General features: G+C 45.2%; 7 protein-coding genes across 8 annotated transcripts in view; 3 read left to right on the top strand and 4 right to left on the bottom strand.

The window, feature by feature from the left end:
* CENPN (centromere protein N) overlaps positions 1-427 on the top strand; it is a 6854-nt gene extending 6427 nt beyond the window's left edge. The window contains exons 9-10 of the mRNA XM_009901131.2: positions 1-7; positions 301-427. The exon at positions 1-7 is cut by the window's left edge and continues 117 nt beyond it. Of these exons, the coding sequence (XP_009899433.2) occupies positions 1-7; positions 301-416 (123 nt within the window). The 3' untranslated portion in view covers positions 417-427. The remainder of the gene's footprint in view (positions 8-300) is intronic.
* Positions 428-2476: 2049 nt separating this feature from the next.
* ATMIN (ATM interactor) lies at positions 2477-10891 on the top strand. The gene is made up of 4 exons (XM_054169968.1): positions 2477-2717; positions 6822-6947; positions 7532-7731; positions 8722-10891. Exons 1-4 carry the CDS (start codon positions 2490-2492, stop codon positions 10550-10552), a joined length of 2385 nt encoding a protein of 794 aa, XP_054025943.1. The 5' UTR covers positions 2477-2489; the 3' UTR covers positions 10553-10891.
* A 12623-nt stretch (positions 10892-23514) lies between these two features.
* On the top strand, positions 23515-37312 carry CMTM3 (CKLF like MARVEL transmembrane domain containing 3). The gene is made up of 5 exons (XM_054170222.1): positions 23515-23672; positions 30516-30671; positions 33064-33159; positions 34601-34718; positions 35273-37312. Exons 1-5 carry the CDS (start codon positions 23568-23570, stop codon positions 35299-35301), a joined length of 504 nt encoding a protein of 167 aa, XP_054026197.1. The 5' UTR covers positions 23515-23567; the 3' UTR covers positions 35302-37312.
* A 10372-nt stretch (positions 37313-47684) lies between these two features.
* Positions 47685-73638, bottom strand: CMTM4 (CKLF like MARVEL transmembrane domain containing 4). 2 transcript variants are annotated; one of them, XM_054170200.1, is made up of 4 exons: positions 73091-73631; positions 55314-55490; positions 49247-49345; positions 47685-47953 (listed from the first exon to the last, which is right to left on the bottom strand). In XM_054170200.1, exons 1-4 carry the CDS (start codon positions 73274-73276, stop codon positions 47780-47782), a joined length of 636 nt encoding a protein of 211 aa, XP_054026175.1. In that variant the 5' UTR covers positions 73277-73631; the 3' UTR covers positions 47685-47779. The 2 variants fall into 2 exon arrangements, with proteins under 2 accessions (XP_054026175.1, XP_054026176.1); XM_054170201.1 differs by lacking the exon at positions 49247-49345 and having other exon boundaries at positions 73091-73638.
* Positions 73639-82260: 8622 nt separating this feature from the next.
* DYNC1LI2 (dynein cytoplasmic 1 light intermediate chain 2) lies at positions 82261-103587 on the bottom strand. Its single transcript, XM_054169851.1, has 13 exons — positions 103381-103587; positions 102329-102402; positions 101691-101807; positions 95168-95398; positions 90439-90605; positions 89940-90033; positions 88962-89097; positions 88528-88639; positions 88214-88273; positions 87491-87532; positions 86946-87063; positions 85713-85829; positions 82261-83260 (listed from the first exon to the last, which is right to left on the bottom strand). Exons 1-13 carry the CDS (start codon positions 103473-103475, stop codon positions 83157-83159), a joined length of 1467 nt encoding a protein of 488 aa, XP_054025826.1. The 5' UTR covers positions 103476-103587; the 3' UTR covers positions 82261-83156.
* A 3068-nt stretch (positions 103588-106655) lies between these two features.
* TERB1 (telomere repeat binding bouquet formation protein 1) lies at positions 106656-120237 on the bottom strand. Its single transcript, XM_054170301.1, has 16 exons — positions 120190-120237; positions 119157-119267; positions 118832-118960; positions 118550-118681; positions 118033-118093; positions 117816-117931; positions 117573-117695; positions 116892-117044; positions 113511-113642; positions 112027-112152; positions 111174-111349; positions 110125-110486; positions 109104-109141; positions 108461-108553; positions 107687-107857; positions 106656-106771 (listed from the first exon to the last, which is right to left on the bottom strand). Exons 1-16 carry the CDS (start codon positions 120221-120223, stop codon positions 106656-106658), a joined length of 2073 nt encoding a protein of 690 aa, XP_054026276.1. The 5' UTR covers positions 120224-120237.
* Positions 120238-123834: 3597 nt separating this feature from the next.
* On the bottom strand, positions 123835-139904 carry NAE1 (NEDD8 activating enzyme E1 subunit 1). Its single transcript, XM_054169972.1, has 20 exons — positions 139826-139904; positions 138564-138667; positions 138403-138463; positions 136677-136707; positions 135917-135988; positions 135536-135615; positions 134166-134275; positions 133426-133535; positions 132822-132884; positions 132480-132543; positions 131198-131289; positions 130460-130519; positions 130244-130377; positions 128674-128749; positions 128337-128376; positions 126825-126911; positions 125687-125779; positions 125158-125272; positions 125033-125082; positions 123835-124052 (listed from the first exon to the last, which is right to left on the bottom strand). Exons 1-20 carry the CDS (start codon positions 139879-139881, stop codon positions 123943-123945), a joined length of 1608 nt encoding a protein of 535 aa, XP_054025947.1. The 5' UTR covers positions 139882-139904; the 3' UTR covers positions 123835-123942.
* Positions 139905-141977: the final 2073 nt, after the last annotated feature.

Here is a 141977-nt window from a genome sequence, read left to right as displayed (position 1 = left end):
CCAGCAGGTAAGTGTTCCAACTCTATAAAGCAGAGTTAAAAATCCATAGTTAAATAGTTTTACCATCTTGCATTGTGTTTGTCTCACATAAGGGATAATCTTCAGAGCTGGGTTAGAAATACAGAGCAATTGAGTAGAATAAAAATGTTACCACTGTAAAAACTTAGGTCTGCATTCACACCAGTTTGTTCTTGAGAATTGCTGGTTGTAGGGACATTCAGGCTGTGTTTTAGTGTTGCAACAGTTGTGAAAGGTAAATATTGGTTGAGTTAAGCTATAATTATCTGTCTCTCTCTCCAGGTCTGGCCGATGCACCACTTTCACCACTGCTTACATGTATAACACAAAAGGCTAGGAATAATTTCAAAATTAAAGAGAAAAGAGGTTTCTTCCCAGGAAGCTTTGTAAGCCCTTAATTTAAAACTGATTCACAGAAATATACGACTCCATTTATTACTGGCATGAATATAAGCCATCAGAGAATGTAAAAGAGCAGCCAAGAGTAAGTTATTTAAAAAAAAGAAAGATTTTGTTTTAAAGTGCTTTCGGAGTAGTGGCTTTTTGGAATTATTTTTTCCCCACCTGTCTTTTACAGAAGAGTTAACCCTTTCCTTAAATAAAAAAAGCCCATCATTTGCAAGTTTGAACGAAGGTGGTGGTTATTTCATATTTAAATGTGATGACTGCTCTTAACTGCATTCTTAATTTGTGAAGTTGAAGCTAGCTAAAGCTTAAAGCAACAGTAAGACAGCTGTAGCTGTGCAGTTTCCTACCATAGCTGTAAATGGCTAAGATATTGTAACTGGCTGCCTTATTTGGGCTTCAGTTCAGCAGCACAACAGATTAGGTGTCCCACTTTGAACATGTGAATAGTCCCACTCAAGTGGAACTATCTTTATGCAGGTCAGGCATGTTTTTCACTTAGTCGATGAAGATTAGACTCAAAGGCCATTACAGGGCATAGGGAAGGGACTCTTGGAATATAGATTTTGAGGAAGTCCACGTTTTAGAATATCTCAATTAAGATTCGATCCTTCTGTAATCTTTGCTACCACTGGTTTTGTGTTTGGAGAATCAAGACAGCAACAACAGCTTTACACTGGAGTTCTTTAGAGCTGGTAAATTGTTATTGTTGAACATATTTTTCTGTAATTTGCTGCATCATTTTTGAGATGGACTCTATCTGAAGATCATGTCAGTGTGCAGGTGTTTTCTCTTAATTCTATTACCTGGAACTTTTCTATGTGCTTCAAGTACATGGAATTTCTGATTCACTTTGGGTATGTCAATGTGCAGAGCCAGTCTTCATAACTGCACAGTGCAAATGCTTTGAGAGGTTGTATGGAAATGATTTTGTTTTACAAACTGTAAATAAATGTGTAAATTAAGTCTCCTCATAGAAGTTTGTTTGGCCTGACTTAGAAATGTTACTTGGAGCAACCCAAACATTAGTATGCTGTTTTTCAGCATCTCTGTGTAACTTGCATGTAAAAAGAGGTCTGGTTATGACTATCTGCTAGTGATATCTTTCCACCTCTGTGATTTAAGTTTAAGTTTGCCAAAATATTTAACGTAATGTCAGGATTCTGAAACAATTCCAGGTTCTGTGACGCACAAAATGTGATAGACGTTGAGTTGGCTCTAAGCATACCCTCACAGAGTCTTCTATGGGTCAGAACCATTAACATTCCAGGGTGCATTTCAGCCTGTGCAACGTCTTCCTACTGCTCTTTCCCAAACAACTCAAAATGCCTGAGATGATGATTTATTATAAAGGTAGAGTATTTTGGATCTGCTCCTTTGCCTGCTTCTGCCTTTTTTTCTGGGAAAGGCAGTCTCCATCTCCTCTGAACAACCACAAAGTTGGTCAGATATTCAAATATACATTTCATCTTCTCTTTCTAAATTCCTGTAACCAGGGCACTTCCACGGACTATGCAGCATTTCCAGGCACGCAGACATGTATTTGTTAATCACTAGCAGCGCTAACACTGCTGTACAATGAACACGAGATCTCAGTGCATCCTGGGAGCTATGTGCATCACCTAACTCTTCTCCACCTCAAGGCGTCATACATTTTTATTTTTTTCTCTTGGGTGGCCAAGCTTTAGGGGGAAGTCTCTCCATGGTATCCTTGGTTCTTTGAAATGCAACTCTACACAAGTACAGAAGTGGCCACTGTCTCCTGGGCAGAGAAGATGCTGCAGTCTCATCTTAACCTGGAGGGGTAACGAGCCAGGGCTGGTACAAGTGCTTTCTCACAGGCGCTAGCTTCACGTGTTCTTTCGCGTCTGCATCCCTATTCGTTTCCATACGCGGAAAGCGTTCCCCGTTTCCCCGCTCGGTTTCCTCGTTCCCTGCGCCGCTGCTCTCGGCCAGACGCTGACGCAGGGGGCGGGGCCGGCCCCCGCGCCTGCTGAATATTCAGCAGTGGCGATGCCTATTGGCGGCCGCCCCCGGAAGTGCGGGGCCGAGCAGCTGACAGCAACATGGCGGCGGCTGCAGCCGGGCGGCGTGGCGGGGGGTTGGGGCGGCCCCCGGCCCCAGCGGCTGTGCCCGTAGGGGACCTGCCGCCCGCCGGCGAGCTGGTGCGGCCCTCGGTGACAGAGCTGTCCCAAGTGAGGACCAACATCCTGTGCACGGTGCCCGGTTGCGGCAAGGTCCTGCCTAACAGCCCGGCCCTCAACATGCACCTCAGCAAGGCCCACCCGGTCCAGGTACCGCCGCCGCCCTGACTCGGGCCCGCTGCGCGGTGAGGCGAAGCCGGACTCGCTGCCCGGCCGGGCGTCTCCCTGCTGATGACCGCCGCGGGGGCTGCGGTGAGGGAGGTCGCCCTACCCCTCACCTTGGTCTGTGGGGGCTCTGTAATGGCGCAGCTCTTTCTTCTGCTGCGGCCCGAGGCCAGCGCGGGTTCCTGCCGGAGGTCCGATCTCGCCCGCCAGCCTCTGGCGCCTGGGCCTTCTCCCGCCCCTGCCCCGCTGCGAAGAGTCGCCCCGAGCCGTAGGCCGCCGGCCCCCGCCCACTGCGGCGGGTGAGGGGATCTGCCCCTGCTGGGCGGGAAAGCGAGGCCCCTCGGGGGCTTGCGGCCGTGTGCGGGCCAGAGGGGCGACGGTAGTGCTTGGCTTCGCTGGGGTTAACTGTGAAGTGTAGTAAGACTAGGGGGTGGGGTATTCCAAAGGTGAATAACTCTCTCGTTGAGTGAATCTTTCCCCAAGTAAGAAGAGCGTGATCGCATATGAGCGTGTGCCAGTCCTATTGAGAACTTCACTAAAATTGCCCCTAGAAAATAACCGGGTTTGTACCAGCATTAAATATTGCTAAGGCAGTTCTCTGGGTTTCTGTTATTTCATTTGCTTACGGTTTCTCTTTCTGCTCTAAGACATTAGAGCTTCACTCATTGAGTGCTGTGCAAACATACAGCGTTTCCTACCCTTAGCAGTTGGCAAGTCATCACAATCCAAATGCTTTTGTACTGGGGTTTTTGTTTGGTTTTTTTTTTGTTTTAAATGTCTGTGAGCCAAAAAAAAAAAAAACACCCTAGATGGATACCATTTTGGAAACAAGCTCTCATTATCATAGTACTCCTGGGAAAACGCAGCATGTGCTGAGAGGAGGAGAGTCCCAGTTCAGCAAGTTGTGTGTTCAAGTGTGGGCCTTGCAGAAAGATGTCTCTGCTTCTCTCAAAATCATACTGCCAAATGTCTGAGGATAAATCCCATTCCTGGAAAACTTCAAGCAGGGCATTCATGGCTGTATGCTGACAATGCAGCTCCAGTGGGCAGACAATAAACAACTTTGTTTTGTGAATTACAGAATCAGGTGTGTGTTACAGATGATTATTTGTGATGAACAAAAGGCAGTAGCAGTAAAAAGAATATTTGCCATCTCCAGTCTCTGCTTTTTCTCAATTGACTTCCTCATGCACTAACAGCTCTGTGTGTTCTATCTCACATGGTGTGTGAAGGGAGTTGTAGCAGAAGTTGAAGGTGTTTGCTCAGGTTCAGCAGACAGTCCTTGCAGCTGTGAGCTTGTGTTCCAAGTGCATGCAGAAGCCAGGGGGGGCTGCAGCTCGCCAGTTATGTAACTTCTGTTTGGGGTATGAAAGGTGAGGAAATGTTTCCTCACCACTTGCCCACATAACTGTCAGTCCCTTGTAGAATTATAATATACTTCATATACCTAACTACTACATCTTGTGGCAGCTTGGATAAAGTATGGATGAGTGCAGATTTTCAGGAACATCAAACTCATTCCAAAGGCTTTGTAATTGAGAGTAAGATGTTACTGAGGCTGAAGGCTTCTGTAACATAGATAAAAAATCATGGCTTGGCTTGGGGGTGCATCTTGAATCTAGAAGTCTAGGTGTCTGTTACTCTGTTTCTCCAGAAAGAGATGGACTTGAACTAATGTATTAGTATTAGTGTTTCAGTTAAGAGATTATGGATTCCTCAGGCAAAAACAGATTTGTAGATTGTATTTGTTAATGAAGTATGAGGAATTAGTGAAGAGGCAGCATCACAGATGAGATGGTGAGAAGCTATTGGGGAAGGAAAGAACGTAGTAGTGCTGAATAGAAGGAAGATTGACTTGGTTAATTTTCATTAATAAAAGCAGCACCAGTGGCATCTTTTGATACCAAAACCAGTGCTGCAGATGAAGGAGATTTAGGCAAGAAAGAAGTCTTTGGATAAGGTTACTTACATGTGCAGAGTATCTCTCAACTTGTTTCAACAAATGGATGTTGAGGCACAGATTGCAACCATGTTTCAACCATTAAAGAAGCATCCTAATGGTTATATAGCTTTCATACACTTGGTATTGTTCTATACCTTAGTACTTAAGTAGTTTTAAATAACCTGACAGTAGGTTTTGTCATGTTGCCTTGTTGTTCACTGGGTTGTGCTATTAAGTGTAAGGCACATTGAATATCTTCTTGGTTAGCAGCAAGGAACTCCAGTTGCCACTTACTAAGCATACTGATTTCATCTGCAATGGGAGAGACTAAACATAGTTTTGTCTTAAAGGCAAATCTCTTTTTCATCTGAGGACTTTGACACTGGCATCTGGTCAAAGTATTTCTGGGTAAATTCAGGGTTAAAAAGTGTAATTGGGTGTAGTGGGGCTGGAACAACTGGATTTCTTTGAGTCATATTCCTGTTTTGGGCAGTGGCTCTATGAGATGCAAAAATAATCACAGTACTTGCTCAGCAGAGATAAAACAGGACTCTTTATGAATGGCTTGTCCATGGGGGAAACTGCTGTACATAAAAATGCTTAGAAGATTAAAGCAGTGGATGAAAATTCCCTTCTTAGAGAATTATTCCTGATCTTCTTGATGAACTGGCAGCTGAACAATGATGGAAATTCTGGAAATTGGAAATATAACTGAAATACTGCTTGAAGAGATTATATTTTAGACCAAGTATCCTAGATTGAGAGATGATTTGAAGAAAAGCAAAGACATTGAAGTGTTTCACTCATCTGCTTCTCGGTATTCCTGAAGTGCAAATGAAAGGAATGCTTCAAAAACCAGGCCCAAGTACTTCGGAACAGAGTTGTTTGGCTATGACTAACTATAGATAGGTAAGAAGCAGGGGAGTGAGCAGTGAAACCCTTTGTGTCCTGGCAGCTGTGGTGCGTGCTTTCTGTTTGCTTCACATGGGAAGAATGTTGTGCTTTGTGCTATGTTTGGTCTAATCTGTGTCAACACAAAGCAGCTGGAGATTTGCCCGAAGAAGGTAGGTAGGGAGTGAACGAAGGGAGTGACCAGTACACTAATCAGCATTCCACCCCTTCCTGTGCTTACCGTCAGCAACATCATGCTGAGGAAAATCGGGGCAGAGCTCAAACAGGGCATGGGCCAGTCATTCTTCCCTGAGTAGTCACCTTGGGGATGCCTCTGGGCTACTGTAACTGACTCTGCAGGCTTGATTGGCCTCCCACTCAGTCTCAGGACATAAGGAGACTCACAGCTACTCTGAGCATCAAATTCTCAATAGTTCATTTTTACTTTTTTGCTTAAACACAGATGTCTGATGTTTCCACTGAGACTCTGAGATAGGCTACGTCTAGACGGATGCATCTTGTCTGGTTTCCATGGCTGTCTTCTCAACAGGAATAAATTCTGTGTGGTTTAACAACCCAGACATCTGATTAGTGTGTCCTTTTTACATGCCTTGTTGAGAGTCTCACAGAGCAAGTTGTGTCCCTTTCTTCTGTTGTGTGCATTGTGTGGTCAGTGAGGCAGATCATGTGGCAAGCTCAGGTATGCCAGTCGTAAGGTTTGGAGGCTCAAGAACAGCACATCAGTTGTTAGTTTCACAGACTGAAGTGAAATTTGGCTTATTATCTGAACTAAGTGGCAGTGTGCTTGACATCCTTCATTTTATTACAAGTAAATCCTAAATAGAGCCAACAGAATTCCAGTGTCAGGGAAGTGTTGTGTTACACAGCCTGTGACTAATTTTAGTGGAGCTTGAAGCAGACTGCTACTAACAAGTAAAAACCACACTGAGTTGGCAGCATAGTGTAGTATCTGTAGGGAAAGCTTTTTGGCAGTTGTAATTGGCTTGGGGCAGTGAGTATATTGGCAAAAGTAAATAGTACAGTCCCACGACTCTGTAGAGCTTGAGATAATTTCACTTGGTTATTTTGACAGTGTATTTGCAAAGTACCAGCCATATAGGTGAAAACTCCCATTTAAACTTAAGAAAGTGCCTTCAGCTCACCGAGGTGAAATTCAGTGATCCATAGTTGATGAACATTTGGAACATTGTCTTTAACTTGTAGACTTGTCAACGTCTCACCTGGCTGTTTTTCAGGATGGAAAACGTAACGCACCGATAAGGAAGGGTTTGAAAACGTCACAGAAATTCTACTGCTGTCCTATTGAAGGCTGCCCTAGAGGACCAAACAGACCATTTTCCCAATTTTCTCTTGTAAAACAGGTATTCCTATTTCCTGAAGTATCCTTTTTGTGCTGATTTAGTCATCATTGTCTTTACTCCAAAGGCTGTGCACATTTGCATTCAGATATGTTCAGTTAGGGTGAGCCATAGGAGGTGACTGGCTGGCACTTGGTGCCATAAACAAAAAGGAGAAGTTCTGGTGTTTGCTCTGAAGTTGACCTGTTTGACTTAAATGTATTTACTCAATTGTAGATCCTCTGTGCACGTGTTGCCACATCTACTTAGTAGACTCTTTGGGAAGATTCATCTGTAGATGTATTAATGCCCTTAGGAAACCTCCGATAGCATTGGGACACATAAATGTTTGTGATGTTTTGGTTTATTTTGCTTAGAGTGTTTTCAGATGCACATAGCCCAAGCAGATTTGCAAACTTTAATGTCTTTCTCTTGATTTCTTTAAGCTTGTAAATTACTCCTAATAAGACTTTAACAAGAAAAATGTTAATTCTACTCTTCAGTGCTATTCAACACCTAAAAATAATGCAAATCATGTCTCCCCTAAACATGGTTTTCTGTTTTTTCTCAGCTGACAGGTAATGTTTCCTTTTCATTGTGTGTTCTAGCACTTTATGAAAATGCATGCTGAAAAGAAGCACAAATGTGATAAGTGTAGTAACTCCTATGGTACAGAATGGTATCTGAAGCGACACATAGAAGTCTGTGGCAAGACTTTCCAATGCACTTGTGGGTGTCCTTATGCCAGCAGAACAGCACTGCTGTCCCACATTTACAGAACTGGCCATGAAATTCCTGCAGAACACAGGTAAAAGTAAAGCAGTTAAACAATGATATTTACATTCATAACCATGTCCTTTATTTCCCATGTACTGGCTTCTTGTCTGCTTTCTGTCAGTTCCATTGGAAACAGGCTCACATTGTGTCAGCTATAAAGTGGTTTGCAGTTTCTTTGTTCTGCTGCTTGTAGTAGTTTCTGTTTTGTTGAAGGAAGTAATGATTGTGTAATTAATAAGGTCAGGTTTCCTTAAATACAACCCAAAAGGTACCAATGGCACTGCACTGCATGGTGTAAGTGCTTGTGGTGCTTGTTGCATCTGCTTCTACAGTTCTGCGAGAGCAGAGATGATTTGGCAATGTTTATAGGTGATAACTGGTGTGGAATGCAGTTCATTTTCCTTTATAGTCTACTAATCTTTGCAAGTATTAGTGGATTCCTTTTTGTTTTTTAATGTGTGTTTTTTTAATGCCTATATATGCATGTTTGTATTTATAGTTGTCTTCACCTGTCCATATATTTCATAATGGGTAATCTGTTTCCTGAGGCATTAGGCTGCCTGTCTTGGAGATTCCACAGCTGCAAAATTAAGTTGTGTGTGAAGGAGTGCTAACTGTATCTTCAGTTTCCATGAAGTTTCCTTCACCTGCACATTAAGAGCCACTGTCCTTTCAATGTTCAATCTTAGTTAGCATCAGAGCAACAAATTAAATGTCTTCAAGTCAGAGTGCTTAATGTACAAGGGGAAAGAAATCACCTAATCGCCTACCTCCATTTAGAAATAGGTCTTCATAAAAGAGGTGACCTTCCTGCCTTTTTAAAGTGGAAAGAGTGAGGAATGAAATGTTACAAAATTGAAGTTTGTGGAGCCTTTCTATGTTTTAATCAAGATTACTTGTCTTCTCATATCCAACCTCATCTGTGACTTCAGTTCCTATTTTCAATGCAGTGACTCAAAAGAATGGAAAGCAGATGTTTTGTGCTTGAAAGGAGAATAAATTATTGATCTCATGTTCACAGGGATCCTCCTAGTAAGAAAAGGAAAATGGAAACCTCCATACATAATCAGCAGTTGGCAGAGAAGGCAAATGAAGCACTCATCAGTACACACAGTAATAACCCTGGCACTCAGGAACTGGAGTCCTCTGAAGTGAAACTAGTGGCCTCCCTTGAAAGCTCTTGCCGCTCGAACTGCACGAGCCAAATGCAGCCAAAATGCACACCGAAGATGCTTTTACCAAAGCCCAAGGTGGCTTTGGTTAAACTTCCAGTGATGCAGCTTGCCCCCTTGCCTGTCTATGTCTCTGCAACAGACTCTTCCGTCAAACCTGCTGTAGTGGCTGTTGATAATCAAGGTTCAGTTGTAAGTACTGTTCATTTACTGCCTCAATCCATAGGAATTCTGATTCCAGCACTGGAGGCAGAAACACTTGTATTTAAAGATAGCATGCCTGTTTCAAAAGTGACAAATTCTGGTGATCATGAACCAGTAAGTACTGGTGTGCAAGTTGAGTTGGATAAAGTTACGCCAAATAACGCAGGACAAGAGCTGGGGAATGGTTGTCACAAGAACAAAATTTCTTCAATAAATATACAGACTGATTTATCTTGTATTTCACAGAACTTTGTGCCAGCTGCAGCCTGGACTCCCAGTTCCTCTGTCTCCTCTTGCTCTCAGACAGATCTGTCATTCAGTTCACAGGTGTCATTGCCCATCAGTGTACAAACACAGACGCTGCTGCCGGCTTCCAAACTGACTTCATCCATAGCTGCTCAGACCGATGCTTTTAGCCAGGTTTGTTTTCCAACGTGTGGCATCTCTAGGGAGACTCAAACCAGTAGGACACAGGACTCTATTGATGGAAGGGTGCAAATGGACCAGGCAGTAATGTGCAGTGACATCTTTGACAATGTTCATTCATCTTACAATGTTTCCACTCCCATCGAACTTCCGGAAAACAATTTAATGCCTGCAAACCTAGATCAAACCTTGCTGCAAAGGAGTAACAGCAAGAGCCTGAATCAAGATGCAGGGAAGTCTGAATCCCTCATTGGTTTCAATACACAGACTAATATACTTCCACCTCAAAATACAATGGATAATCAAACCCAGACAATGGACCTACTAAGTGATCTGGAAAACATCTTTTCAGGAAACATGCCTGGCCAGACTCTGGATAATCGTGGCCTTTTGTCTGAGACAAGTTCTAATGCTGACACTCAGCTGCCCTCAGGTCCATCACAGAGCACAGGAATAGATTTCGACATTGAAGAGTTCTTTTCAGCATCCAATATCCAAACTCAGACTGAAGAGAGTGAGCTTGGTACCCTAAACTCTGAGCCAGTTTTGGAGTCACTGGACATTGAAACTCAGACTGATTTCTTACTTTCAGATAGTGCCACACAATCGTATAGCTGCCGAGGAAATTCTAACTTCTTAGGTCTGGAGATGTTTGATACACAGACACAGACAGACTTGAATTTCTTTTTGGACACCAATACCCATCTGCCTTTAGGAAGTATTCTGAAGCAGTCTAGTTTCTCTATGAGTACTGATTCATCTGATACAGAAACCCAGACAGAAGTATACCCATCTACTAAAGTCATACCTGCTCAGAATCTTGAAAGCAAAGTCCAGCTCAGCAGTGCTGAAACACAGACTATGGATAGCTGCTTTGAGAATCTAGGGAGTTTATTCCTTACCAGCAATGAGACACAGACAGCAATGGATGACTTTCTTCTGGCTGACTTAGCCTGGAATACAATGGAGTCCCAGTTCAGTTCAGTAGAAACACAGACCTGTGAAGAGCTGTGCTCCTTGTTTCAGAGCTCTGATAAGCCCAGCCATTGAGTACTACAAATATAACTGGTTCCTGTGGTTTGAAATTAACTTATTGGGGTGGGAGAGATGACTTGTCCAAGTTAGCCACTTCGCATTATTGAATGTAACTATTGTGAGCAGTTGGCCTAAGAGACTTTCCATGCTGAAGGTACTCTTGAATATGTAACTTTCTATAAGCTATGTGTGTATAAATAGGGGGGGAGTGGGGAACTGTAATATGTTCATGTACATTTGAACCTTAAAAAAGATCTATGTGGTGCCTATGGTTTTTTTCCCCTCAACCTTCTTTACAAAGGTGATACTGCTTTCATTCAAACAGAAGAACTTTTGAAGTTGTTTTCTCTCTCTCTCTCTGTGTGTATATATATATACATATATATATACACACATACATCTCTCTATTTCTGGCTTACATGTATGGTTCCAATGTGCTGGACCAAAACCCTGGCCTGTCTAATTCAGATACTTCTCTGAACTTACAGGGAGGATTCTATTAGTATAAGCTACTTCTGTTTACTTTTTTTAGTAGCTTGTATTTTAAACCCAGCATGAACATGATAAGCTATATTGTCTTCTCTTTATGCCTTCACATCTCTTTCTCTCTCTGCATAAGTTGGTATTTGCCAAATACCTGCCCAACCCTCTAGACACAGGCTCTTGAATTGTTGATACTGTTTTGAAAGTGTAGTAAGCAGTACTTCCTTTTCTTTTTTTTTTCCCCTGAATGGCATCAATGCTCTTTGAAAGGTAGGAAAAGGACTTGGAATACATAAGCATAGGGAGAGTTAGTGTGTCATCCTTGTAGCTGGTGTAATAAAAGGGACTAACATTTTTAGAGTCTTTGTGAGGGATTTGCTTGAATTATTTCTGTCTGTAAGACGTAAATGTATGATGTGTGTGCCTCAAAGACTGGAATAACTTGTTTTCACTGAAATTCTCCTAGCTTTATTAAGATACAAGTTGGGAAATGTTACCTCTCTTATCCTAACAGAAATCTTTATAAATAGGAAATGCAATTCTCTAAAATGCTCATTCACCCAGACTCCTGTTCTTGGAATTATCACTTCCAAACCCAATTGGAATCTGTACCACAGAGCTGGGAGATGAGTTCACAGAAACCCTTTCAGAACAGCTGTATCTTGGTTTTGCACATGGATCTGTAGCCTTTGGTTCTGCAGCTTTGAGAGGTTTTCTGGGTATAGTCAAATTTAGATAAACTTGAGTTTTCAGAGAAGAAACGTCTTGGATCATGGTTGCTTTTTCGGTGTTCATTTTGCCCTTCATTGTTTGCAATGTTTTTCATTTGCATTGTGAATGTATGTGGGAATTTGGCCTTAAGCAATTTTTATCTCTTGTAGCTGCAAAATGTAGGCCTCTGGTTTTGTCCTGGACAGGTTTTAGTTTCTTTTACCTTAAATGAAAAGGTAAAACCTTTGTGTCAAATTCCTGGGCCTGTAACAGACTTTACTCCTCCACTGTGAGCGGAGAGGTATTGGCTGCGTATTTCCTAGGCAGCCCATCAGTAAATGTACATCCAAGCCTTAGTTTTTGAAGACTTGCTGTGCTTTGTGCTTCATATCCTCAAGGATGTGGGAGTTAAGTTACTCATCCATTGCAGCTAGCTTGTTTTGTTGAAAATGAGCAATACTGGTTTGGTTGGGGTTTTTTGTCTCTTCTACCACTCTTCAAATTGCCACATGATGCTGATATGGCAAGCGGCTCTAGTTCTCCTGGCAGTAATCTAGTTAGATTAACCCCAAAACTCATCCTTTCCTCCTGAAAATCTCCTGAAACCACAGCTGTGCTGCCTCTTCAGTTTTTCAGCATTTCTAGGTGTGAGTTCAGACACTTCCAGTCTTTGCCTGAGGAAACTGCAGAAAGGAATGTTGCAGTTCCCCCCAGGAGTAGAGTGGTTCTGCTTTGGGGAAACCCTCCCAGGTTTCACAGTGCCTAGAGTTCTGATCTTAAAGGAGGGGTATGTTAGGAAAAGGAAGGCACCACTTGTGATTCAGTTTATTTTGAACATAGGATTGATTCGTGCTTCTCTGCCTCCTTTGAAATAAGAGAAATGACAAAATTAGGTTAATTTATTCTGTTGCAATAATTTTGTATCTTCTTTCTTGCCCCTGGCTGGAATCCCAGAGAACATTTCTTCATACATTTGTGTCTTTCTCCCATGTGTAAGTTGCCTATAGACACAGGAAAGAGAAGCAGTTACTATCAATCCGGTTGGGTAAAACTGCGTTTTTAGAATGCAGAAGTGAGACACTGTGCATTACCTCTGGATTTAGAAGATCAGTCTTCTCTCTGTAAGAGAAAGGTGATGAGGAGCAGAAGGCTTTGAACTGTAGCCATCTGAGAGACCAGCTAGCATTTAAAGAACTTTGAAACTGCTTCACAGATCAGAATGAGAATTGGCAGGTTCTTACAGTGTAAACCAAAGCTCTTAACATCAGTGACTATCAGAAAAAAACCTAAGGTTTGTGTGGGCACAATCTTACAATGTAACTGTTATTTATTGTACTTTGTAATTAAAGGTATTTATGAGCTTTGTGTGTTTTACTAGAACATGCAAATACCTTTCCCTTTCCATTAAAGTCTGAACAGTAAGTGCATCATGACATTGTTTATTGAAAGGGCAGTGTTGGGAAATTATTAAATGTCTCATTCTGACCAAAATTAACTTCAATCTTCAGGAATTTGATTCTCTGGGAATGATTTGTCACTTTGGGTGCCACGCTGCTGCCATCTCTCACTCACTTTGGATTTAATAAATATTTTGTGAAAAGATGAAGAATGCAACCAGACTTCATAGTTTGCTGAGTCCCACAGTAAACCTAATGAGAGCTGATCTGAAATAATAATGTTACTTAATGCTACAAATCCTTCAGCTTTGAAGCGATTCTTTTGAGCAAGTGCTTTTAAAAGGCTCATTTCCTACTTGGGCTGTTGTTTTAAACTTCAGTCGGAGCTATTTCTGGTAGTGCTGAAATGATCCTTCTCTCCCTTTTTCTGCAGTTTGTCTCTGATTTGATTTTCAAGGCACTGTCTCTATTGTAAGTATCGGTCAGTGGCTTCTTACTTTGTTCATTCTCTCTTGTGTCCATTGAACTGCTAAACAAAAGTAACATCAGATTCTCCCTAGCCGCTTAGCAGAAGTGTTTATCTGGAAGTGGTACTAATGTTACATGGACTCTGTGCATTTCCTGCTTAAGCCTGTTACCCTGTGTTTGCTGAGCCTTGAGCTGAATGCCTGTATAATGCTACTCTAAAATCGAATTAGTAGTTTGTAGCTTGACTTGAGCTTTTCTTTAGTATCTAAAAAACCAAACAAATAAAACAGCAAATTTGGCACATGTGTTCTGTGAGAACTTGAGCACAAAACCGCTGGAAATGAGAGGTCTCTCGTTATCTTCCCCATTTGTTGGTCACAACACTAGAAGTTTGTATGGCAGTAGATGTATATTCTAGTTTTGGCTTTAGTTGCATCTCTTCCTGCTAATACGCTTCTTCCTGCTCTGGGTAGGGAGCAATTCTCAGCCTAGAGAAATTGGTAGTTTGAAGCTGGTGTTTACTAACACTACATGTTCTTAGCTATGCAAAGCTGTTTGTGTCTAAAAAAAATTCACTTCCAACAGATATGAAATCTTAAAATACATATTTGCAGCTGTAATTTACACGGTTATAAAGCAAGCTTTGTGAGACCTCTTCTAGGTTTGAACAATTCCTGTCTGTACCTTAATGTATAACACTGATGCTGCTTACAGCTTTTTATTCCAAGGCACACGTGCAAAAGGCTGAATTTCCCTGTGAGTCAGAGGTACCTTGATTGTGTACAGGCAACAGAACAGAGAGAGATGACTGCCTTCCACTGTTGTAAATCCTTACCCTGCTAACCCATGCTCTCACCTGCTTAATCAGATCTGAATTTGTTTTTTGAGAGATGTCTGTCAGCAGGATTTGGATTTTAGGGTGTTGGGGATTTTTAAGTTTATTTTTCAAATAGCCTTTCAAGTATAGGGTAAGTCAACAGGACTAATGCAGTCCAGATTAACATAGGGTGCTCAACTGAGGTGACAATTTGGAGGTGAACCCAATGTTCTTGCTTTTATCATTAAGGTTGTACAGCATTCTCTGCTTTTGTTTCTGACATGCTGGGTTTTAAACATGATCCAAATACATTCATACCAAAACGCTGACGACGTTCTGGGCCTTGCAAGCTTTCTCCTTCCTGTTTGGTTTAAGGTGCTGCTATGGTTGCATTCCTGCAGGCCTGCTGCAAACAGACTGCCATTAATAGCTTTATGTGAACACTGTGAGGACAGGGTTGTTTGATGCAGCAAGCTTCAGTGCAGGGTGCAAACAGACGTCTGCTGCTGCTTTCTTAGCAGTTAATGTGATTTAAATGTGTCCTAGAAGGATTTGCTGCTTAGGGCATGACTGAATTTTCTTGCTTCAAATGTCATTGCTGTGTAATGAACAGAATCAAGGAAGTACCTGGTTCAGCTCTGCACTGCCTTGCAGTCGGTGGAGGGTGTGTTTGTACTCGTGTGCCAGACTTCCTCTCACTGAAAATGTCATCAGCCTGAAACAGTGCAAACTCCCAAAGGAACTGCTGAGTTACATAGCAGAAGTCTTTTACTTCTGATTCTTTTTCATGTACTGGCTTTACAGCACTATCTTCAACATAACTAGCAACGGAATGGGTGACTTGTGATGATGTAAACTGCACATTTCACAACAAATGTTTTACATGCATGCTTCAAGTACCTGCATGCAGAGCTAGATTGGCAGTAATTCTATCTACAGATACTTGCCAGTGCATCCCTGATAAAGCTAGATCTGAAAGAGTTGTATTTTTTTCAGCTTACAGAATTCAAAACCTGATTATGATCTAATTTAAACTTGTAATTATTTGGAATGGATGAGTAATAAACCTTGTGGGCGAGTCTTTCCCACAGCATGTGTGAGTTAATCTCAGTAAGGCTGAGGAGTGTCCTGAAAACGTTGTTCTCATCACCGCTGGGATCTTGATCTAGTGGACAGGTTTCATTTTCAAATGATGTCCATGTTTAATTCGTGCTGTTTAAGCCAGCAAACTTGAGTAGATAAAAGGAAACATTCATTTCTTAGATCTCTTTTACAAGTGACAATCCCAAAGGAGGAATGTTATGCTAGTAATTGCAAAACTTCTAAGTACATGCTCTGTGTTCTGGAAGGGCAGTTTTGTCACCAAACCCTTCTGCATATTCAGGTTGAAGAGCTTAGCCAGACAAGACACAGCAGGTTTTTAATACTTGGTTTTGTTTCCAGAGGCAGAGGTACCTGTGGCTCAGCCGTGCCTGTCTGCCAGGGAGAGCAACACAGAGCTTTTCTTGGGGCTTTAAATGTCCTGATGCTTGCAAAGGATGGAAAGATCAGGGTGTGAGGTAATTAGAACTGAAGGGAGTTTTCGGTTACAGGGAGTAACCTCTGCCCTAGAGAGCCTGATCAGTGCAGCTGTAGCTAAGATCTCCATCATGGAATCTACCTTTGGAGACGTTATTGTAGCTCTTGTCACTAAATGGGTAGCAAAAAATAAAAGCTGTCTGAGTCTCACTGGTGTGGTGGCCAAACCAGTTCAGATCTTCAGCAGAACATGCTCCTTTCTGGTCAGGGCTGTCATTTTGAAGAGAACTAGTTGTGTGAGCAGACTGTCAGAGATGTAGCTTTTATTAGTGGTTATTAAATGATGGAAATGGAGGAAAGAACCTAACAGTGCAAGGTAATTACAGCCTGTGCTGAGTTAAAGGTTGAGGCTGTGTTTCCTGTGAAAGGCATTTTAGTATGTGTATGGGTTAAATTCTGTTTCACTTCTGGGAAGTATTTAGTGCACATTCCACTTTCCAACTGAAGAAGTGGAGAGCTGTTGCTTCTCACTTGCAGCACAGGTTACTGAATGTCACTGCTGTTCAAATGGTCTGTTGTTGCTGCAGGAAGCTGTGGCCTGCAGAGCCTGGCGTCTGGCAGGCTTCTGAGCAGCCCTGGGTGCCTGTGAGCTGTTGTCCACTCCAGGGGGAAGGAAATCCTCTCCCATTCCCTGGGAAAGGTTCCTTCTCTTTCTCACTTACACGAGGATTCAGCAAATCAATTGATCAGATGAGAGGGGTCTGAGACCTTTTAGAACAACTTATGTAAGTATCTTGAGTATTCCTGAGCAGTTGGTGCTCGTTACTGTAGAGAAAGAAGTACTGGGTGTTTTGTGTTGCATCTTCATCCAGCTGTATTCTAAAATGTCTCTAAGAATGTGTGTTGGTTTTGTAGAATGCATCTGTGGGAGGTGTTAAGGGAATTGGGAGTCTAGTCTACCTAGACAGAGAAAACTTGGCTGTCTTTCTCTCTGTAAAGTCTAGGAATTAGCTTTCAGGGTAAACTGTAGAGTGCTGGAGCACCACAGTGTGCTGCAGTTGCTTCAGGAGGATAAAATGGTATCTGAGGTAAAATGTGTCTGAGATGCAAAGAGAGCAGCATGGAGCCTCCTCCTGTCTGCTTCATACAGGTGGCAGCTGTCCTGGAACATCTCATGCCAATAAAATCTCTGCATCATTGCCAGTCACAAATCTCTTCTGTCTGTTGCTCTAATAAATTAAACCATTGGGTGGTTTCAGCTTTCTGCACCTGTGTCAGTGCAAGTCCTCATCAGGACACTGGGAAAAAAGAGAGAGACAAACACGAATCCCGTCCAATAGTTCCAGCAAGTGTCCTGGCACTCTTAGGCAGGCAGCCGTTGGGATGGCACTCGAAAGGTGACGTTAGCCCAGCACTGGAGCTGTGTTCTGAGCTGCTGAGGAACCCGGGGTAATACTTGCAGAAAAGCACTGGCTTTAGAAACAAAACATTCTTTGATCTCAGCTACTAGCTGTAGCTATAGTACAGAGAAAGGGCCTTTACCTTTGTCCTGATCCAAGTGGAGAGAAAACAGCCAGGAACACAGCTTCTCTAGTCCAGCTGTGGCATCCCCAGGTGCTGAGCCCAGCCTCACCCTCCGCCTGTGCGAAAAGGAAGGCAGTGCCTGTCAGAATCTCCCGCTGTCAGGGGACAAACAAAAGCATTCCACAAAGGGAAGTCTTTTTGCCACCTCCATTATTTTCATTAGAGGCTTTCTGCTTATCTGTCTGCTCTATTAGAGTCTACTTTTGACAGAATCTTCAGCTACTAGGTAAAAGCTTTGACTGAACAATTTACTTTTCAACCTTTCCCTTCTGACAGAGATTAAACCCCTACCTGGGTCCTGCACAAGCCAAGCAAAAGGAGATTCCCCCTGCGAGGCTGCAGGGCAAGGCTGCATGGCAAGGCTGCACCATCACCACCATCCACGCTGACGGATTCACTGCAGCAGCTACAGCCCTTGCACCGATCCTGCTGCTCTTGCTGCTGCACATCTTGCTTGGTCAACGAAGTGGAAAGCAAAGTGTCAATCTGTAAAGAGTAAAGGGAAAAGCAAAGAACAGATCTCAGTTACTCACAGTGTAAAGGTGTGTTAGTTAGGATGTTAGCCCCCAAGGCTGGCACTTCACAGCAGCTTACCACATAGATCTTTTTGCCCCCATTTTCCAAAGGAAATCCATTTCTGAACTACTTGCACCGAGGCATGGGGTTTCCAACAGCTCCACACTCTGGTAAGAAAGCAGCCCCCAGTGTCAGGGTTTCTGGCTGAGGCTGAACACAAATCTGCTCCTTGTTTTCAGGCAAAGCAACAGACTCCCTAAAAAAGGAAAAAATAATTTTAAAAATTAAAAAATAAAAGGAAAGAGAGACATTCATTCAAAGCAAAACAAACACCAAGCCTCATCCTTTAACCCATCACATTGCCATCCCCTGTGGTCCTCATGGGCCAAGAGCTATGGAACATAAGGCATCAGTCTGCAGCTACTTACTGCCCTGTAGCCAACAAAACAGGGGGCTGGATTGCTGCCAACCCTGTAGAAGACCCCAGACACAACAGGGACTCCACAGAGACCCCAAAACCTCACTGAGACACCCCACCCCCCCAACTCCTCAGAGACCCCTCCCCCAGAGACCCCCCTCAGAAGCCCCCAAGGGACCCTCCAGAGCATCCCAGACCAATTTAATATACTCACAATACCCCATTTTAGATGTCCCCAGACCCTTTTAGAGACCCCCCAGAACCCCTCTAGATGCTCACAGATCTCTCCCCACCACTTCAGATGCTCCCTAGACTACGTTAGATGTCCTCAAAAGCCCTTTTTGTACTCCCAGGCCCCTTTTGTCATCCTCAAAAGCCCTTCAGGTGCACCTAGGTGGCCTTTAGTTGCCTCCAAACCTCTTAGCGGCCACTCAGGCGCCCTAGCAGCAGGTGGTAGCAAGCAGTACCTCCTCGTGCCCACAAGGTGGCAGCAGTGAGCGTGAGAATCCAGCAACGCCATAGAAGAGCCCAGACACTTGTTGAGACCCGGTAGAGACCGAAGGGATCCCCCAGAGCCCACCCAGAGGCCTCTGTTTGACCTCAGAGCCCTTTAGATGCCCCCAAATCCCACAGTGATACCCCCAGATCCACTTAGATGTATCCAGATCCCGTTTACTGGCTTCCAGACACGGACACTCCCCCCCCCGCCCCGAACATAGTCCCTGTTCGCACCCCAACAGTAGCCCATTAACAGGCGGGGCAAGCCCATTCACCTCCACCTGGTGACCACCCCCGCGGCGGCTTCTCCACTCAGGGGCCGCCAAGCCAAACAGCATCGCTTGGAGCGTGCCCGCGGGGCGGGGCTGTGGCGGACGGTCCTGCCCCCCTTAAGAAGGCCCCAGACCCTAGATGCTCGCTAAGAACACGCAGGCCCCGTTGCAGCACGGGTTTAGATCGTCGGAAATCCTTTTTGTAAGAGAGGCTTTTTATTTTAAAATAATTTTTAACTATAAATGAATAGAAATTTTTTGTTTCTATATAAGAACAAGAGAATTCTGCCTATTTAACGCCTCACACTAATAGCTACAACTTTAAATCATTTTTAATCTCTCCCCGCCCCCTCGCCAACCCTGTCTTCCAAAGACTTCTCAAGCATTTCAAGCATTCCGGACGAGGCATCAGTACCGAGGACTAACGGGGCGGCACACGCCGCTGCACCGCTGCAGTGCCCACAATTACTCACACGGTGGCAGCACTGAGCAGGGACAGGGCGGCACACACAGCTGCAGCACTGCAGTACCGACAATTAATCACACGGTGGCAGCACTGACCACGGACAGGACGGCACACGCCGCTGGCACAGCTGCAGTACCGACAATTATTCACACGGTGGCAGCACGGACAGGACGGCACACGCCGCTGGCACAGATGCAGTACCGACAATTAGTCACACAGTGGCAGCACTGACCACGGACAGGGCGGCACACGCCGCTGGCACAGCTGCAGTACCGACAAATAGTCACACGGTGGCAGCACTGACCACGGACAGGGCGGCACACGCCGCTGGCACAGATGCAGTACCGACAATTATTCACACGGTGGCAGCACTGACCACGGACAGGGCGGCACACGCCGCTGGCACAGCTGCAGTACCGACAATTAATCACACGGTGGCAGCACTGACCACGGACAGGGCGGCACACGCCGCTGGCACAGCTGCAGTACCGACAATTAATCACACGGTGGCAGCACTGACCACGGACAGGACGGCACACGCCGCTGGCACAGATGCAGTACCGACAATTAGTCACACAGTGGCAGCACTGACCACGGACAGGGCGGCACACGCCGCTGGCACAGCTGCAGTACCGACAATTAATCACACGGTGGCAGCACTGACCACGGACAGGGCGGCACACGCCGCTGGCACAGCTGCAGTACCGACAATTATTCACACGGTGGCAGCACTGACCACGGACAGGGCGGCACACGCCGCTGGCACAGCTGCAGTACCCACAATTAGTCACACGGTGGCAGCACTGACCACGGACAGGACGGCACACGCCGCTGGCACAGCTGCAGTACCGACAATTAATCACACGGTGGCAGCACTGACCACGGACAGGGCGGCACACGCCGCTGGCACAGCTGCAGTACCTACAATTATGCACACGGTGGCAGCACTGACCACGGACAGGGCGGCACACGCCGCTGGCACAGCTGCAGTACCGACAATTAGTCACACGGTGGCAGCACTGACCACGGACAGGGCGGCACACGCCGCTGGCACAGCTGCAGTACCTACAATTATGCACACGGTGGCAGCACTGACCACGGACAGGGCGGCACACGCCGCTGGCACAGCTGCAGTACCGACAATTATGCACACGGTGGCAGCACTGACCACGGACAGGGCGGCACATGCCGCTGCACAGATGCAGTACCGACAATTATGCACACGGTGGCAGCACTGACCACGGACAGGGCGGCACACGCCGCTGGCACAGCTGCAGTACCGACAATTAGTCACACGGTGGCAGCACTGACCACGGACAGGGCGGCACACGCCGCTGCACAGATGCAGTACCGACAATTAGTCACACGGTGGCAGCACTGACCACGGACAGGGCGGCACACGCCGCTGGCACAGATGCAGTACCGACAATTATTCACACGGTGGCAGCACTGACCACGGACAGGGCGGCACACGCCGCTGCACAGATGCAGTACCGACAATTAGTCACACGGTGGCAGCACTGACCACGGACAGGGCGGCACACGCCGCTGGCACAGATGCAGTACCGACAATTATGCACACGGTGGCAGCACTGACCACGGACAGGGCGGCACACGCCGCTGGCACAGCTGCAGTACCGACAATTAGTCACACGGTGGCAGCACTGACCACGGACAGGGCGGCACACGCCGCTGCACAGATGCAGTACCGACAATTAGTCACACGGTGGCAGCACTGACCACGGACAGGGCGGCACACGCCGCTGGCACAGATGCAGTACCGACAATTATTCACACGGTGGCAGCACTGACCACGGACAGGGCGGCACACGCCGCTGCACAGATGCAGTACCGACAATTAGTCACACGGTGGCAGCACTGACCACGGACAGGGCGGCACACGCCGCTGCACAGATGCATAAGCTTTTCCCGCAGAGCGTCCTGAGAAGGGAGCACGGACACTCGCAAGACCACAGGTGTGGAAACACTACTGATGCCGCCGTCGGCCCACTGCCTACAGCTGCTCGGAGTGTACACAGCGCTGGTTACCAGCACAGTTTTCTACTCGCACGCCCACCCCCGCTTTTACTCTCAGAAACATTCCAGCAGTGGAGAAACAGAGGACAGAGCAAGGAGCCTTGGCTACCTTGGCTTAAGTAACACTGCTCAACTTGTGTGCGTGTGGGATTGGGCTGAAGGGCAGGAGCTGGGCAAGTGCACTCCATGGCTGTTCTGCAAAGACATTTTTCCAACTGTCTGCCTGAAGTTGCAAATTTTTTAAATATACTTTTTTTTTTTCACTTTGGAAGGTGTTTCCCCTTCAGCGCTCCAGAGGAGAGGAGCACTATTCTTTTCCTGCTAGGCTTGTGTTGCCAGTAATTAGGCAGTCTTGAAGAGACAGTTTCTGGCTTTCATTTAGGATAAAAGCTTTGTCTGGCATAAAGCTTAGCTTTCAAGAACATGCCACTCCAGCTGCACACACACATCAGACAAAGCTGCTGCTGGGCTTTAAATATGGATGCTATTTAATTCATCAGCTCTCTCATCACATCTGCATTTAGAAGGCTAGAGACAAGTTAGGAAGCTGTGCTGACTGCTGCTTTGAGGCCTGGAAGATGAGTCTGTGGGGACTGCACGGGGAAACTAACCTGCTGATTACCTTTGTAGGTGTTTGGTCTCATGCTGTGTGCTCTCTGTGCTGTCGATGCAGTTCTTGTTTCCCAGATTAGATTTGATCGATCCAGGGGAAGCAATAGTGCTGCGGAATAAGATTACCATGTTGCTAACAGAGCAAGTCCGGTGGTAACTGTTTGACTGCTCTCTTTTCAAGAATGAGTATTTCCATGTGTTCACTTCGGCATTTCCTGTGCACTTAGGTACTTGTTTAGGTTTTCTTACGTTCACAAGTGTAGTTTCAGTGTTGCAGTTTCACCAGTATAAGCTTCGCAGAAAGTTGTCCTGGTTTTTCTAAGTTTCATTCCATTTTCACCTGTATTAATTAATTTCATATTTGCCTTATTTTCTGTAATAGTAATAATATACAGCTAGGCTTAACTGCATTGTTCATCATTATTTATTTAAGTGTACTTAGACTAACAGTTAATTGATTTGATGTACCAGTAAAAATCCTCAGGAGTGCTTTTTATCCCACCCCTCTTTGTGTTCCTGATGCCACACATCAGCTTCCTGGGTGCTGACTCCTCATGCCATGGCAATACCTGATTGGTGAGGCATTCTGTTCCCTGAATGTTCATGGTCACGTTTGGAAAGTGCTGAGAACAACGGCACCGCCCCGCTAGAGTAATGCGATCAGGACAGGACTGCGGTGCAGTGAAGATGGGGGAAAAAAGCAGCTTTAGAAGCCACTTAAAACCCTTCAGCCTCCGAGTTCTAGAGCTCAGAGAGCCAGCGGTGAAGTTCAGTGCCCTCTGAACCACCCTCAGCATCCCAAGCGAGCAGCCCGCGATGGGAGAGTTCAAGGCTGACACAGGGGCGGCAGCGAAGGGATGGAGGGCGGGCAGGGTGACCGGGGCGGCTCCCTTTGGGAGGCAGAGGAGCGCTCCCGGGCCGGCTGGGGCTGCTGCCGCCCGGGCGGCGGGAGCTGTGCGGGGCAGAGGCGGGGAGCGGCTCGCTGAGATCCTCTGCCCCTGTGGGACACCCCCACCCCCCACCCCCCCAAGCTGCTGTTGCGGGGCGCCCCACACCCCTGGGGGCCGCGCTGAGCGCTCGGCCGCCACCCCCCAGATTTAGGGATGCTGAAACTTTTTTTTCACGTTTCCGCAGTGTCACGATTTCCGCTTCCCTCCTTCACAAAAAAACCCACCCCCACCCCGCGCCGGCCCCGCTCCGCGCCAGCCCGCGGCCGCCGGAGCCGCCGCAGCCATGGAGGAGCCCGCGGGGGCCGCGCCGCCGCCCGGCCTGCGCTCGCTCCTGCCGCCCCGGGAGCTGCTCCGCTCCCGCAAGGGCCAGCTGCTGCTCGCCGAGGCGGTAAGGGCCAGGGGATCTGGGAGGGCTCGCACGGAACTGGGGGCGGTGGGGACAAGCAGGGACGGAGCTGCTGCTGAGGCCGGGAGTCCCGGCCTGGGGTCCCCCGTAGCGTGCTGGTCATCTTCGGGGCAGAAGCGGTGTGAAGAGGTACAGCTCTCACCGCCCTAAACTGAGGGCACCTCTCGGTGGTGTTGCTCTGCCCCATCGCGGCGTGGTGGGAGCGGAGGGCGAGCCGGGGAACAGCCCCACCCACATGGGTGAAGCTCAGGGCTGGACCTTCAATCGATTGTGGGCAACAGAGCAGGCTCATAAACCAAGATAAGCCTCAGGTTGGGCTTCCAGCACCGTAGCTGTGTTCCCCTTGAGCTGGAACCCCTATTTGTTTCAAAAGGGCTTTGACTTTGTTTCAACCCCTTTGCTGCATGAATCCAGTGACCACTGCTGCCCCCTCTCCACCTTCTAAGGCCACGGGGCACACCTGGGTTACCAGGAAAGGTCCTGCTCATGGATTATGTGTGACACGAGCTAGGGGACCATGATCTCTCAGCTTCAGTCCCAAGGATGCTGAAAGCTGTGCCCAGCCCAGACCTCACAGAGGGGCACCCTTACTCATTGCTATTACCTGGAGGTGTTCAAGGCTAGACTGGATGATGCCTTCGACAACCAAGTCTACTTGAGAGGTGTCCCTGCCCATGGCAAAGGGGTGGGAGTAGATGACCTCCAAGGTCCCTTCCAAGCTAAGCCATTCTATGATTCTGAAGTCAGGGCTGGTGGCAGTGATCACAGACCTTTGATTTTTGGTGTCCCTCTTGGTAGAGAAAGCTTCCCTTCCTGGGGAATGAGCATTTGACATTCAAGTCACATTGTAAGAGGAGGTCAGTTGCTTGAAATTAGACCTTCAACATCATTTATACTAGAAATGAGGAGAAATTTAAACCCTAAGGTCTCTGTAATTCTAGTTGGAGTTTTGACAGCAGGCAGTCAAACATCAAGACAGCTCAAACTAGCAATCAAGCAGATAGAGCTCTGTCCAGATGTGTTTCTAGCTATCCACTGTGGCAGCTCTGAGAAGGAAACAAGGAAATTGAAGCACAAAAAAGGGGAAGAAACTGGCAGGAGGCAGCACTGCCAGGCTCCCTGAGCAGCCCTTCTCTGGGCTGTGGGCACTGCCCTGTGGCAGACAGCATGGGCAGCACTCAGGAGATAGCAGGTTGGCCTTGAAGGGCAAACCCATTCATTCAGGAGATGAGAATGACTTCTGTGGCAGGGAACATGGGCCCCAGGCTGGGTAGCAGCAGGCTGTGAGCTCTACCACATCCACCAAAATTGCTGTAAAACTTGCAGGCCCCCCTCCCATCCCTCACAGCAGCTGTAGTTTACAAACCCACAGAGTAAGGAGATAGCAAAGCCCAGCTGATGTTCTCCCTTGGGCACCTGGCTTTGCTGCATGCTGTAACATACTAGAGGTAGATTTTTACAAGCTTCCAGCCAGTAAGTTGTGACTTTCAGAGAGCCTGGCCTTTTAAGCTCTCCAAATGATGACATCTTTGAGTAATACTGTGTTGGTCATGGGATCAGACTCACCCTTTTGTTGTCATAGAGAAGTACTAATTATTCCTCCTTGGAGTAATAAAAACTGCTCTGTCTTGAACAAAACAGGGATTTATCCTTCGTAACGCCACTCTGGGCTTCCTGAGGGTTTGGCTGGCTGGAGGCAGCTTTAAAACCCCATCTGCTGAAGCTCTCTGAGGGCTCCTTGCAGGCCAGCCCACGTGTTCAGGATGTCGTTTCCTGGCAGAGGGGAGGCAGCAGCAGTTTCTCTCCAGTTTTCTCACCTTTGCCAGAAGAAATCATTGAAGACAACACAGGCTTTAGAGTAAGTCCAGTTAGAAAAATGCAGTGGCAAATCAGAGAACCAGCAAGGCTGGGAGAGACCTCTGAGATCCTCCAGTCCAACCATCAGCCCAACATCACCATGGCCACACCCTTCTAGAACACCTTCAGGGATGGGGACTCCACCACCTCCCTGGGCAGCCTGTTCCAATCCCTGACCACTCTTGCAGCAAAGTCATTGTTCTTAATCTCCAACCTAAACCTCCCCTGGCACAAGCCCTGCTGCTGGTGCCGGTTGCTCCAAACCAAGTCAAATTAGTTCTGAGGCTGGGAAAGGGCAATTCAGGAAATCCAGCAGTTGCCTCCTTTAAAAACTTTAAAACCAGTTGAAAACTCATTGCAGATGAGTCCCAGGTTAAAGCTCTCCCAGTTTAAAGCTGTCTCCCATATTAAGGCTTTGTATTTCTTGTCTTAAATGTTTGGGTTTTCCTCTCTGACACAGCAGTGATGTGGGGTGGGGTTGGATTCTGCATTAGTGTATGTAGAACGTTCATGGGATAGGGTCTTGTGTTCAGAAAAAATGAGGTTCTCATTAGCCTTACCAAATGCCTCTCTCACATTATTACTCAGCAGCTTGGCAAGTCATGAGAAGTGCACTTTATTGCTCTGGCTTTAAGGCCTTGCAAACACTTGGCATCTCTGCAGGTAGATCAGAGCTCTCTGCTGGCTATGGGAGGTGCCTGTAGTCCTGCAGTCAATATTCCCAAACCATCACAGACTGAATGCAAAGCAGCAGCTTGCAGACACATCTTGACCAGGAGATGGTTACACTTCTCTTTTTGTGGCTGTGGCAGAAAAGGAACACAAGTTGGCTCCAGCAGATCACTCAGCCCAGTGACTGTGCTGGCTGTGTCCCAGGTGGAAGTAATCTCAGTTAAGAGTTTTGCCCAGTAGAAGCAGCTGGCAAGCAATGCTGTTCAGCAGCCATAAGTTATAGCAGACCCACTCAGACTCTGTACATTTGGAGTCACAGAATAGATTGAGTTGGAAGGGACCTTCAAGATCATCCAGTTCCAATCTCCTGCCAGTGGCAGGGACATCTCACACCAGCTCAGGCTGCTCAAGGCCTCATCCAGCCTGGCCTTGAACACCTCCAGGGAGGGGACATCCACAGTCTCCCTGGGCAGCCTGTGCCAGTGTCTCCCCACCCTCAGCATAAAGAATTTCTCCCTAGTGTTTCTAAGTTAAGACAGCTGCCACCCTCACAGCCTGTCCCCTTCCCTTGCCCTGCTGGAGGTGGCTGGGAGCACTGGTGCCCACAGCACAGCTCCAGGCCTGCCAGGGAAGGTGGCAGAGGCAGCTGCACCAGGAGCTCAGCGCTGCAGGCCAGGGGTGCTTTGGTCAGGCTGGAGGAAGCTGCTGCAGCCACTTGAAAATCACATTTGCACACCTTGTGTTGTGGAGGGAGTGTGGATCTCCACAGTACTAGGCTGTGCTCTTCATGGCAGCATTTGAGCTGCTCTGTGGGCTGCCAGCCTGAGCATTCTAGTGCTTTTTCTAGAACAAGTCAGGCTGGTGATGAAGCCAATTACTGCTAGAAGCTTAATTAATTATCATCTCAAATTTTATTCAGAGGAGCAAGTTCCTCCCCTGCTCATTTTCCTTTTGATCTTCCTGCCCTATGAATTTTTTATTCTACCTGGGGATAGCTACACACCCACAAAGAAGCTGTAACATCAAGGACATGGATAAGCTTTGCTGTCTCTCTTGATCCTCTTTATCCTCACTGTCTGGTTCCTCCACTTGCTAATCACCATTCTCTCGGACTTTCTCTTTTCCCTTCCTATTCTCTCCCCATACCATTGTTTTGTCCACATATTTTAACTCTTCTCTTAAGCTACTCACTTTTTCTAAATACTTAAGTTGCTGTCTTGAAGGTCAGCATAGAATCATAGAATCATCCCTCTTGGAAGGGACCTCTAAAGGTCATCCAGTCCAACCCCCATCCATGATCTTTTCCCCTCCTAAAGATGCATTTTTCAGTTCCCTCTGTCTGTGTTGGGAGCATTTACCAGCCACTCTCACGCCTGCCACCAGAGCTTGTCCAGGCAAGGTCTATGCTTAGAATACATAGAATAAACCAGGTTGGAAAAGACCTTCAAGATCATCACGTCCAACCCATCAACCAATCCAACACCACCTAAACAACTAACCCATGGCACCAAGCACCCCATCAAGTCTTCTCCAGAATGCTTATGCATTCTGCTGCTCACCCCATCTGTTTTAGTCAAGTTTTTGTGTTTGTCCTGGTGTCTGCTTTAACTGGCATCTCCTTAGTCCCCTGCCACCAGCATGCAGTGACACTCCCTTATGTTTTTAATTCAGCTGTGGTAAATGCAAAGTTGTCCTGTAGAAGGTTGTGTCGGTGGCACAAAGGATGTAAACATCACCATGCCTGTTTTTCTCTTCTTTTCCTGTCTCCTGTCTTTTCAGTCTTCTCTGAACTGACCTTCATAACTGAAACCTCCAGCTGCTCTGTGTAAAGCCTCCTTGGAAGAAGCCCCCTGTGCCTTCCTCTGGCTCTGTAATCAGAAAGCAATCTGAGGGGAACCAACAACGTCACCTCCACGACCAGTACGACAGAGAAGTGACTAAACAGCAGAGCCCAGGCAGTGATCTGCTTTCTCTCTGCCAACAAACACTAACTAAAAGCACTCTTATCCAACAGAGATCACCACTAGCCACTTCTACAACTGTTTCAGCAAACCTGTTCCATGGAGCAGGCACCTGGCTGCAGGGAGCAGAGGGCACTGGGGCATGTTGCAGCTTGCAGTGGTGTCAGACAGCTGCAGTGGGGCTGCGCCCCCTGCACAGGAGACTCAGCATTGCCTCCACCTCTGCCATCAGCTCAGCCCTTCAGCAGCCCTCCCTCCCCAAGCAGCACAGCGCTCTCCAAACACTGCAACTAACACTGTGCATTGCAAGCTGGTGGTGTGCTGAAGGATCACTTGGTAGTGTCTGGCCCGGCTAGAAAGTCCAGCAGCACAGTATTAGGTAATAATTACATGGGGGAAAAGTACTTTTTGAAACACAATACCAAAGAATTGCCTTTTAAAAAGTAATATGCAACAGTTCTCTCTCTTCTATGTACTTTCCCACTCCCATAAAAAAGGTGCTCAGTAAAAAAAACCAAACCAACAAAACCCCCCCAAAACTCAGGCTGCTGCTTCTGCCAGGACTTTTTATCACCTTACCACTGCCAGGCTATGAAAGGATCCTGTTCTCTTTTTGCTCCAGCAGAGCTTTCTGTACCCAAATCTTCCTCCACAGTGAAGCTGGCAACCAGCAGTGCAGGAACAGCTCAGACTCCTAGCTGCTATCAATGCACAGGATGTAATCCCAAGGGAAAAAGAAGCCCCCTGTGTAAACACAGACAGACAGAAGTGATAAAACACTGAGGTTTGTTTGTTTGCTGCCACAAGCTGCAGTGCTTGGCGAGTCTGAAAGTGCTAGAAATGAACTTGCAACAGCATTGAGCCTCACAAACTTCCTCTTTAGCTGTTTGGGGTTTTTTTTATCACAGAGCTGTCAGAAAAACTGCAAGATGCCATTGCTTGACCTTTCTCTGAGATCACTTCTAAACACACAGAGCTTTAGGGGGAAAAAAGGTACAGAACAAGTGTGATGTGCAGTGGCTCATTTGATGGTTTTCAGAGGGGTCAGGATGAATTCTGAAGGTTGTTTTTAAGTCTGTTGAGGTTTTTTGAGCAGCTTTCACTTTGCCAGATGTTTCAAAGTCATGAAGGTTGGAAAAGTAAGTGAGGAGGTGTTCACAACTTCTGGTCCCAGACTGGTACATCAGTGTTTGTACTGGGGGAGGAGAGGTAAATCTGTAAAAGTGCCACACCAAATGCTACAGTGAGTGCCACTGCAATGAAATGGTCAGACAAGAGGAGAGGTCTACTCACTTTCAGAATTCAGAGCAAACAGTGGTAGGTGACATCCAGTATTGCTCAGGGAGTCTGTGCACTCCACCTGGCTAAATCAAATAGAAAGGAGAAACCTTGTCAAAAGCTGACAGCTTTGTGGGCTCCTGCATTACACAGGGCTGTCCCCAAGTGACCCAGCAGATCTGGCATGAAAATGTACCTCAAGGCCACCACACAGCCAGTAGTAGAGTTAAGGAATGGCTGGACTTGATCTTAACGTTCTTTCCCAACCAAAATGATTGTGTGATTCCTTGGGCCTTTTCAGTCTCTGATGCCTCCAAAATGAGGACTGATGCTTGACTGGAGATCCATCATCACACTTCATGTCAGATCCTTCCCCTTTCACTGTTACCATTCCATTGCAGTCAAGGGACATCTTGCCAAGGGTTGTTTGCACAAGTAGCCGCCCTGTTAACTAGACTCTAAGACAGACAAACAATATTTCCCCAGATGCCAACTTCTCCAGATCAGACACAGCTGGCAAACTGGAATGCTGGCTGATGCTTTTGTCTCTTCTGCACCTTCCCTTGCACCAGCAGGGATCCCATGGACACACCTCCCATGGGAGCCCCTGGTCCTGCTTCTGCCATAAGTTTCTGTTTGCACCCCCAGCTGTTAACAGCAGGGGCTTGGGCACTGTGCTGTGTTTCAAACCACACAGGAACCTTGGATTACCATAAACCTGATGATGACAGAAGACAAAGGCTCTTGGTTTCACCTAACAGCTTCTGCCAGCAGTGTCCCACTCCATGTTCAGCTTAATGCTGTCAGAACAGTTTGCAATCCAGAGTGAATGACTGACTCCAAGAGCTGCAAATTACTGAGCTCTCCAGAAAGTCAATTTCACAGGCATGGAAATAAACACCATCACTTGAGATTTATTCCATGCCAAACAAGAGAATTCCTGTGGCCCAAGCACTGAGAGCCCAGCATCAGGGACAGGAGCACACAGCTCCACAGCTGCTCAGCTGCCCGAGGCTCTGCTGCTCCATGCCAATAACGAGTTTTCCCTTTACTCTAGGTACTGTCATTTATCATCTTTATCTGCTACATTGCATCTCTAGCTGCCTCTTTCATGATGGCACCACTCCTAGAGTTTCTGCTGGCGCTGTTTCTCTTTTTCGCCTACGCCTCCAAACTCAATGAGAAGTTTAAAGGACTGCACTGGCCGCTGGCGGTAAGTGAGCTCTGCACCACAGCCCCACAGCCGGCGTCATGCAGCAGAACACTGCTGCTGGCTTGTGCAGGAGAACGTTCACACGGGGTGTTAGGAACAAATCCTTTGCAGTGAGGGTGGGCAGACACTGGAACAGGCTGCCCAGGGAGGTGGTGGATGCCCTCTCCCTGAAGGTGCTCAAGGCCAGGCTGGGTGAGGCCTTGAGCAACCTGGGCTGGTGGGAGATGTCCCTGCCCCTGGCAAGGGGTTGGAACTGGATAACCTTCGAAGTCTTTCCAACCCAAACCATTCTAGGAATCTATGAACATGAGCAAAATAGAGGAGTTCAAGCTGTTAACAGCTTCAGCCCTTAATTAGAAACTTGTGCTTGAAAACCTCTGATGCAGAAGGTGGCAAAGCTCTCTAAGCTGTGCTGTACCACGTCCCACAGCTGGCTTGGTGCTGACAGACAGCATGGCTTTAGTAAAGCACAGAACTGATGCCCAGTTCCTGGCAAAGGGCTCAGTGCTGGAGCTTCAGAAGCAGGCAACATCACAGAAACCTTGAATGTTAGGGGTTGGAAGAGACCTCCAGATATCACCCAGTCCAACCCCGCTGCCAGAGCAGGGCCACCCAGGGCAGGTCACACAGAACACATCCAGGAGGGTTTTGAATGCCTCCAGAGGAGGAGATTCCACAACCTCTCTGGGCAGCCTGCTCCAGGCCTCCAGCACCCTCACAGTAGAGAAGTTTCTCCTTATGTTGAGGTGGAACCTCCTGTGTTCCAGTTTGTACCATTGTACCTTGTCCCATCACAGGACACCACTGCAACTAGCACCTTCCTGACATCCATTCTTCAGATGTTTGTAAACATTAATGAGATCTCTTCTCAGCCTTCTCTTCTCCAGACTAAACAGCCACAGGGCTCTCAGCCTTTCCTCATCACACAGCTTACCATCAGCCTAACTAAACCTGACCCCAGCTGGGGGCTCCTCAACATTGCTTTAAGTAATCACCTGTTCTGCCAAAGTATGCTGAGCTCCTCAGGTCAGTGCTGTTGAGATGCAGTCCTCCTGACTGGGAAGCCCTGCAGCTCTTGCCCATGCTCACAAAGAGCCACAGGATGGCTCTGTTGCTTCAAAGAGACATTTGTCCAGCGACACAAAACACTTCCCAAACAAGGCACAACTGAGCCCTCTGGATTGTCTTCCAGCACAGTCCAGCAGTAGTTTGTCATAGTACCATCTGAATTGGAGCTCTCCATGGATAAAAATAACATTAGCAAGGCCGCTGGTGGATAACACACTAGCAGTGGCTATGGCACTGTGCGTGGTTTCCAGCTGGAAATCTGAGTGCCACCATTTTCCTGTCTTTTCCATGTGTCTGATTCCAGAACAGAGCCAAGAAAAGCACTTCTGTTATTATGCCATTAACACATTCTAGCAGAACCATGATAACTGACCTTGTCCTGACTTCACAGGACTCCAGTTTCTTGGAGGATTTGGGTTTTGAGGCAAGATCTTACCTCTCTGCTCTGAAAAGGCAGAAGATCTAGTTGTGAGCAGAGGTAAAGATGCCAGGACTAAGGCATGCCCTGGGGATCACAGCTCTTTATTTACTAACACAGTGCAGAGGTGTTCCAGCACATCACTCTGCCCTCTGTCCCAGGGTATGGCCCCTGCCCAGTAGAGCTGCAGTCCCAGCACAGAAGCACACATTTGAGTGACAGCAACAGGGAGAATCACAGAATTGTTTGGGTTGGAAGAGCCCTCTAAGATCATCAAATCCAGCAGTCAACACAACCATGGCCATCAAACCATGTCCCCAAGTGCTATGTTCACACCTTTCTTGAACACCTCCAGGGCTGGTGGCTCCACCACTTCCCTGGGCAGCCTGTTGCAATGCCTGACCTTCACCTCAGGCTGACTGTTGGAGTTCCAAGTGGTCACACCAAGTACAAACCATGGTTTTAAACAGCAAAGTGTTTGGCTCCTGAATGAGGAGTTCCTACAGACAGGCCTGCTGCTCTGTAGAGACAAGCACATGGGAACTGGTTTGTTCCTCCAGAGCCCTGGGTGCAGAAGGGGTTCTGCTTAAGATAAGACTTAAAGCACTTCAAAAGTCCTTCCATGAAACTTCCATGCACTGCAAGGTACATGTCCCAGAAGACAGCCCTTCTCACCCTGCCTGACACAAGCCTGTTAGAAGGAGGATTTACCCCAACATCTGTAAGAGCCTGTGCCAAGATTCTGGCCACCCCTCCTATTCCCAGATGAACAACTCAGCCACTACAGCACACCAGGCTGTAGCAACACCAAAGGCTTTCAGAGGTCATTTGTGAACTGGCTTTTGGAGGAGTGTGTGTGCTGGGTGCCCTGACTAAGCTGAGGACACAACTCTGCCTGTTTTGCAGGACTTCCTCCGCTGTGTCTCTGCTGCCATCATTTACTTTGCCATTTCCATTGCTGCTGTCTCAAAATACAGCGACGGAGCATCCAAAGCAGCAGGGGTAAGTAGACCCAAGCCTTCCACCTCAGTGTTTTGGTGAACTGCATGCAGATGTACTTCAGAAACAATTCCAGTCTGACCCCACTGCAAGGAGCAGAAGTTTCTTCAGTTAACTGAGAGTTGGATTTGCCTAGAGCGAGGAAGAAATGGTCACTTATTTCGAAACACAGGGTCTGAATCAAGGAGTTGGGTTTTCATCCTAACAGTGTCTACTAGGGAAGGGCACCTGTTGTGCTTTTTCATTTCACTGGCTGGCCAGGGAAGACCATAGAGTCACAGAATGCCATGTTGGAAGACCCCAAGGATCATCTGCTCTAACCTTTCTAAGTGATAGTGGAGTTGCAGTGAGCTGGCCCAGCACCCTGGCAAGCTGAGTCTTCAAACTGCCCAGTGCAGGGGACACCACTGCCTCCCTTGGGAGATGATTCCAATGTCTGACTGTTCTCATGGGGAAACATTTTCTTCTGGATAAAGTTCTTTGTTCCTGCAAAGAATGTAAAGATCCTTAAATGGAGGGGAAAATAAAAATAATAATAAAAGAAATCAAAGCTGAAACTACCAAGGAAACTCCCAGTTCAGCAATTTCAGCCTCCTGCCTCTAGTGCTTCATTTTACTTGGATGAGCTGAAAGGAGCAGGGTCATTTTACCCTCCAGGGTAAGGCCTGCCTAGGAGAGAGCCTTGGCTGTCAGGACTTTGTGTGCAGGAATAAGACACCAGCCTCTCCAGCTGCAGCCTGACTAAGCAGCAATGATGCATGCAAGATAAAACTTGCATAATCGTTTAAAACACCAGGTAGGAACAATACCCAAGAGTGGTAGCCAGCACCCCTCAGCAAACCATCCCAAGGCATACACAGTGTCAGAGCAAAGACCTTGCCTAAGCCTTTGTCACTCCATTTAGCCATGGAGCAATCCCACACAGCATCTCCTCTAGCTTCCCAGCCTGAAAACCTAGCTGTTTGTGCTAGGCTGTTGCTGCTTGGGCTCCAAACAGGTAACTCCAGAAGCATTTGCTCTCAGCCTAGGTCACTCTGAAATAGACACATCTCCTTGCAAACCAGGACAACAGTATTTCCTGAGAAACTGAGCTGGTTTCTTGCTGGCAAAGAGATGCCCTGGGATGGTAGAGGTGCAGGTTATGTTCTCTTGCAGCACAGGGCAACGCTGATGCTCAGAACATGTGCAGAACCAGAGAAGGATGTAGCTTGGGGAAGGCCTGAGTAGAGCAGCTGCAGGGATCCACTCTTCCAGGTCCGCTGTAATTTAGTTGATGCCAGTGGGTCACAAAGACATTTCCCTTCCCTGTCTTTTTAGAAAGACACAGACCAAAACAACAATCAAGGCCAAGTTTTCTTTCAGATGTTTTCTTGTGTCAGACTTATATTTTGGGTTGTCCTTGACAGCCAGGACCTGTTGTTAAAGAGTTCTTCTGCCACTTTAGGTGTTTGGGTTTGTGGCCACCATCGTGTATGCCATTGATTTCTACCTAACCTTCAATGACCTGGTGACTTTTCTCAAGCAAGGCAGTTCTGATGCCCCTGAAGGGCACAAGTCAGAAGGTAGGTAAAATTCTCCACCCAGTAGGAGATTTTCTTCTCAGCTTGATCCTTCACAGGGCAGCAGGAGCACTCACTCCCTAAGAGCAGTTTCTCTTCTTGGCTACTTTGCTTTTGCCCACAACTATGCAGAATTCTGAAGCTGCTCACTGAACCTCTACAGCCCTGCTGAGATTTCTTAACATCTGGAAGCTGCTGGCTTGCAGAGCAGTGCAGATCCGTGACCCACAGCACACAGCAACATTCCGGTCCAGGAAGGATGTCCTCAGCAGGCAGGCAGGATGTCTTCAGCAGGCTTCCTCTTGCTGCTCATGCTAGCAATCAGCTCTCTGCAACAACTTCTGTCTATGTTGAAGTGCCTCTCAGCAGCATTTCTCAAATCCTTTGAAAGCACTTCAAGCTCCCTCCTGTTGATAGGAGCTGTCATTTCACAAGCCCTTTCTTAGACACGCCAGGTCCTTTGAAGCAGACACCTGCTGAAGGGCAGCACCCAGCAAGAGGCAAAGCTGACATCGAGGTTTCCAGTTCTCACTGTGGTTCCTTGTTTCAAATTGCAGATGAGAACTCTGATTCTGACTCAGACTGAAGAACCAAAGATCAGCCAAGTGTGAAGGGAAGATGGTCAAGCACTTTCCTCTGCTGAATGCACTGCCAGCTGAAACATCTCCCTCACTTCAGCCTCAGTATCCTCTTTCCACCTCACTGTGGAATCACCAAAGCACAGACAGGGCAGTGATGTGGAACAGCAGACAATTCCCAGTGCCATCATCAGACACTCCTCAGAACTACAGATTCTGCAGTAGGTCAGCCTGCCCCAGAGGTCTGTAGGCCAACAGCACATCTCAGTTGTCCCTCCTCGCTCAGCACAAGGTCCTGAGTCCACAGGGATGTGGTATTTAGACACATTAAGTAGAGCCTTTAATATACTTTCTTCATTCCAAATCTTTTAACACTTAGAGCTTTTATACTGCTTGCTGTGCCAAAGAAGAGAGGCTTGGAGTGCCTCCACTCTGTTTGTATTTTTCTTAACTATCTAACAGTATTTCTGTATCTGAAGTCTGACTATTCCACTCTCAAGCATTGAATGTGTAGGTTGTAGCTAACATGTTGGTTTCAATACATTTACATCTCCTGCCTACCTGCAACAAGAAAAAGTGACAACTGGAAGCCTGCAGCAAGAACAAACCTCAAGAGCGTCACTGTGCCACAAGGTAGCTGGTTCATTGTTCACTATCACTTCTTTAAGCTGCTTGGATGGGGTCACATCCCATCTTCTGCAATTTCCATCCCAGATAGGAGGCAGAACATCATCTCAGCAGACCCCTTCCTACCATTGCCCTTGCACCTGTTTGCAGATACAGGCAAGGAAGGTTTGCCAAATAGCAGCTAACAGCATCCACCCAGCAAAGCCTGCACAAGGCAGCACTGTGTCTCATGCTCTGCGTTGTAAACCCTGGTCCAGAAGGAGCAGTAGTGCTGGGTTCACAAAACAGAGCTGCTTCTGTAAAACTCAGGATACCTGGGCCCCAGGAGGGCAACACATCCTTCCCACTGTGAAAAGGCAAAAACCAACCTCTAAACTAAAGGATGGCTGCAAGGAAATTCATGTTCCCAGCCCCCTGCTTTGGTGCCTGTCTGCATTTTGGTTTGGTTTGATTAATCTGGGTTTTTTTCCCCCAGAAGGATGTTTCAGAGTTGTTTCAGTTGGAAAAGACCTGGGCAGCCTGGTCTAGCAGGAGGTGTCCTTGCTCACTGCAGGGGGGTTGGACAAGATGACCTTTGAGGGTCCCTTCCAACCTGATGCAATCTGAATCATCAACTCCAACCATCAACCCAACACCACCATGGCCATCAAACCATGTCCCCAGGTGCCATGTCCATACATTGCTTGAACACCACCAGGCTCATGACTTTAGTATTCTGGTGACAAAGCCTTCTGAATTTACAAGAAAGTATTTTGATGGGTACCACAACCTACCTTGAACTATTTGTGTCCACCTCTAAACACAAACTGCTTGGCAAAGGCAGGACATGCTCCTTATGCATGGCATCAGGCAACCTGGAGACACTTCCAAAAAACCACAGAGCACCAGAACAGGCCTCAGCAAACAGCAACTGACATGAAAGCAGAATGTAGCAGCAGAGGGGCAGAACAACAAAGGCAGAATTGCCCCTTGGGCTCCAGTTCCCTGCCAGCAGCTGGCTGCTAAGGGCAGAGCCCAGTTCCTTGTCACAGCAAGCAGGTGCTTGGGAAGGTGCTGGCCAGGTTCAGAGTTGTCTACAGGCAGCTCTTACATCTCCTGTTTCCACACCACTGAAGGAAATGAGAGCAAAACAAATGGTTGCTTTGAAATGTGACAAATCATCTTTGGTTTTTTTAAGGCAGAGCTCTAGGGCAGAGCTTCTCCTCTCTGAAATTCCACCTTTTTTGCTTCTCTATTGTCATATTTTACTGACAGGCACTGTGATGCCAGGGGACCTGGGCTCAGTTTTATATTCCATTGGTTTGTATTTCTCTTTTTTGTTTTAATTAAAGTATGTACTGCATGTCACAGCTGCAAACTAGTGCATGGTTAATATTTAGAAACCATGATGGAATAAACCTCTTTTAATAGAAGTGTTGGGTGTCTTATTTTAAGACTTGGATTTACTGCCTTGCTTCTGACCAGAGTAACAGGACTTGAAGAAACTCCATCAGGCAGGATGCTGTGTGGTGGGGAGGTGGACAACAGCACAGAGCCAGCACTGAAGACCCATCACTCGTTCTTGCACATCTTGCAAGAAGGAACTTCATCCTAGGCATATAAGCATGGAAGAATTGAAGCACACAAAGCCAAAATGAAGCCACAAAGATGATCCATGGGCTGCAGCACCTCTGCTGTGAGGACAGGCTGAGGGAGCTGGAGTTGTTCAGCCTGGAGAAGACTCCAGGGGGACCTCAGAACTGCCTTCCAATAGCTGAAAGGATCCAGCAGGAAGGCTGCAGAGGGACTTTTCATGAGGGTGTCTAGAGACAGGACAAGGGGGAATGGTTTGAAGCTGAGGCAGAGCAGGGTTCAACTGGAGCTGAGGAAGAAGTTCTTCAGTAAGAGAGTGGTGAGACACTGGAACAGGTTTCCTAGGGAGGCTGTGGATACCTCCTCCCTGGGGGTGTTCACAGCCCTGCTGGGATGAGGCCTTGAGCAGCTGAGTCTAGCTGAGCGGTGTCCCTGTCCATAGCAGGAGGTTAGAGCAGATGTTCTCTGAGGTCCCTTCCAACCTGAGCCATTCCATGAATTGGTTGTAGCCCACTCAGTAGACACTGAAGATGCAGGATTCTTTCTTGGCTCAGCTGTATATTCAATAACATTGTCAACAGCAATCTCTTTAGGCATGCTGTACTCTCAGATCTGCCAGGGGGTTTTAGTAATTTCTTTTTCACATTGGAATACTAAAAATCAACAGAAGCAGCAAACAAAGTGCTTATTAGTTGCTTCAAAAATACTTCAGCAGGCAGGCAGTAAATTGCCTGTCCAGAGTGTTCTGTTATTAGCACTCAAGAATTTGATGGTCTCATTCATTTCTAAGCTGTTTGCTCCCTGGGTCAAGTACCTGTGTAAGATTCCAGCCTTTTATTTAACAGGGCCTGTTCCCCTGATTATAACAAAATACACTGCTGTGTTCTGTGAAGAGAATTTGGCTACAAATACATCAAGCCAGTTTTGATTTGGAGGGGGCTGATTCAGTCTTTACTTTATCTCCTGCCAGCAATACTGCACTGAGCTCAGAGTGGGGCAGAGGAAAAGTCTGCCTGGGCTGTTCAGTTGTTTCTCTGGGTTGTTATTTTGGGGGTATGGGGGTTTTGTGGTTTGTGGGGTTTTTGGTTTTGGGGTTATTTTTTCCTTCTTTTGGTTGGTTGGTTGTTTTTCCTTATTTGACAAGAGCAAAAGAGCAGCAGTGCTGGGGTACCTGCAGCCCAGGATACACCACACAAGCACTTTAACCCTTGGACTTCAACAGCATCAGGTACCCTATGGCCTGACCACTAAGCAGGGCTAATGGATCCACACCACAACGGCTCAGACTCTACCACAGAGGCAAAATGAGCCTGGCCACACCGGAGCAGAGAAGTTGTCCCAGGATGTGACTCAGTGGAGTCTTCCACAACACATCAACAGTACCACAGCCTTCATCTAGCTCCACACACACCTAATCCCTAAGCAATGCTTCATGAGCATCACCCCTATTGCCACATCTTTCCACAACACCCATTCAACCCTCTGGACATTTCCACAGTTCCTACCCTTAACAACTCAGTGCGTTTATTACCTTGCACCTAAAACACCCAGAGACCAACAATTCCAACTGCATCAGCAGGACTTGCAACCTCCAGCCCATGAGGTGGCAAAGCATTACCCACTGACTGCAAAACTCTTGAGTCCAGTACCTGATGCTGCAAACCACAGGATGCTGCATTTCAGCCCCTTACAGCAGAGCAGATTAAGGCATTTCCACAAGAGCAATCCCACCACAGCCACTTTGGCAATAAAGCCATCTGCTCTCTGCTACATAAAGCCTCTCCAGCAAGGACTCTTCTATGTGGCTGTTCATTTACAACCTACCTGGTTGTTCATTAACTTCTTCATCTATGAAATTTGACTTGCTAGGGATTGTGGCAGCCCAGTCCTCTATTGTCTCAAAAGTCCTGTGGCAGGGCAGGGCTGATAGCCCCTGAGGAGTCTGTTAACACAGAATCACAGCATTTTAGGGGTTGGAAAGGACCTCCAAAGATCACCCAGTACAACCCACTTGCCAGAGCAGGGCCACCTAGAGGAGGTCACACAGGAACACATCCAGGTGGGTTTGGAATGTCTCCAGAGAAGGAGGCTCCACAACCTCTCTGGGCAGACTGCTCCAGGGCTCCAGCACACTCACAGTGATGAAGTTTCCCTTCTGTTCCCCTGGCACCTCCTCTGCTCCAGCTTGCCCCCACTGCCCCTTGTCCTGTCATTGGACATCCCTGAGCAGAGCCTGGCTCTGTCCTCCTGACACTGCCCTGCACATCTTTATCAACAGCAATGAGTTCACCGCTCGGGCTCTTCTGCTCCAAGCTCAAGAGCCCCAGCTCCCTCAGCCTGTACTCACACAGAAGATGTTCCACTGGCTTCAGCAGCTTTGTGGCTCTGTGCTGGAGCCTTTCCAGGAATTCACTGAGGTCTTTCTTCACCTGAGGGGCCCAGAACTGGACACAATATTCCAGATGTGGCCTTCAGCAGGGCAGAGTAGAGGGGGAAGAGAACCTCTTTCAACCCCCATGGCAGAGTCTTGCTTAGCGCATTTAGGAAGGGCACTTGCTGAATTGTCAACTGACTGACCACAACACTTGGTATAATGAGCTTCTGTGTTGCCTTTAGAGATGAAGAGAATGTTTCCATATTTTCATGTCCATTTATTAAACAGGAAGTCCTTCACAAATGATTCCATATCATATTGATCAAGATAAGTGTTAGAAAACTACCATTTTCCCTACATACAAAAATACAGACTTTTACCACTATGAAGACATGATCAGAGGAGTACCATGAAAATCCAGAGAGCTCCAATCTTCAAATCTCAGAAAGAAAAAGGGCGGGGGGGGAAGGAAGGAAAACAACTAAATTAGAAAAGAAACAATTTACAAAAAGTATTGTGCCCATATACAAAAGACTGGAGAAGCAAAATGAGATTTAGAACTGATAAATACACCACTCAAATTATGCTAGAACAGGATGGATTTCAAAACCAAGGCTGCCTCTTCCTCCACTGCCAGACAACTCTTCAGCTTGTGGGTTCTGTTTAGCATGAACACCAAAAGAAAAGAAGCACACAACAGACTGGGAAAATCATTTCTGGTGTGAAACCAGCTTGGGGGTTCCATGTTCTTGTAGAGCTGCTGTGCCTCTGGAATTGGTTAATGTGAACAGCACAGCTTTCACCTACAGAGCTGGGAGATGGAAGCTGGAGCGGTGGATGCTGAGCAGACAGTGATCACAGCTGGAAGGTGCTGCTACAGACAGCATCCACCTCATCAGCTGGCCCTGGATGCAGTTTGAGAACTTCCCAAAGAAAGTCATGTCACATTGTTTCGAGGCTGTACCACCTCCATTTAGCTGGCTTGGGATACTCCTGATCAGGATTTAGTGAAAAGAGAGCACCTGATCTGCAGTCCCCTATGTCCTTACTCAGGCAAAATTCTGCCTGAGTAACAACAAGAGTCAGGTTCTGCACTCAGGGTATGCTTGGAAAATTCTCCTTGGCAAAACATTACCATTTTTCTTACTTCAATGGCAAAACACCAAGGGCATTTCACAGCAGAAAAGGAAAATTGCACTGCCTTTGCTCAGCCCAGGATGGAATTCTCTCTGTCTGATACCCCTGAGCCTTGGCAGTTAAAAATCTGCTGGTGTAGGGCCTATATCCCTAAGGGATCAAGTCCTTCAGACTCCTCAGACACCATAAATTATAAGCTAGAATCAAAATGTTTAGGTTAGGCCTGCTGTGCTTTAACAGAGGGCCCAGAAACAGCAACAAGGCTACAGATTTCCTATACTGAGCATCTCCATCCACAAGCCTCAAGCAAAGAAATCTGGAACACGACCTAGCTTCCACCAGCTTCATCTCCATCTCCCAGGCAGCAGCTGAAGGCAGAGCAAAAAAATGCTACAATCCTTTGATTTGTCAGGAGATGAGATTTAACTGTTTAGTGCACAAAAAGGGCAGGTGGATGACTGCAGTACCCACAGAGCTGGGAGCAGTGGAGACAGCACAATGAGACCAGAGAAGCTTTAGTGACCCACGTTACAAAAATAGTGTTTCCTCCTCGAGTACATTTACACCTCTGCTTTTGTGAGCGACAAGTGTTGATCCCACACATGGAAGGCACCCTAGGTGAAGCAGTTTTTCAGCATTTGTTTACAATTCTGTGAAAGAAAATTAAAAATAATAATAAAAAAAGACATACCAAGTGTCAACTTGCAAAGCCAAATTGAGCATTGTGAGAAATAAATACATACTTTACTATTTTACTGGGGGTTCCTGAACCCTTAAACCTCAACATATACAAATAGTTTCCAAGGGACACTAACACAGGAGAAAAGCCTACACAAGAGATAAATGATTAGCTAAGTGATTTGTTCTCTTATACCATAAATGTGTCTTAAAAGTAGAGAAATCCTTTCAAAATGGAATAAATTTGCCACAATATATAAATCAAAATATTTTCTTACTCCAGACCTGTGATGTATGAGTTAAAGCTGGATGAGCTGTAGTGCCAGGATATGCTCTCCCTCCACAATATCCAATGAGTAGGAACCAGTAAACATTCACAATTAAAGTATAAACAGTAGAAAAAATGAAGGTAGCAACTCTTGTAAGAAAAGGGTGCTGGCCAGAACCACTTGAACCTGGAGACATCAGGAAAAATGTCACATCACTAAAAATATTCAGAGAAGTCTACTTTGGGGCTCAAAAGGTTACCAAGAGTGACAAACCAGCCTAGTTAAGAGAGAGTATTTTCTGTCAAACACACAAAGGTTTTCATTAAATATGCCTACTGAGACCTTTGTCCACAGCAAAACAAGAGACAATCCTCTGCCATTTCCTATCCTCACACCAACAGCCTGTGCCACTCAGCAGAGGCAGATGGTCAGGCTTTGTTCTGCTACTCACAGCCAGATGTTAGTAAAACAGCTGTAGGGACCAGCCCCAACCCACACAGAAGAGAAAGCCCAGCTACTGTTACTATCATCTGGCCACTGCTTTTGCAAAGGCTCCTGTGTCCTCGGCTCTGAATTCATGAAGACAGTTCCCACCTCCTTCCCGAAATGCCAACTGGTGTTTCCAAACGTTCCCTGTGAAGTCTACAGATAAACCCTTCATAGTAAACACACCAAAAAAGCTCTGAGTTATAAATATGTCAATCAAGGTCACTATGTATATTGCATATAAAATTAAATATCTTCTGTTTGCCAAGTATAATTTTAAAAAGGAGTATCTGTGGCTAGTTATAAAAAAATATTCCTTAACCCGTAGAGATTAAAAAAGGCAAATTTCACTAACTCAGCCAGCAGCCAGCACACCTCAGAGGGCACTGGGATCCTGGAGAGGTAACTTCATCTAATCACATTCTCATGAGAAATAGACAAGTTTCCTTTCTGGGCATATCTAAGAACACTTTAGAAAGCTGCACATCCCAAAAAGAAAAATTCAGACTGTGTTGCAGCGTCTAAATGTAAAGGCTATATCAGATATCACAGTGTCAGCAGAGCTTCAGGATGATTTTTAGACTACAAATGGTTAAATCACAGACATTTTAAAAAGACAAGGTAATAAGAAGAACAGAACAACTAAAGGAACCCTTTCAGGTTGGACAGCACCACTCTGACACTGTCACACTGATCTAACCAGGTGGTCAAGTGGCTAACAGAGAAAATAGCACACTAGGAAAAGCTCTGAAGTGGCATTCAGAGCCCCCCTGACTATCTGGAGAAACTCATTTTGTAACTTACTCCCTCTGTTAAGGAGAGGACTATGGCAGAATGTCTACAAAGTATTTCCCAACATTCGGCTGGGTTTTCTGCCTATTTCACCTTAGTTTGTAAACTCTTCTGTTGCTATTAAAATTCACACACACAATAACTCTACCTGCAGAGTCTCTCTGAGCTTTGGTGGCCCTCCAAACAATCCATTTTATGCTACAAATAAGAACTGACTGCAGAGTTGTCAGAAATGCTACATGACAGCTTTACCCAGTTCAGTGGGAGCCGGAATTACTCTGAAACCATTCTTCCTTCTAGACACAGAGTCCTTCTGATGTAAGCATCCATGTCCTGCTTCTGCAAATCAATGCCTACACTGCAGCTGAGACTCACACCAACCTGTCAGCACGCCTCAGCTTTTGAGGTGCACCATTAACAGCACTTCAGCTGTACTATTCCACAGCCCTGGATTTAGGCATGAACACTTCTACACCTACTTTTACTGCTAATTCAAGGTGTACCTCTTCTTCCCTCAAAATGCAGATGTCATAAAACCATAGAATGGCTCAGGTTGGAAGGGACCTCAGAGATCATCTGTTCCAACCTCCTGCCATGTACAGGGACACCTCTCAACTAGACTCAGCTACTCAAGGCCTCATCCAACCTGGCCTTGAATACCCCCAGGGAGGAGGCAGCCACAGCCTTCTTGAGTAGCCTGTTCCAGAGGCTCACCACCTTCCCACTAAAGAACTTCTTCCTAAGATCCAGTCAAACCCTGCTCTGCCTCAGCTTCAAACCATTCCCCCTTGGCCTGTCTCTAGACACCCTCATGAAAGGTCTCTCTGCAGCCTTCTTGTAGGTTCCCTTCAGCTATTGGAAGGCAGCTTTAAGGTCCCCCCAGAGTCTTCTCCAGGCTGAACAACCCCACCTCCCTCAGCCTATCCTCACAGCAGAGGTACTGCAGCTCTTGAATCATCTTTGTGGCTTCATTTTGGCTTTGAGAGCTTCAATTCCTTCATGCCTGCACATCACTGCAGCAATGTATGGTAACCTACGGCTGAGCATCTATCCTCTTCCAAAACCAAACAACAGTGCTGCTGTTGCTCCAGTCACACCTCATGCCTTCATTCATCTTCTGATGTCTGTGCATAGATTGCAAAATTTACCTTCCTTTCTACATGCAGAAACACCTGAGACCTGGGGGCTTAGTCTGATGAAAGAGGGCCCATTGAGGATTCAAGCATCCCATTCCTACAAGGTCCAAATGTTTAGCTTGAATTTAGTTGTACTTCCAGTGGCATTTGAGTCCCTTTATGAAGCTAAACAGTACTCTTAGGAGACAGAAATAACCTCTGTTTGCTCAGCAATTACAACTAATACTAACTGGCTGGGAGAAGCAATTTCATCTGACTAAAGCAAGTTTTGAAGAAAAATTAAATGTTCTATCTTCATTTCTTTCTCTAGCTTTTTTCCTTTTTTTTTCTTTTAATGATGACTGCAAGTTGGATACAGTCTTAAAACATTCCCAGCTCCTCAATACACCAGGGAGAATTCAGCTGGAGGGGGGATTAAACACTAAATGTAGCCATGCATGTATCACATGATGCTCATGTTTCACATGCAGTTGTCTTGCAGCTACTTCGATTCCCTTCTGTATCATTCAAATAGTAAATTACATCTCTGTGGAATAAGAAATGCTTCACTTAGATTTTTAGGAAGTACAGACTGTACAAAACTAAAATTCTCCTTGGTCCCCAAAAGAAGGAAATCACAAGTTTACATTTTTCTGGTTTACAAAGGATCTTATTTTGGAATTCTACACTGAAAGCTGTGCTCAGCTCAAGCCATGGTGTAAACAAATAATGGCAGCCCACTCCAGTCCTTGTCATGAACCAGCAAACAGGACACACTCCCAACAAGAAGCCTCCTCCATGCATCACCTAACTTCTGTGTCTTGATCTAAGGTGAGGGTTCCACTCTGAAAGCATGGATCTTCTGGAGAACAATATTTTCTATAGGAGCTGGGGGACCTGTTTGGGTCTTTCTGGTGTGGAGGTGTAGTTGTGGTGGTGTTAGTTTAGCATTTTGTCATTGGTTCACTTGGTTTGGGTTTTAGTTTGGTTTTGTTGTATTTCTGGAACAGGTTGCCCAGGGAAGTCATGGATGTCCCCTCACTGGAGGTGTTCAAGGCCAGGTTAGAAGGCACCTTGAGCAACCTGGGCTAGTGGGAGGTATCTGCCCATGGCACCGGGTGTTGGAATTGGATGATCTGTCAGGTCCTTCCAACCCAAACCATTCTATGAATCTATGAACATGTTTGGGTGGGTTTTTAAACAATCTTTATTTTTAACTTTTTCACTTTAAACTGCTTTAATGCCAGTTCACAACTAAAAGGTTCTTTAAGTAACTGACAGTATCTACAAATCCTCCCCACACTTCGCTAAGAATAGGCAGGGTGCTGAAAAATAGCAGGGCTGTAACAATTGCTGCACTTGCAATAGTGAACTTTACTTCATACTGCACTGGACACAGAACTGTCATCTGCTTTTCCTGCACTGCACAGCAACCCTGCTGAGACCCCAGATGTGCATCTTCTAAAGCCAGCACTAGAGTGTGGCTTAGGTGGTTTGAGCTTTCTGAAGCTGCTGCTCCCTGTGGCATTAACTTTCAATGAAGGACAATAAAAAGTTACTACAGCAAGTGGTGAACCATCCTTCACTAAGAAAATGCAAGTGTTCTTCAGCATCCTTAGAACTCTCTCTGAATTTTAATCTCTTAGCCACTAAGGAGCAATGCCTTGTAGACATCAGTTAACTGAAAACAGAGAAACATCACTTTTGTCACACAAAATTCTGGTTCTTGATTCCAGTGCTGCAGCATTATGTCCACACCTGTCACTACCCCAGGTATCTCTATTGATCTCTTGTTAGTTTAAAACTTCTTTAAAAGTGACCTGTCTGCAAGGTACTGCCATCAGTTAACTGCTTTCATCCACCCAAGAGTACAACACAATGTGGCCAAAGGTGAGATAAATTCAGGCATTCATGGGACACAGTTCTGCTAGTTGCAAAGATTTCATCAGCTGATACCAGAAAGGAATTCAGCTCTAGAGACCTACTCCCATACACATTCTTCATGTAAGATGCAAGCTAAAGAATGGATTCCACACATAGAAACCTATCAAACCCCCAAACCAAATATCAGTGGACATCTTAACTACATTATGATATTATCTGATTACTGCAGAAGTACAGAGAATATTCTTCCCTTCAGTGGAAGTACAATTAAAAGGAGAAAACTGCAGTTAAAATATTGGGGGGGGAAATAACTGATTAAACACCCAATTGAAAAAAAAATAGCAATTTAAAGATCAGTTTTACCTACTTCCAACAGTTCTAACTTTAGAAGGAACAACCAACTTTCCAAACAGGAAAATATTTCTCTTACATGAATCAAGGTATTGCAGCTTTAGAAACACTTTATAAGCACATCATCATCTTTTTTTGTTTTGCTTTTTGCTAGTTCTTGCTTACCCCTAAGGCTTCTCAGCAAGGTTGAACCTTAAAAAAAAAAGAAAGGAAAAAAGAAGAAAAGAAGAAAGACATGACTGGAATGCAAGTGTACTGGATGATAATCCCTTCTTTCCCTACTGTGTCCCTCAAGCCCCTTTTCTCCACCCTGCATCCCAAATGTATTTGTTTTCCCATTTCAGAATGGGAAATAAAAGGTGTCCCAGCATCAGCAGATGACCATGAACTTGCACTGGATGCATTCTAGTGACCTTTCAGGGAATGCTTACTTTGCCCACAAAGTTCAAGTCTGGCCACACTAAAGCATGAACTGAATATGGCAATTTCAGAACAACCCACAGGGGAATTACCTCTGCTTTACATCCATCAAACAAAGAATGGGAAATTATTGTCCATTTCAACTCTGGAAATGCCCCAACAGTGAAGCTTCACCAGATCTTGCAGGTGTGGCTCAAGCTGCACTGCTTGAGGATGGATACAGAGCTTGTTGGACACAAGATATGGCTAAAGTTATTGCTATTTGCACCTCACTTCCTTTTGACTTGTATTAAATTGTGTTTTGGTGGAATTCTTTGCTAGATTAACCAAGCAATGTAGTGCTGGTCTTAGTGTTTGTGACAGATGAAGGAGGAATGGCAGAACACATTTCTGAACACACTTTGTGGCAGAACAGGTACATTAAGAGCTTGCACTTGGGAGAGGGAAGGAAAGTACCGTGCAGTTAGTCCAAACCAAGTCTTCAAACCATATATATATATTATATAAGCTATATAATATATGTGTATATATATGAACAGCTTAAAGGGATCCTGCTTTCGATTGATCAACAACATGAGAACAGCTTCTGACTCAAGGCATTGCTGCACAGATGCAGGGCTGGGCATTCTTTACCACCATCTGATCTTCCTTTTCTTCTTTAAATAAAGAAAAACAAAAACAAAAACAAAAACCCAAAACCAACAATAAAACAACCACCCCAAACCCCTTTGTTCCACCAGGGAGCTGAGCAGTTCTTTGCAGCTGCACGTGGAGATGGCTGTCACGCGTCGAGCCGCTGGATCTCGGGGCGGTGATCCACCTCTCTGGACTCTGTCCGAGCTCGGATGTAGTCGCTGCTCTGACGACTGCTTTGCTGCCTGCTGCTCATCCGCCACTTTTTAACAGCTAAATAAGTGTTCACAGCATACACTGCCATTGCCAAGAAACCAAAGATCTGCAAGAAGCAGAAAGAACTGTCAGAGGCGGCGTTGGAGACAAGAACAATAGCTGTTTCACAATAAATTCTTCAGAAGTCGGGGGGTTCGCCTTTATTTGCGCTGACAAATGATCATGGCCTGTAAAACTGATGTTTTCTTCTTCAAGCAGCTAAAGAATCTGCAAAAGCAACCAAGACCAATGATTGCAGAAAAAGTTCTCTGTCTACAAACACGACAAATGAACCCTGCAATGCAACTTCAATGGAGGAAGCTCTTGTGGAGAAGAATGCAGCTCGTTCCTCAGGGTGCACACAACAGTGAAGCACTGGCAAGAGAACAGACACCCAAGCCAGACACCCAGCCTGCAGGAGGAGCTCATTTCGGGTTCTTCCTGTACGCTTCTGCAGAAGAGTTCTGGGATTCTGGAGCACCAGCCCTATGGGCACAGGCTGAGAGAACTGGGGTCATTCAGCCTGGAGAAGAGAAGGCTTAAGGGAGACCTCATAGCAACTTTCCAGTGCCTGAAAGGGGCTACAAGAAAGCTAGCAAGGGACTTTCTTTACAAGGGTAAGAGGGAATGGATTTGAGCTGGGAGAGGGGAGATTAGGAAGAAATTCTTTACAGTGAGGGTGGGGAGACATTGGAACAGGTTGCCCAAGGGAGGCTGTGGACGTCTCCTCCCTGGAAGTGTTCAAGGCCAGGCTGTATGAGACCTTGAGCAACCTGGGCTGGTGGGAGGTGTCCCTGCCCATAGGAGGGAAGAGTTGGAACTGGATGATCTTTAAGAATCTCTTCCAATCCAAACCAACTTTGATTATCAGTGTCTAGATAGGAAAGAAGAAAGGTTGCCAACTCAAGCACAAAATTATTTGCCTCACTTGACTGTTGTAGATACAAAAATCTTGAAGTACTGCTGGACTCTGTAAGGAGCAAGAATTCAGCGAATTATGTGTACAAAGCTCCAATTCCTTGTGAATATTTGGCTCTATTTTTTCTGTAGGCTTGCAACACCAAGCAGAATCATCTAAGCTAGCTATAGAAAAAAGGAGCAAGGCAAGTTCAACTGCTGAAGGGTTCTCCAAGTCATTTTTCTGTTTGTTCTTGCTCAAGCCTTAAGACAAACAACTCAAGATGGCAATAGTTTGAAAATCAGAATTAGCTTAGAGCCAACTGTAAAATTAGAAGTAAATTGTGATGGCAAAGGAAAGAGGAGTATTCAATGAACACGAGGGAAGTCAGTCTCAGTTTTAATAGAAGATAAGAGTCATGCATGAAGTTTACAAAGTCACATATAAAGTTTAAATTCTTACCACAGCAGCAATTTCTGCTCCAGTTTTATGGTTTAAAGCAGCAAGTACTACAGAGGCAATGAAAAAGAAGAAAGTGCTGAGTCCAGTGTTGACCAGATCCTAATAAAAAGAATAAATTCATTAGCATGACTCAACAATGATTCTTTGCTTGCCTTTATTACAAGTGATGAAGCAGAAGGTGGTCAGAACAAGAACCACAGCACTACTGCCCCACTTCCTGTGCAGTTTGCCACTTACACAGAAGGAGGCAAAGCTGATTGCAGAGGAAGCACAGCACATGTGCACCTCAGTCTGAGAACCAAGTCACACAGCATGAACACATGGAGCACCACTGCAGATTCTGGATGTGTCACCTCCATTCCTGCTGGGCTTATTATAAAAGCACTGTCAGCAGAAACAAGGAGTAAAGCTATTCCATCTCAACTGATCACACAGAATGGCAGGGGCTGGAAGGGGCCTCTGGAGATTTGAGTCCAAGGCAGGGTCACCTAGAGAAGGTCACACAGGAACATGTCTAAGAGGCTTTGGAGTGTCTCCAGAGACGGAGACTCCACCACCCCTCTTGGGCAGCTTGTTTCAGTGCTCTGTGACCCTTAAATTAAAAAACTTCCTCCTCATGTTTAGATGGAGCTTCTGATGCTCACATTTGTGACTGTTACCCCTTGTCTTGTCACTGGGCACCGCTAAAAACTGATTGGTCCCATCCTCCTGACACCCACCTTTGAAGTATTGATCGGCGTTGAAGAGATTTCCCCCCGTGAGACTTCTGCTGAAGTAACCTAAATATCCAAGCTGAGCACTGCAGGCCCCCTTTGCTCTGTCACATCACAACAGCGCTCCTGGCACTGCCCAGGTAACAGTCACCAATTTTTCTACCAACTCTTAGAGGCTTCACTGCAGAACAGTGCATGTCCTGTGCTGCTTCCCTGGCTAACAGCCACCTAACTCTGAGAATACACAGATACTGTAACATTTATTGCATGGATGGCTGCTTCAAGCAGACACTTTACAACATATGCTCAGCCACACCCCAGGGGCACATACTTTTAATGCAATTGTTTTATATTCATAGAATAAAGCTGGTTTCTTAAAAAGCTGAGACTGACACAACCTTTCATATCCACTGATCAGATTATCTGGCTTCTAAGAGCAATGACACCAATAACACTGTCATATAGCTAACAGTAACATCACGGATGCAGGGTTATAACCCAAATGTTGGTACTTATTCTTGGAGCAGAAAGACAAGAGCAACAAAACCACAATGGGTTGGGATTAAATCAGAGCAGAAGCGAACCAGAAGGAACTACAGCAAGAATCCCAGAAGTGAAGGACACTCCCTAAAATAACATAGCTTTTTTTCCACGTAAGGGAAAATGAATAATGGTGACAAGAAAAAGAATAAACTAATTGAAAGAAGATGAACCATTTCAAATCTGGCCCTGATGGAGCTGAAGTTCCTGCTATTATATTTATAGACAAAGTAAAAACCACATCACACAGAGGAATCTCTGCTGAAAAGACAGCAGCCTCATGAGACAGGGTGCTGTGCCATAAAACACTGCACAGAGCTGCCAGCCATAACACACAACAACATCTATGCACTCAGTCACATCCCCTCCAGGCTGCTGCTGCTCCCTTCCAAAATAATTTCAAATCTGAGACTGACTTCTGGTTACTTGCAAGTTACTCTGTTCAGCCACCAATGGTCCTGTAAGTCCAAAGCAGAGTATCCAAGTACATCAATTTGCTAATGCCATCACCAGCTCAGCAGTTCTGTCCTGCTCAGAAGGGACACCTCCAAGTAGATCAGGCTGCCCAGGGTCACATCAAGTGATTTTATTGTGATTTCTAATGATTTCTGAGTTGGAATACAAGCTCGGCTAGACACAGCAACTCTGCTGTAAATGGCAAATCAAGTTCCTCAGTGAATGCTTCCACAATCTCCACTTCATTTTGGTTCCCTGAAGATCCCCTGCCTGTCTCCCCCTCAGTTCTCTCGAATGCTCCTCACTGCTTTCCCAGGGTTTTGCCATGAGCAGCGCTGCACACACAGGACCAGCAGTCAGTGTCACAAAGCAGCAGACCTTAACAGCAGGAAATACCAAACCATGAAAGATTTCTTGCATTTAACATTTGTGTTTCTTACAGAATAAAGCATCGTTTCCACCATGCTGCACTACATCAGAACTGTCCCTGAAGAGCAACCCACAGGAAATGTGACCTTTTATTTTGATTTATAAAATATTCATTTTTCTCCTTACCAGGTATTGCTATTTTGACAGCAGTAAACACAAAAGTGAAGGATGGTTTAATTTCTCATTCAACAGCTAAGCAAGCCAAAGAAAACCAAGATGTCTTTAAAGAGCAAAAGGGGGAAAAATTAAATTTACAAAGATTGCCCTGTGCAGGACTTTGATAAACTACAGCTTTGTAATTACACTCTTCAGAGCCAAGGCTGGAACAAGACAGTTTCTCATTCTGGCACCACATCACATTTTCTGCCAACTAATTCCAGTATCAGTTGCTTGCACACAATTTCATCACTGCAACAAGTGAAGAAAATCCCAGCCCTGCAGAGATGATGAAATCAGTGGCTGTGTTCTGTGCTGCGTGAAAACTTAGCTTTGTTTTCTAAGAGAGACACCTGGCTCCTCGTGTTTCCTCCCTGTAGTAGTGCTTCCCTGGGACTAACTCCAGGCTAATAAGCTGGCAGAATACCGATTAAAATTTGTTCTGTGCTCAGTTCATGGAACCACGGAATGGGTTGGGTTGGAAGGGATCTTAAAAGATCATCCAGTTCCAACCCCCTGCTACAGGAAGGGACACCTCCCACCAGCGCAGGTTGCTCAAGGCCTCATCCAACCTGGCCTTCAACACCTCCAGGGAAGGGGCATCCATGACCTCCCTCAGCAACACATTCCAGTGTCTCACCCCCCTCACTGTTCAGAATTTCAAATAAAGAGATTCTTTTAAATTCCAGTATTCTCAGCTATTTGCCATCTTTTCCCTTCCTGCTCAAGTGTTCTCAGTTGTCAGCCCTGGCAAAAAGGTCCTGAGGGTGGCTCCACTCTGCAGGGGGAGGAATTGTCAGAGAGCCTGGGAAACCAGATGCAAATTTCCCAGAACACCAAAGTTAATGCAAACACTTCTGTACCCCCACCCTGTTTCCAGGGGGCATTGCACAAGTGTCACACACACACTTTGGCTGCAATATGTTAAGCTCTCCCTGTAGATCACACAAGATGCAAATGATGAACTTTTCTTTTTCTGAAGGATAATTTTGCCAAACAAAATTATAGCAAACACTCAGTTATTAGCTAACTCTGAAAACAAACATTTCACAGCAGCAGCTCATCAGGCAGACAGGAATCTCTGCTGTAGTTTGCTCTTCATTCCCCTGTGCCACTTGCTAGGCTCCTTGCAGAACAGGCTCCCTTTTGAGCTGGGAAGTATAAAGGAAATGGAAATTTCCACTGACAGGTTCCCCAGCTTTTGCATTTTTGCATAACATTGACAGTGCTGCACAGCACAGCCAAGTGACTGTCCCTTCACCTGCCTATTACAGCCCTGCCCCTTCCCAACAAGTTTTGTCTCCCCATCTCCCTGTTTCTTCCCTGTTTACCTCAGGAAAATGTGAAAATTGTTGGCAAGTCTCTAATTAGGATCAAAACAAAGCCTCTTCTCCCCAGATGGCTAAAAATACATCTTTCACAAATTGAAGTCAATTTACCTATCTGTTAGCTGCTCTTTGTCATTCCAACCAGGGAGGGTAGACATCAGACAATATATCCACAATACAGGAGAAAGAAGAGTAATTCCAATCAAGTTCCTTTAGGAAGCAATCCTGTGTTGGACAACAGCAGCTGATGGCCTGGTGCTTTCTAATCTGTAGGATCCTCTGAAAGCAAATGGTTTCAAATGCTTCCTAGGAAGTCTGTGTGAGTGCTGTGTTTAAAGACTTCTTCCTAAATTTAAGACCTCTGAAGTCTTTGAAAGCACTGTAACAATCACCTCTCCTCACAGAGTCTCTCACAGCAAAGTTTGAGGCTTCTCACAAGGGAAACATCCATTACTAAGCCTTCTGGGTTTTTTTTAATCATGTTTATTAACGAATTTATACATCAGCAGGAGTCACCACCTCCTAAAGCCTTCAGAAAGTCTGTTGGTCAGCTTCTTATCCACCAGCACCCCGAGAGTCCTTCTCTGCAGCCACAAAACCAGAACACCTATGACAAACCAACAAGCAAACAGATCAAACAAACCACAACAAACCACACTAGAGCCGGCTGGAGTTGCAAACCCTCTTTTCTCTTGGGACCTCTAGCAGAGAGCCATGCAGACAAGTACCACTGGCACTCAAAGCAGCAATTCTTCTCAAATGCCATAAATCAGAGAGGGTGAAGGGACCCACCAGTTACACACTGGGATCTCCTGCATTATTTAGTGGGGAATGGCCTCTAGGGGGTTGCTTTCAGGCTTCTGCACTTAAAGTATGTTCAATACATTGTCAAAGTGTTCTGGCAGGCAGCAGGAGGATGCCACAGGGGGCAGGGGAGTGTCAACAATGGAACAAAAAGGTACAGACGTCCAGAACCAAGGGTATGCAAAGCCAGTGAATTGACTCTTCCGGAGGCAGAACAGCTCTGTCATGAGCACCGTGCATACCACTCTGTGGCCTCTTGAGAAAGTCTTGGTTCTGCTGGTGTGATTTGACCATCACGTGTTTTGTGCGACGCTCAGGTACTTCACACACACGTGTTACGCTCTTGTGCATCCTACCAGCATGCACAGAACTGGTAGTATGAAAAGAGGGTCTTCAGTTCCTGGTATCGGCTGTCAGGCTGCTGCAATGCTCCCTGAACAGCCAAACTGGCAACAGGGACTACCTTCTCTCTGCAGCTTGCCACAGAGGAAAGTGGTGACATCACCAGCAAGGAGACAAAAGGAGCAAAGACAAGACAATCCAGTAACACTCCAGTGGTTCTACTGGGTTTTGTTTTGCAAGCCACCTGGCTCTCTCCCACCCCAGTCACCTATCTCAGCTCTCAGTCCATCTAATCTATCTACCAAGCATTCCTAGGAGGAGTTCAACCATGCACCCCCAGGGTACAAGGGATCTTCTAATTCCACATTCAATCTCATTTTAGACAAGTCATTCAGGCTTAGAAGGAAACACTACAAATGTTCAAATAGCAACATTCATATATTACACTTTAAAAAATACAGAGAGAAAATAAAAAATTATGCAGAAGTCTCAAAACCTCTGAGCCTGGTCTCCAACAGGCCTTACAAAAGTCCTGTTCTAAACCAAACCAGAACACAGGCACGTATCTATCTGTACTACTCCAAAAAGTTGATGTAAATATTGCCCTTGAAGCTGACAGATCTTTTGCTAGAGTGACTTATGTTGATTTTGTGACCTGTGTTTATGCAACCCAATCCGAAAGATTAACTCACAATACAGCATGGAAACAGAGACTTGTAGAGAAGGAATGTGCACTGCCAGCAGTTCCCTTCCTGAAAGCCCTCCTCTTGGAGGCTACACTAAGCACTGCCAGTCAACGTTCAACAGTTGGGGCAAGCAATTCAAAACACCTGATCTTCACAGAAAGCACATCACTTCTTACACTGCTGCCCCAAGACTGTATTCATCTGGGTAAGAAAATTTATGTAGCATGGCTGTTCTAACACAGGGGGGGAAAAAACTAAAGCTTGAGAGAGAACAAGGGGCTACTGTAAACACAGCATCTGTCAAATAACTACAGGCTGCAGTTTTATCCACTTCATCCACAGTAATTGCTGGCATTAGCAGCAAGTTTTTCCTTCCAAAGAGAATCTACCAGAAGACAATTTTCATTCTATTTAATGTAGTTCAATCCTGCTACATTTCAAAGCTCATTCTGCTGTTAGCATTCAAACTAAATCTAAGTAAAACATCTCCTTTACTTAGCATAAAGAACCCTCACACTCCATCTTAAGCAACGGCAGAAAGCAAAGTTCAAAGAGCAGATTAAAAAGCAGATTTGCAGTTATTTGAGGAGAGTGAGGATTGGTCTGAACTTACAGTAAGATTCCAGTTGATCTGTGGTATTCTTGTGTGAAGATTTAGACTGAACATAAGCAACAGAACTCCAGTCACCACCAATGCACTGCAGCTCACAAACTCAAAGAAATAAAGGCCTTCGCAAGGGGAGCATTCCATGATGGTCTCTATGCAGATGAATGCAATCAGTGCCAAAACCTAGGAAGAAAAACAAGTGGAAAAAATATAAATAGATTTCCACAGTTTGAAAGTAGCCACAAGTATTCCTGAAATTTCCATTGGGAACACGATCGGTTTACACTCAGGAATGTGTGATTCTGGGTTAGAACAGGGCACTGTCTAAGGAGCAAAAACAAAAGCAAATGAACACAAGACTTTCTGGCTATCTCCTGTCCAACAGCCTGTACCTCGGCACAATTACAGGAGCCTAACATCAGATGCCTGAGACACCTAGAAAGGCATGGAAACCCTACGGGCCACTGGCTTCAGATGCAAACAGCACCTCAAACAGTTCACGTCATCTTTCACTCCTGATCTGCTATTCCAAAGCCTGCAGATGGAATGCATGTGTCTGTCTGGACGACCTCAAGCTCAGTACCACAGCATCAATGTAGTGTGACTAGGAAAGACATTTCAACGAAGCTGTTCTTTGAAAATCTCCACCACTTTGAGCTCTACATCAATTCAAACCAGAATAGATTCAGCATCCTTATCAGCCTCCATAAAAGCCTGCGTTTTCACGGGGTTTTGTCATCAGGGTACTGTATTTCATATAAAGACATATTTGAGCGTTCCCTTAGAATAAGCTGACAGGTGAAGGAAACCACTGCTGGTGCTGCAAACTAATGGTTGATCATGGTGATACTGCCCCTTTACCCTGCTCTGCTGAGACCCCAACTCCAATAATGCCTCCAGGTATGGTGTCCCCAGTACAAGGAGGACACAGAGCTATTAAAATGAGTCCAGAGGAGGACATAAAGATGATCCAAGGGCTAGAGAACCTCTGCTGCAAAGGCAGGCTGAGGGAGCCAGGGGTGTTCAGTCTGGAGAGGACCCTCGGGGGGGACCTCAGAACTGCCTTCCAATACCTGGAGAGATCCTACAAGAAGGCTGCAAAGGGACTTTTCATGAGAGGGTCTAGAAACAGGGCAAGGGGAAATGGTTTGAGCTGAGGGAGAGCAGAGTTAGACTGGATCTTAGGTAGAAGTTCTTCAGTATGAGGGTGGTGAGATAAGGTGTCTTTTGAATTCACAGAGCCCAGGGACCTTAAGAAGTGTTGGGGGGGGGATGACTTTGGGTGTTGCTTGGCTTTTAATCTTTATTACCTGGGCAGTTAAGAATTATTTCTCTTGGGGTGAAATGCAGAGGGTTTTGGTATGGCACCTGGGGATGTGGCTTAATGGCTCTGATGGCATTGGGTTGATGGTTAGACTCTATCTTAGAGGTCTGTTGCAACCAAAACAATGATTCTGGAAGTGTAAGGTTTTTCTCTTTTTCTGGGTTATGGGCATTAAATATGTCTGTAGCTCTTCCATGTGTGTTTTGGTATTTTTTTCCATATATATTTGATATTATTCAATCTTACTGGGGAGAGGCCTCAAGCACAAGCCCTACGGGGAGAGGCTAAGGGAGCTGGGATTGTTTAGCCTGGGGAAGAGGAGGCTCAGGGGAGACCTTATTGCTCTCTGCAACTACCTGAAGGGAGGTTGTAGCCAGGAGGGGGTTGGTCTCTTCTCTGTAGCAACCAGCACCAGAACAAGAGGACACAGTCTCAAGCTGTGCCAGGGGAAGTTTAGGCTCGAGGTGAGGAGAAAGTTCTTTACTGAGAGAGTCATTCACCACTGGAATGAGCTGCCCGGGGAGGTGGTAGAGTCACTGTCCCTGGAGGTGTTCAAGAGGGGACTGGACATGGCACTTGGTGCCATGGTTTAGTAGTCATGAGGTCTTGTGTGACAGGTTGGACTGGATGATCTTTGAGGTCTTTTCCAACCTTACTGATTCTATGATTCTATCATCTGCTCCAACCTCCCCACCATGGGCAGGGATGCCTCTCAACTAGACTCAGCTCTAGACCCCTCTCTTGCACTGCTGGCCATACTTTTCTTGCTGGAGCTGGCTCACAGTGAGCTTCTCATGTAATGAAGTTCACGTTTGAACACAAGCCTCACAACTGCAGATAACATCAAACACAATTTTATCTAAAAAAAAAAAAAGTAAAGCTCTTCAAAAAAATATATTGAAACCTTAGCCATTTCAAGCAGGATCAAGCATTACTGGCAAAACTTTCATCTGCAGCTGTTCCAATGAACTCTCCATTGCTCTAGCCACAATATCTGAAATTTGACATTTCAAAAATATTGTTCTTTTAAAAGCAGTGATTCTGCACTACTGTAGTACAAGCCCCAACATTATCAGGTTCATTTGCTAACAATATGGACAGCTGTGACTTGTGTAACCAACATTAGGCTGAAAGAGCCAAAAACTCTGACAACAATCACTGCACTGGACAACTGTCTACTGGGAGGTGTCCCTGCCAATGCCAGAGAAGTTGGAACTAGATGATCTTTAAGGCCCCTTCTAACCCAAACCATTCTGTGAATCTGAGAACTGGTTCTTGGCATCTCAAGTCTGTTTTGCTGATCAAAATCTCACTCTGATTCTTCTCCATACCAGACAGCATTGCTTCTTCAAAGCTAAATGCACCCATCTTAGCAGTCAGTGCTCAAGAATGATGAAAGAGTTTCTTGCATGGAGCATTTAGAAATAAATTAGGTAGTGAAGAGGCACTTGGAGCAACGAGCTCTCACCATCACATGTTATTTATACACTCCAAAGCTCAGAATTCATAATTATTAAACTTCAGAGCAACACAGAGCCAGGCTGCTGCACTGCTATTGAACAGCACTGAACCCCCACATAAAGGCTCCATTCAGAGGGAAGCAGCAGCCCCCCTCTGGAAGGGGACGAAGCAACCACAATTTGGGACCATTTAAGTCCTAAAAGAGAGACTCCAGACTGGGATCCGATGTCCTTTAATTTACCCACATTTGCCTCCTGCCATCACTGTATCCATCTCAACTTTCCTGTAGACTCCCCTGGAGAAGGGCCCTTGATGAAGAAATCATCTGCCTGAGGGCTATGTAAATGGCTTACATTTACATCAAACCCCTGAATGCCCCCAAAACGGACACAATGTGCCACCACAGGCAACAGTGCTGAAAGAGAACTTTTAAGAAGCTTGCTAATGGTGTCTCCTTTTCCTGTCAGAAGATGTTGTGTTGTTTTTGTTGTTGTGAGTTGGGTGGGGGTTTTTTGAGGAAAATAATCAAACAACTGCACTAAAAATAAAGAAGACATTTCTGCAATGAAAACAAAGTGAAAAGAGGATTAAAAAAAAAAGGGGGGGGTGGGGGTGTTTCCTGTTTATCTAAAATGTTACCACAGAAAGCCTTATTGTGTGGTTAAATGACATAATTACAGATGATTTCCAAAAAAACCACAACATGGTCAGCATTTTTCCTGCCTGAAAAATACCCACAGAATTTCAGGAAGAATGTCATACTACCAAGACATTCTTACATCCAGACTGTTTAAATTAATGGTACAGCAGAATACACACACACAAAATACAGGAGAAATAAATTGCTTTTACACTACTTGGAGTTTCTGAAGGCATTATAAACTTTCTTGAATTAACATCTAGATTTATTGTTCTCATTTAGTTGGCCCAGCAGTCCCAATTTAATGTATGAAACCAAGTAGGTCTCATTCCTTGCAAAGCACATGCATTTCCCACATCTGAAACAGCTGGCACAGATAGGAATATTTGGGATCATATGGCTTAAACACAGCCCTGCTTCTCCAGCAGGAAACCATCTTTTACCCTAAGCAGAAGAATGACTGATTTCCCTCCTGTTCCTAGTCTGCATCCTTAAGGCTGGAAGAAATGTGTTACTAACTCTGGTAATGACTGCACGGAGCCTTCAATCACAAATTAACTTCTCACAGGCCAGAAAACTGAGGAAAGCAACACTCACCAGAGGGGGAAGTTTGAGAAGCACCAGTGATTCAGCACCCTGGATAAACAAAGTTGTGCTCTAATGGCACAAAAATACAACACTGAGTAAAACCAGAACTCAACCAGACCTTTGAATTCAACCTGGATTTGGGTTTGGTGGTGAGGACAGAAATTATAGCAGAACATTCAAATTCCAGCTCTTCACTGCGCCTCTGGAGTTTTCCATGTAGCTGCAACCCTTATGTTTCCACTATTTCTTAGTTCCCTTTGGGCTGTAATGTGGCAAGACTTCAGTGCATTAAATATTGTTAGATCTTCACTACATCAGCTGATCTTTTGCCACTTCCAGCAGTTTTCAGTAGTCCTTGAAAGATTCAGCTACTGCTGACTTCCTTTTCTCCACTTAGGCATAAAGATCAGTTCTAACTACAGAGCATATTTCTGAGGTCAGACACATTGTGATGGCATCTTATGACAAAGGGTCATATTTAAATACCAGTGTACTCAACACTTAGTTAACAGCAGAATGATAGCTGCTTTGAAACAAAGAACAGTAAAATTAACACTTACTCTTAAAATAAACAAAACAAACCCAAATACTTAACTGGACTGAACTAAGCTGAACAGAAGAGATTCTCAATTGGCTACAACTGAAAGGCATCAATTTTAAAAGTGAATTTAATCATAGGATCTAGAATGGAAAAAAGCTGCAGACATGAAGCAGTGCCCTATTTCCTGCTAGCTATGCATTAGCAGTGTTTTGCTTATTGCTTGGACACACCTATACAACAAACATTCTCATCTGCTAGGTAAATGCAAAACCAATTCCAGCCCAAATGCCATTAAACAAAGAGTATTTCACACTACAGAAATATTTTATGGTTTGGGTTTTTTTAAACAAGAAAGAACAACAACACAACACCAAACCTACTTCTTCCTGTTACTCCTAAATAATTAAAGATTGTTTTTCATGTTACATTTATACTGCCCTCAAAGTAAACCCATTTTAGCATTTGAAGCAGTAATTGAACACACAGACAGTTGTGAAGCCCTGGTTTGCACAATTCCCGTGTGGCTCATGCTAGACTCTGTAATTTATTTACTCACAACCAACCAAAACAGAATCATCTTCCTAACAAAACAAAAAGCAAAACAAACCATAAAAACCAAACCAACCAACCAACCAACCACTCTAATTCGGATGTGTTTCAGGTTTTATCCAAGCAGATGACCCAAAACTACTGAACAGAATCTGAAGCCAAGGCACATTGCAAGCAGGTATCTTTCAGGCATGCTACATTGCCTCAGAGGAACCTGAATGAGATTCAGACACATCTTCCAGATGAGATGAAAAAGGAGTGTAACATGGCACCTGTCCCATAAACAAATACCCATCAATAGTTCTGTAGCAACTCCATCCTGTAGCAGCTCATCTTCACCATCTGAATATCAGAAAGAGCCACACTTTAAACAAAGGCAAACAAAACAGCAAAAAGTAACCAGTTTCTCCCCCCAGTTTCTTTCCACAGAAACCTGTGCTTCCAGTCCCAAGGAACTACCATTCATGTGTATCATAATTCAAAGTATTTTCATAAGCAACAGGTTCTACAAGTCAGTAATGAGCAAGATCCCAACATGCCAAGTTATAAATTTCTAACTTTGCCATTTACAGACTGGATTAAATCACTTCATTGCTGTGCAACCCAGTGAACTGAACCACTCAGAAATGGAAAGGCTTGTTCTGTATCTGTAGTAGACTGAATTGTGCCAATGGCTTCAGTGAGTGGACATAAAACAGTGAACTAGAGGAGGAAGGGTCTTCTATGCCTTTTCACCATATCCTAACATCTGAGGCTTAATCTTCCCATTCACTGTGTCACTCCTTTTGCCAGACATCTGCAAGCAGCTCTTTTCACAGCCATCTCTCTCTCTCCCTCCAATTCCCAACCATCACAAGCCAGTTTCTCCAGCTGTACTGCCTGCTGCAAGACACGGCAGGTTCCTCAGAAGCAGCTGCAACTCACAAAGGTCAGACAGGAACATTCTCAACCCCCACTTGACCAAGCCTCTGCACACCCATGTCTATGCCAGAGGAGCAGAGGGACACCTCACAAAGCAAAAGCATCTCCTACAGACTAACCACTGCCACACCTCCACAACAGGATTCAGACCAGCACTCCGGAGTGCTGGTAAAAACCATAATGAAATCATGTACATAAGTGAAGAGTGGAAATTCTTAAACAGTGAAACTACTCAGCTATGTTTCTTGGAGTCCCATTTTATCCCAATCTGAGTAGCATTTGCATAGCACGCTCTTACAACAGCTAAGGAAATCTAGGTCAGAAAAACAGCAGACATTTCTTCAGTGCTGCACTACATTTTGTAGACACATCCTCTGCATCTTCCTGAGCCACTGCCAGCTGCACATAGTGGGGGCAGAGGGGTGGGAGTAGGGAGGAAAAAAATATTTTTCCATTAGTCTCATCTGCTGCTAGTCCTACTTGTGCAGGCTTTACTACAACAGTAACACAGAGTAAAAGCTGACTGCGGGGGGAAAAAAAAACAATCTACTTTAACAGCTGGGTTCAAAAAAGTTTAGTTACTCACTTTCAGTCACCAGGAACAGGGAAGATGCAACTTAGCTGCCTTAAAAACCACTGGGAACTCTTGTTTATCCTAAAGATAATTTACTAGTGTCAGTAGAAGTCACTAGTTTTGTGCTGTCATTTATTAGTGTATGAACTCTGCAGGCTCAAGAGAACACATCCAGAAGTGGCACCTTTCTGTACACTGTCCCAACTTCCCATGGCCAAACTTCCAGCAAGGATCCAGCATCCTCTCCATTCCCAGTATCTCCTAGTAAGTCAAGCTGTAAGATCTCCTCACTTCTCCTGTCTTTGCTATTTAAACAAAATGGCTCAACACAGCTACCCTATATTGCACATGAGCTCTGTATGGCACATACACAGGGGCTCTCTGCTGGAACAGAGCAAGTTCCTGAAGTTGTGCTTGCATGAGTTTCAAACAAAGTAAAAACATAATTGGCTACTGCTTCACTTACAATTCTCTACTCAGCTCTTAAAAAGAAAGAAAGAGAAAAATCACTTTTGACCTGGCTTTGTGTTCCCTTTCACATTCTATAGGCTAACCTGTGTCAGAAACGTGGCTGGTCAAAGCAACACTGAAACACAGTACTGTAGATCTAATAAGAAATAGGGAAAAGTTGGTTTTAAGAAGTAAAGGCATACTTGTAAAACTTGTCAAGTATCTGCTCCTGTTCAACTAGCCTGTCAGGCTATTTTTAAAAGTGAAAGTTCTTTTTTAAGTCTATCAGAATCAGTCTACATCCTTCCAAACCCCAACTAATCCAAATCATGAGTAAACATCAAACATCCCACAAATACTAAAACAAGAAAGGAATTTTAATGAGAAAACAATCAAGGACTTAAAGTAGTCCTAGGGAATCCATTAAAAAGTTTTTTGGGGTTTGTTTTTGTTTAAAGGAAATGGTGCAAAATGTCCTCACAATCCCAACGTTCCCAAGACTGCAGTCTGAAGGCTCTCTTAGATGCCATGCCTTAAAAGGCAAAAGAGTCTAGACACCCTGGTAAAACAGAGCATTAAGAGAAGAGATGGAGGCCAGCACATTAAAGAGCACTGCCAGCTGTACTGGGGAATGCACGAAGCCTTCAAGCCTTGCTGTTTGGGCTGTCTCAGAAGCATTGTACAGTAGTACTGCAACTCCAACTGAAAATAGCCCACAAGCTTCCATTGCATCACTGCAAAGCCACCTACTCAGGATTTTATAACTCAAGAACAGCTCCGCCTGAGGACTGCAAACAAACTTGGCAGGCTGCAAACAGAGTGCTATAAAATGCTGTTAACAATGCAAAAGCCCCAAGACTCTGGCAGCAGGGCCTGTGCTTCTCAGTGGTGGTTCCCACTGAACTGCCACCATCAGCTGAAGACCCTGAAAGCAGAACCATGGAATGGCTCATTTTGGAAGGGACCTCAGAGATCAGCTGCTCCAACCCTCTCACCATGGGCAGGGATGACTCTCAACTCATTGCTCAAGGCCTCATCCAACCTGGCCTTGAACGCCCCTGCAGAGGAGACATCCACAACCTCCCAGGGCAACCTATTCCAGTCTCACCACCCTTGTACTGAAGAACTTCTCCCTGTCTAAACCTACTCTCCCTCAGCTTCAAACCATTTCCCCTTGTCCTTCTCATGCTGGGGACACCAGAACTGGAGGCAGTACTGGAGGTAGGGTCTCAGCAGAGCAGAGTCAAGGAGCAGAATCCCCTCTCTTGCCCTTCTGGCCACAGTCCTCTGGATTCAGCCCAGCACACAGATGCCTTCTGGGCTGTATGCTGGCTCCTGGGAAGCCTCTCATCAACCAACACCCCCAAGTCTCCTTCTTCAAAGCCACTCTCAACCCACTCTGCACCCAGACTGGATTTGTGCCTGGGACTGGCCCAACCCAGATGCTGTGCTTTTTAGCCATACTGTGATGAAGGGAGCAGTGATAAACAAGTTCAGCTCACCTGCAAGCTGAGCACTTCACGCACGTACAGACAAGCTAAAGAAAATTGAAAGCAGTATCATGAACAAGAGGTCATTCAAGTATCAGCACCTGAATATCAAGCGACACTCTGAAACAAGGTGAGGTGCAGGCAATGCTGAAGACATGTGTTTTGGTGAAAATGCATCAGATCCTTCCACAAGCTACGGCATGAAATGCCAAAGCCCTCAGTACAGTTCAAGTCAGAAATGTGATACTCAGGGTTCTAGTTCTCACCTTAATTTGCACACAGTGTTACTAAAACATTAAAAGTGACTCTGCTTCCCTGAAGCCACCTTTCAGGCATGACAAAGTAGCTCCATCACAAAGAAACAGCAGCTGACCCCACTGTTAAGGTGCCTGTTCACAGTGCACCTAGTTCTCCTTGCATACAGAATTAATTATTGAGCCCTAGAATCAAGGCACACATTTCTGACAATTTTGAGCACAAAATTACAACTGTCAAAAGGTGTGAAAGTTGATTTGCCAAAGTGATGCATTTCCTTGCATCAGAAAGAACAGATTCTTCCTGGACCGCTCAAGTTTCAAGGAAAGCACCACCTCTGCCATTGCTAGGCACAGAATCACAGAACTGTTCTGGCTGGAAAAAAACCTCTCTACGGTCAAGTCCAACCATCAGCCTAACACCACCATGGCCATTACACCACGCCCTAAAGGGCCATGGCCATCTATTTTATGAACAGTCCTTCTCCTTGTTTTCTGATCTCAAGATGGTCATTAAATCACTAGGGAGGCTCATCCACAAAGAGAGATGCCAATACAAGAAGGTAGCTTTTCAAACCATACCATGAGAACTGCATTTCTTACTGCAGCACCTACATCTAGTGTAGTGTAGCCATCACCAGGGCACTGTTTCATAACTAGAGGAAAACAAATAGAGCATACTGATTACAGAGCATAGGAATCTCTGTTGAAAGCAGAATTTTAAACAACCCATCATCCTAGAGAGAAATATTTAAGAAGCATTTGGAGCTTGCTAACATGAGGACACCAGCCCATGGCCAGATGGCAGTGAAGAGACACCACGAGAGAGACCAAGACCCATGCACCTTCCTGTGGGAAGACAACCACAGCCTCTCCTTTAGTTGCACAGAGAAAATAAAAAGCAAAGCTAAACCAGTTCTCATCACTCTTCCCTCTATGGTAAATGTCAGTATAAAAATATCCCCCAAGTGGCAACACAGATCTGCAGCTTTCAAGAGAAATCTTTCCAAAAAGAGCTCAAGTTTCAGAGACACTGAAGGGCCACAGCTCACCTAAAAAAGGGCTTCTAAGCATATTTGTGCATTACAAATTTGATCCTTTTAACAGGATGTTCTGACAGGCTTTTGGCGAGACCAAATACCACAGACCACCAGTACTCACTGTCACAATTCATGCATCTTCTGAACAAGCTGCTGAAAACACCACTGAGATTTGAAGTTCGATCAGCACAAAAGGTGACAAGGATTGCTTACATCAACTCACACCTGGTTTGAAATTATAAAAGAATAGAAGACAAAGGTAATCACAGAATGACTATGAATTACTGATGCAGTCCTAGGGTGTAATAGCAGAGGGGCTTGCAAAGTGACCTGTCTACATACAGGCTGGCATGAAAGGTTACCCAGTGCTCAGGTTGTATACACACACACACACACACCCCCAAGAAACAATTCCTTCAGGCAGGAATGATGCAAGGAGGAGCCCAGAAGCAGAGAGCCCCTCTTACATGCAGAATGCAAATCAATTGTGCCTTGCCTTGAGCAGCAAGGTGAAGGCTGGCTGAGCAGGGACAGGGAGCAATGCTAACACAAGGACGCGTGGCTACCAATCTGCTAGAATTAAGTCTATTCCAGACATGAGGAAGGTTTCCACACCTCAAAGTGCAACCCAATGAATAAAAGCTGATTCTAAGGTAAAACTATCACTCATAGGAAAAAACAGGCAGGTACGGGGCTGCCTGTGACGCTGAAGGCTTAGAAGGCTCACATGTCTCCTGCTGTGCTCTGCTTCAGAGACCACTGAATGCTTTACATCAGGAGCTAGCCCATCACAGAATGACCTTACCACAAAGAGAACAATCTGCTGGCCTCTATTAGACACAGTCTGATTTTCTGTAGCTTAGTTAACACCCCACTTACTTAAACACAAGCTTTACAGCAACTGATATGAAAGAATCTTAATTTATTCATATGGCATTTGGTGGCCAACCTAACACTCACAGAAGGCAAACTGCCTGTAAAGCAGCCAGCTCCCTGCTCTGATTGCCCATATCAGGGGGCAGATTCACAGGGGTGCTGCAGAGACACCCAGGGAGAGAGGAGCAGGGAAACACTGGAACAGGCTGCCCAGGTATGTGGTTGAGGCCTCATCCCTGGAGATATTCAAGTTCAGACTCAGTGTGGCTCTGGGCAGCCTGATCTAGTTGGAGTTGTCCCTGCTGACTGCAGGGGGTTTGGATAAGATGACCTTTGAGGGTCCCTTCCAACCCAACACAATCTGTGGAAGGGTTAGACATGCCAGACAGGGGTGGGAGCTTGGGAACTGCCTCTAATCCTCCTCCCAGAAGTGATCAGAATGAGACGCTGAGCTGAAGGCAGTGATAATTAAATATGAGATTACTGAACACCTCATAATAGTTTCCAACTGGATTCTAATAGTGAGCAATTAACTTACTCCACAGAACAGGAATGATATTACTCTAATTTTTTAACATAATTAACAATGAGAATTCTCAGCAGTCTTATTCCCCATGCAGGCTTGTACTGCAGGCTGTTAGAGTTTTGTTTTCTTCATTGCAATAGATCCTGATAGCAAAGAATTTGACTGTAGTCCTGGCCTTAACCAAGCTGCAGATCTGGAAAGGCAGAATGATAGCAAAGCCACAGAACAACTTTTCCCAACATTAAGCTACTCTCCCCCAATGAAGATGGAACTTTGCATTCTGAAAATTGTGAACATATGAACTGCTATTCCCACCAGATTTCATCTAGCTCAAGATCTTGCCTGCACTGACAGGCAATAGCATATGCTATAGAGAACCAGACGAGAGCCAGCATGCACTGATACTTCCCAGTACACTCATCAGCGACTTCCAGCTCAGAGACCTCCCAAGCACAAGCATTATCTGCTTTAACAGCGGTCTCTGATGGATTTTTGTAGCATTTGGAACAGACACATGAAGAAAAGAAAGCCTAGGGCTGTCTGAGCCACGGAGGCCATCACCAACCATCACAAATGCCATTCTCTCTTAAGCTGGTGTGTGATAAAGGTTTTCTGACACAGCAGAAGGTTGCTCTAGGAGCTTCCTACCTGCTGCTAATGTCACAGCAACTGCAATTGTCCCAGCTGTTAAGGGCAATGTATTGTACTTTAAATCAATTACCTGCCAGGATCCCAGTGAGAACCACTAGGCCCCAGTAGGATCCTGCCTGGATTCCTCATAACTCACCTGGTGGCCTGATGACAACCTACCTGAAGCCTCAGTTCCCAAAGAAACCCTAAAGCAGATAACAAGCAGCCATGATTCGCCATAGGAGTTGAAGGGTGAAATATGTCTTTACACTCAACATTAACAGTAGCAAGACCCTTGAAGGTACAAAATTATAACAATCAAGGACAAATACAAATGCATTTAGTAAGCTGAAGCAAAAGATGAGGCAAAAAACCCCAGACAACCTCACAGACTGGAAAAATTTCCACCAAAGATGTGGTACCTGCTAAGCAGCCTGTCTCTTTGCTATAGGGTTCCTCACACAGCAAACACCTTTATTCACAAGCACACTCAGAAAAGGAGAAACTCTCCTTGGAAAATTCAAGGGAATGGGGAAAAGTACTAAAATGGAACAAATCATTCGAGAATGTCCACAGGGAAATGCTCCAGGGCTATTTGAGTGTTGTACAATAACCTCCATGGGAGATACTACCCCCAAAAGCATAAGAAACATTAAACCATGCCAGAGAGCAATGAAAATAAACTCTAAAGAGCCCTTCTGCTCTGGTCTCCAGGGAGAGCTATCTCATCTCTCACATCTGCTGTATGGCAAGGTACTGCTCCATCCAAGTGCTGGCAAATCAGCCAAGATAATTTCCACCTAGATTTCAACCTCCCCAAAGGCAAAGCATTTCACTGGTAAGTACACAAGAGTGCTGGCTTCCCCTGACTCCCATTTCAATTTTGAACCCTCAGTTTAAAACAAGGCACAAAACCCAACATGAAAGTACCATACCACTGAGCCTTCCCTCCACCTTATGCATTTCCCTTCACTGTTCACTTCCCACCTGCCTGATGACCTTCCAGCAGGTATATCTCAGCCAGCCCAGTAGCCCTGAAAACTCCTTTGCTGATATGGTCCAACACCCACCAACTTCTTTCAAACTTCTTTACCAGAGGGTTACAGCTCCAGCAGCGCTTAGAGCAGATGTTTCCTCACAGATGCAAATAAACAGGCAAGCGACTCTTGCAACAGAGTAGCGAGAGACAGGCAAAAGCTACTTTCTGAAAAGCTCACTTACCTAGCAATAAAACCTTCAAAAAGAGGAAAATGGCTTCAACACTAAGCTGTTCCACATGGGTCCTTTTTATTGCTTTCTCACTATTCTTCATATTGAGTACTGCTGACCATTACAGGCAGATGTATGAACTACAAAACTGTGCAAATTCACCTTAAATACAGAGCCATAGAATGGTTTGGGTGGGAAGGGACCTCCAAAGGTGACCCAGTCTAACCCCCCTGCAGACAGCAGGGACATCTGCCATCAGATCAGGTTTTTCAGAGCCTTGCTGAGCCTCACCTTGAATCAGGGATAGGGACACAACTATCTCCCTGGGCAACCTATTGCAGTGTTCCACCATTCTCATGGTGCAGAACTTGTTCCTAACATCCAATCTAAATCTGCTCTGCTCTCATTTGAAACCATTGCCCCTCGTCCTGTCCCTGCAGGCTTTTGCAAACAGTCCCTCTAAAGCCTTCTTGTAGCCCCCTTCAGGTACTGGCAGGCTGCTATTAGGTCTCCCTGGAGCCTTCTCCAGGCTGAACAACCCCAGATCCTTCAGCCCATCCTTTTAGAAGAGGTGTTACAGCCCTAAAATGCCAGACTGTTGTCTAGCTTGTAACAACCCCCCAGCAACATTTTGAATCAATAAAGACAAATGTACAACAGAACAGCCCTAGAATCACCTGTTTGCAGTCACTTGAGGTTGTTTTTATTTCTCCATTCCCTATTCCTTCTGCTTTTTTCCAAAAATGGAAATTTGGCAGAAGAGCCACTCCAGCCACAAGGCTCAACAGTTAGCCCTCATCCTCAGCACCACCAACCTTCAGCTGCAGATTAGAGAAACCAGCACTGTTTGTCTGCAGCTGATAATTTTGCCTGCCAATCAGGTGTGTAATTTAAGACAAATTCGGAAGTACAAACATTGTGATCTTTCCTGCAGCCTTTTTTTTCCCCCACTAGAATATATTTAGAGACCTTTTATCTTCACCAATACTTGTCTTTTTCTTGTTTTTCTTTAGGTTTTCCTGTGTGGAGCTCCTCCTCGTTTTCAAGAGCTAGAGTTATGTCCTGTGTACTTGGGATACATTTTGGTTGCTCCAGGAATTTTGGAAGGCATTGCTAAGCATTATAATTAAAATAATTATACTTGGCAAATAAGCAAATGAAGTGCACTGTGGATTGTGCTCTCTGTCTCTCCTTTCTTTTCCAAAACTGCTCAGTTTTCCATTGGTTTGCAAAATTGCATAGTCTGCTCTAGAAGACATAGAATCACAGAATTGTTTCAGTTGGAGGAGACCTTTAAGCTCATCCAGTCCAACCATTCTCTAGCTCTCCCAAGTCTGGGCACTAAACCATGTCCCTTGGCACATCTCTGCCTCTTTTAAACACCTCCAGGGATAGGGGGGGCTCAACTACCTCCCTGAGCAGCCTGTTCCTGTGGTTGAGAACCCTTAAAGGTTTCTTCTAACTTCCAACCTAAACCACCCCTGGTGCAACCTCAGGCCATCTCCTCTCATCCCAGCACTTGCTACCTGGGAGAAGAGACCAACCCCCACCTGGCTCCAACATCCTTTCAGAGAGTTCTAGAGAGTGAAATGGTCTCCCTTCAACCTCCTTGTCTCCAGGCTGAACAGCCCCAGTTCCCTCAGCCACTCCTGAGAAGACAACCTGTTTCTCCAGACCCTACAAATACTAAAATGAACAAGCTCATTTTTTCCTCATTTTCCTCCTTTCTCCACTAAAAACTTCTCATTACTATGAGTTAGAGCTTCTTTAGAGCACAACTGTACAGAAACCACACATGTCCAGATGGTCCATAGGCTTCCATCCTATATTAGCTAACAGTTTTTCTCGTTAACTTCTGACACACTGGATTCATACTCTCCACAGGAACCACGTGCAATAGCTCAGCACACTCTCATTCAAAAGCCATAAAACATCACTCAGCTCCCCCGAGGACACTCATTTGTCTTCCTAACCATGACCTGGAAGTTGGAACAGGTTGCCCAGAGATGCAGTTGAGACCACATCCCTGCAGACATTCAAGGTCAAACTCAATGGAGCCCTGAGCAACCTGATCTAGTTGGAGGGGAACTCACTGCAGGGGTCTGGACAAGATGACCCCTGCAGGTCCCTTCCAACCTGTTGCATTCTGTGAAGTGGTGACCTCTTTGCTCAACAAACACAACACTTCCCTCATCTGTGACTCCAGCAGTGTGGGCTTCCCCTCCACCTTTCTCTACAAGAACAAAAAAATCAAGATGTACTCCACGTAACCTTGAAACTTGTTCCAAGCAAGCCAGAGTTTAATGACAAAGGATTTGCTGACTGGTGATCAGTAATCACTCGTTTGAATGACAGGCTTTTTGTGTGCCCTGCCACAGTTATTAGAGTACTACAGAAAGGATCAGCAGCAGGAGCAGAAACAAAGTCCTGAGGGCAGATTATTTCAGCATATGAGGCAACACCATCCCAAGATTTCTGCCACACAGGCAGCTTTCAACAGCTCAGAGACAGGTAGATGCAGCTCAGTGATGACAGATTCTTTGGCTCTAATCCTGAGAGCACACAATGCAAATGCAGCTACTCCTTGTTGTTAGACTACTCAGGTAACACACTTGTCGTTACCGCTTGCAGACCAGGTTCTGTTCTACAGCAAGGAGAACAAATCACCCTTGCAAATCCTGGATTTTTTACTACATACTGGTAAAAAATGATCATAGATTCATCACTGCAGTCCTCTATAAACCTGCATGGCTGTTGAACCTAGGACCCTTTGAATGTATTTGACACAAAACCAGCAGGAGCAAGCTTAGTCTTGCAATAACCAGCAGTGGTTTGAAACACTGCAGTTCTATAGATGAAATACTAAAACACTTCTGCCATCACAGTCCTCAAAGAGCTCACCCATTTTAATGGAAAATAATTTGTAGCAGCCTGTAAGGAACGACTTCAAGCTTCCAAGTTTGCTGCCATTTTCCTAAACCACCTATTTTTAAATAGCCTGAAAAATACACTTGCTGATTTAAAACGCTGTTAATATCCAAGTGACTTGGAAAGCATATCACACAAACAGCATCATCAACACAACAGCACAAACCCCTCATGTGTTCCTACACCCTTAGCTGCTGTGGTGCTCTGGAACTTGCAAAGAGCCATCCGTCTGAACAGTTTAGCTGCACATGAACAAACACAGCTTACACTTATTTCAGATCAGAAAAACATAGAATCAACCAGGTTGGAAGAGACCTCCAAGATCATCCAGTCCAACCCATCACCCAGCCCCATCCAATCAACCAGACCATGGCACTAAGTGCCTCATCCAGGCTTTTCTTGAAGATCTCCAGGGATGGCAACTCCACCACCTCCCTGGGAAGCACATTCCAATGGCAAATCATTCTCTCTGTGAAGAACTTCTTCCTAATATCCCACCTGAACCTCCCCTGGTGCAGCTTGAGACTGTGTCCCCTCGTTCTGGTGCTGGTTGCCTGGGAGAACAAACCAATCCCCATCTGGCTACAACCTCCCTTCAGGTAGTTGTAGACAGCAATGAGGTCTCCCCTGAGTCTCCTCCAGGCTCCCTCAGCCTCTCCTCACAGGGCTGTGTTCCAGACCCCTCATCAGTTTCTCTGCCTTTCTCTGGACACATTCCAGTACCTCAACATCTCTCTTGAATTGCGGAGCCCAGAACTGGACACAGGACTCAAGGTGTGGCCTAACCAGTGCTGAGTACAGGGGGGGAATAACCTCCCTTGTCCTGCTTGCCACACTGTTCCTGATACAGGCCAGGATGCCGTTGGCTCTCCTGACCACCTGGGCACACTGCTGGTTGTGTTTTGTTCCGGGGTTATGGTTCTCTCACTCTGCACACTTAGGAGGGCCTCACCCTGCTAGAGGCAAACAGAAGTCCTTTCCAGGCACTTGAGCGGTTGCCCTAGGGACAATCCGCGCCTGCAGCTCCTCACCTGAACGCTTCAGGTGGCTTCCTCGCTACGTCGCGACCCTCACCAGGGGACCTGGGACCCGCCACAGACCCACAGGCCCCGCGGGCGGCACCCGGGCCGCTGTCACCTGTCTCCAGCTCCAGCCGCACTGCTCCCCAGTGCCTGTCCAAGGCCACTCCGCCACAGCCACAAGCATCGAGAATTTGAATCGAACACTGACGTGCCGAGGAGCTGCCTTTGGCGTTTTTATCCTGTACAAAGCCTGCGGCGATGAAGTGTTGCTATCACTGCGATCTAAGGGCACAGGCAGGAGCTGGCAAGCACACGGAGGTAAAACCCTGCCCTGGGGTCAACCGGCCGATCTGGACACCCGCACAAGCTCCTGTCACGGAGGCCTCCGCCGGGCCGCTTCCCGCTGCACGGCGAAGCCACACTACCCGAGGGGCGCGAGCCGGCACGCGCCTCCCGCCACGCGCCTCCCGCCACGCGAGACGGCAGCGGCGGGAGCCGAGACGGCAGCTCCTGGGCCGAACCGAGCCTCCCCTTCCCGCGACGGGCTGACACGGCCCCGGGCCCCCCGGCTGCCTGAAATGGAGGACGGCTGGGCCGCCGCCAGGCGCCGCGCCCGCAGGTACGCACCTCGCCGCCCGGCCGGCGGGGCGGGAGTGCCTTCGACCGCTCCCCGCCCGCACCCGTACGGGGAAGGAGCCCACCGGGGAGACTCTCCCGAGCGCAGGCGACGGCGGGCCCGCTCCTCGCCGGCGGTACCTACCACCTCGGCCAGCTTGATCCTGCCGAAGGTGCCCCGCAGGTAGTCCAGGTCGCAGCGGAGGCCGCCCAAGCCGCGGCGCTGGCTGACGGGCTCTGTGGTGGGCTGGTAGGGACTGCTGGCCCCCGAGATCATGGAGGTGCTGGATGCCTCGCCGTCGAAGCCCTCCAGGTCATCGCCGTTCCTCATGGTGCCGGTGCCGCCGCGCTGCTGAGGAGCTGGCCGCGGAGCTCCGGCCCAAGCAGAGCCGCGCTCACCTACCGGAGCGCCGGCTGCATGGCTCGTCCCGTTCCTCGTCAGGCGGAGCGGTGCAGAAGGTACGGCGGCAGCAGCATGGTGCTGGGCCCCGGCCCGGCCGTCGCCTCAGCCCCGGCCTCGCGCGGGAGCAACGAAGGGACAGCGGCTCCGCGCCCCGCCGCTCGGGGGCGCCCTGGCCCCACAGAGGGGCGCGGGAGCCGCCGTGTCCCGCAGCGCGCCTGGACCGGGCTCCGGCTGGGACAGGGCCGCCGGGGCTCCCTCAGCCCGCCGCGACGTGGCCGCCCGCACTTCGCTCCCCGGCCCCGGCAGGGTAGGGGCAGCTCAGCTCCAACTGAGAACGCTGCTGCCGCCGCCACCACCGCCACCGCTCCTCCCCTTGCGCTCAGCGGAAAGGGCGGAGAGAACCCGCCCCGGAGGGCGCCGCCACAGCCGGGCGGTGCCTCCACCGGCCCGGAGCCGCTCCGCCCCCGCGGCCGGCACCTGCCCCCGGCCGCGTCCCCGCCCCCGGGCTGGTTGCCCACCGGTCGCCCGACCAGGCAGGGGCAGGCACCTGCCCCCAGCCCGCCGGCGGGTTCCCTGCCCCGAGGCCGGCGCCGAGCCTCGCCCGGGGCTGGCGGGGGCGGCCGGCGGGTCACGGCGCTCGGCAGGAGCCGTCTGGTAGATGGCTTTGTTGGCTCCTGACGCTTTGGCAGTCGAGAAGGCATTAGCGGTCTGTCGTCGTAAGGCTTTCTGACTAAGGCTTGTAAAACGCATCGCCGTTAGCGCTAACACTGAGCGAGCCAACGGCACCGGCACGACGCCCTGTCCCTAACCCGGGGTTAAACCTTCGAGGCAGAGCCGCGGTTCTCTCCCTGCTCGGTTCCACGCCCGAGCTGTTAGGACACCGCACCGCCGGAGCTGGAACATCGGAACACTCCAGGGCATCCTTCCGGGAGCGTCAGAAGCGTTGTAAAGCGCAGGCTGAAGGAGTGAAGTTTCCCAAGCAAACGGTTGGTTTCATCAGGCTCCGAGTGGCTCTTTGCAGACACTTTGTCTCTTGCAACGTCACCGCAAGCGAGGAGAAACTGCAACATGAGCTGGCAAATAGAAGAGGACCAAAGGCAGCCGTAGGGTTTTTGACACGGTGCACCACAGACCCAGGCCTGGCCTCCTAGGACCTGCCATCTCTAGCAGCCAGATCCCTGGCTCCTGCTCATTCCAAACCCACCTGGATGTGTTCCTGTGCAACCTGCTCTAGGTGAACCTGCCATGGCAGGGGGAGTGGACATTATCTCCAGAGGTCCCTTCCAATCCCTAACATTCTGTGACCTTCAGTCTATTAATTCCTCTAGCCTCCAAGAGTCTTTCTTACCACTGCATTTTTGCTCTTTTCCATGACCACAGTAGATTATGAACCTTGTGATTTCCTTGACAGTCATCTTTGTCTTTAGGTTAACCTTTCCCTTTCAGTTCTACTCAAGCTCTTTCAATCCTTCCTCTTTCAGAGGATTCTGCCCAGGACCATGTGATTTTTAATTGCAAGAGATTTTTTCTTCTTTTCTTTGGTGTCCCTATAAATAGACCCTAAGAAGAGACAGCACACCGGGAACCCTGGAAGAAAGGCTCAGGTTGTCTACCCTAAACAGTCATTGCTTAGTTAACCTCAAACATCATTGATAGCAGGCAGCCAACTGAAGCATTTTCAATAGCATCTCTGGCACACCCTGGTCTAGGCCAGGCTGGATGAGACAGGGGTTTGGAACTGGATGATCTTTAAGATCCCTTCCAACCTAACCTAATGGATTCCATGAATCCATTTTCTCAGCCAGCATACTGACAGCACCACTGACCATGGTTTTACAGACACTCCAGGCAGCTCCTCAGGCACCCAGAACCATGCTGTCCCCTTTGGCACCATGCTCTGTGCAGCCAGCACTCCCCTTGCTAGAGATGGCCCAGTGCCAATACCAAGCCATACTCTGGGATTTTCTGGCATCCTCCTGGATGGGTGGGTGGGCTGGACAGGCTTGGCAAGGGCTTCTGAGGTTGCTGCCAGCAGTGAACAAAGGAATCCTTTACACACATTCTAGCCTGATATGGCACCTTTTCAGCCTGGTCCCTAGCACTTGAAGGATAAAAAAAAAGTCTACACTGAACATGTAAATAAAAGCCCTGCTCCAGTGACAAGGGCACTGCACCCTCCAAGGCAGAGCTTGCTGCTTTCAGAGAACTTTGTTTTCACAAATTCCTGAGCTCTTCAAGCACAGCCTGACACTCTGTGGCTGCAGACCAAGACTAGGAAATGGGGAACGAGGTCAGTGATCACCACTCGACACTGCCACGGTGTCAAGCTAATCTGATCACAGAATCCATCAAAGAGGGCTTCAGATCCAGCTAAAATATGACTGAGCAGTGAAAAGAAGCTGAAGCAGCAGCTCAGAGGGGAGGAAGTCCAAGGATGCAGTTCCTAGACATGATAATGAAATGATCAAAGATCTGCATTTTTGCAGAATAGCCCAGCTTTGACAGACTTTAAATTCCCCATCAGAAAGAACCCCCAGGACAGTGATAAAGTAAAACCAGCTGGTGATTTAGGTGTAAAAACATAGCAGGCAGAGATTTCTCAATGTTATCAGTGATCAAACTGAGCACCACAAGCCTCATCTCTCAATTTTCATCTCAGCTTTCAGGCAGCCTTTAACAAACCTGGAAACTTCTTGGGGGTTCACCTCATTAAGCACAGTTAAGTTTTATTTTCAAGATTAAAGCCTGTGCTGAATAGGAACCTCAACTTAAAACCAGCCTCTTAAAGCTGCATCTGTGGAGTTTTAACACAAAGTATTTTAATGTTTATATAATAAAAAGGGGGGAAAAAGTGTAGATCTGAATGGGGCTTATTACAAATAGTGCTTCAATGTAGTTCAGGGTGTGAAAGGCATTAGAGTCCTACCAGGAAAGTTACCTCTGTGCAAGCACCTGAAAAGAGCTGAGAGGTTCTTTAAGAGAGTGCTTTGGTATTTCCACATGAAGGGAAGGAGCACTGGGGTGCTGCCAAATTCCAAGAGAGCTGAGCAGTGATTAGAGTTTAACTCTGGCATCAGAGAGGGAGGCTTTTTTCTCCTTGAATTTCTCAATATAAAAAATGCTGAAGCTTTTTTCTCAACTTTTCAGTTGGGGAAAAAAATAAATCCACAAAGTAAACCCCACCCTGAAGAGCTAATAAAAAACTTGGTTTGGGAAAACATCTGGTAGTTTGCAGTGCTTCAGGACAGTAAGTTGTTCATTCTCAGAGTGTGGGAGCGTGGCATGCTCACTTTGAGCCTGTAGCCATGAGCAGCATGGGAAGCAGGCAAACAACGTTGCTGAGTCAGAGCTAGGAATAATCTGCAAGTCCTGACATGGAAAATTGGAGGGGATGGTGGAGAGCCATGCAGTCAGGTGTCTCTGACTGGCAGAGGGTAACTGCAGCTGAACAGTGCCACGATTCCTGCTTCACCAGGGCCAACCACAGCTGAAGTGGCATCTTGAAGGGTAAGGCCACTCAACATGAAGTACCTCAGGAACCAGAAGTAAATTCCTCAGCACAACCCATTCAAAGCAATACCAAGAGAAGCAGGAAGACAGGGAAACAGCCTCACTTGAAGGGCAACCTCTAAAAGCTTCTGCCACTGAACATCCAGAAGTTTGACAGGCTGGCAGCACAGTGCCTGCTTCCCAAATCTGATAGCTCAGGCAGGGTACTTTGGACACAGGCTGGCACAGCACAGCCAGTGATTCTTGGCTTTTCATTTGGCACAGCTCCAGTACTAGAAAGTGTTTGTGAATCCTGCTCCTATCCTCCAGTCATGCTGTAAGATACCTGTTACACTGCAGCATCAGCCCATGCATGCTTTCAACAGCTTCACCTCCATCCCAGCCTTTATGCTCTGGAAAAATAAACAGAACAGCCCTGAAAGCCCCACAAGCCTCCTATGCTTGTGGAACAGAGTCCTCCACTATGAGCACACTGGGACAGCCACCAGGTCTTACAGCTGGGACCAGAAGGCAGCATCAGCTGGAAGTTACCACAGAACCTGTCCCAAGGAGCTGTATGGAGTTGGTGTCACTTTTAAGGGGACAGGCAAAGTGAATGTCACCACCAAAATCAGGAAAACATTCTCCAAAACAAAACCCAAGAGGCAACATTGCCAATGAAATGAGCTAGACCCTGCTAGTGCAGTGAGCTAGACCCTTGCCTCGCAGACTTACAAACACAACTTCACCTGCTATTAACAATGAGAAATTACAAAAGCCTTCTAAGGACATGTGCAATCTACAAGCACCAGAGAGTGGCTTCCTTACAGCCACAGCTGGGCTGAAGGGCAGCAGACATTCTACATAGCAGGGAAGTGAAATTAATTTCTATTAAAAAAAAAAAAAAAACAAGCAGCCAAACCTCATATTCTTCAGAAAAGTGCCAGCAGACCCTTTAATGGTGCTGGGAACCAGCCAAGGCTGTGGCTTATGTTTCTTTTGAAGGAATCCTGTATAATGAAGCACAGTGAAAAATATGCAGAGAGACTGACAGCAGTGTTTATTTTATTCATGGCACTACATTTATTCAGAGAACAGAGTTGGGGGGCTGGGGGGAAGGCCTGAACTGAGTAAAAAAAAATTGTAGTCCTCTTCCAATAATGCCATAAAAACACAGGGCTAGAGCAGAAGGTCAGCAAAACCTGGCTGCCTCTGAGTGTGTCACGCTGCCCAGCCACAGAGAGTGCAGCAGGGCATTGGAAGGGAGAGACCTGAAGTTCTGAGGAGGTGGGAAGCTGAAGGGGAGGATGAAAACATGGTCTAAACTATGTTTTATAAGCAAAGTTTTAAAGGCCCCTTAGCAGGCTTAAATAAATAATAAAAAAACCACTCAAGCCCAAGCTGAGGTGGACTCACTGCATTCCTTCTTTCCATGGATGCAATGGGCCAGTGAAAACAACTGACCTCAACTGCTCTAAGACTAGGGCTGTTGTTACATAACCAGAGCAGGCAGCAACCTTGCCCTGCTGCTGCTGGGGAAGCCTTAACAAAGTCCAGTTTTACACTGGCCTCCTGAATTTGTTTTACTTGCAGCTTATTGCTAACATGAAAACAGTCCCAGGGCTCTGTTCCTTGTTTTCAGCAGCACTTCATTCCTCCACACGACAGAGCTTTACATCCAGCTGCTCTGGCTCCTTCCCTAGCAGAGTACTGCTGTATTTACATGGCTCTGCTACATGCAAGGGAAGCTTTGGGCTTTTTTTCCCCTGTCTTCTCTTTTTTATTTAAGACAGGAAAAATAATTTCAAGTCTTCCATCACTGGCTATAAACTGAAGGCAGGCAGATGGCCCCAGCTCTACAAAGCCATACAGAGCGGAACTAATAAATCCTGATTCCTTGCAGACTTGTGTCTTCTCCTCCTACCTTCCCCACCTCACCCCTCCCACTGAGCCCAGTGACCCAGCACCCTCCCCAGGGTCCCTTTTCACACACAGCAGGCTTAGCTCCTATTTATGTCCTCCAACTACTGCTGCAGCAAAAGGAAGCGAGCGCTGCGCCAGGTTCCATGTGTGCAGACCGACAGATTTTTGTTTGGCCTGGCTCTGTTCTGAGCCAGCCAAACTTCCTTGGCAATCCTCACCTAGAGCAGAGGAAATGCTGGGATTTATCCTCTCCACCAAGCCACTCATTTTCATGCAGCTGGTATTAAGTCAGCTCTCTGTCACTGAAGTGGGCCCAAGGATGCCAGTTATTTTTGAGGGGGAGGGAGAAGTTGCAAGTTACTTTTGAGGATAGAGCACAACTACAGAAGCAGAGGAAACCGTGCTAGAAATATTTAAAGTATGAGAGCATTCCCTTCATAGCTGTGTTGTGCTTCTCTGCAGCTCAAAGGTGACTTGGGGAGATTGTGACAGGCTGTTGCTAAACTTGAACCATTTCAGATCCTGCCAGTTTCTCCACATTGCAAGGGATGGCTCCAAACACCCCAAGCAGCCAGTTAGCAGTTAATGACTGTAGTTGCCTACTGACAAGCCAGTTCTGGGGCAAGGAAAATAAGCCTGTGTCTAACAGCTCAGCTTCAATAACACCCCCACATTGCATGCTCACTGAGGAACCCCAATCACTTAGCTGTATCAAAGGCTAACCCAACACTTTTGCAAAAACCCCTGCCGTGGGCAGGGACACCTCCCACCAGCCAGGGTGCTCAAGGCCTCACAGTATCACAGTATAAGTAAGGTTGGAACTGACCGCGAGGATCATCGAGTCCAACCTGTCTCCACAGACCTCATGACTAGACCATGGCACCAAGTGCCACGTCCAATCCCCTCTTGAACACCTCCAGGGATGGTGACTCCACCACCTCCCTGGGCAGCACATTCCAATGACAAATTACTTGCTCAGTGAAGAACTTTCTCCTCACCTCGAGTCTAAACCTCCCCTGGTGCAGCTTGAGACTGTGTCCCCTTGTTCTGGTGCTGGTTGCCTGGGAGAAGAGACCAACTCCCTCCTGGCTACAACCACCTTTCAGGTAGTTGTAGAGGGCAATGAGGTCACCCTTGAGCCTTCTCTTCTCCAGGCTAAACAATCCCAGCTCCCTTGGCCTCTCCTCATAGGGCTTGTGCTCAAGGCCTCTCACCAGCCTTGTTGCCCTTCTCATCCAGCCTGGCCTTGAACACCTCCATTGAGGGGGCAGCCAAAAGCTCCCTAGGCAACATGTGTCAGAGTCTCACCACCTCGACTCTCCATGTGCAAGTCCAAGCTTGCTTCATTTCACTTTTCAGAGCAAAGCACTTTTCCAGGATGCTGTCATCGAGGCATAAGAACTGTACCAAACAACTTCTTTCTCACTACTATTTTTCTGCCACAGGAACAGCTCTGGAAGTGGGGCTCTGAAAAACAACAAAGCAGCACCAGCAGAAAGCAGTCTGGATTCGTGTTTATTGAAGCCAGTAATTAAAGACGTCCTCATTTTGCCAGCACTAAAAAGCAAGGTTCCACATGACTGCATACTGCACCTGGTTAAAGCCATACAACTGGACTAAGGGTTGTGTCATACATTTGCAGTCCTAATTGTTAAAAGTTGGGGAAAAAAATAAAGAACCAATCAACTTAGTATACAGGACAGTGAACTTTTCATTTACAGCATGGATATTGTTAGGTTCATGATGTACAGAGCAGTCACTTTCAATGGAGTTAAATTAAATAAAAACAGGAAATTCTGGTCAGTTTAAACAGTATTTTTAAATGCCAATAGTAAAAAAAAACAAACCCAAATAAACAAACAAAAAAAAACCCCAAACAAAAACCCAAAAAGTGCAACTTAAAAACAAGCAGCATAACCACAGCATTTTTATGGAGGGCCCAATCTTTCAAACTTTTTCTATTTGCTTCAAGTTGAGTGCTTTCATCTGTTTGTTTTCTTAGTTTAAACATGAACAGTAGATGCAGTCACTATAATGCATATAAATATAGTCATATAATAGTTTAAACAGTCTACCATACAAGTGTATCTGCAAAGGAAAATGAAGTTTCACTTGAAAATGTAAAAGGCTGTTTGCAATTTCGCCTTTGGTTCCAATGCTCGAAGACACCAGAATAACAACTGTGCAGCTCACCAAAGTTGACAGACTTTGGCAACCACAGGATGCTACATTACTTACAGCTTCCTTCCAAGAAACTAGGAGCATTCGCTTGCAGTTAGAAACAGGAAAGCTGTTTCTGTTTTGTCAGAAGCATCTTCCTGCAAAGCTGGGGAGTTACCATACATCACCAGTTTGGATCAGTTTTAGTCTATGTAACATTGTTATACAACTGGAACGTACTTAAATGGTTAAGGTTTAGCCATACTGCTAAAGAAAGTGCTTATTAGATGACCAAAAAATGCAGTTTCAGACTGAGGTTTTCGAGCTCCATCCCATTCCAATCACACACTTTTTCAGTTCTCCTGGTGGGTTTTGCATGGTTTAGGCTCCAATCTCCATTCTCAGTGTGTAATTACTTCCTCACACCAGGAAGCAGATCCACATTCCCCATCAATCAGCCAGAGTCTCAGCCTACCTGCTACCTAGAGAACTTCAGAGCATACCGTTTAGTTACCAAACAAAAAGTATAAAATAAAATAAAAGCTAGTATTAAAAAAACCTGGCACAAACCACAGTCGTGTTAATGTTTGTCAAAGAGGCAAGGAAGTACTCTTAGCTTTCTAGAGAACGTTTAGACAGACAAGAACAGCCTCTTGATGTGACACAGGGTCTGAAGTTAACCTCCAGTAGTGTGCTAGTGGTCAGTCTAGTTCTGTATATTTCAGTAACAATATAGATTAGGGAAGTTACATCCAGACATCAGGTTTAGTACAACGAGTTCATAGCAAGGAAAAGTAAACTCTGCGTAATTCCCCTTGTGGTTTTTTTCCCTTCAGCATTAAGAGCACAGAATATGCTTGGGTATTTTTCACTTCTGGTAGTGTGGACATGTAAGACAAGCATACAGTCTAGAAAATCAAAGTGCCATCTCAGTCACCAGAGCTTCGCTTCTGCACAGCCACGGTTCAGTGTGACCATGGACAGAGCAGGGGGGACAGCCACAACCAACCCTGCCAAGCGAAACGCTGCACTGAAAGAAAATCCAAACCAAGGGATGGAGTCCTGTTCGTGCTGTAGACATTCATGATTGCTAGGTTCCCTTCAGGTTGGAGTTGGCTGCACCCGCAGCAGGTGGGGCTGGGAGTGGGGCCTCGAAAGGTTTTGGTCAAAACCTCCCCAGGTGTAAGGCAGGAATCCGTCGCAGCTCAGGAGCTAGTGTTTAGTTACAAAAAGTCAGAACAAAAATACTGAGAGTGCTCTGCAGCACATTTCATTATGGGAAAAGGAGACCTCACACCCACCATTCTTCATAGGCTAGCCTCTTGGCATTACAAAAAACAAAACAAAACAAAAGGCAGAAGCTATCAGAAAACAGGAGTTAAAATTAAATACAAGTCGCCAAGCTACTGAGTGTAAAACAAAACCAAACAGTGACTGTTTGTACTACAGTGCACGAGAAGTTCAAGCACCTTCTAAAGACACATCACACACTGTGCCAGGCACTTGGATCTAAACAAGTTATAGTCTCTCCCTTTGTAAGCTACACCAGAAAGGGCATCCCACACTCTTAGACTTCTTTAAAAACTAAACCCAGATTTGTAAGAAGAATAAATTGCCCATGATGCTTAGTGTTTGGCCTGCAATTCTCCAATGGAAAGTAGTCTTTTTAAAAACAGTGATTATTTACCCACAGGATTGAACAACATTGCTCCTCTCCAGTCAGTCCAACATTCTAGTTTCTCCCTGTCCCAAACCTGTTTCCCTTTTTAGGGCTCCATTCCCTATCTAGGCTTCTTTCACCTAATTCATGCTCCGTTATACCACCACCCTTCTGAGAATATAATGCTTCTGCAAATATACAAGTAGCCAATTCCAGTAACTCTGAAAGAGGATTTCATTCCTCTTTCTTGCCTTGTGTGCATCAGTAGCAGTTAATAAGGATTCTCCATTTTGCTTCTCTGTGTTCTTCACGACAGGAAATGCAGCTGCACCTGCTCACCTCCCAAACCAAAGAATTGCCCTATATAAACTCTAAATGGTTATCTTATACAGAGGGATTTTAAATGCAAACTTCCTGAATGTGCACTTTTGGACTGGGACAAGGCAATGATGTAGTAAGCTCATTTCCCCTGCCCCAAGAAAACTGGTAGCATCTGCCATGGCAGAAGATTCCTGGTCTGATCAGATCAATGTACAGAGTTATTTGGTCATTTACACCTGCGGCCGCTGGGCGCTCTCAGGCTTCGTTCTCTGTTGGAGAGTTTGCTGTTACCAGCGAGTCTGGCTTGCGAGTCATCCTGTCCAGCTCCTCCTGCACGTTTGTCAAAACTGTCTTCTGTCCTAAAAAGAAAAGGAGAAAAGAGGTAAAGCAACCTAATGGCAATGAAATGTTTTCACCAAGTATTCCTGAAGATCACTTTTCCCTCATAGCAGGTCCAGAGAAGGACAATGAAGCTGAGGAAGGGTCTGGAGAACAGGGCTGGTGAGAAGCAGCTGAGAGAACTGGGGTCCTTCAGCCTGGAGAAGAGGAGGCTGAGGGGAGACCTCTCCACTCTCTACAGCTCCCTGAAGGGAGGCTGGAGCCAAGTGGGGGTTGGTCTCGTCTCCCTAGTACTGGGTGGCAGAACACGAGGAAATGGCCTGAAATTGTGCCAGGGGAGGGTTAGGCTGGATACCAGGAAAAATTTCTTTGCTGCAAGAGTGGTCAGAGATTGGAACAGGCTGCCCAGGGAGGTGGTGGAGTGTTCAAGAAACATGTGGCCATGGCACTTGGGGACATGATTTAGTGGCCATGGTGGTGTTGGGTTGATGGACTCAGTGATCCCAGAGGGCTTTTGCAGGCCAACCAATTGTGTGATGAACACAGGGCCTGACACAGTGCAAAGCAATGTCCATGTGTGGATTGATCCATACCAAGGTTTGATTCAGCTTTAAGAAATTAAATAGTGAATTACACTGAGCATAAAACACACCACCAACTAACATTTGGTTGGAGTCTATGGTTGAACTCAATGATATATAGTTGGACTTGATGATCTCACAGGTCTTTGCCAACCCAAACAATTCTATGATCCCAAATGAGTTCTATGATTTTAAAAGCAAACACATTTATAATTTTCTATCAGGAAAAAAAAATCAGCTACACAAATCCATAATTGATACTGATAGCAAGGAGTCTTACACCAGATTTTAACCCCTGGTTTTCCAAGATCCATGGGACACTTGCTGTAAAAATCCAATTTGATTCGCCACTCTTCTGCTTGCTGTGGTCTCATACTGAACAGCTAGGAGGAAGAGCTCTGTTGTGTCTGCAGACAGTGCTTGCCTTACCAAGGGGAGGTGAATTGCATATTCATGTCAGATCTCAGAGCACTCATTTCAAAGGCCTTCTTCAATTGGAAACAGACACACTCAAGTATTCCAGGGACCTTGCATTTTTAGATCAGACTCAAAGCTTTCACACAATTCTCTAACTGAACCGTCAGGTCAATTCTCTCTTTCTGAAGAGTCTAAACCCCACAGACAATTAATGGCTACAACTGGAACAACAGATTCCAATGCATACAAGCATTTAAGATTATATAGATATATTTTTAGACACAGAAAAAAGCAGATTATATAACCATGTACAGCTTCCTCACATAGCCAAAGAATTTAACAAGCATCTGTTTTCCAGCTCAAATGTGTGTGAAATATTAGGTGGATTTCTTCCAGGGTACATGCTGAAAACATTAAGGCAGCAAGATTTGACTCTTGGAGGGTTAAGTGTTTTCTTCTTCCAAAGTACAAAGACAAAACCAAGGTAAAAAGGTGACCTTTAATCACTGTAAAGGTTTGAGATGTAAGCTCCAGTTGTAAGCCACAGTATTCTTAAGAGTATGTATTTTTAAAACAATTTAAAAACTCACAGAACCATCACAGAATGTCTCAGGGCAGAAGTGACCTCAGAACTCAGCTACTCCAACCTCCCTGCCATGAGCAGGGACACCTCTCAACTGGACTCAGTTGCTCAAGGCCTCATCCAACCTGGCCTTTAACACCCCAAGCAGGAGGCATCCACAACCTCCCTGGGCAACTTATTTCAGAGTCTCACCACCCTTGTACTGAAGAACTTCTTCCTAAGCTCCAGTCTAACCCTGCTCTAACTCAGCTTCAAACTATTCCCCCTTGGCCTGTCTCTAGACACCCTCATGAAAAGCCCCTCTGCAGCCTTCCTGGAGGATCCCTTCAGCTACTGAAGGCAGCTCTAAAGTACCCCCCTGAGTCAGACAGCATGGGAAATGAACATGAGATTGCACCACCTGCCCATGCAGCACAGGCAGTGGCACACACAGAGAGCAAAGCCATTTGATTGGTGTTATCACAAACATCATTATTGAGACAGTAACTTCAAGCTGTCACAAGAAGTCATTCATTTGAACTTAAAACTCAAGAGATTTCAATAGTTTGACTGGAAGCTACAGTCCACACCCAGTAAATACTTCCCTCAAGCAGCACTTAAGTGTCAAGGAAGGAAGGGATTCTACAGTATAAAAAAAGAAATGCACATTTTCTGAGCATAATCAAGATCCAGATGTTATTTATATTCCAGCAGTGCCATTTCACTCAGAGAAATCAAGTTCTCTCCAGGCTTAGCAGAAGCCCTGGAGCTGTGAAGTTGCAGTAGTTTAGTTCTCAGACTGCACATTTTAGCACTGTCCTCTGTCAAGGTCTGTCACTTACTGACAAACAGCGAGACCAGTGTGGGCCCACTAAAACACTGCAAACCAGCCTGCAGCAAGAAGCCCAGTACCTGATTTCTTGGCTGTACTCTGCACTCCTCCAGCCCCAGGACTCCCAGGAGAGCCAGTCTTTTTGCTCAAGAGACTGTTAAAGAAAGTAGCCAAGACACCTTCACTTGCAGCATTATCTAAAGGAAGAACAAACAGAGAACACAGAATGGTTACTGCAGAACTGGGGCTTGCATACATTGAGAACTCTCTTGCCAACCAAGGAAATAACCATCACATGAGTTTCAAGACACTAGAACTCTGCATTCTTTCAGAGTATCCCTGCTCTCCTGAACTGGGGCAGGGGAGCATTATTTTAATCTAAGTATCTGTATGTGTTTGATTTTAATCCATGCAGAAACCAAGACACAAAGCACTAAGCATGGATATGCAATGCAAAGGTTTGTAGGAGTAGTAACTGCACAGATGTTTTAGGGCAGCCCTTCATGCCACACCAAGTTTCTCAAGGGAGGACTTGGAGATAGAGCAATGAGGCATGATCCAGGATTGGATGAGTGTTTTAACCATTGGAAGTGAGGTATGGATGGCAGCAGAGTGCACCATGAAAAACAGTACTGTCCCTATCCATCTCCTTCATGCATAGAGAGGAAAGAGGCCCCTCAGCCACAAGGAGCTCCATCTTGGTTCTGAGAGAGGACAAAGGGTGTCACTGGGGTCAGAGGGGCTGGTGGTCATAGAGGTGTTGGGTAGAACGTTGGAGTTGATATTAGAGGTCTTTCCCAACCTTAATGATTCTATCATCTCCAAGGCACTTCATACACTACAGGAAATGACATTCTAGAGAGGGTTTAGTAGAAGAGCAGGGTTTGTTATGGATTCCAGAACAAGTGATAACAGAGTACAATAGAGCATGTTGGAACTGGATGGCCTTCAGAGCTCCTTCCAACCAAACCACTCTGAGTCTATGAAGTTTAAAGCAGTCTGCATTCTACCAATCCAACTGGTGCACAATAAATGTATTTAGGCAACTTTATTTCTTTAAGTATTTGAACTCTGACTGCTCAGAGTAAGCAAAGTAGTAAGAGAAATCTACTAAAAGTCATAGAAATTACAAAAAAAATCGGGGGGGGGGGAGGGGAGAAAGGAAAAAGAAAATCAAACCTGAAGCTTTGTGGTAAATTCATTCCTGTTATTAAACCACTAGTAAATGAATTCCAAAATCTGTCTATAAAAGAAGATTTCGGTTTTTAAAGAGAAATAGCACATGATAAAACCAGTAAAAGGCTGATTCATACTTTTAATATTTGGATCTGGTTTCTTAACTGATGTTATTGGCGAGGCACTGGGTACGTTGGTGGGACCAGCTCTGCCTTGAGTTCTTGGGGATCCTGCAGGGCCTCTTGCAGGAGACTCCTTAAAAAGTCCACAGCACACAAATCAGAGCAGAACTTACATGGATCAGTTGTATAAAACAGACAGAACACGACATGCAAATTCTTAAACCTTTATATCAGCACTGTAGTGGAAGCACACTGGGGACAAACCAAAGCAAGCACCACCAGGTGTTTTGGGCAGGTGCCTCTAAGGATGAATTGCTGCAGGAAGTTTTAGTTCAGTACTCATCAGATATTTCTGTTTTCATGGTCAATTAGAATAAAGTAATTTTTAAGCAATGTTTTAAAATATTGCCACTTAAAACACAAATAGTAACAAATGGCTTTCTGCATTGTGGGGAGATGATGTGGTTTACATTTACAAAACAACCCTCTATAGGTTAGAACCATTCCCTCTTCCCTAGAAAGAGCCAAGACACATCCTCTTTTCTCTTGGATATACTTACTGATGCTCTTGTAGGCGTTGCTGGCTGTTTGGCAAGGAATGACTGCAAAAATCCAACATATGAAGAGGATTAAATACACTTCAGAAAAGAAACACAGAATACAGTGAAGCTGACAACCATGATAAGATGAGAGGCAAAGTTTTGAAATGAGAGAAGAGCAGACTTAGACTGGATGTGAGGGACAGGTCTCACCACCCTCATACTGAAGAGTTTCTTCCAAAGGTCCAGTCTAACTCTGCTCTCCCTCAGCTTCAAACCATTCCCCCTTGGCCTGTCTCTGAACACCCTCATGAAAAGTCCCTCTGCAGCCTTTCTGCAGGATTCCTTCAGCTATTGGAAGGCAGCTCTAAGGTCCCCCCCAGAGTCTTCTCTTCTCTGGGCTGAACACCCTGAGCTTCCTCAGCCTGCCCTCACAGCAGAGGTGCTCCAGCCCTTGGATCATCTTTGTGACCTCCTCTGGACCCACTCCAACAGCTCTGTGTCCTTCTTATGCTGGAGACACCAGAACTGGAGACAGCATTGAACTTGTCAAGGAAAGTGGCCAGATCTTCTACTTGTATTGGTTAAAATCAAGAAAAGAGTCTTATTTCATAATTACACCTGACTTTGCAAAGCTGCAAAGTGGCCATCCAGTGATTTAAATGAAAAACTCAAGGCAGTAACCATGAAGAGCTTGAAGTGAAATCTTATCTATCAATCTTCTTTTTAGTCTCCCATTCTTACCTGCTGCTTCATAAGAAATACTTGTTCATCTTCTGCTGCCAGTTCTTTATCATGGACTAACTGTTGAACAAAACAGTTTGTTATTAGAAGCAAAAACACTGTTTATGTTTTGGAGATCAAAAGAGAGGCAAATCTTTAATACCATTCTCAAGTTTGCTTTTTTGGTTGTTCTTTCCAAAAATCCCCCCTCCCTTCACACTTAGAGTAACATCCAAGAAGGTGTCATTAAAGGACTACTCTAAGGGCACTGATGCCAGCCTGTGGGCACTCTACTCTAGAGATGAACACTTGTTAAGTAGTTTGCTCCTTCTTACCTTTCTTACAGGAGGTTTTACAATGAAGTCTTCATAGGGATCATCTGGTTTCACTGTTGTGAAGTTTTCATGTAAAATGGCAATTTTCTTTTCATTGTCCCAACCAGCAGGTCTAGAAAAAGAAGGGAAACTTTGCCTTTTCAATCACAAAACCCACTTTCTACAGAGACCATTTCTGTACTGCCCTCTACCTGAATCAGGCAATTTTATTACAGGCCAGACCTAATTCTCAGCTAAAATCCAAAGCTCCTAAGAAGCTGGATTTTGAGTCAAGCAACCCAGGTAACATGCACTGGGTTCTTCAGTTTTTCAATACAGGCTTTCAGAAAACTCAGAGTAAGCTTTTGAACAACAGAAATCAACTCCAATTGTTTTTAGATGTTACATGAAGTGCTTAATAGAAACCAATCTGAAAGCTTCTCCAATTAACTTACATAAAAACTGCATCCTTCTCTACCACTAAGGCAGGGGTGGTAAACTGAAAACCGTATGTTTTATGTACAATGTACTTATACAGCAGGTCAAGGTTCTTCTCCTCCTTAACTGATGTATAAATCAAGGCAGCCCCATCTGATTCTTTCTTTAAGGAAAATGATGTCAGAGAGCATTTTTCAGTTAGAGTAAGAATTTCACAACAGGAGTTAATGGGCACAGATCTACTGGACCCAACTTGGAGAAGCAGTTTGAAGCAAAAGCTACAGACTTGTGGTATTAAGGGAGAGGAAGGGAATTTAACAGCTCTTTGACATACACAGAAGGCATCCACCCTCCCAAGCACTTAACTTGGAAAAAGTCAAAATCCTGAGACAGCCAAGATCTCAGGTTTACATGGAAATTGCCAGTTGTGAAGTGAAATCCAAGAAAACCCACCTGAAAAAATGCAAACCAAATTTTTAATAAAGGAACTAAAGCTCCCAAGCCCACACACAGCCTTAAAACTCTGAAGTTTTCTACATCTCTCAACATTTTCACAGTCACAAAATGGTTTGGCTTGGAAGGGACCTTAAAGCTTGTCTAGTTCCAAAGTCCCTGCCATGGCCAGGGACAGCTTCCATTACCCCAGGTGGCTCAAGGTCTCATCCAACCTGGCCTTGAACACCTCCAGGGAGGAGGCATCCACAGCCTCCCCAGGCAACCTGTTCCAGTGCCTCACCACCTTCACTAGAAAGGATTTCTTACTAATCTCCAATCTCAATCTCCCCTCCTCAAGCTTCAATCCATTCCCTCTGGTCCCATCACAACAAGCCCTTGTAAAAAGTCTCTTCAAGCAAGAAATGCTGCACAGTCAATAATGAAATACCAATCAGTCTCCAAGTGCAATTTCTCAGATGAACTCTTGTGTGCAACTCCACACCCAACTGGCTTTTCTGCTTGCAGATGCCAGCAGAGCCTCTCAGCACAGCAAAGGATACACTGTAAGCAGAACCTGCGGATGTGTGACTGGATGAAGTCAAAGTGCTCTTCTCTGTAATCGTGCTCCTTCTCTAGCACACTCACTGCATCACACTGGAGGAGAGGGAGAGAAAAACCAGAACCCCCCAGGAATTCAATCCCAGCACATCTTTAAATGCCTTCCTCAGTATTAGACATTGCACTTACAGCTTCACAGACTGCATTGGGTTGGAAGGGACCCTCAAAGGTCATCATGTCCAACCCCCTGCAGTCAGCAGGGACACCTCCAACTGGCTGCTCAAGGCCACATCAAGGCTTCAGTTTTAAAACGCCACCAATAAGTGAAAAGATAAAGTAATTAACATATAACTGATAAAGTTATCACCCTCCTAAAATATTAAAAACTGATCTTGATGGCAGAAGTGATACTTTTGAAATAAAGCCCTCTACTATTAATTAATTTTGAAGTAATTAAACTATTTAAGTTTTTCCACAGCAGCAAACAGAGCAGAAACTCACCTTTGTACAAACTACCAGCACAGGAATACCAAGGTTGTGAGTCAGCACATTTTCTCCAAGGGGCAAGGAAACATGTTCATCTTCTTGGCCAGAAGAAGGGCCTCTCCTCTGTGGTGATCCTTGGTAGCCCTCTTCAGGTTCTACATACTCTTGAAACTCCTTTATAACTTTTAAGAGAGAGATCCTCTTAAGGTACTACAAAGGAACTAATTATCCTTTATAAACCATAATTAACCTGTGACTAACTAGAAAGGGTGTTTTCCCTTTCATACTGAGGCCCAACATGACTAAGCAGAAATCTCAAGGGTTTCCTGAGGCACTGCATGAGAACAGAATGCAAGCTTAAGCCTTGCTGCCCCTTCAAACACAACAGTCCTCCTCCAGCAAGGTCAATCAAGTGTACTTTGGAGCTATTACAAATAATCCACAGGAGCTGCAGGAGCTGCAATGTGCACAAGCACTCATTCCTCAGCTCCATGCATCTCATTTTAGGGGTGCTGATGACAGAAAATGTCCAGGTGGTTTAGCAACACGGCCTGTGCTCAGTGCAAGCTGTACCCAGCTCTGCAAGAAAGCATGGTGACAACATGCATGGACACAGAAGAACCCAAGCTGAAGCTTATAAACCACTACTCAGTTGAAGTTTCTGTTACTCCACATTTCTCTTGCAGGAGTCCAGTGCTAGACATACAAAAAATGCACTCCCTCAAGCAGTTCCCTGTCCTTCCCAAGGCCCAGGGCTCTTCACATGCCAGCCTCACCTGAAGCCTCCTCCTTGCTCAGCCATGAGAAGCCCTAAGGAAAAAGGCAAGCAAAGCTCCCTGATTTGGTACCATGAAGGCATCATTATTTCAGAGCCAGTGGGGGCAGGCTGACTGCAGAAGCAGCAAGGGAAGCCCTTTGGAAAAGCTCCCCATCTCCAGCAGAGCCACAAAGGGAGTGTTGTTCAGTAGCCCCATCCATGTGGAGGGAAGGAACTGAATTGTACTGCAGGCCACTTGATACTTCTGAGGTTTAGGAAGTGGTGAAACCTCAGGGAAGTTTCTGATAGGAATCTTGCAGAAAGCAGTCACTCCAGCTTTTGAAAACAGGAACCTTCCTGCAAAAGCATGGGCATGTGGCAGGGAGAACAAAGCAGCAAAGCCCACTCCTGCTCAGTGCTGCACAATCTCCCAACTGTCATCTGAAACAGAAAATTGTGTGATCCTTGTACAAAACAAGAGAGCTCTAGTTCAGGGAAAAGCTTTTAAAAGCCACATCAAATACAGGCCATGAGAATTCCAACCACCAATTCAATATCCCAAGAGCCAAGGGAGACTAAATAATAATAAATAAATAAATGGAATGCCTTTGCTTAGGGAGGCAGTGCCTTCTGCTGGAGAAGAAACCTCAGTGCTGTCAGAGGTGCCTCTCCCTAGCACTGCTCCTCATCCAGCTGCTGGAAATCAACATTCCATTGCACATTCTGCACACTAAGTATGTTTGATGACTGTCCTGCACAAAGCAAATTTCATTCCTGGGCATTTAACTAGGAAAGGGTTTTTTAAAGTACCTTTTCTCAGCAGGTAATGACATGCCAGAACAATCTCTCCTCTGCTACCCTGTGCTGATTTAGCTACCAAGCATCTTGTGGCTCACTAAGGTAAAAAGTCTTTTCTGCAGCCTTTTGCATTTAACACAGCAAACAAATGCAAGGTTGCACTGAACTGGTTGATCTCATCTTGCTGCTTGTTGAGACAAGCTACTGGAAGCCAACTACAACAACAACAGATGTATCATTCACCTCAGAGGAGCAACTGCCTCCAAGCACCACCAAGAAAGCCATCTGTAATTATTCTTAGGCCTGATTGTCCTGGTGAGGATACAACCCTCAGCCATGGAGTACTGATTAACTGCAGTGTGGAAGTGACAGCCAAACGCTGCAGCTTCCTTAACTGGATGATGTCCCATCATAAAAAGCACATGGAGCTGTGGGAGCAAGTCCAGAGGAGGGCCATAAAAATGGTCCAAGGGCTGGAGCACCTCTGCTATGAGGACAGGCTGAGGGAGATGGGTTCAGCGTGGAGAGGAGAAAACTCTGGGGGACCTTAGAGCTACCTTCCAGTACCTGAAGGGACCCTACAAGAAGGCTGCAGAGGGACTTTTCCTGAGGTTGTCTAGAGACAGGGCAAGAGGGAATGGTTTTGAGCTGAGGGAGAGCAGGGTTAGACTGGAGCTTAGGAAGTTCTTCAGTATGAGGGTGGTGATACTCTGGAATAGGCTGCCCAGAGAGGTTGGGGGTGCCTCCTCCCTGGAAGTGTTCAAGCACAGGTTGGATGAGGCCTGGAGCAGCTGAGACTTGTTGAGAGGTATCCCTGCCCATGGCAGGAGGTTGGAGCAGATGAGTTCTTAAGGTCCTTGAACACCACCAGTGAGGTAGCATCCATACAACCTCTTTCATCTTTCAGCTTAAGTTTTTCAGCTGTATATGGGGGCAGGGAGCAGAGAATTTGAACCTAACTGAGCTTGAGTGGGACACTACTTAATTTTCAGAGCAGTATGCTATTGCCCTTCAGTTCTTCAGCTTCAGATGCTCCAGAGCATATTAATGCTTTAGCCATTTTACCAGTACACTTCCTTCCTGCATTTCTTGCTCCTTGACAAGTCTTCTCTGCTTTGCTATCATAAACAGGGAGGCAAAGTTTAGATCTTCCCTGAAATAATTATTCCAATATGTGTTTTTCAAACAGCTATTCCTCCTAATTGAGACTGGATTAAATTAGAGTATTTGCACTGACATTAATCATCTCAATTCTCACTAGCCAAGCTTTTAGCTTCAGAGCAGCTCAGTGACAGGAGTGAGTGCAAACAATGCTCTGGGTATACTCTGAATGATTCCATTTCTTTCAAGGCAGCCTGCTGCTTCCATGTGTGTGTCCTGCCTCCTGTTCTGGAAGCTCTTGAAGGCCAAAGGGAAGCTTCTCACAGACCAGATGGAGCCTAACCTAGTCCACCCAGTAAAGCCAAGAGCTGCTATCTCAAACAGCAAACACAAGACAAAGGGCTGGGTGAAGAAAGGCCATGAAAACCTTGAAAGCAAAGACAAGCAGTCCAAAGTTCAATGCCATTGAGAATGGTGAGCTAAGAAATGGATTGCTGCAAACTGGCAATAAGATCTTAGCAATGGAGAAGGAACAAGCTAGCAGCACTTTAAATGGATGCTAATGGGACAAGAATAGAGAATGTTTCTCCTGGGTCAACAAGAGCTATGGGTCAGTGGTAGCACATGGAATGGCTGGGGAAGGCCCCATGGAGTCAGCTTGGCCCATGTCTAGAAGCAACCACCAGGGAATGTGGTTCTACAAGCTGGAGTCAAGGACTGTGCTCATCCATGTGGTGTTATGCTGCAGTGGGGCTTGGCTGGAGTGCACTCAGCACATCCCTTCACTCTGCACCCTGCTGCAATGCCTGACTGCATGCTTTACAAATCTGCTGTATTGGCCCAGTTCTGCCAGGGCTGGGCTCTTGCCACACAGTGATTTTCCATTCCCTACCTCAGGAAGCACAGGCAGCAGGAGTTTAGGAAGGAAAACTTGGCTGGTGTATCTTTATTGATGGAGGGTCACAAGGGGGCAATGAAGCTGGTGAAGGGTGTGGAGAACTGATCTGGTGAGGAAGTTTGAAGGTCCCTGTTTCACCTGCAGGCTGATACTGGACCAAAGCTCAGCACTCAGCCATAGGATGGCAGCAGAGTCACAGGCTCAGAACTGTTTGGGTTGGAAAAGCCCTCTGAGATCTAGTCCAACCATCAACCTGTGCAGGTCAGCTGAAAAGGGATGCATGCTGCTGAGGTCTTGGCCACTGAAGGAATTTATTTTTGAATCATTCAGTATCATAGAATCACAGAATGGTTTAGGCTGGAAGGGACCTCCAAAGGTCACCCAGTCCCACCCCACTGCAGACAGCAGGGACATCCTCCACTAGATCAGGCTGCTCAGAGCCTGGCCTTGAGTATCTCCAGGAATGGGACCTCAACCACCTCCTTGGGCAACCTGATGCAGTTTTCTGCCACCCTCATGATAAAGAAAACAGGAAAAACTTGTAAGAAATATGCAAAACTATTTTAGGAAAGAAGCTGCAGGAAACACTACTGCAGGGATTGCTGCTTGCCAGTGCCAGGTCCTTTCTGGCCAGAGATGCCAGGAAGGAAAGTCAATGTATACAACATTCCTGAAGTCACAGGGCAGAAATGGCTGTAGTGAGAGACCAGGAGATGAAGCAGGATCACAGCCTGAGCCTCATGAAATGCAAGGGCAAAGAGACCTGCTGGAAAACAAACACAGTGTGGGAATGGGAGCTGGAAAGCAGGCAGCTCACTTGGGTACTGGATTTTGTCACTGTTTCTCAGTATGTGGTCCTGTATGGAGGGATTTCTTTTTACAGTTGGCCTTTTGAAAAATCAAATGATTACAATCTTATTATGACAAGGGATTTACATCATGAATTCACCTGCTGTTTTCTTAGCACAGCAAAACTGGAGGAGTTGTTTTAAATCCTAATAGTCTACTTGAAATAGATCCCAAAGAATTCTTAGCCAACCCATTCTTAAAACACTCATCTAATCTAAAAGTTGCAAGAGCCAGCAAAACCAAACAGAAACAAATAAAACCCCAAAACAAACAGAAAAACCCAACACAAAACCAACCAAACCCAAGAAGGCACAAATATGGATGGATGGACAAAGACTTACACTTCTGCTCCATATCTCTCATCTCTTCTGGAGGAATTTTCATCTTATCAATATGTTCTTGCAAGACACTGGCCCATTTCTGTAAAGACTCCATAACAGTCCAAGGTCTAGACATATCTGCAACAAAGACTACAATGGTGTCTTGCAGGGACTCTGCAGAGACTGCAAACTTCAACAGCCCTTTGTGGTACAAGTCTCCATCCAGGATCCAAACGTTACAGCGAGTGTGATCTGAAAGGAAAAGGTCCAGTTGTAACTCAACAAATGGCAACTCTTTGCTGGTCTAGGAGTAAAGAGATGAGTAGAGTGCTGTTAAATGGAAGACCACAGCCCAGCTACCAGCAGCCCCTGAGTGCTTCTTTTGACATGTAAATGCCTACATCCCTTGGCAGAGCTTCCATTTAGCAGCATTTTCTCTTGGTTCCACACCTTTTCATTTAAGAAATACTTTCTGTTCTTTGGCTTTACTACAGGCAGATGAAACAACAGGGGTTAGATACTGCACAACATTCCTGACCTCTGAAACATGTCTATTCCAAGTCAAGCCAGAATCCATCTGCCATAGGTAACTCCAAGTTCAAAAGGGGGGTGGTTGCAGCTGAGTCCAGCAGGGAAGCATTAGGTGTTCCTCGGACATGTAAGCTGGTTTAACACAATAAAGACATCTCACAACAGAAATAAGCTGCAAACAAGACACAAGCAGTAAGAAGCTTATGTTTCTAGCACAGGAGTAGAAGGATAAACTTACAACCTACCCAACTTTAAAGCTGTGCCAGTTGCTCATGATTCACACTGACTGAACACACTGGCCTCTACTTGCAGGCTCCTTACAGACCAAGCACTGAAAATGATTGGGTATTTTAGTTCTAGTGTTTCTCTCACCCAGTGTTTTGCCAGTGACTGGACACTTTTTGTTGAAATGCAAGGTGGGGCTGTGTGGGAAAAGCCAGCTGGAATAGACAGCTGGCATGAGAAGTTTTACCCCACACTTGAACTTTGGCAAGAACAGAAGCAACTGAGAGTGGAGCATCACCCAGGAATGACAGCTCAGGTACTCTGAGCAACCAATTCTGTTCACATTTAGAAAAGAAGAAAAAAGTAAAAGAAAACTACATTAACCTCAGAAATTCCTCCTGAAAGAAACAACTCCACTTGTTGCTATCTTCTAGACTCTTCCTAGTACATCTTCCAAAGTATTCCCTATTCCACTGCAGCTGTCCAGAGGGAACAGAGGGTCTCCAGAGGTAGTGCACACAAGATACATGAATTCTGAAATGCATGGATCAGCAAACCAGTCACTGCAGAGCTTGGATTTCCAAAACACCTACTGAGCTTCACAATTACTCTGCCTCACTGTATTTCCTTGCCTTGTACTCCCAATCTTTCAACTTCACAAAATGAATCCAGTTACTGTGGATATCATCATTCAGTCTAGGAAAGAATCATCAGGATGAAAAACACTAGCTCTGGAAAAAGGGCGAGAACTTGACTGAGGATGCTGGAAGGAGAAAAGAATACAGACATATACAAACTACCCTTCTTATCAGGCTTTGGCTAGAATGACTGAATGAAACATCCAGCAGTGAATGAAAATCCTGCCAGCTTTCCGTGAGTTAGAGGCCATCAACAGACACTAACTGTGGCTATGCACAACTCTCTCCTGGAAGCACACACTTAACTACCTATTGAAGTTACAGTCCTCAGCAGCAATCCCATAGACTGCCCTGCTTTGAGTGCTCTGATCACAGAGAAGACTCTCACCTTAGCAAGGAACAAAAACTCTTCAGGTACTGGAAGGCAGCTCTAAGGTCCTCCTGGAGTCTTCTCCAAGCTGAACAACCCCAGCTTCCTCAGCCTGGCCTCACAGCAGAGGTGCTCCTGCCTCATTTTTGTGGCCTCCTCTGAACACATTCCAACAGCTCTGGGTCCTTCTTAAGCTGGGGTCACCAGAACTGGACACAGGATTCAAGGTGGGGACTCAGTAGAGCAGAGTCAAGGGGCAGAATCCCCCCTCTTGCCCTGCTGCCCACACTCCTCTTGATGCAGCATGGCTTGTGATTTACCTTTGCTATTAATATAAAAGTCACTTCAAAATACAGTACCAGCTGTTGACAATTTGGCAAGGACTGGATGGCAAATTCACCTTTGTCAGCACCACATCAAGCCCCTCATTAGTCATATGATGAGAATATTAACTGGGCCCTTCATGGTGGCTATGACATGAGACACCAAAACAGAGCAAACAGTTAACAGATCCTGTTGGAACAGTAGCTGCTACTTATTCAAGACTATTAAAAGAGCTGCTAACACTTCCAAATGCTGTCAGTAGTACCTTATCCCTTTAGCCACCAGAAAGACTTTCCAGCCTGGGTGGCTTTCACTGCACATGGTTGCTTCTGTGAACTGCAACTACAGCTCCTGCATTTATTCAAAAGGTCTCAGAGGTTATTACATACTCCCTGTCCAAGATCTGAAGAGAAGCAAAACAGGGGGAAATAATTTAAGAGAACTACTTTAAAGCTGTTGACAAAAAAGGCAATTTTCCCATTAGAAACCAGCAGAGCAGCAGCACTTGGTTCAATCTGGACCAACCAGTTCAACTGGAGTATGTAGATGATATGGCTGAGGCCAGTGCAAACCACAGGCAAAAAAAGCAAGGCTGCTTGATTTTGTTACAAGCAAGAATACAGCAACAGAATGGTTCTGCATCACCGGCACGTTTGGCACAGCCCAGACAACTGCACTGCATCTGTCACGTGAGGCAGCTCAGCTGAAAGTTGTTTGAGGTGTTTGGAACACCCAGCTAACCCACACAGCATTGCTACAAAGCCACTCCATGCTGTTTGCCTCACTGTCTTGCTGTACTGGCACTCTGCCCCATCCCTGCAAGAGACTCTGAAAGCTGCTCTAGAAATGCCATGGAATCCTAGAACGGTTTGGGTTGGAAGAGACCTTAAAGATCATCCAGTTCCAACTCCCAGCAATGGGCAGGGACACCTCCCACCTGCCCAGGTTGCTCAAGGCCTCACCCAACCTGACCTTGAACACCTCCAGGGAGGAGGCATCCACAGCCTCCCTGGGCAGCCTGCTCCAGTGTCTCACTACCCACACTGTACGAATTTTTCCCTCATCTTCAGTCTAAATCTCCCCTCTTCCATCTTAAAGCCACTGACTTCACCCTAGGACAGTATCTCCTTTAAGAAAATTAAAGCCTCCCCGCTGCCTCCTAAAAATTGATATCTCAGCTCTCAAGAGCAGACTGACCAGCACAGACACAGAAAACCTGCTCATCACAGAAATGAAAAATTAACACTGGCCACACTCCCTCAGAAATTCCACTGAGAGAGGACTCTTAGAGCTTCAGGCCATTTAATATTCCCAGTTAACTTCACATTGGTGCTTCAAGTGCTTTCCTCCAGCTGAACCAAGGTGTCATGTGTGCAGGAGCCATTTGCTCCAAGGATATTGCTCCTGGGGCTAATAAGCTAAGAGAATTCTCTCTCTCAGGATTGCTTCTCAGGTGTCCCCAAATCTCTTCTTGAACAAATGCCTGAGCCTAGGCTGAAATTGGGACAGCACCCTAGGAAGGACAGTTTTCAGGTAGAGATTCAGGATGTACTTCTTGTAGATCTAGGGACTAAAGCTCTGCAGGTTCCAGTGAACAGCTAACATCCAGCAGAACTGAAACAGCCAATGACCATCACAGTGCTGATGTGCACCTTGCCATCCAAGCCAGCTGTCAGCCACTGCTAGGAAACCGAGTGAAAACCAAAACGCTAGGTGGCCATCTGTATTAGCCACGTGGGGTCCTCCAAAACAAGAGGTGCTTCTGTGCATTTGTTTAATCTCCCTACAAAAGCCCTAAACAGCTTTCTCACTGATCTATTCCTCAGGGAAAGACAAAAGGAACTGTAAGCTCAGAGAGGCACCCAGCAAGCCAGAGCAACTCTACCTCACAGGTAGGAGGAGTCAAATGCAAGTATCCCATAATGAGGAAGGAGGAGGGGGTGTGGAATGACGGAATGGGATAAGAAGTAACAAAAGCTTCTCCTTACCATTTCCAGAGGGAGGCAGACAATGACTCAGCACTATGACCAAAATATTTCTCCTGAACAGAATAAACTCTTTTGAAATGATGAAGAAAATGACAAAGACAGCAAAGAAATCTTTTGACACCTGGGAAAGAAGCTGAAAAGATCTTTTCACTCCACCACAGAGGTTCAGTTACCAGTGTTGATTTGACACTGCTGGAAATCCTTCTGGTTTGTTGGTCATAAATAGGTTGGGCTACAACAAAAAGCAGATACCCTCAAAGAGGAGTAAGTGCTGGTAAGCTCCTGAATGCCTCTCTTGAGTTTCTTTATGGCTTGCATGTCAATCACAAAGGCTTTGTTCCCAAATTACAGCTCTGAGCACACACACATAGCAAGCGCACAAAGAGCTTAAAGAAACAAACCCAAACCTGTCCTAGAGAGGGAGGAGTGTTATCTTTGCCTGCTGGGAGGTCCTGACCCACTTTGCTATTTATTTTGCTTGCTGATGACACTAATGAGACAGAAAGGAAGAAGGCATGTATTATTAGATCCTAACACATCCATTAATGGGATACATGAAGACCTGAATTCTCCATCTGAGTCTGGAAGTCAAAAAGGCCCTTTTTTGCCTCCCAGTGCTGCCTGAGTTCTTACAAAGAGCTTCTCCTAACCCACCTCAAATACTTAGCACTTCCAGCCACTCAGATATAGCCCTAAACTATTTTCAAAGCAGGTACATAGTTGAGGTTTGATGGAGAGCACCAGGAAAAACAGCACGCCTGCTACATCCTGTGATGCTGCAAGAAGCTCGATGTCACAGGTCAACTTCACACTGCTAATTGTAGGATCTCCCCCTCCTACAGCATCTATGCAGTACTAAAGATGGTGCATGGTGAGAAAGCACCTACACCCAGAACCTCAGGAGGCCAAGAATGGCTCAGCACTGAAAACTACAGCACAAAAGACTTCTAGGAGCTTCAAGATTAGGTGGCCACTGAAGGCACAGGCAATGTCCTCATCCTTTCACTGTGCCTAACTTAGTATCCAAAGACAGTTTAGTATCCTGTGAGCACAAGAGCAATCTCCATAACAACCAGACACATATGGTACTTCATCACTTGTGCAAGCCTTCAGTACATTTCCAATTCCAAGACACCATTACAGGCTCTTCCTAGTTCATTCCTTTTCAGGAACATGGATGAGCCACCGTGACTGCTCCCCTCTTCTGAACTGAAAACTCAGGAGAAACTCATGGATACAAAGGCTGTCAGTCTCCACTTCTGAAGATGACAACTAACAGAGATTCAGCAGTTTGCCCATAATGAGACAAGCAGAGGCAGATTTAGAAGCAAGGATAAACTCATTCCCCATCTCTTCCTGTCCCTAATCTTCCTAAAAATAGGAGTACTCTGATCATTAAACCTGCTTTTAGAAGGTCTCTTGACATCATCCCCCTCCCATACAGCAGAGATAAGCAATCATCAACCATCACAGAATGTTAAGGGTTGAAAGAGACCTCCAAAGATCATCCAGTCCAATACCCCTCCCAGAGCAGGATCACCTAGAGCAGGTCACACAGGAACACATCCAGGTGGGTTTGGAATGTCTTCAGAGAAGGAGGCTCCACAACCTCTCTGGGCAGCCTACTCCAGGGCTCCAGCACACTCTCAGTGACAAAGCTTTCCCTTCTGTTCCCCTGGCACCTCCTCTGCTCTAGCTTGCCCTCACTGCCCCTTGTCCTGTCATTGGACATCCCTGAGCAGAGCCTGGCTCTGTCCTCCCCACACTGCCCTGCACATCTTTATCAACAGCAATGAGGTCATCCCCCAGGCTCCTCTGCTCCAAGCTCAAGAGCCCCAGCTCCCTCAGCCTGTCCTCATACAGAGCATGTTCCACTGCCTTCAGCATCTTTGTGGCTCTGTGATGGACTTTCAAGCGATTCCCTGAAGTCCTTCTTGAACTGAAGGGCCCAGAACTGGATACAAAGATCTAGACAGAGACACACTCTGATTTGAGAAGATGAAGTACTAATTCTGACTTTCAAGTCCTGTTCTTTACTCGCTCCACTCTAACAAAACATCTCACTTATAGTCAAAATTCTGCACACAATCCCCACAGGAAAAACTCCAAACCCCTGTCCTAGCAATCCATAGTGAGAATTGAACGACTTCCTACAGCCACCAAGCAGTCACACCAAATGACAGTCTATCTGCTGGAAGTCAACATCAGCAAACACATCTGCCCTAGAAGTCAATGGATCCTGAAAGCTGCAAGGCCTCCTTGTCCCTCACACAGAGGTCAAACTGTAAGAAGGGCAAGAGGGAAAACACACTGGGAAATGCATTTTGCTTTTGAGAAACCGATACAGCTTCTAAAATGCACAGAACAATGCTGAGACCAGCTGTCTGGGTGTAACCCAAGACAGATGCTTCAAAAAGCACAGCAGCTACTTCATTGCAGCAAAGAGATGCCACATAAAATAAACTTACCATCTCTGTCCTCATCGTGGATATTTAGATACAAGTATTCCAGCCCTCTGCCTTTCTTGCCATGTTCTGCTCCCTGTATTTTAGCCATAAGAGTGGTTTTACCTGAACCGTCATCACCTGCCAGCAAGTTTTTACAAGGGGGGAAAAAAAAAGACACTGTCAGAATTGATGTTCAACATGCTCTGAAGTAACTTTTCACAGGGGAAAAAAAAAAAAGAAAAGAAAAAGAAGACGCCTTCAGAATTAATTTTGGCCATGCTTTGAAAAATCTTTTCTACAAAGTTAAGCAATCAGAAGTATCCTTACGTGTCTTTGGACCACACTGATTTGTTGTTTTAAGTACTCCAGATAAATCATAGAATTGTTTCAGTTGGAAAAGACTTCCAAGATCATCAAGTCCAACACCGTGCACCATGACAATAAGAATGGAACATTTAATTATTCTCTATTAGATTCCATTTGTTTAAACACCTGTTATAAATCTTAAAGTGTCAACCAAAACCAAGGTAAATCTATCAGCCTGGAGAGAGCAACACCATAGATATTACACAACCTAACTGAAACAAACTGATGTGTCAGGGTGTCCACAGCTCTGTTTTAAACAAAAAACCACCCAGCTGCTTGCATATCTTACTTACCAAAAACAAGAATATTCTTGCCTGATGGCAGTTTAGATCTCGATCGAGTGGAAACTTCGCTCAGTATGGAGGACCTGGAAGGACAGCACAGCTCTGTCAGGCTGACAGGCGCCGATCTGCGCACACCCAGCCCAGGCACTGCCCATCTGACAGCTCTGATGAGCTCAGCAGGGCTGCGCGGGCCAATCCACTGACACTCCTTCTATTTACAAACTGGAGGCGATGCTGCCGTGAAACCACAAAACTGTTTGGGTTGGAAAAGGCCTCTAAGATCATCGAGTCCAATACTCAACCCAAGACCCCGAGTGCCATGTCAACACATTTCTTGAACACCTCTGAGGATGGTGACTCCACCACCTCCGTGGGCAGCCCGTTCCACTCCTGCAGGAATGAAACTGTTTTCTGATACCTAATCTAAACCTCCCCTGGCACAAGGCCACCTTTTTGAGAAGAGCTTTTCCAATTTCTAAGCCATGCTGTAACGTTTGTTTTTCCTTCCTTACAAGAGGTCCCATTACTGCAAAGCATCACTTTCCAAACGACAGCTAACTCTTCCCACAATCCATTACTGCCTGTCATACGTAATTTCTTCTGCCATTATGGGTATTTTTAAAAGCGTGACTCGGAACTAAGGGACGGGGAAGGCAGCCTCCTGAAGCCCGTCCTGCAGAGCTCCGCACGCCTGCTGCCCCTCGCCCCGGCAGTGATGCTGGCCGTGCTCCGATGGGTGCGGGGCTCCTCTCATGCACCCCACAAACCCCTTCCGAGCCGGCCGGGGCAGCATTGCTCACCGGCCCCGGCACGACGGCCGCCGGGTGGGCCTGCCCCTGCCCCCGCCCGCCGCTCCTGTCAGCGGGGCCTGCCGCCGCCCCTGCCCGGCACGGCCCGACAGAGGCGGGGGGTCACACCCACCCCTGGGAGGGCTGAGGCCGCTTGTCGGAGCAAGGAGACCTCGCCGCGACAGCCACGGGACGCCAGAGAGCAGCCGCTTGTCCCCGCCGCCGGAGTGTCGCAGCCCGGGAGCCGCCCCCCTCGACCTCCCTGCCGCTCACCAGAGGTTCTGCCCCTCCTCCTCCTCGCTGGGGAGCTCGGTGCCGCCGGGCCCGTCCGGCCCCAGCAGCTTCTTCTCCACCAGCACCGGCGCCATCTTGCCAACTGGAGCCACAAAGAGTGACCTCACCCGGGCCCGACGAGGACCCCCGCTCCGCCCTCTCCTGGCCCGCCTGTGCGGGCGCCCCGCGCCGCCGGCCCCGGCGCCGCCGGCCCCGCTGCCGCCCGCCGCCGGCCACCGCCCTGCCGGCCGCTCCGCCTCGCCCCGCCACTCCCGCGCCGCTTTCGCTCAGGCGGCGCCCGGGCAGCCACGGCAGCGCTCCCCGCCCTGGGCGGGGCCTCCGCGCGCGCGGCGCCCCCAGCAGCGCCCCCTGCTGCCTCCCCGCAGCGGGGCTCTGCCCGGCACTGCCGGTCAAGCTGCAGGAGCTGCTGCCACGGCCGAGCTCCCAGAGCTCCGGGACTTGTTACGGCTTCTTCACCTCCCATATGGAGGAGGCGGAGTGGGTAGTAGTCTAAGCGTCTCACTAAGCTTGGGAATTTCCTGCTGATATGGCCCATCTGGGCTCCTGGGAGGCAACAGACTTCCCTATGAGAAGAGTCTACCGGACCCTTCTTCGGAGACGGCGATAATCCTACAAGAAGTTGTTCGTGTTGATGTTTGTGACCCCTCCGGTGTGGCTGGATCGACACGCAGAGTCTGTCGACTGCTCCTCTACCTCTAGAGCCTTACACCTATTGCACAGTGGGAGCCGGGGAAGCACGGTTGGGCAACAAGAGGGGTTCTCTTGCCTTCCCGCGTGGGGACTTCCTTCCATTGACTACTTATTTTCGAGACCCTATCTCCATCCGGGTCGGGGGAGGATGCCGGATTCCTTTAATTCTGAGGGTGTTGTGGTGAATGTGCCCGTCCCTGTTCCCGTCTCGGACACTCACAATGGGGTTCCACATGTCTGCTGTTCCTCAGCCTAGGCCCTGGCTGTTAGCTCTACCCCCAGGCTGAGCACACAGGCCGCCTGCTCCCCTCTTCCACCACAATTGTCCCCACTTCCAGCTGCTTCCAGAGAGGCTGTGGCACTCCCTGCCTCTTGAGGCAGCTATCTAAGCTCATCCATCCCCTGTTGCAAGCACAGAGAGGATGTGCCCTTTCTGAAAGTGGTCTTGCTTCCTCACTGCTGCTGAGCTTGCTGGTTACCTTTGGGCTGGGAGAGATTTCACCCTGCCTGCGCGAGCTGCGGTGCAATCTGCTCCACCCTGTTTGCCCACCCTGCTCAATGGTGCGCCCTGGGGACATTTAAATAGCGGGTGCTGGGCAAAAGAAATGGCGGGTCTGCTGATTTACTCCAATAGTACAGCTGAAAATGCATATCAATTCCTGCGTTCTACGTAGTTCAACCCAGCCGTATTTTATGAAGGTCCAGACCTGTCACTGACAGCAGCCAAGAGCTGCTGCAGCTGAACCACACAGTCACACCACAGACAGAAGTTCTGACCTTCCCACAAGCTTCCTGTCTCCATCTACTGCCCACTCCCTGCAGCAGTGTCCAGTGATGCACTTGGTGGTTTCAGTCACAGGTTTCTTGCACACACAGCACATTAAACCCACAAGAAATATCTGCTTTAAACTTCCAATGATTAGGAGAAAACAGATTGACACAACATTAACACACACCAGTTTCCAACAGAAAATACTCATTTTAACAAAACAGCCTTTTCTTGCAAATGGTATTTATCATACATGAACTATAGGAAGACTCCAATCAAGTGTTACATAATTTAACCTTCCTGAACATTTAAGTTCAAAAAACCCACCGTGAATTTTACTGATAAAGATTCTGATAACTATGTTAACATTCTTTTGGTTTGGAAACCCTTATACAAAAATAGGCAATTTAAATTTCCAAGGCATAACAACTCTATCAGTGAAGGTTATCACTGAAAAACATGTCACAGCCAGTCTAAATTCTCCCAGGGCTTGTACTGTTGTGACAATACCTCATGGGTAAAAATGCTGCTGCTCTACATTCTGCAACAAAATCCAAAACATTCTTCAAGGACATTATTGATGATCTTTGGTGTTTTCTTGCCTCTATAAAATGAAGACAAAGTTACCAAGGCAACTGTAGATGCACAACTTCCAGATCATTCTATGAATCTATGATTAGAAGTGACTTTAAGGATCATCTAGTTCCAGCCCCCTGCCATGGGCAGGGACAGCTCCCACTAGCCCAGGTTGCTCAAAGCCTCATCCAACTTGCCTTGAACACCTCCAGTGAGGGGGCATCCACAGCCTCCCTGGGCAACCTGTTCCACTGTCTCACCACCCCGAGTGTGTTAAATTTTAGAACATGGAGATAAAAGAGACTAGCTCAAGGCAAATGTAGGCACAAACTACTGCACAACTGGCAAAAATGGGTCAGTAAAACCCCACTGAACACTGCAATGTGTCTAGAGTCCAGCAGAAGTGCTCCACACCCCTTCACAGACAGCACCACTGAATAAGGATGTGTCAAAAATGGGGAAAACTGCCTGAGAGCCGCACAAATACAGATCCTCAAATTCTTCTCTTCATATTCTGTCAGGTTTGAACTAACTAAAATCTACTGAAAGCTGAACCTAGCATTGTAAATTAAAATTTCTTCACTGAACTTGACTACGCAAACATTTAATAATATCTCATTTGCATGAGATCTTCCCTCAGCATTAACACATGAGGATTGTTTTCAGGAGGAGACTTGATGGGGTGCTTGGTGCCATGGTTTAGTTGTTTAGGTGGGTTGGATGCAATGATCTTGAAGGTCTCTTCCAACCTGGTTTATTCTATTCTATTCATGCATTGGAAGCAATAGCAATCAGTAGGCATTAAGTCAAGCATCACTAATGCTAGGACTGAAGGTACAAGAAGTGGAATTTGTAGCCATTTGACTCTGATAGCAAGCACAGGTGCTTTTCCCAGTGCCCTGACCAAAATGCAAACCCTGATCTTTAAGCTACATTAATTACAGAATTCATTTTCTGTTAATACTCACACTTTTTATATGTAGGTACCAAGTTATAGGCAGCAGTCCAACTAGTATTTGTATCCTCTTCATCTCCCTTTGACATAGCCAATGTGTTTTTTCTTACTAGAGTGGAAATACCTTTAAAAAAAAAAAAAAAAACAAACCCACAACACAAACCAATAAAATGTTATGCAACTTGGAAAAAAAAAAAGACAACCCACACCACAGCTAATGTTTTAGAAATTGTGAGTTAAGACAGAATCATCTTTGGAGCTGCACTACTCACGCCTTTTATATGTCGGTACCAAGTTATATTCAGCAGTCCAACTGGTATTTGTACTGTGATCATCTCTTGAAGTATCCAATGTGTTTTTTCTTATTGGAGTGGAAATACCTCAAAACAAACAAAAACAAACAAACAAAGAACAACAAAAAACACCAATAAAATGTTATGCATCCTGGGGAAAAAAGAATGAATAAAAAACCCAGATACGGGTTTAGGAATTGTAATTTAAGACAGAGTCATCTTTGGAGCCATACTGCTGTCTGGTCTTAGAAGAAAGGCTGAAGAATTCAGTTTACTTCAGAAAAATGTTTCCTTGCTCAAGGTAATCTATTAGTGCAAGGACCTTTTGAGATGAAATGAAGTTGTTGGAGGGTTTTTGGAATTTTATGAAACCTCCATAGCAATCAAAGTAATTTCTGAATCTATTTTTGGAAATAGAAGATTAAAATAAATTCCTGATGGCTGAGCTTGCTTTAGAACATGAGAATGAAATGACCTTGTTATGTCGTCATACAATGAATCTCAGACTCACAGAATGGTTTGGGTTGGAGAGGACCTTAAAGGCAGGGACACCTTCCAGTACAGCAGATTCACATCTTCCAACTTAATCTATTCCCTTCTATGAGTACTTCACTAACTCTGGCAAAAAGCACAGTCTCATGGAAGCCTGTGATGATGATAAATCTCTACTGCCAGGAAAGACACCAGATACAAGGAAGGTCCGGCTTGACAAGGCGCTGAGCAACCTGATCTAGTGGACGATGTCCCTGCTGACTGCAGGGCAGGCTGGACTGGATGACCTTTGGAGGTTCCTTCCAACACAAACCATTCTAGGATCTTCAAAACAAAAGTGGCTAGTTCTGATCTTATTTAGCATAAATCATTGCTAAATAAAATTAAAATGCGTGAGTTTACAAGGGCAGGACAACCAAAGTCAGACCAAAAAAAGTTTAAATATGATTTAGACCTATGGCTACAACTGGGGAAAAAAAATAAATAATTAACCAATTAAATCTTTATTACTAGCAGAAGATGCATTTCCACTGCTATTACAATCAACCAAGGTGCGAAGTTTCTTTCTATAGATTTCTTCAGCTTCCAGAAGGACTTTGTGATGGTCACACTGGTATGGACAACTTTGCAACAGCTTGGTAAAGGTTTTACTATTGAAGGAGTGGCCTCCTGCTGTGCAACCTGGACAAAAAATAAAAATATATATATACACCATAGAGAGAGCAAACATGAATATTAGAGAAGCCATCACAAAGTCCAGCATTTTATTGCACTCAATTTGACCTCCAGTTTTCCATAAACTCATCTCAAAAGAGGTTACACTTTCAGGTATCTTCTTGAAACTGGGACTAAGTTATATTGCACTTCAGTATACTTCACTACACTGCACAGTATACCACACTTCACTATACTTCAGTACTTCCAGAAGTACTGAAGCACTAAATGAGGCACAGATTCTCTACAGAAGTAAAAATATTAGTGGCATGTTAAGAAAGGGGTCTCAGCTTCTTTTGCACATTTTTCCAAGCAGTGTGGCATCTCTTAAGCTCTTGTATATTGTATCTGTTAGTAAACTCACATTAAGAAAACATACATAAACCAACCTGGAATATGAAAGCTTTATTTCAGTATTTTATTTCAGGGGCAGTACAAGGAAAGGAGGCAGTTAAGAATTACAGAATTGGTAATCCAAGATTTCTGCATTGTCAGTTCACTTCCTGCACTGATGACTCTCTAAGATTTCTCTTACAGACTTATCAAAGAAAGACGTAAGATAATATTTACCTAGACACCTAAATTCTGCCATTTTATGGGATGCAGATGTAGATGAAGTATTTTTTCCTTCCTTGGCCATCCCTGAGTGGAGTGAATAGGCATCTAAATGAGAAAGGAAAAAACCCACTAAGAAAATGCAACCTGTCTTCTGCTGTGGCAAACATGAATCAGCACCCCTAGATTAAATTGACTTTTGTATTTATAGATCATTGAAGCTTCCTTTACAGAACAAATGGAATTCCTTAAGTTAAATGGATCCCATGTACATTTGTGTAAATCTAGAATAAATATTTAACTCAGTGCCTTTTCACTCTCCCAAGGCATATTACTTCAACTTGAAGTAAGCAAACTAACCCTGGAAACTTACAGTGCTTAACTAAACCCTGTGCCCTCACCCAGGTTGTTGACAAATATATTGAATAGTACTGGTCCAGTACTGACCCCTGAGGGACTTCACCTAGCCTCACCTGGTAAAACTGTACACAACATAAAATCCCCAAATTATGTAAACAGCTCAAGTACATTAAACACAGCGTACTCTGTCATCTAATGACACACAACATCTGACAAAAAAAGTGATAAAAGTAGACAAAACTAATTGAAACCTCATTAAGAGCAAAATTCTCTAAGGAGGATATTTAGCTCTGCATACCTGATGTGTGTTTTTGCTTCGTGCCTTGAACACATTCACTGGGAAGATCAAAACATTAACAGATCAACCAACTTTCATCATATACATTTACCTGTAAATTAATACACACATCCCAGATGCAAAACAAAATCCACAGCAAATATATAAACTTCCAAAAAAAACCCCACATCCTAATTATCCCCAGTTACTGGGCTTGTAGAATCCAGCATTGTGTGTTAGAAACCAGTTTGCCAGAGCTCTGTGATCAGCACCCTTGCAGTGCTGTTCAGCAGGGCTGTTCCAGCTTTTGGAATGCTGGATGCTGGTTTCAGAGTCATTTCACAGGATGTTAGGGGTTGGAAGGGACCTCCAAAGATCGAGTCCAAACCCCCTGCCAGAGCAGGGCCATAAAATCTATTGCAGGTCACACAGGAATGCATCCAGATGGGTCTTGAAAGTCTCCATAGAAGGAGGCTCTACAATCTCTCTAGCACTCTGTGACCCTCACAGCAAAGAAGTTGTTGAGGTGGAACCTCCTGTGCTGTAGTTTATATCCATTGCCCCTTGTCCTATCACAGGATGCAACTGAAAAAAGCCTGTCCCTTCCCTCTTCCCCTAGGTTTGGGGGCAGTCCAATTTCATTTTTTTGCAGAGCAGTTGTGTAACTGCTATCTTCCTAGGAAGGGCACATTACAGAAAACTTTGCTGTTTCATCCAGACCTATGGGTCACAACTTGATCTGCTGAATTTTGAGGCAAAACTATCACTATGTTGAAGGCATTAGACCATGGCCTGCAAGAGGCTCTCCACACAGTCCATCAGGAGCCTGCCATTCATGGAAGAAAAACCAAAACAAAACACCTATAAAGCTTGGACCTGAGACGGCAAAAACACTTCCACAGAATATTCCCTAGTGAGCTATGTCTTCTCACTAGGAGAAAAAGATACAGTCAGTAGCAGGTAATTTAAAAGGCTGACATTAAATATGGAAACCACTAAAGAAAAGTAACTTGGTGCTTTTGCTTAGGTGTAAGATACTTACCTTTCCTGAAGAACAGGCTGTTTTTTTACACAAGCAGTATTTTCATTTAGGGTGTGACTCTGAAGTAGACTTTCTGTTTGCCATTGATTAGCTGCACATGGAGTATTACTCTGTTCACATTGCCTAGCAAAAATATTTACTGGACCCATGCTGTTCACTATTTTATTTTTCGGTGAAGAAGAATGTACAGGTGGAGCAGGAAGCTGATCATCCAACTTAGAAGCCATCTGAGGACAACGTACTTGTTTCTGTATTCTTTTCATGAGAGTTTTTTGATCGTCAGGATTCACTTCATGGTATTTTGATTCTTCAGTACTGGCTTCTGATGATCTGTCTACAAATACTGCTCCTTGCTCTCTTTCCTGTATTGAAAAATACTGGTTAGGGACTAAACAAGTTCTGTAGATTGAGGAACAAGACTAACCAGGTTAGAGCAGTCTAACTCTCAAAGTAAAGCAAGCTCCACAGGAGCTTCAAAAACCCCCGAGTGAGTTGAGAGCCAACAAGACAGCAATGCTGCTGAAAGTGCTGAAGAGGTAGTTAAGTGATAATCCCAGGTTGAAGGAATGAATTTGCTACAAGGCACATCTAGAAATTAAAAGATTTACTTAAGAGTCAACTAAATAAGTGAGAAACTTGCTGCTCCACACCCAGAGATAGCAAGCAGTTGCACAGCACAAGAACATGAAACAGCTTTACTGCAGTTTACCCTAACATTTTCCATTCTCATCCATCCCATCACAGCAGCACATCACAAGCATTTCATGAGTGGAGATAGTTCAGATGTTCAGCAAGGAAAACTAAATCCAGCTCTTGTTTCTCCAGCCTAAGTGATCTCAGTTTTCTAGAAAATACTGGTTTAAAACAAACTCACATGCTTGATAAAAATGCAGATGCCTGCATTCTCTGGTTGCCCTGCATACTCCTAAATTTTCTTGACAAAGTAATGGTAAAAGCTGCAGATGGGGCACATCCAATGTTTATTTTAATTATCCTAAGCATTTACTGTCTCCATAAACTCTGGAAAGATTTGCTTAGTTTTACCCTACTTTGGTAAAAGGGCCAACCTCATCATGTTCTTTTTCAAGCAAGCTTATTCTGTGTAAAATTTCTTTTGCTTTCTTCCAGTAGTTTTGTAGACTTCTTTTTCTGACTTGCGCCTCCAGCTCCTCTGCATTGTTCACATTTAATGAATTATTGTTTGTTTTCAGGGACAACTGCTCAGCTTTATAAAATATAAAACAGTATTAACATTCCACATGTTGCCAACAAATGCTTTCATAAGAAAAGACAACCACAGCCCCTCTATCTTACACAAACCTCTTGGTTATGTTTTCAGGACAGAAATGCAGATGGCTTTTACTAATCAAGTGCTTTAGAGTTCAAAGGACAAGGTGTCTTTGTTTCACTTGTAGTACTGTACAGTTAATTAAAAAGACAACCTTAAACAGGATACTTCAAAGTACACCCTACTTTTAAAATAAAGATCAACATTTTGTAATATTGCAACATAATTGTAGTCATGGTGATGAAGTGCTTGAATTTTTCTACTGGTATAGTGCCTTACACAATGCTACATACCCAGGAATTGAGTAGCAATTGCATGTTAAATGACAATGCTTATATTTCACAAATAATTTATAGACAGGAAAGCTTCTACAAACTGGTCCTACAAATTCAGGTTTCACAAATGCATTACTGGAATGTTTAATTTGGGGTTTTTTTTCCCTGCCTGAATGCTGTCCATGGTGCCAAATAAGCAACTTCTCTGTAAAAAAACAAACATCTCCTGGAGTACACAGAATTACAAAGCAGCTACAGTTAAAATCATTTAGCAAGTCAAGAGAACCTAAAAGACGAAAATCAGCTCTGTAACGTTTAAAGCATTAACAGTAAGCTTACTCATTTGTTTGCAGTTTTGCAGCACAAAAGTAGCAGCTTTGTTTAGTTCCTCATCCTGAGACTCGGTTAATACCTGAATCATAAGTGGCAGACCATTGTTCTGGAGCAGTTCACACTGGTTTTGTTCTAAAATAGAGTGTTGTAAAGGAAAATAGACTGATGTCAGCTTCATGCACACTTAATCTAACAGTGCTTATAGAAACTAATAATAGCAACTTTCAGGAAGTTCTGAAAAAGAAAGACGTTTCCACTATGGATCCAAGCATGCTGTAATGACCTACTCCCCAGGTGGCAGCAGAAGCATTCTAGATCACACAGCATGGTTTCACCACAACTCCAGGTACTCGTCAGAAAACTGAAGGAAGACCGAGATAAATTACCTGACAGAGCTCCAAATTAATTTGTCACCTAAAATATTTGACTCGTGGCTTCTCTGTTTCTGCTATATACTTCTAATGTAAACATGCTACATTTCTGTAAGCCTTGAGATGCAGAAATACCAAAACCTTAATGTTTTTATTAGAGTTCTGCTAATTATTAGTTTAATCCTGGTCTAGCTAATCTGTTCCTCTTCATTAACTATGCAATTCACTACATTTTTTTATTGTGATCTCATTTGCAGTATGTAGTCATATCTGACCTCTTTCTAAAGAGAATTCTGATCTAAAGTTAATAAAACATAGGTATCAAAAGATGAATTATGATTATTTTGTCAGTCTTGCCATTTTAAGAAGAGCTTTTATTCTGTTGGTTTAATTGGATTTTTCCTTCAAAGCCCTTTTCCATTAAGCTTTGGTGCAAGTAATTCCTCATGAATTTAAAACACCAGATTTATGATCTATTGAACTTGCTATTGACATTTAGAGGATGATAATCAACAAGGATTTTTGAACATAATCCCTTTTTCTTGAACTTCTGAAGATACATGAGGAAGACAGCAGTATAAACAATGATCCTTAAGTCACAGCTTCCCATACCAGCAAAACACCAACTTCAGCGTTACATTTGCACCAGATTTGCTTTGGAAAGCCCTGAGGAGTCTGGCAAAACCATTTCCGAATCACCTATTGCTTACATTACTTCAAAACTAATACTGTTATATAGCTTTAAAAAGACTAACAGCAATGTAAACAGTGAACAGAAGCTGTACATAGCCAGGGCTGTTAAAACAGAGCTCAAGACAACTTATTTGGGATGTAAGTATTCTAAGAGATCTCAGGTCTGAATGAATTTTGCCCTGTAATACCCAAGCCCAGCTCTGATTTCTTGCATAATAGTCTACTCTTTCTAAGCTCTTAAAGATACTACCCCTTAAAAGGTTTTAACATTTAAAGATGGACCATTATAGTGATCATTTTTTCTGTATTGTATTATTTTTCACTCCTGTTCCAGTCCTGATGAAATGGCACTATTGAAGTAGTTACTGTATGAGAACTTAATAGAAACTGATAGAAAGAAGAAAAAAAAAGGAAAAAAATTCTTACCACAACCTTCAGTACAGTGTCCAATTGCTAGAATAATACTCATTTTTTCTCCAGTATCCAGAGTGTCCTTGGACAGCAGCTTCAGTAGCTCTGACACAGTGTGATACTTTGTCAAGACAACACCCATGGCAGCTATCATGTTAAGAATAGTTTGAGGAAAAATAAACTGGATAACAAGTATATAGGCATAAGTAGTAGAAAACGCTGCTCTTCAGGGGAGCTCCACAGATCTTTCAAAGCTTTGTGCCTGCTCAGTCCTCCTCTCTTTCATTTAACACTTCACATGACCACACCCCTCCTAATGCAGTAGCTCTATGCATGCTACTCTCCACATCTAACACTGGCCTTTCTCACAGATTGTGCTGCACGGAGATCACAGAATCACAGAAAATGTTTTGTTGGAGGAGGCCTCCAAAGCTCATCCAGTCCAACCCTCAACCCAGCACTGAAGAATCAGCGAACATGTCCCTAACTGCCAGGTCCGTACACTGCTTGAAGACCCTCCAGGGATGGTGATTCCAGCACTGTCCTGGGCCGACTATTCCAATGTTTGAGAACCTTCTCTGTGAAAACGTATTTCCTAATACCCAGCCTGAACCTCCTCTAGTGGAGCTTGGAACAATTTCCTCTAGTCCTGTCCCTTGCCACCAAGCAGAATAGACTGCCTCATCTTCACTCTAACCTCCCTTCCAGGTAGTTGTAGAGAGCAATCATTTCTCCCCCTTAGACTCCTCTTCTCCAGACTGAAAAATCCCAGCTCCCTCAGACACTACTCACAGGCCAGCTGCTGCAGACCCTTCATGAGCCTCACTGCCCTTCTCTGGACATGCCCCAGCTTCTCAATGCCCCTCCTGTAGTGAGTGGCCCAGAACTAACACAACAGTCAAGGCGTGACCTCACCAGTGCTCAGTACAGGGGGATGACTGCTCCCTGTTCCTGCTGGCCACCATGTTCCTATAATATAAGCCAGGGTGGCACTGGCTTTCCTGGCCACATTGCTGACTCCTATCAGCTGTCAACCAATACTCCTAGGTCTCTTTCCAAATTGCAGCTTTCCAACCACACATCCCCAAGTCTCTAGCTTGCCACAGGGTTGTTGTGATCCAGGTTGAGGACTAGGCACTTGCGCTTGTTGAACTCCATACGATTAACATCAGCCCATGAGTCTCACCTGTCCAGATCCCATCATAGAGCTTCCTTACCTTCCAGCAGATCAACACAGCCACCCAGTTTGGTGTCATCTGCAAACTTAGTGAGGGTGCATTCAAACCCCTCACTTAAATCACTGATGGATATTAAAAAGAACGGGACCCAGTACTGAACCTTGGGGGACACCACTAGTGACCTGTGCTCCCACTCCCCGATAGTTGACTCAACACCCTTAAGTCCCTCTTGACAGTCCTCAGTTTTCTTTTTTCATCATTGCCCATCTGGAAGGTCATTAATGGGTAATAATCTGTAGGTCACATTATGGCTTTCTTGCCATATCCCTAACCCAGGCCCCAGAGAGGCAGCAGATTTCCCCAGGGGTTGGGTTAGGTCAGAAAATAGGACCCTCTGCCCCTCTCAGCCAGGAATAGCAAACAATAACCCTTCTCTTTTTCTTGGTAGAGGCAGTTTTAATATGTGGTGCTGACTACCTCACTTTTATTAGCTCCTTGAGAGTATTTCTGTCTTTGTCATTGTTTAGCTGTCTGGAGCCCCATACCTGTTATGTGAGGACTGGTGGGAACGTGTGGGAGGCTGTGGGGGCAGTCACCTGCTTTGCCGTGCAGGGACGTTTCTATTCACCCTAAGTGTGAGATCTGATGGTTAAGCCTGCTGTGCAGAAAGCAGGTGTGACTCCAGCAGTCTCTCTTTGACTCGAACTCCCTGATGTTTCTCAGCCTGCTCACCTGCTTTCGGAGTTCTGTTTTAGAGCAGGCGAGCTGCAAGTGAGCTCCTGAGCACGCTCTGCACCCTGATGCGTACGTACATGGGTGCATGCTATCCCTCGAGCTGCGTCTGGGTAACTGCATCGGCTGTGGTGGGAGCAGCACGTGAGAAGGCCATCGCCACCCGCAGAGTAAACACCATTGATCCTGCAGTGGGGCTGACCTCCTCAGCAAGACACTTGCCCTCCTCGAACTGCGGCGCCAAGATCCGCGCTACGTCTTTTGTGCCGCGCCACGTTCCGTTCGCTGGCGCCCCCTAAGGGTGCTCGAATAGCCCACGGAGCCTGCGTCGCTGCCCGTGCTTCGCACGCCTCCCACCTGAAAGGTTCCGCCTTAGAGCGGGACCGGCTGCGTGGGAAGGAAAAAAAGACAAAAAACCCTGCCCGTCGTTTTTTCTACTTTGCCGAACTGTCGGGGCATTGGTGTCGGCTCTGGAGTCTGATCTCAGGCGAGATGTGGTAGAAAACCTGACAACCAAGGTCTGCAGTGCGATAGTTTTGTAGACCTCTGCTGAGTTTCTCCACATCGTTTATCAGTTCCAGAACAGAGCAAGGAAGAGTAGAATAACGTTTGACACAGTCTGTATCCCATAAAACCAGCTAGGCTAGGACAACCTTCTCTTCCCGATATTGGCAACACTACTGCTAGTTCATCCATGAAACCTAATCCTATTGTGTGCCAATTTCATTGAAGCCAGGCTCAGAACCAGTGCAGGGACACAATTTAAAACTTGTCTTTAATTTCTGATAGCAATCCCTTTTGGGCAGAAGTGTCATTGGAACAGGCTGCCCAGGGAGGTGGTAGAGTCACCATTCCTGTAGGTGGTCAAGAAACCTGTGGACATGGCACATGGGAACGTGGTTTAATGGCCCTGGTACTCTTGAACTGAATAATCCTAAGAGTCATTTTCTAACCCAATCAATCTTGTAATTCTATGAACAGCACAGATTTATCATCAGGCTCAAGTTTCTCAAAATCTTCTGATGGAGTAGACAAAGACCTCATCAGGATAGCCCAATCCAGACAGTAAAGCTGTGTTAAGCAGACATACCACATTTGCTCAGCTCCGTGTCAGTTTCTGAAGCCTCCAAAGCTTACTAGTTCAGGCAGATGCCTATAGAAACACAGCTGTCTCCAGGATCCAAGGAGACTGCCATGCCCAGCTCTCAGCTTTACTCACACTGAACTAGATCCAGCACCTTATTTGTAATTTCCACTACAGTTTCAATGTCACTGTTCCATTTGACCAACCATGGTAAAGGAGCCCGGCTCAGATGAACTGAATCACTTCCCATCTACATGTCCAATGCCTGCAATATGAACTGGCATGTATCTAACTTCCTTCCTTTTACCATCCATTCATATCCCTTCTCCACCAAAACCAGGCTTTACAAATTGCATCTTAAGATGACCATATATACAAAATGGCAACAGACTTTTCACTCACAGTCATTAGCAATGCAGGCATCCAAAGTCTTTGTTATTACTACTGCAAGTTTTGTGCTTGAGTGACTCATACAGGAATGGTCCATCAGTCTGACCAGAACTTTAGCTAATGTGTCCAATCCTCCAACAGAAACAAAGTATTGCTGCACATATGCTTAGTAGAGAAAAAAAAAAGGACAAGTGTCTTAATACAATTTCCAAACTATTTTAGCATATTATCAATCACCACAAATTTTCTGTGCATGTATTAATCCTTAGGTTTCCACCCATACAACAGAACTGAAGTTGGATATAAATTAATCTCAAGAAATGTAATAACTGTCTTACAATGTAGTTACAGGAAACACAGAGCTCTAGCACACACATGCAAATAGCAAACATCACACCTGAGTTCTACCTAAGTCATTGTTTTCAGAGATGTGATAAGGACTTATATTTGTAAAATACTTTCAACCCCAAATAGTTTTTGCTGACCTTACCAAATGCAGTTTATGACTATTTGTGAACTTAAGCACAGTGAAGTCTAAGTAAAGATGGTGGAATATGGTTTTCAGTGCAGAAGTTGGAAGAACAGCAAATAAATTCATAGAGACTGACAGAAAGATATAAAAAATTTAACTATTGATTTAAACTTACCAAAAATAAAACAAACAAAACTATTTAAAGCTTGAGGTGCACTTACAGTTATTTGCAACTGTGAGAGCAACAAATGAACAAATAGGCCGAACTATCTCAGGCTCTGTGCAACTTTCCAGCCACTCTCTGGCATACAGAAAAGCTGAACAGCAAATGTTTTGATTATCTTCTGGAAAAGTAAAACCAAATAAGCCCAAATCAGAATGCAATATGAATAGCAAAAATGAACATTCTTGTCATTTGGGAGAACTACTTCTAACTTTTTTTCATGATTTTAAGAACAGCTCACCGTTCTGAGGGTTGTTAACACAGGCACAGAGAGTGCTGCAGACTGAAGACCACAGCTCGTAGCACTGATTAGGGGCTTCATCTGGCAAATTTATCTCAGATGATGAAAGAGTCGTTCTGTTAAGAACAATGCAAACGAGTCCCAAATAGTCAAGCAACCCTAATTAGGACCTAATTAATCTATAATTTTTCTGTTTGAATTGCAACTCTTTGTTTACCTGAATAACTGTAGCAGAAGGCCAATGCAGCCTGTGTCTCTGACATAGGTTTGCCCACTTTCTGAAAAAGAACACACACAGGACTCGAGTTGCCTCCTAGATACAAGCAACTTGAGAGAAAGTCTTAATGGCAAGTTTAATTTACACATGTACATTCAATTTCCCTTTTCTAAGCATACAGATTAAAAATAAAATAAAATATATAAAATCACACAAATACATTGGCAAAAATGTTTCATTTCAATACCTATTTTTCTGTATGTTGTCAGTAACTACTTTTTTGCTTTTATGTATTTTTTTTAACTTAATTTCATTTATAGAACTAAAACACTTCTAAGTGCAATTCAAAGAAATCCCAGTCAGCTACGAGCTATTTACATGCTTCAGGTTCAGTTACATGCAGTCATTCATCTTTATAAATTAACTTCACCAAAACTTCCAACCTTTGGTACTGCAGATTGGCAAACAGCAAAAATTGGTGTTGTAGTGCAGAAAATGGAAAACAAAGCCAACTTACTATTATTTGAAACCAGTACTAGGATGACATAAACAGCCATTCTCTTCAAGTTCACACCAGAATCCTTATTAATTAAAAATAAAGTGAGGTCTTCAAACAATGCAGAAGTACATAAAGTTTGTTGACAATAAACTGAAACAAAAAAATAAAGACTCTTAAGTCCTCAAGCAAGCCATTCATAATCCTAAAAATAAACACACAACTAATGGAGACAAAGCACAAGCAGAAGTAGTAAGATGGGATGATAACTGACTCAGAAATGCAAGTGGTATTGCTCATTACCATTACTCTCTATTATCATTCCTAAGGTAAATAAAGCTGCTTCCTTTACTATGCAATGAGCACTTGACTTTGCAAGATCATTTATAAACATCAAACCACCAATTTCTCGAAAATATTCACTGGCTTCACCTAGAACAAAGAAGAAAAAAAAAATAATTAAACTTTTGCTTTTGTTTCTCTGCAAATTTGAAATTCCAAGATTTTATAACTTCTCAAGCCTTACATCCTTTAGATAGTTGTTTTTTTTTTTACAGGGACAACCAGATTCTTAACACACATTGTGAAGAGACAATTGTGCTGCTTCTAAGGAAAAAATGGTCCTTACTGTTTTGTTGACAAATGGAATAAATGGTCATCAAAGCTTCCTTCTGAGATGCAGGACAGTCCATCTGATATTTAAGGCATTCAAGCAGTAAGTTCAGATCTGTTTTCATATCTATAGGAACAAATCACAAAAGAACTTGATGTAACTTTTTATCTTTTATTTATGAGAATCTGTTTAGTATTGTTGTCCCAAAGCAAGGTTCTTTACCCAGTGTGCAAACACCAATCAACACATGCAGTTTTGGGACAACAGAATTACAATAAACCTGCCCCAAAAGTTTTTTTTATCTTTTTAAAGATAAAAAAAACATGAGCAAAACCAGAGCTACACCACTTCTATTCATCTATAAATAACAAACAGAACCTAAACATTTTCCTCTCCATGGTTTGTTCTTTGAGCTTGATTTCCTTTGCTAAAGTAACAACCCACTTTTAGTCTTTCTGAACTTCAAATACTAGTAGCTGTTAGTAAATGTGGTGCATTAAATTCACAGTCGCAATGTGCATTAAGTATATTTAAGCGTATATTTAAGCGAACAGGGAATTGAAAGGAGAGACTCCCTGTACAAGATTTGATTTAGTTACAGAATACTTAGCACAGCTGTTAAAGGCTTAGTAAGGTTAGTAAGCTAACACAAAGCATTTTCTGGGCACTTACACACAACTCTAGGCAGGTAAACAACTTTGAAAATTGTTTCTTAATCCTCTGAGTATAACAAAAATGGTTACTTGGTACTTATTTATGATAGTAAGAGCAAATACTATCTATTTTAACAACTTGTAAGGTTTAGGGTTTCTTGATGAAATTAAAATACAATTAAAAAGTGGGTAAATATTAGCCAAAAATGGTGAGCTTGTGGTGGTGTTATGTAAGTTTCTCATTCGATTTACCTTTCAGGAATGCAATATGGAGTGCAAAGTTTGGCAGCAAGGAAAGAGAACATTTCCCCAGCAGCTCAGCACTCCATGACAGCCCTACCACAGTCTGGAAACACTTGGAGATAGTGAATGATAAATTATAGTAGGTGTCTTACCACACTGTTTTTTCTGCACCTTCTGATTTTCCATTTCTGTTGTATCGCTGTTTGTGTTCTACAACCACAAGGAAAAAGTGTTTTCTTTTCTGCTAACATTGGCAGTGTTTAGAATATATGTAGCATATAATTTTTCATAAGAACACTCCAATTTTCTGGTTTTACACTATCATCTGACACACAGTGTAACATGCTCTTGCACAGCAAAGGTTTACTTTGGAAATCCTGTGGTTTAGAGTAAGACTGCATTTGTAACTACTGTGATACTATGTTTTCAAAGAAAACATTTTGCAGAAATCAGGTGATTCCATATTGCTACTGCAGGGCACAAACCCACACCTCTCTATGCCATTGATCACAACATATGTGATCCAGTTTTTTTTTAAATAGGTTGCCACCTTTTTCACTGGCCAACAATGGGCAGTAAGACCCCAAGTAACCTTAGGTGGAGGATCAAGTGTGTCTGACATACACTATAAAACATGCAGCCTCCTACAGCTACTCAGTGAGCCACTAATCATTGAATGCACTGGGTTGGAAGGGACTTTTAAAGGTCATCTAGTCCAGCTGCCATGCAGTAAGCAGGGACATCCCCAGTAAGTTTGAGCTTAAATGTCTTCAGGGATGGTGCCTCTGCCACCACCCTGGACAACCTATTCTAGTGTTCCACCACCCTCACAGTAAAGAACTTCCTAATGTCTAAACCATAACTATGTTGTTTTATCTGTATTGATCAAAACCAATGAGCATGAACTATTATGGGACACCAAACTGGGAGCAGTGGCTGACACCCTCAGGCTGTGATGCTGTTCAGCAAGTCCTGCACAGGCTGGAGAGCTGAGCAGGGAGAAATTGCATGAAATCCAACAAGGACAAGGGTGTGGAGTCTTGCATCTGTGAAACAACAACCCCATGGACCAGGATAGGCTGGGGGCTGGTCTGTTGAAGAGCAGTGTTCAGAAAAAAGGCTGTGGGGTCCAGGTGGACAGGATGCCCATGAGCCAGCAATGTGTCCTTCTGGCCACGAAGGCCAGTGGTACCCTAGGGTAGAAGGGCTGTGGTCAGCAGGTCAAGAGAGGTTTTCCTCCCCCTCTACTCTGCCCTGCTGAGACCACATCTAGAATATTGTGTCCAGTTCTAGGGCCCTCAGATCAAGAAGAAACTCAGCAACTGCTTGAAAAAGTCCAGCACAGAGCCACAAAGATGCTGAAGGCAGTGGAATATCTCCCTGCTGAGGACAGGCTAAGGGAGCTGAGGCTCTTGAGCTTGGAGAAGAGGAGCCTGGGGGGGTGACTTCATTGCTGTTGATAAAGATGTGCAGGGCAGTGTCAGGAGGACAGAGCCAGGCTCTGCTCAGGGATGTCCAATGACAGGACAAGGGGCAGTGGGGGCAAGCTAGAGCAGAGGAGGTGCCAGGGGAACAGAAGGGAAAACTTTTTCACTGTGAGTGTGCTGGAGCCCTGGAGCAGGCTGCCCAGAGGGGTTGTGGAGTCTCCCTCTCTGGAGGCTTTCAAAACCTTCCTGGATGTATTCCTGCGTGACCTGCTCTAGGTGACCCTGCTCTGGCAGGGGGTTTGGACTTGATGATCATTCAAGGCTCCTTCCAACCCCTAAAATTCTGTGATTCTGTGATTTACTGCAAAAGACTTCTGGTAAATATTGCATGTAGAAGAGCAGATTATCTCTTCCACACCCATTATGGAAAATAACACACTAACATCCCTTCAAATCTCAAGAAAAACATATTAAAAAAAAAAAAAAAAAAAAAGGTACAGGTTTATTTATTCAGCAGCATTGAAATTAAAGCAGACAGCAGGGTAGGGAAATCACATGGAGGCTGCTGGTCCCCAGGCAGCCAAGGCCTGAGCTGCCACTTGGCCCCACACAGCCAATGCAGGATAGAAACAGCCAGTCCTGGGGATGGTTCTCCTTGAAACCATACATGAGTCCAGACTGTTGGTGTGCTCTTGACATCAGAATTCACACCACCAGCTGAAAATTCGTCCCTTAGCTTTTGATAAACATTGTAACAGGCCTTTCAAGTCTCCCGGTGCTGTTTCATCACTCATCCCGTCCCTTCTCCCTCTCAAATGAGCCATGTATGATCTATAGCTCATTATCAGAGTTGGACTTTGAAGTAACAATCTTAACTCCAGATCATCCCGAATACAAAAAGAACATATAAGAGTTGGTTGGTTGTTTGTTAAAGGACAGCAGATAAACCAACAAAAGCATTCTTCTGCCAGCTCTTGGGAGGGGAATATTGAGAGGATGGGAAACAGGGCACGGATTAGCTACCTGTCGATCTGGCAGCGGGTTCTGCTTAGCCACAAAGGCGGCCCCGGGGCTGAGGCTGCAGGAGGCTGCTCCGCGGTACCTGTCCCTGGCCCTGCCCGAGTCTGAGGCAGGAGGCAGCGCCGCGGTAGCGGTACCGGGCCCGAAGCAGCAGGAGGCTGTCCGGCGGTGGCGGTGCCAGGCCCTGAGGCAGCAGGATGCGGCCCCGCTGCCCTCAGCCGCGCGCCGCGCCCTGGCCTGCCCTTCCCGCCCCGCCGCGGCGCGCGGCCCCCTTAGGAGCCGCTGCGTCAAGGCAGGGAGGCAGCGCCGGGCCCTGCTCGCCTCGGCGCCAGGACACCCGAGCCTTGGCCTGGCTCTACATCACGGCCAGGGGGAAATCGCTTGGCTTTCGATACAGCCCTGCATTTCCATGCTTTTCACTGTTTGCCATTGCTTCACCTTTTCCACACATGAAGAGTGCAGGAAAAAGAACCCTTTACTAAATGAACACAGATGAAAGAATGGAGTTAATTGGCACACAAGCTCTTTCCCTAGTATCACAGAACCATGTAATTGTTTAGTTAGAAAAGATCTCCAAGATCACCCAGTCCAACCATCCACCCAACACCACCATGGCCATTAAACTACATCCCCAAATGCCACATCCTCACATTTCTCACCTCCAGGGATGGTGACTCCACCACCTCCCTAGACAGCCTCTTCCAATCTCTGACAACTCTTGCAGCAAATCGCTTTTTTCCTAACATCCAACCTAAACCTCCCTGGCACAATTTCAGGCCATTTCTTTTATCACCTGATACTAGAGAGCAAAAACTGACCCCCACCTCACTCCAACCTCCTTTCAGGGTGTTGTAAAGAGCAATGAGATCTCCCCTCAGCCTCCTCCAGAATACACAATCCCAGTTTCTTCAGTGGCTCCTCACTCAAGGCAGTCCTTGAATTCAAACAGCACTACAGGTTTCCCTAGCTCTTGTTAGATCCTCATACCATCATGGTTGTCTTCTTTCAACCTTTTCAAAGTCCTTCCCCCCTTAAGCTGCAGAGCTGCAAACCAGTCTGTTTGTAAATGCACTGCTGGCCAGGTGTTGGTGAGAAGGTTGGACTTGATTTTTAGATTCACAGAATGATTTGGGTTGGAAGGGACCTTAAAGATCATCTAGTTCAACCGCCAATGCAACTTAGGCTGCTGCTTTTCTTTCAAAGCTGAATCAGAAAATTCTAGATTTTAAAAAAATAAATACTTCTGGATTTGGTATGATTTTTATTTGTCCTCAGGGAATTGAGTTTTTAAAAAAAAAAAAAAAAAAGAAAAAGAAAAGAAAACAAACAAGATAAAATTGTTACAAATAAAGGAACTTTAATCTGCAGGTAATACATAAGAGTCCTGTCAGCTGCAGAACACCACATTATTTACAGGATGCAGCAGTGCCTGGTGGCAACAAATGCAAGATCATTACCCTACAGCTGGAAAGTTGCTGAAGTCTGTGACATTCCATTGTAAATATAGGTGTTATTAAAAATGACAAACTGCCCTGTAATGACTTTGATAACCTCCTGTGCAGCAGCTCCTGGAAAACACAGAACAGAAGGTATTTAGCAGGTCATATTTTAAAACCTAGTAAAAACCTGTTATTTATCTACAACTCACTACAATTATTTTAGAAGCATTTGCTACAACTCCTAGGAGGAAAAATGCTTTTCAGTACTTTTCAGTAGAAAAGAGGGTCAAAAAGCTGCTACTTCAAAAGCTAGCTTTACATACACTCTGCTGTATGTACTTTCTCTCTCTGTATACACACAGTGTGTGAGCAGACAGCCCCATGCCAGAAGTGACCCCTTAAAATAAAACTGAGAAGTTAAATTAAAAAAGCCTGTTAAAATGTACACTAAATGAAAGGGTTGCTTCACTCTGATCCCTTTGTGTTCTCTAGTAGAAAATATTCTGTAATTTCTTCAGAACTTACCTGAAGGCATTTTTCTAAAGCACTCAATGTGCCACATTTTACTTGATCAGAAAGAAAAGCCTACATCCACAGGTTATTTAATATATAATTATCTTCAGCACCTCATTGAGCCAAACTGAGAAGGTAACAGAGGTATCAGTTTTGAGCATCCAGTAAGACATACTTAGTTTTGATAATGGCCTTAAGGTGAATTAAGCTAAGCAGTCAAGGCTGTTTCTATTTAATAAATACTGAAGTGCTTTGTGTTAAAGGAAGATGTTAATATTACTGCATTACTACTTTCATTTTTAAGAGCTCAAAGCCCCTTTCATCAAATATTTTATTTCTAAACACACGTTTAAGCTATGAAAGTTGATCTACTGAGGTTATTTTTTTGATTGGTTGCTTTTACTGCCTTGTAAACCCTTGCTGTATCCACTTTTTCTATATACCATAGGAGGTCACATCTGGAGAATCACAGTCTGTGTTTACAGTCTCTGCCCTAACAACACAAAGTAATTAAGGCAATGGAGATTCGATTCCAGCATGAAGTAGAGCAGGTTGGTTGGTTTGTGGGGACTTTGGAAACGCAGTGATTTTCTTACCTCCCATGAAGGCAGCAATAGAATGTGGCTCAGCAGCTCCGTAGCGACAACTGGACAGGAAAGTGAAAAATCAGTATTTTCAATTCAGTTTTACTGGCAAAGTGTCACTGAAGACAAATACTTACAACTCATGAACATAGTCATCTTTCACCACCACAGACAAGCCATATTCTTGTAAGAGACCAGTAAGGCATGACTTCAGTTTTCCAATGTCATCTTCTACCTGGTAGTTGTAGACACCTGGAAAGGAAGTGTTTTGTCACAGAGCAGTAATGCCACATTCGAATCTCATGGGTTGAAATGGCAGCTTAAGTATTTTATTTTACTGAAAAGTTTCTAAGCCAATGGGTAAACTAATACTAGACTACTAATAATTTGATATTCTCTTGATGCTACTCTTGATTATGACCAATCAGTGCAGAGCTGAGCTGGTTCATAACCCATGCAAGTCATCTTGGTGGTATCAATTCAGATAAATTCTTTTAAGTTCCTGAAGAGAAAAAAATTCTCAGGAACTTTCATCTTCTTAAAGTTGTATTAGTATGGAAATGAAACCACAAGTAATGCTCTACTTGTAGTTTAGAAGTAATATTAAATTAGCTTGCATCTTAACATCATCAAAAGAAGTATGCAGTAACTGTGGTATTAACATACCTGGGTATCTACCATGCTGCTTATAAAACCTATCTACAGCCCGCAGCATCAAGTACAGCACTACTTCACTGTCTGGGTTATCCATATGGGAAACTGAAAACAGCAAGAGAACTGGTTAGCTGGTACAAGTGACACTGGAAAAGGAAGGCTTTGAATTACTTGAAATCAAGTGTTTTCCTCATGCTTAAAACTGTAAGTCCTGTAGTAAAAACGAGCTCTTCATGAAAACAATCTGCTGCTGAGAATGTCAGTGAGTCAACTGTCAGACAAGAGTTTTGCCTCCAGAGGGTATGACAAAGCCATATTGTACATGTTCCACATCAGCTGTTCACTGAAGATACATTTCAACTCTGACAGCTACTGTAACATTAAATGAGATAATCCTTACCTATAATGCTGTGGATTGAAAGGCCTGCTCCACACATTTAACTGCAATTATGGAACAGGTCTTCAATTCCTTGACATACAGCTCAGTAGTCTTTCTATACACTAACTACTACTTAAATCTCATTACATAATGACATCTAATTCCAGAAGCTTTCACTTAAATTATAACTATTACAAAGTGTATGTATAGACAGAACGCACACATTGGGAATATACATTTTGCCCAAACCATTTGAAGGACTTGTATAAGCTTAAACAAACTTTGATAAAAGATTATTTCCATAGTTTTTTTAAAATTTATCCAGGCTTAAAAAATAAAATGTAATATTAAGGAAATAATTTGCTAGTTCATGTACTGAAAAGATACAAGGAGAGGGGCCAAGGCAATTATTCTCATATCTTTGGTCAGGTGAAAGCACCTTTCCAGCTCTGCCAGAAATAACTGAAGCACAGAAAACAGAAGTCTGAAGAAAACAATGTTTTATTCATGTGCTATCAAAAATAAAACCTTCAAGAAAAAAAAAACAACCAAACAACCTGAAGCATGCATCAATCTGTAAGGCCATTTTTGAACTTTCAAAGGCAAACTGAACTCAACATTCTAAACTTAAATCCCCCATATTTCTAGCTGATGCCAAATCACAGGGGTGCAGAATGAAACAGAACATGTAACAGACAGATTCTTTTTGATCTCAAAAACCATCTCAAGTTTAAGATACAACTGAGGAATGTGCCAAAAAGGAGTACTCACTGATTTCATCCTTGTTAAACGTGTTTAAACCATATTCTTCTGACAGAGACCTACATCGTACTACTCGGAGAAAAGCTGAGTTGCTGCCTAAGCAGAGTGAGCAGAAAGGACAGAATTACCCCCATGAATGCCTCCCCACCTGCTAAAACTCTGTAAGTCTGCATCTCTCATGTGGTAACATGAAAACTTAATAAAACTTAGCATCACTTCATTTAACACTTCTCTATTTCTTCTGGTAGCGTGCAGTAATAAAATCTATTAAATGACATCTAGGGCTATGATCAGAAATATTTTAGTGAAATACTCTCTGCTTGTTTACTTCTAGAATCTAAACATGCCTTGTGAGGAGTGGCTGAGGGAACTGGGTCTATGTAGTCTGGCAAAGAAGAGGCTGAGGGGAGACCTCACTGCTGTCTACAACTCCCTGAAAGCAGGCTGGAGCCAGGGTGGGGTTGGTCTCTTCTCCCTACTATCAGGTGATAGAATGAGGAAATGGCCTGAAATTGTGCCAGGCAACGTTTAGGTTGGATGTTAGGAAAAATTTCTTTGCTGCAAAGTAGTCAGAGGTTGGAACAGGCTGCCCAGGGAGGTGGTGGAGTCACCATCCCTGGAGGTGTTCAAGAAATCTGTGGCCATGGCACCTGGGGACACGGTTTAATGGCCATAGTGGTGTTGGGTTGATGGTTGGACTTTATCTTGGAGGGCTTTTCCATCCAAACAATTCCATGCTTCTCTGTCACAGTAATGTCACAGCTCATGGTATGTGTAGCTCTTCTATAGCAATTCAGCAATCACAGCCACCAACTTCACGTGGTCCTCTCCCCTGCTGCAACATGGGCTCTTTTCATCTGCTGCTGTCTCACAGATTCTCAATTCATACCCTAACAGTACAGCTGAGAGTAGGAAAAGGTCCTTCTCCAGTATCACTGCTATGAAATGACCCAATGTGCAGCTGCTGCCTAGTGCTCTAAACTGAGGGACTGTGAAGTTTTCAAAGCTCCCAGCACAGGATGTATGGACACAGGGTCCACATGCTCTTGGCTAAGTGCTTGCAGCAAACTCTTCCAGCTGCAGGGAGGCTTTGGCAGGCTGCTGTAAGGACATGTGTACACATCCAGAACAGACATATCCTCAAATGCCATCAACAATACTACTCACTGCATCACTGTTTTACCTTGCCAGACTACCAGAAGTTTACAGAGCCTGCAGTCTGAAGTCAGTATCACAGAATGGGCAAGAGTGATTAAATGCTAATCACAGAAAGTAGAGGACATCAGCTACCTGTTGTTTGGATTGAAAAAAATATATCTTTTAAAAGCCACCCTTTATAGACTCATTATTGAGAGATGCTGAACATCTGTTACTTCCACTGAAGATGAGGGATGCAAATGCTAAGCAGTTATTTGGAACACTCAGAGACTGAGTTACTGATGAATAGCTACATTCTCATGCAAGAGTGCATTATGATTTGATCATTGCATAAACACAGCAATAAAATCCAGGCATACTCACAAAGCAATTTTAATTCTCTCTCTGAAATAGATTCTGGTGCCTAAAAGAGAGAATATACTCATTCATGTAATACCAGAGCATTTATATTTAAATTAAGATGTTCTTGTTAAAAAATCTTCAATTGTACCTAATACATCCCTGTGATACGAACCAACCAAAAGTGACAGATAAAACAGACCACAGATGGTAAATTCCATTAGACTTATCTAAGCCTTTTGAAGAGAATGAGGTAATTAAGAGTTCCCTTTTCATTATGTCTCCTCTGATCTATTTCTGTACAGAACATCAGGGTAAAAATATTTCTCTCCCATCAGACTGGCCAAACAGCTGTAATTACCTTGCCCAGGGACTGTAACAGCTTGGCAGCATGGTTCCCCACAGCAGCAATATCCTTCTTCGCTTTCTCACGGTATCTGATCACAAGAAACAAGTCTTCATAATTACAGCACACAGCCATCAACTCCACAGTGAGAACCATTTCTTTTTGGTTTAAAGACTAAATACAAGCCAAATGAATACCCTGATTACCTCCCTGTGTGCCTGCTGGGCATGGCTGAGCTGTTCACTAAGCGTGTGGCTTAGAAACCCATCACAACTAAAGCAAACGTTACTACAAACACTGAGAAAGAACATGAAGTAGTTTCAGAACTGCAGCTACATGTCCTTCATTGAGCTCCCAGTATTCCACTGATTCCTGTATTTTAGTATTTGCAGCCATAGCACATCAGTTTGTTAAGACCCATGACAAGGCAAACATCTCAGAGACACAATATTTAATAGAGCCCCCTTTACGAGCTCGTTTTTGGTAACTGTTTTAGCTGTGAATTAAAACCCTGTAACACTTACTGGAATTAAGAATAATGATACATAAATAATGATACAAGTTCTTGGCTTTACTGTCACTACACAGAGTAACTTCCATGGAGCAACCAATTCTTTTAGACCTATAACAGATCTGTAGTTTTATATCCATCTTTCTAGTGCTATTTGCCACCATTCTGAGGGATGCACCTCTAAAATTACAGGTTTTATTTTGACTGGTAAACATCATTAAGGCCCTTTTTCTAGCAGAGGTTGTGCTTCAGAACCTATGGAGAAACAAATCTAGTAGAAACAGTATTTTCCTGATTGAACAATTCAACAGTGCAATTGCACAGACAGCAAATTTAAGAGAGTCTTCTGCAAGATGCTGCTTCACAGAATCATAGAATCATGGAATATTAGGCTTCATATGAAAGACTAAAGGAAAAAGGAGGACGCAATCAACCACACAGGTGGTAACACTGTGGTGTCCAGGATGCACAGAAACATCAAGTTCACAGTATTACAGTATCACCAAGGTTGGAAGAGACCTCAAAGATCATTGAGTCCAACCTGTGGGGTTCAAGATGACTCTCCTACCACCTTGAGCCACACTGATGCTGTTTGGAATCCTACCAAAACTCCTACCAAGGAAGCCCTTCAAAATGCATTAATTAATTAGAATTATGTTTTTAGAATTAAATATCTAGGAAACTGGAATTTCTGTAACCAGGTTGACATAAACATTGAAGGAAAACAACCAGGGCTCTGGTTTAAGCAAAAGTTTGCTTTGGACAGCAGGAGCTGGGCCATGGGATCTACTGTCTACAGGAAAGTCTTCACTAGATCTGAAACTAAGAAAAGGAATCACTTGCTACCTTAAGGATGCCATGGGATGCCATGAAGGCTTAGGCCCTGGCTCCAAAAAGCAGATAGCATCTGCAGGGTGAGCAGCTAGCCCCAGGCTGCAATGCTTCCCACACCCCTCCTCAGCCTGCTACAGCAGACAGTTATTTTTAATAGAGGAACTGATGCAATTCCTGACGTCTGAGACCATCACCTTTTACTGCTGTTAGTAACTATTAAAAACCAAAAAGGTCACTTACACATTTTGCAATTTGATAAATTTACTGGAATCTGCTATCATATCAGGAATGGTGCCTCGGACAGGCAAGCTTCCTTGCCCCTCATTTGCCACAAATTCCTTTACAGCTCGAGCCAAAATCCAGAAGGAGGGAGACTGTAAATGCACAAGAGTCATGTAGACAAATGTTATTTGTGATGCTTTTTCTGCATTAGTCTTATCCTTAGTCACACATTACCTGCTCTGTGAGATTCATGCAGCAATCATCATTAAAAATCTCTTCAATGCATCTTGGAATCTATGAAAAAAACAATAAAAAATAGGTTTGTATTTACCTTTTGATTTCTTGAATTACCTCCTTACACAGGTGAGCCAACTCCTAAGAGATCAGAGAGTTTCATACCAAGAGTTTCTGAATCTCTCAGTCAGTGCTCCTCAGATGTCTTTCAAATAGCAGCACTGCCTGAGAGGATGGTATATATTGCTCATCAATAGCTCATCAAGATGGCATATATTGCTCATCAATATTGCTCATTAAGATGTGCCAAAACCAAAACCTCATCTTACTCTCATCTTCTACAGGGGAAGATTCACAAAAAACTGGTAGCAGCATCAGCAAAAGTTACTATCAACCCCAGCTGCCCACCCTGCCTGCAGCAGGGAGAGCAGCAAAAATGCCAGAGCAATGAAGAGAGGTTGCAAAAGTGAGACTGTTTTGACTCCTTAACTGCAAGCTGGAGCAGAGGAGGTGCCACATGAACATAAGGAAAAAATTCTCCAGTGTGAGGGTGCTGGAGTCTTGGAGCAGGTTGCCCAAAGAGGTTGTGGAGTCTCTCTCCTGGAAACGTTCCAAACCTGCCTGGATGTGTTCCTGTGTGACCTGCTCTAGGTGATTCTGCTCTGGCAGGAAGGTTGGACTGGATGATCTTTCAAGGTCCCTTCCTACCTCTGACATTCTGTGAAATGTTTATTTTACCTCTGTGGTATTTAACGCTGTGTTCACATTTTTTATAGCTTCTTCAAAGTTTTCCTCATCCTCAGGGGTCCCATTTTCATTCTTCAAGATACCTTATTGAAGAAAAAACCCCAACACAATCAAACACACGCAGTCCCCCAAATTACAGATCTTCCAGGTCTTGCTGACAGAGCAGACTGCTTTTGGATGTGTTCATGGCATACAAATATGAATTAGCAACAAGGTGTACTGACAAATCTAACTACATTCTGCACACCATGAATTTTTCTGTGATGTTAAACAGAAGTTACTAATCACAGACACCAGTTAATTTCTGTGAGAAAGAGTTAAGCTACCCAGGGAGGCTGTGGGTGCCCCCTCCCTGGAGGTGCTCAAGGCCAGGCTGGATGAGGCCTTGAGCAACCTGGGCTAGTGGTAGGTGCCCCTGCCCATGGCAGAGGGCTGGAACCAGATGAGCTTTAAGATGCCTTCCAACCCAACCCATTCAGTGATTCTGTGATAGGCACTAGATTAACGTAGATGGTGGTGAAAAGGCAATTTGAGTCTCTTTCCCATGTTATGCTGGGTTATTCTGTCAAACACTTATGATCCCATACAGCAAGGCAGACCAAAAAATGGAATCCACTGAAAAACTAATTTAACCAAAGGTACTTATAATTGCCACAGACCAGATCACTTCCCTTGGCCAACCTGGGGATGAGGATGACAGAACCATGCAGCAATTTGCACACAGGCCAGTTTCACATGAGGACACACTGAATAAAAGCTCCAATCATTTAAGAGAATGTATTTCTAGATCTTAAAAACATTTCTTTCATTTTAGCACCTGCAAGAGGTGTTAGATTGAAACAGCAACTGCACAATCCTTCTCCCTCCCTGGGCTAGATATTTAGAGCTGCAGGGATTACCAGCCATTTTCTGGGTCAGCTGACCAACCAAACACTTGCTATTAACAATAATTTCAGTGTCAAAAGCCCTTTGCTTTCCTCTTTGTCACATTTTCCATGTTAAATGTCAACAATTTCTACAAGGCTTTCTCTTAAGGCCTCTTCTCCCACCCAAATCAAAACATACTCTTGATCTTAAACAGCACCCTATGAAACACTGCCAAGCTGCACTTATAAGCAGATCTGGGATTTAAAGATACACCTACATAAACCAATTATTTAGCAGAAAAATCACAGTGTATGTGCCAGCAGTTTTTCATAAATCAGCCCTGAGAGAACTTGTGACTATTTCTCAGATCCTGCCTTCTGTATTTGTGCAGTATGGAATACATTACCTTGCCGAATCAGCTGTCTGAAGGCTTCTTTTTCTTTGTAACTCTTAGGCAATTGATCACTTTTCTGAATTGAAAAACACAAAAGCATTCAGTCTTTAAAATAGTTACTACTGGCCTCACTGTGTTCAGACTGCTGAGCTCTAGTTTGCCACTGTTCACATTCCTTCACTTGTATTTCTATTTGTTTGTTTTGGTATTTTTGTTGTTTTTTTTTTAGTAATTCCATCTTGGGTTATTTATTACACATTGCTAAGGTAATCTAGTTTAGAAAAGACATATCTAAAGTAATAATAAAAAGCACAATAATAGTCCATCAATAACTTAGCCTGGTTTGCAATATACCTCATTAAGCCATTTTGTTAGATACTTGGCTACAATCACAATCCAGGGAGTGTGGCTGTGGTCCTGCAATGGAACAACAAAGATAAAAACAGGAGACAAATGAAAAGCTTATCTTAAATGTAAGCTCCTAATATCCCTTCCAGTATTGTAAAAACACAGATTCTGATTCAGAACTAACATTCTTTAACCAGTATAAACCACACTGTTAAATGTTATTGCTTGATTTAAAGGCAGGGTGGCTGAGCCAAGATCTCTACTGTTTTTCTGGAGTGGAACTTCTATTAGGCACAACCAACCAGCCTGCAAAGCTCCAGAGCAGTAGGAAATCATAAAGAGAGGGGAGAAAGGAAAATCAAGCTTACAAAAGATCAAGCTGTCCAAGAATATTCCTTACTTCCCAGGACCCTCCCACCTGCTTAAGGTTTAAATACAGGCTGCACCATTTGGAACGGAGGCCCAGAATAGTATCTCGTGACTGACTCCACAGTGCCTCTGCTCAGCTGAGTCTCAGCACCAAAAAAAGTCATCTGCCAAGAGTCATTTTCACAGAATCCCTGTTCTGTGTATCTGTCTTAAGAGTACCCAGCACAAACCACATACCAACCTTTTTGTCCATATGATCCAAGTCATAAGACTGAATGTGCTCCCTCAGCTCTGGAAATGGTTTGTCCAGCCTCAGATCTTCCAATGTATTGTCAGGATGAGATTCAACCACTGTGAAAATAATTTCACAATGTCCAGCCTTCGAAATACAGCTGTACATCAAAGGCAGGGCAGCACCTGCTTAATTAACTGCTTGTTTCTCTAAAGAAGTGCTTTGTGTAAGTTAACTTGAATGTCAGAATAATCTCCAATTTTACCATTTGTTGCAGTCCATAATTTCTATGCATTTCCAGAATGGTAGGGGTTGGAAATCACCTCTGGAGATCATGGAGTCCAACCTCCTCCTACCAGAGTAGGATCACCTAAAGCAGATCACAAAGGAACACCTCTGGGTGGGCCTTGAAAATCTACAGAGACTCCAACACCTCTCTGGACAGCTTCCTCCATTCTTTGAGGAATGCTCCTGGTGATGAAGAGCAAAATATCTAAGACTCAACAAAATCACTTGAAGAGTGTTTCAAGGTTGGAACAGGCTGCTCAGGGAAGTGATGATGTGGTGCTTAGGAACATGTTTTTGTGGTGAACTTGGCAGTGTTAGGTTAATGGTTGGACTCCGTATCTTGGAGGACTTTCCTAACCTTTTTATGATTCTACTGAAATAATAGAATATTACATATTCATCTTAATATTGAAGAGGAAAGGAGGAAAGGGGAGGGGAAAAGTCTCAGAACCCCCTCTAACCTGTATGTTCTTTAATAACAACTCTCATGTACCCAACCAGTCCATACGTCCTGCAGACCAGCAGAGGGATGTTAGAATTCCAGAGCAGCTCAGCCAGGCGCAGCAATGTACTGTAACAAAACAGTTGTTTATTTTCTTTCAGCTGTACAAGAGGACAATGGTTAAAGTTAACTCTTGTGCAAGTCACTTTTGAAAGAAGTGTTCACCAGTGAGAGTTTGCACTAGAGAAAATTCTGGCGTTGTCATGACTCTAAGCACATAAAGTGATTCATTTTATATGTGAGTTTATACTAGGTAAGAAAATAATTTATCCACTAGTTCACTTAGAATTTAACTCTGCCCACCCACATGCTGCAAAGATCATTTAAACAACAAACTTCAGTGAGTTGAGAAGGAACACAACTGCATGCAAACAGCCTCTCAACAGGGAAAGATTAGAAAAAATAATTATTAGGTCACTAAATAATGAAACAGGCCCCTCAGTTTAAGAAGGACAGTGAGACACTTGAATGTGTCCAGAGAACGGCAATGAGGCTGGGGAGAGGCCTTGAGCACAGCCCTGTGAGGAGAGGCTGAAGGAGCTGGGATTGTTTCGCCTGGAGAAGAGGAGACTCAGGGGAGACCTTATTGGCTGTCTACAACTACCTGAAGGGGGGTTGTAGCCAGGAGGGAGCTGGTCTCTTCTCTCAAGCAACCAGCACCAGAACAAGAGGACACAGTCTCAAGCTGTGCCAGGGGAAGTTTAGGCTCGAGGTGAGGAGAAAGTTCTTCACTGAGAGAGTCATTCATCATTGGAATGGGCTGCCCAGGGAGGTGGGGGAGTCACCATCCCTGGAGGTGTTCAAGAGGGGATTAGACATGGCACTTGGTGCCATGGTCTAGTCATGAGGTCTGTGGTGACAGGTTGGACTTGATGAACTTTGACGTCTCTTCCAACCTTGGTGATACTGTGATACTTCTGGTCTTGAGAAACTTAATATGGGCAATAGAATGATACACATGGCTAAAATACAAAGGATAAAATGCACCTGCAAAAATCTGAAGGTATCACAGATCTTTTTATCTGTTAAGGGTTTGCAAATGAACAAAACTTGTTACAGAAATTTTGGACCAGAAACAACTGTCAGGACAAAAAAAAGAGTATCTGACACAGACAAATACACCTGGAGACAGCACCTGGGAGTCAGGCATGGGCCTGAGAGATTTGAAATGATGCACTGACATAAAAAAGGCCATGGGAAAATGCAGTCGTTCCTGCCTTCCCTCACAACGCCAGAGTTCTCCTGTCCAGGCATTTTCCTGCAAGAATATGCCTGAAGCTGAGACCTGCTCTTACAACTGAAACCAAACAACTTGAGAAGATTCTTTACCTCTCTGGTAGCTGCGTTGCAACCACTAAGTTAAACCGGTTGAAAAACGAAGGGTCGTTGTCCAGAAGTTGTTCTGGACTCTAAACAGCAAAGAAAAAACAAAATTCAAATGTCAGGAAATGCTGAAAATGTCTGAATACACAGCAAGCCTGTTCAACATCCAATGTAAAGTGCTAAGTGAAAGCTAGAAAATGATGATGAAGTTATAAAATAATGCTAAAAATACATGGATTGACTTTCTGCAAATAACTTCTCCCTCAAGTGCTGTTCTCTCATGAAGCTACTTACCTGCAATGTCACAAAGGCAACACAGAGCTATCATGTCACACTTTTGTCACACTCTTCAATAAGAAGCACCACAACTAATCAAGGAATACAAACCTCTTCAACAAAGTTTCCAGAAACATCACTGTTCAATTCCTGCAAGAGCTCAGTGGCACTCTGGGCACGGTTCTGTTTCAAAACAACCAATACAATCCTTAACTTCTTGAGATGTGATTTGGGTAGAGTATCAGCACAGCACATGCTAAACAAAAAAACAAGGGAGGGAAAAGGCAGACCAGAAAGGGAGGGAAAAGACCAAAATGGGAGGAGGCAAAAAGGAGACTTCACCATAAACTAGAGATCCTTATTCCAGGCCTTGCTTATCTGAAGAAAATATCAATCCCTTGACAGCAGGCACTGGTTCCAGAGGATTTTTAGCAATGCAATTTAAAACCCAAGAATTACATCACAGCTATTTGTTCATTTCCAGGAGTAACCTATGCATTTTGTACTCAAAACTTACAAATCCTCTGATTATTTTCTCCCCACATCCACCACTCTCTTAGCTTTACTCCTTCAACCATATTTCTCTTCCACTTTCGCCTTCCAAAGATTTTCTTAGCCACATCCCATTAATTTTTTCCAGTTGTGTTGGAATTGAGCTTATCTCCTCACTTATGAGCAACTAAAAAAGTAAGCAAAGGGAATTTTGCCACAGGATAAAAAGATTTAAACCTATAAATACACGTTTTTAGTATTACTCATCATGCTACATTTGAGTATTTACTCCATGTTTTTCATGTGTCCATGTTTGCAGTGAAAACCACACCACCATGCTTTCCACACACCAAAGGTACCATCTCTGTTACCTGCTTACCTGACCAATATGGCTTTTTTGTAGAAAGAAGCTGAAAAGCAAACCAGAAAGAGAGTTACAGGTGAAGTTTTATTTTGTAGAAAAACAACATTAAAGCTCCATGTGCAAATGTTGCTCACTCTCCCAGAATCACAGAAAGTTAGGGGTTGGAAGGGACCTCCAAAGACCATCCAGTCCAACCCCCCTCCCAGAGCAGGGTCACCTAGGGTCACACAGGACCACATACAGGTGGGTTTGGAAAGTCTCCAGATCCACAACCTCTCTGGGAAGCCTGCTCCAGGGCTCCAGCACACTCACAGTGAAAAAGTTTTTCCTTCTGTTCCCATGGAACCTCCTCTACTCCAGCTTGCCCCCACTGCCCCTTGTCCTGTCATTGGACATCCCTGAGCAGAGCCTGGCTCTGTCCTCCTGACACTGCCCTGCACATCTCAGGCTCCTCAGCTCCAAGCTCAAGAGCTCCAGTTCCCTCAGCCTGTCCTCACAGGAGATGTTCCACTGCCTTCAGCGTCTTTGTGGCTCTGTGCTGGACTTTTTCAAGCAGTTCCCTGAGGTCCTTCTTGAACTGAGGCGCCAGAACCGGATACAATATTCCAGATGCAGCTGCACCCGGGCAGAGGGGGAGAACTTCTCTCAACCTACTAACCATAGCCCTCCAACAGGTCAGTCCTCAACCTATCTTGGTACAACAACAAACCAAACTCACTCTTAAACCGGCTATTCTGTTCCCCACCTCTCATATTTCCCTCCTGATGACTTTCTTAAGGAAACTCTCCAATGTTTGAGCACTGAATCTGAAAAATAAGACATGCCAACTGCTCTAGAAGTCAGGATCACACTGCAGATTCTTTTTCACTTAGATAATTAAAGAGCCATTAGTACTTGTTTCTTCATGTAATGGAATAGCCTTCCCCTTCAAGTAACCCCTGTGAGGAGACAGATATTTGTAGGTGTCTGCCATAAGAGAATACCATTTGGAATTAGTAGTATTTTTTAATAGGATATGTAAAAGAATTTCTTATCCTTTGCACTGCTGCACACAGCCTCTCGAAGCTCTGCAAGCTACTCAAGAGCCATCAGTCACAGTTTCACAATGATAAACACATGAGAAGTTACCTTCCTCACTAAAATGAGGGGAAATACATTTAATCATGCAAGTCTTGCACCTCTTGCACTACCTATCTGGAGATTACGGCAAGCAACTTATTTTCACATGTTTTTATACTGAGTGGAAGCAATCAGACCTGTATGACACAAACCCAGCAACTGAAAAAACAATGGAAAATTAGAGGCTAATGTCCACGTGATCACACATGATGTGTACGTCATGAACATCCCAAACCACCAAAGATTTGGAGAAACATAGAGGCTTTTAGGAATTTTATAGGCCTTCTGAACAGGTACTGCCAATGAGCAGTGACAGGAGTGATAGTTTGTAGTGATACCAGGAGGGAAGATTTAGACTGGAGATGAGGAAGAAATTCTTGACAGTGAGGGTGGGCAGACACTGAAACAGGTTGCCCAGGGAGGCTGTGGATGACCCCTCCCTGGAGTGTTCAAGGCTAAGTTGGATGAGGCCTTGAGCAACCTGGGCTGGTGGGAGATGGCAGGGGGTTGGAACTGGATGATCTTAAAGGTCCAACCCAACTCAAACCATTCTGCGATGAGACAAAACTACTTATGAAACCGTTGGCTCCCAATTTGTATCAGAAACAAGTGATAAACCTACTTGTGGCCAACATCTTCTCCAGAGACCCGATTCCCATCAACGATTGTAAACGAACCAATACCTTGGAGGCAGGGAAAAAACCAAGACTGTGAATATCCAGGCATTATGAAATGACCAGGTGCATTACAAAGAAAACACAGAGGAGAGAGAGATCCACTTACCTGGCAGCACCAAGTTTTTCAGTATTTCAGTTCCTGTCGCTGTTGCATTTATCACACAAACATGGGCAGATTCTAAAGCTTCTTGTCCATGGTCACCCCACAACCTATATTGGGGTGAAAACCAAAACATTATGCAGTAATTTTTATTGCAAAGCCAATATAAACAAAGGAGAAGAATTAACCACAGATGGAGGCTGGGATGCTACTTCCCATTCACTGCTGCAAGGGGCTAAATAGCATCATCCAAAAGCAGTTTCCCTTAAGAAAATCACTGTGACAAACTTGAAGCTTCCTAAAGAGCAACACGATTTCACTGACATCTCATTTTCTCCATCTTTACACTGTAGGACCACACATCTCTTTCTGTTCTAACATATTTCATTGCCTAAAAGTTGGCATGGGTCAAAACACTCCTTTCACAGTTTCATAGCAAAACTGGATGCTCTCTTTTTTGTAAGTTTTATTAGAGACAACACATTTTTATATTTTATGGTTGATATGCAGATTGCTTTCATATTTTATAATTATCATACAAGGCTCTGCAATGTACAAGCAGATGGCAGCCTGCCTGGATGAGCTTGGAATTTAAGACACACAGAAAATAATACTCGGGCTGCAGTCGGGACTTGACCATAGTGGGTCACAAACGCCCCCCGTTACACGGGGGCAGGAATTTGGCTCTTCAGCTACATAAAACTGAGTCAGGCAGAGCCCCAGCAAAGCACAGCAGCTGCTAAGGCTTTCGAACGTATGAAGCATGTGAAAATGAGCCCCTTGCCATATTCAAGAGGCGACAGGCTCCAGCGTCAGCGCCTCTCTCATTAAACTTCACCCTTTTCCGCCTTTTTAGCCTTTTTCCCCGGTACCAGCACATTCCTGCTCGGCAAAGCTGACCCCAAGCAGCGCGACTGGTTTGGAGCGGGCTCCCGCAGAGCAGGGCCTGTGCGGCCGGGGCCGGCGGCTGCCGCCCCCCGGAGGGCTCAGCGGGGCGGCGAGCGGCCCTGGCGGCACAGCGCAGCCCCAGGCCGAGGCAGCGGCCGCCGCGCCTCTCCTGACAAGCGGCAGCGGAGGAGGCCGGTGGCTGCCACGGGTACGGGCACCCGGAGCCGCGGGATAGCCGCGGGATTGCCAGGGTCTGCCGGCTCTGGCCCGGCCTGCAGCTAGGAGCAGCGCCAGGCACCGCGGCAACCCGTTCCCCGCTCGGCCAGGCCGGCGGCAGCACCATGGAGCCCGGACAGCCCGCAGCAGCCCCACTGCGCTACCTGAGCTGCCGGTCGTATCTCTGCTCCTTCAGGCTGGCCCGGCCCGGCTCCGCCATTGCCGCACGCTCCCTGCCGCGGGCGCTGCGCATGCGCGGAGCCGCCGGGCCGCTGGGGGGCGCTGAGGGGCCGAGCCTGGTGGTGGAGTGGCCATGCCTGGAAGTGGTCGGGAAGCGTGTGGCCATGGCACTTGGGGACATGGTTTAATGGCCGTGGTGGGGTTGGGTTGAAGGTTGGACTCCATGATCGCAGAGGTCTTTTCCAGTCTTTATGATTCTATAATTCTTTTGTGAGTCAAAGAATCATGGCTGCTCCTCACCAGCGCTGTTACCCAGACCCTTCCCCAGCTTTGTAGCCCTTCTCTGGACACACTCCAGCCCCAAAATGCCCTTCTTGGAGTGAGGGGCCCAAACCTGAACCCAGCATTGAAGGCGCAGCTTTAACCCAGCATTCAAGGTGCAGTTTTGCAAGTGCTCAGTCAAGGGGCACGATCACTTCCCTGCTCCTGCTGGCCACACTACTCCTGATTGCGCCAGGATGCTGTTGGTTTTCTTGGCCACGTGAGCACACTGCTGGCTAATCTTCAACTGGCTGTCAACCAGCACCTCCAGGTCTTTTTCTGCTGGGCAATTTCCAGCCACTCTCCCCCAAGCATGCTGTGACTCAAGTGCGTTGCTTCAGTCTTGCGTAAAAGATGAAAGCATTTGTGTTGACAGGGAGTTGGGATGTGAGAAGTGTTGCTGTCAGTGTCCCAAGCAATTGAGATGGCAATTGGAAAACAGAAGGCAAAACTTGTGCTGACAAGGCAGACCTTGTTATATTTGGGAAGAGTGAAGCTGAGAGGAGTCACAAACACAAAACCACAGGATACATTTTCCTCCAGGGACATGCTTCTAATGATACAATGCCATTCCCAGAATTTGTGTTCCAAAAGTGGACTTCATCTCTCAACCCACTTTCAGCTATGAAGTTTTGATGCATTTTACAGCAGTCTAAGTCGAGCCCTGCAGATACCTGCACTCAGAAAAAAAAGAGTTTGGATACATTGTGCAGAAGTGGTGTATGTTATTGCCGTTAGTTCTGTTCAGTGTTATCTTTAAATCTCTCACCTAATGATTCAACAACATAGGAGAGGTCCTAAACTGTGTGCATCGTTCCAGCTGATTTGTTATTCTGTTATCCTTGCAATCTGCTGGACTGAAGTATACAACAGTGCAGTTACAGTTTAGGGGTTCATACCTTGTAGATGACCTTGTAATATAATATAGTTTTTGTCTTCCCATATACAGTATTTCCTCCAAAGTTCATTTTCCTCAGGCTTTGTGTTAGCTCTGTCACAGTAAATCCTTCCTTCTCTTCAAATTTCAGTGGTTGTTGCAATATCTGCAGGAATGCTCTGTTTATCGAAATCAGAAGTTGCCTTGTTCTGTTCTTGCTGTCTGCTACCAATACCCAGTTTCAACTGGTCAAACCATAAATGATAAGGATTATGATTTCAGTTCCAAAATACAGTCCCCATTTCTGGTGTAAAGCAGCCATGTGTATAGCTCTAGAAGTCAAAGTCAAGGAATAATAAAAAATGGCATGTGAAGGCTTGGAAACTCCTAGAGAGCCAGGCACTCAGTTCCTTTATTTGCCCCCCTTTCCCAGGAATCATAGAATGGCTTAGATAGGAAGGGACTACAGAGATCATCTACTTCCGCCTTCCTGCTATGGGCAGGGACACCTCTCAGCTAGACTTGGTTGCCCAAAGCCTCATCCAACCCGGTCTTAAACACCTCCAGAATATTCCAGATAAATCCTTCTTTCCTCTTGGCCCATATTTTATTCAAGTTTTTCCTCTTGCAAAATTGTCTGTCCTTTTCTTCTCAATCCCTTCTTTGCACTGGGACCCTTTATACCCCCCTGACGCCAGCCAGAGATTCCCCATTCTTGCCCTGAGAAATCTCATGTATCTCACTGTCTAGCAGTGGGAGAAGAATTGCCACTGTCAGCTCTTGAAGTTACACTGAAATCATGAGAATCTCAGCGTGCAGTCATCACATTTGGGTGTTTGCAAAGAAAAGCTTTGGAATGTAAAAATTTGAAAATTCTCCTGTCAATCAACAAGTCACTTTTCAAATGCTGCTGCCACCCAACTGCTTTGCAGCGTTCA

This window comes from Dryobates pubescens, chromosome 19 (genome assembly GCF_014839835.1).
Source record: "Dryobates pubescens isolate bDryPub1 chromosome 19, bDryPub1.pri, whole genome shotgun sequence".
In the NCBI taxonomy this organism is placed as follows: Eukaryota; Metazoa; Chordata; class Aves; order Piciformes; family Picidae; genus Dryobates; species Dryobates pubescens.
This window is presented reverse-complemented; position numbering and strand designations above follow the sequence as displayed.

Bases quoted from the DNA above. Each gene is read 5' to 3' on its own strand.
- ATMIN (XM_054169968.1), top strand. From the start codon at position 2,490: ATGGCGGCGGCTGCAGCCGGGCGGCGTGGCGGGGGGTTGGGGCGGCCC. The intron at 2,718-6,821 runs GTACCGCCGCCG...GCTGTTTTTCAG, and splicing joins GCAAGGCCCACCCGGTCCAG to GATGGAAAACGTAACGCACC. The intron at 7,732-8,721 runs GTAAAAGTAAAG...TCATGTTCACAG, and splicing joins GAAATTCCTGCAGAACACAG to GGATCCTCCTAGTAAGAAAA.
- NAE1 (XM_054169972.1), bottom strand. From the start codon at position 139,881: ATGGCGGAGCCGGGCCGGGCCAGCCTGAAGGAGCAGAGATACGACCGG. The intron at 131,290-132,479 runs GTAATGTATTCC...TTCTTCAATAAG, and splicing joins CAGACAGCTGATTCGGCAAG to GTATCTTGAAGAATGAAAAT. The intron at 125,273-125,686 runs GTATGTTAATAC...CTTCCTTTCCAG, and splicing joins GCAGCATGGTAGATACCCAG to GTGTCTACAACTACCAGGTA.
- CMTM4 (XM_054170200.1), bottom strand. From the start codon at position 73,276: ATGAGGAACGGCGATGACCTGGAGGGCTTCGACGGCGAGGCATCCAGC. The intron at 55,491-73,090 runs GTAGGTACCGCC...TTTTCTTCCTAG, and splicing joins GGATCAAGCTGGCCGAGGTG to GTTTTGGCACTGATTGCATT. The intron at 47,954-49,246 runs GTAAGAATTTAA...TGCTTCTTGCAG, and splicing joins GAGCAGAAATTGCTGCTGTG to ATCTTTGGTTTCTTGGCAAT.
- CMTM3 (XM_054170222.1), top strand. From the start codon at position 23,568: ATGGAGGAGCCCGCGGGGGCCGCGCCGCCGCCCGGCCTGCGCTCGCTC. The intron at 30,672-33,063 runs GTAAGTGAGCTC...CCTGTTTTGCAG, and splicing joins GACTGCACTGGCCGCTGGCG to GACTTCCTCCGCTGTGTCTC. The intron at 34,719-35,272 runs GTAGGTAAAATT...TTCAAATTGCAG, and splicing joins TGAAGGGCACAAGTCAGAAG to ATGAGAACTCTGATTCTGAC.
- TERB1 (XM_054170301.1), bottom strand. From the start codon at position 120,223: ATGGAAAATCAGAAGGTGCAGAAAAAACAGTGTG. The intron at 117,696-117,815 runs GTGAGCTGTTCT...TTACTTTTCCAG, and splicing joins TGTTAACAACCCTCAGAACG to AAGATAATCAAAACATTTGC. The intron at 106,772-107,686 runs GTAATAAAGATT...GTTTGTTTTGAG, and splicing joins TGGAAATGCATCTTCTGCTA to GTATTTCCACTCCAATAAGA.
- DYNC1LI2 (XM_054169851.1), bottom strand. From the start codon at position 103,475: ATGGCGCCGGTGCTGGTGGAGAAGAAGCTGCTGGGGCCGGACGGGCCC. The intron at 90,606-95,167 runs GTAAGTCTTTGT...CTCTCTTAAAAG, and splicing joins GAGAGATATGGAGCAGAAGT to TTATAAAGGAGTTTCAAGAG. The intron at 90,034-90,438 runs GTGAGTTTCTGC...CCTCTCCTCCAG, and splicing joins TGCTGGTAGTTTGTACAAAG to TGTGATGCAGTGAGTGTGCT.